Below are 143,246 nucleotides of genomic sequence, written 5' to 3' on the forward strand. Positions count from 1 at the left end.
CTTGTTCATCCTTCACAGTGGAAAGAAACAAGGAGAAGCGGCCTTGCAGGCAACCATAGCCAGCTGGGTCAAAGCAGCCTACATAGAGGCAGGGAAGCCCTTACTACTGCAGGTTAAGGCTCATTCTACTAGGGCCCAAACAGCATCTTGGGCAGAGACCAAACTGCTTTTGCCCGCCGAGATCTGTCGGGCGGCAAAGTGGTCCTCCTTACACACCACCTCCAGGTTCTACCGCCTGGATGTTCAGGCCCGAGAAGATGCAGCCTTCGCAAAGGCAGTATTAAGTGGGCCACGGGCAGCCTCCCACCCTGTCCGGGAGTAGCTTTTGTACATTCCACTGGTCTGAATCCATCTGGCTACACGCTAGGAAATGGAGAAATTACTTACCTGATAATTTCGTTTTCCTTAGTGTAGACAGATGGACTCAGCATCCCGCCCACAGCTGCCCTTGAAGACAGCCTTGAGAACAAACAAATACGGGTAAGCCGTTGCCTACCCTTAGTTCAAGACACCCACAGTTAGTCTAGTGTCTGCGTTTACTTAGTTGAGTGCACTGGCGGTCTCCAGTCTTTTAATTCAGTTGAATCAGTTAATCAAGCTTAACAATTATAGCCAAGTTATGCAAAATATATATATCCACAATCGCTTTTCAAGGAGGATACTGAGGAAGTGAGGTCGGTGCAGGGGTATATGTACCTAGGATGACGTCAACTTGAAATCTGACTCCGTCTCCTATCTGCTAGCAGGGGAGCACATAACCCGTTGGTCTGTCCATCTGTCTACACTAAGGAAAACGAAATTATCAGGTAAGTAATTTCTTCGTTACACTATCAAATAGGACTAGGAATAGAGGATGCTCCCAAAAATTAAGTGACCCATCAAACTCACATATAAAGTGTCTGTATGTTATATATTCTATAATGTATTGAATTCTTGGGGAAAGTGCTCTCCCGTGTTTCTAAGTACTGCTCATAATCACTTAACTTATTGTCGAAAATTTTTTAAGGGGGAAGTAGAATGTTTCATAAGTTTTTAAGGCATTACTGGCTTGTAATGCCTTATGACAGTTTAATCATAAACTTTCCACCTCCGACCTTATGTGATTTTTTTAAGTTATTAGGTGCGCAATAAAATCTTTTGGAAGATTAATTACTGTGGTTGCGTTAGAGTGCCAGATTCATAATGATAATACCGACTTATGTTGAAAACTGTTTTAAAAGTCCACCCGACAAGGCCTTGTTTCTGACCGTGTATCGGTCTTTCTTCAGGGGATGTGAATGGACTTGTTAAATAGTCGGAATTACTTATCTTAAAGTTGGTTGTTGAAATCTCTCACTGGTGGTTAAGCTGCTCCTGTGTTGTCCATATCTCCGCTTCCGAGTTTCGTTTGGCGGTCCAATGCTGTAAGGGCTGTTAAGCTCTTGCTTCTACAGACTGTGGACTTGAACAGGGCTTGTTACCACCAATGATGTGCTGCGCAACTCTAATCTTCACATGTCTAGCTGTTAGGCTGACTATCGCGAGCTGGCAATCGCTTCGCTGTTCTTCCGTGTGGAGTGCTGTATGCTTTCTCAAAAACGCTCAGTGCTATAATAGATTTTAAAGGGGGTTAAGATCCTTCCCCTACTATTCAAACAAGCCAATCAATGTTCTGACGTGGGATAACGCTATGACGTGCATACGATCAGATTAAGGTACTTCAGTCCAGCTCTTCGTTAAGTCCCTGTGGAGACTGGGTCTTTAAAGTAAATATCCAGAATGCTTCTCGCGGTTCAACAATGAGTCGGTCACCCCCGCTGGGTGACTCTTGAACTTGATCTATTATAGTCCAATGAAGATCTTTAAATGTGTGATGTAGCTGTAAACAATGAGATACCATTGGGGCTTTAACATTTTCCGTTTTTATGCGGGACCTATGTTCAGTAAGTCTGAGTCGTATGCATCGAGTTGTTCTGCCTATGTATACCAAGGAACATGGGCAGATAATAGCATACATGACATGAGACGATTCACAGCTTGAATACTGTGTACAATTCTGGTCACTGCATCTCAAAAAAAGATATAATTGCGATGGAGAAGGTACAGAGAAGGGCGACCAAAATGATAAGGGGAATGGAACAACTCCCCTATGAGGAAAGACTAAAGAGGTTAGTAGGGCTGTTCAACTTGAAGAGTCTGAGGGGGGGGATATGTTAGAAGTCTATAAAATCATGAAAGGACTTGAACAAGTTCATGTAAATCGTTTATTTACTCTCTCAGATAATAGAAGGACCAGGGGCCACTCCATGAAAATAGCAAGTAGCTCATTTAAAACAAAATGAATCAAATTCTTTTTCACTCACCGCACAGTTAAACTCTGGAATTCATTGCCAGGGGATGTGGTTTCAGCATTTAGTATTACTGAATTTAAAAAAGGTTTGGATAAATTCCTAGAGGTTAAATCCATAAACTACTATTACAGTAATTAATAAGCAATAGTAGCTTGTAATACGTTTAATGTTTGGGTACTTGCCAGGTTCTTATGGCCTGGATTGGCCACTGTTGGAAACAGGATGCTGGGCTTGATGGACCCTTGGTCTGACCCAGTATGGCATTTCTTATGTACTTATATATATGTACTTATGATCTGAATATGTAATCCCTTGGAAGAGAGGAGGTGCAGGGGAGATATGATACAGACCTTTAGATACCTGAAAGGTTTTAATGATGCACAAACCTTTTCCATTGGAAAGAAATCAATAGAACTATGGGTCGAGAAAGTGCACCCGCTGCCTCTAAGCTGCGCCCAAACTAGTCTCGCTCGGGGGCTAAGTCCTCACCGGGACCGAGGCTGCCTCTATGCCACGCCCGAGCCCTTCTCACTCGGGGGCTAGGTCCCTGCTGCGATCCGGCCATCAGACCGAGGCGCTGACCTCCGAGGGACCACGGAAATCACCTCGGGAAACTCAACTGGGGGAGGGACCCAAGGGTATCACTGCAGGAGTGCGGGGCTCGTCTTCAGGTAGGATTTCTTCTAAGAATTTAGTCGTCAGAATTTGGAAAAACGCTCAGCGAGCATAAGGTAGCTGCTTTGGAGATGGAAATTACTGAGCTGCTGCACTTCCTGCAGGGGTATATGTACCACGTGCTGACGTCAGATCCGTCTCCAACTGCTGGCACAAGCACACTATACCCATTTGTAATGAGTCCATCTGCTACAGGGTAGGAAATCATCCATTGTACCTGAAGACTGGAGGATAGCAAATGTAACCCCAATATTTAAAAAGGACTCCAGGGGCGATCGGGGAAACTACAGACCGGTTAGCCTGACTTCAGTGCCAGGAAAAATAGTGGAAAGTGTTCTAAACATCCAAATCACAGAACATATAGAAAGACATGGTTTAATGGAACAAAGTCAGCATGGCTTTACCCAGGGCAAGTCTTGCCTCACAAATCTGCTTCACTTTTTTGAAGGAGTTAATAAACATGTGGATAAAGGTGAACCGGTAGATGTAGTATACTTGGATTTTCAGAAGGTGTTTGACAAAGTCCCTCATGAGAGGCTTCTAGGAAAAGTAAAAAGTCATGGGATAGGTAGCGATGTCCTTTCGTGGATTACAAACTGGCTAAAAGACAGGAAACAGAGAGTAGGATTAAATGGGCAATTTTCTCAGTGGAAGGGAGTGGGCAATGGAGAGCCTCAGGTATCTGTATTGGGACCTTACTTTTCAATATATTTATAAATGATCTGGAAAGAAATACGACGAGTGAGATAATCACATTTGCAGATGATACAAAATTGTTCAGAGTAGTTTAATCACAAGCAGATTGTGATAAATTGCAGGAAGACCTTGTGAGACTGGAAAATTGGGCATCGAAATAGCAGATGAAATTTAATGTGGATAAGTGCAAGGTGATGCATATAGGGAAAAATATCCCATGCTATAGTTACACGATGTTAGGTTCCATATTAGGAGCTACCACCCAAGAAAGAGATCTAGGCATCAGGGTGGGTAACACATTGAAATCGTCTGTTCAGTGTGCTGCGGCAGTCAAAAAAGCAAACAGAATGTTAGGAATTATTAGGAAGGGAATGGTGAATAAAACGGAAAATGTCATAATGCCTCTGTATTGCTCCATGGTGAGACCGCACCTTGAATACTGTGTACAATTCTGGTCGCCGCATCTCAAAATAGATATAATTGCGATGGAGAAGGTACAGAGAAGGGCTACCAAAATGATAAGGGGAATGGAACAGCTCCCCTATGAGGAAAGACTAAAGAGGTTAGGACTGTTCAGCTTGGAGAAGAGATGGCTGAGGGGGGATATGATAGAGGTGTTTAAAATCATGAGAGGTCTAGAACGGGTAAATGTTAATCGGTTATTTACTCTTTTTCGGATAATAGAAGGACAAGGGGGCACTCCATGAAGTTAGCATGGGGCACATTTAAAACTAATTGGAGAAAGTTCTTTTTCACTCAACGCACAATTAAACTCTGGAATTTGTTGCCAGAAGATGTGGTTAGTGCAGTTAGTATAGCTGTGTTTAAAAAAGGATTGGATAAGTTCTTGGAGGAGAAGTCCATTACCTGCTATTAAGTTCACTTAGAGAATAGCCACTGCCATTAGCAATGGTTACATGGAATAGACTTAGTTTTTGGGTACTTGCCAGGTTTTTATGGCCTGGATTGGCCACTGTTGGAAGCAGGATGCTGGGCTTGATGGACCCTTGGTCTGACCCAGTATGGCATGTTCTTATGTCGTCTGCAAAAAAGATAATGGATATTCATCCCTTTCAAGATTTTGCGTAAAGGCTTTCTAAAAGAAAAGGGAGCAGGACAGGCCCCTGTGAAACATTGCATGCCAGGGTCCATGTGAGGATAAACATTGTCTCAAGGTAATCACCTGGCCCTTATCACCCAAAAACTATTTTAAAGTCAATTTGTACCTGATCAGTTGTAAGATAACTGGTTCCTTAGCAGTTCTATGCATAGCCTGTGTGTCTGTCCTCTTAAATGTTTTTTATACTTGTTTAATTTGTTATATACAGTGTTGTACAATGACAGCAGATAAAGACGTGCAGCATGTTCTTCCTCCTGCAGGATACAGGAACATTTCAGAAATGTGGAAAGGAAGACTCAGCAGAAATAATTCAAAAGAATCACCGAGAGAGCTGGAACAGGAAATGCTTGATGGCAGGACAATGCCGACTAAGTGATGGCAGCCTCAGTCCAGATCGGCCATGTAGGGAGAGCTCTCCTCCTCTGCCCCTTCACCCAACCAAGAGACCTGCATCCAACCCACCTCCTATCAGCAACCAGGCAACAAAAGGTAAAGCAAGCATTTCTGTATTAAAAATGAGTCGACTTAGGCTTGGACCCTTCATTACTTTGGTTCTTTGATATTGGTAATTATATACTTTATTCGGAATGGACACACTTGTCATGACAATGTTAATACTTGAGATTTAGAATATCAGCTCTGCAAAGGCCGGATCCTGGAGAAGGGAAGAAGGGGGGGGGGGGAACCTACTTACTCTTTTCATAAATTTACACCTCTTGAAGTTGGATTTCATACCTATTTTTAGAGTTTAAATGTGGGAACTGTTCATGCCTTGTTCATGTATTGTTATTGTTTGTATAGTTTGCTTACCTGAACTGGACTTAACAAATCTTTGTATGATTATTCCTGCTGAACATGAGGTTATGCATCTGTACTTATATTGTAAGTTTACTTCAAAACTTAATAAAAATGTTAATAACAAAAAAAAAAAAATGAAACAGCAGACTTCTGAGCTCCATAAACTAATTGTTCCTTTGAATCTGTAGGCTAAGGAGAAGTGAAATACACTTTCCCTGTACGTACCAGGATCAGTCCAGACGGTGGGTTATGTCCCCCGTCCAGCAGATGGAGTCAGAACAGAAGACTTCTGGGGGAGGTCCTATATTACCTCACCACCCTTGTCTCTATCTTCAGTATCTTTCTGACTCCAGCAGATGCGAGCCGGGGAATCAGTGTTCCCCACTTCTATAGGTTAGGATTCTAGGCTTTCTTCTGATCTTTTTGAGGGATCAGGTAAAAAAAAAACAAAAAACCAACAATCCGAAAGGAAGGAAGAGGATTAGGTAAGGGTGGTCTAATCTCCCTCCACCGGGACTTGCTGACAGGCCTGTTCCTTCTCCTATTCCTCTCTCTCTCTCTCTCTCTCTCTCTCTCTCTCTCTCCCTCTCTCTTCCCTCGGCTTTATTTGTTGGGGTAAGTGTGCTGCTGTTTTCCTTTCAGGCTTACCTCAGTCAGAGGGTATCTTCGCCCTCTGACTGAGGTAAGGGGTGCCCGCTGGTGGTTCCAGTCTCTTCCCCCCCCCCCCCCCCCAACGAGGCAATCTTACCCGACCCGCGGCCCCGCAACGATCCATTCCCCGGGGCCGCCAGCCACCGGGAGGGTAGATTCCCCAGCGGCTCTCCGGGTTGGCAGGGGGTTTGCGGTCTCAGAGTTGGGGCTGTAGCACGCAGGGATTTTGCCGCGCTCGCCCGCCCCTCCCCCCTCGAGCTCTCCGATGCCGCGCTCGGCGGCTTGCATCTCCTGTGGGCATCAGGGAGGGAAGCTCTCCCGGGACGGGCATTGCTCTGGCTGCCTTCCCGCCCTTCAGGGGGGGACGCCGTATGCGGCCTGGACCGCGAATCGAGGAAGCGGCAGGCCCCGTTCCCGCTGAGTGCGGGAACGGCGGCCATTTTGATGTCTGACTCCAAAGGGGGTCTTTCTGAGGAGGATTCCCTGAACACAGCAGCACCACTTACAAGAGCACCCTTGGCCGAATCGGAGGCTGGACGTCGGGAGGGGGAGGCCCCAGGGGTGTGTGTCCCCCCCCTGGGGTTGTCTTCCTTTCCCCCGAATTTATTATCTTAATGCATAAAGCATTTTCACAGTGCAGGGATGCACCACTGGATTTCCTGGGCCCCACTCCTACCAAACTGGTCCGTTTGACCGCGCCGCTGGGGGGGGGGGGGGTCTCCCCTTCAGAGTGCTGCGCAACCATCCGAGGTCAGTCCCGGGCCTTCCAAGGATCCTTCAGTACCCTCTTGAGCGCCACTCGGGAGTCCGGGGGGGGGGCCACTTTGGGAGATCCTACCGGTGATGATCCCACATTGGTAGCCCAGGTGGAAGGAGATGATCCGAGAGTCCTCCGCATTTTTCAGCCAGAGGAATTGGACGACCTCATTCCCCATATCCTGAGGGAGATGGACATCGACCCCCCCCCCCCCCGGAACCGGTCAGACCGGACCCTAAGGTCAGGAAGGGAGACCCGTTGCTAGTGGGCCTTCGGCCCTTGGCCAAAGCCTTTCCCACTCATCCCTCCTTTCTTTTGGGGGTAATTTCTCTGGTGGGTCGCCTCTGCTCGACTGTTCTCTCCTATTATTCTCTGCTCTCCCTGGTTATCCAGGGCCTGTTTTCAGCAGTTCTGTGTTTTTTGCAAGTTCTCTGTTGCGGTTCATAATTATGGTTCAACGACAGTTCTGTCGGGGTATAGTTACTTGATCCCTCTGTTGCTTTTCGGCTTGGCTTGGCTAGGCTAGATACTGAAGATAGAGACAAGGGTGGTGAGGTAATATAGGACCTCCCCCAGAAGTCTTCTGTTCTGACTCCATCTGCTGGACGGGGGACATAACCCACCGTCTGGACTGATCCTTGGTACTACAGGAACGAAAATTAGCAGGTAAGTAATAATTTTCATATGCAAGCAAAATCTTCAGAAGGTTTCTGCTTGGTCATAACTAGAGCTGACTTTCCAAGGCTTTGTTTACAATTACAAGACAGATGGTGCAGTTAACTTTTTAAAGTTTTTGTGGGAAACAGAGGCATGATCACATGACTGGATGCATTCAGGTAATTTCCAGTACTGAAGTGACCAATCCAGTATCTGACTGCAGATCTCTGCACATAAAGTTGTGAACCTACAGTTTAGCAGCTTTTCTTTGAAAATTTAGCCCACTGTGCATAGTTATCTAGCTATTATTAGTCCTAAAGCTATCTTCCTTAGAAAAATGACATGCCTGCAAACCATTTATTTAATAAATAATCATAAGTGCACAGACAGGAACTCTCCCTTTAAGGCAGATTGGTGGTACATCAGCACATTTCTGGAACTACATACAACCTGTCCTCTGAACCCATCCCATCAGGATAGCAGCTGGAATATACATGAGAAATTTGCATACATGAAAGTTGCAAATAGAAGAAGAAAGCTGCTCTTATTACTCGTTTTCATTGGAGTAAACTGAGGCTGAGGGAGCTAATGACTTGAGCAAGGTCTCAGAGAAATTTATAAAGGGAACTGAACTTACATTTCAGGAGTTCTCCTGAGCCATTGCTTAGTGCTGCAACCTTGGGAGCAGGGTTTGTCTGCCCAAAAATGCACTTATAGTATAAGAAGCATCTTCCTATAATGCACTCCTGATCTGTAAGCTTGTGGGGACAGTGCGTTCCCTGTACGTACCAGGATCACTCCAAACTGCTGGGTTATGCCTCCCCTCCAGCAGATGGAGTCAGAGAAAAGCTGAAAGGCACCCCCTAGATATACCGGTGTGCCACCTGCAATCCCTCAGTATTTCTCTGACTCCAGCAGATTGAGAGGCATAACCTGCGGTCCTGGTTCTCTCTAAATTTCCCGGGAATTGTTCCCGTCAGGTTTGATTTCTCTCTTTCAGACAGCTTTTGACTAAATCAAACTTTAAAAAAAAAAAAGGGGGGGAAAGGATTTTTTGAGTTTACAGTGAAACAGCAGCTCAATTCTGGCAGGCATGGCAGGGCATTGCCCTTCAACTAATTTCCAGGAGAATTGAGTTACTGGCCCGGTGAGCGGAGGGGGAAAACTCACCGGTGGGCCGGTCACTCTCCCCCCTCCTTGGACAGATCCGAAATGTTTTAATTTTTCTATCTATGGCCTGGCTGTCCACTACAGGCTGACTTAAAAAATAAATAGAGTGAAGTAAAACAAATTCATTTCATTTCAAGATTTTATTTTTACCTTTCATTAATTCCTCTTGTCAGCCCTTGCCTGCTCAGTCTCCCGGGCCTCCGGAGGGTGTGGAGTTTCACTTGGCTGCTGCACTTCTCTCGATGCTGCATGGCAGTGCTTGTACAGCTTGTGGAGAACCAGGGATCTGGCTCTCCCGTGAAGGCCTCTGCTCCCGGTGTCTCCCCGGGGGCGAGGGGCCTTTGCGCAGGTCAAATTCGGCTCGGGGGGCGGCCTTGCCGGGCCCGCGCGGTCGGCAGTCAGCTGTCAGGTAGAGGCCTGCCTCGCTCCCGATCAGCGAGGGAGCGGCAGCCATCTTGCCTGCAGCTGACAGGGATGCAGATTCGTCGGAGGAGGGGAGGATCTCTCCCCTCTGTCCCCGCTGGCCCTCAGTCCTCAACGACCGCGCGGCTTGCAGGATGCCTCGGCTCCGCCTATGCCGTCGGGGGAGCCCTTAAAGTGACGGCATCCCTTTTCTTCTCAGTTTGTTCTTCTTTTACACAAGGCATATATGGAAGCTGAGGCTGATGGGGGAATTCCAGCCTCCTAGCCAGGCTAAGTTTTTTAGAGCTTCCAAGGATCAGGGGAGACCTGAATCCTGTACTACACGACAGAATCTGGGAGTGGGGTTGGCGGACCCCCTCATTACAGCAGAACTGGATCTTCTGGATCCCTCCACCCAGGCAGGGGATGATGGGATAGATAATGCCACCCTGGTGAAGGGGGATGATCTGCCGGTACTCCGCTTGTTCTGCAGAGAGGAACTGGACCCCTTAATCTCCCATGTACTCCAGGAACTGGAGATCCCTATCCCTCAAGAGGTCTCGGATAACTCCCCAGGATATTCAGTTTTGGCAGGTCTTCGGGCTCCACCCCAAACTTTCCCGTTCCATCCAAAGCTTTTCCAGCTCATGACCTGGGAATGGGAGACACCTGAGGCCTCCTTGAGGGTTAGCAGGGCTATGGAGAAGCTTTACCTGCTTCCCAATGATTCGCTTGATCTCCTGAAGGTCCCTAAGGAAGATTCGGTGGTCACAGCCATAGCAAAGCATACTACTATCCCTGTGATGGGAGGCACAGCACACAAGGACCTCCAGGATAGGAAACTGGAAGTGTTACTTAAACGGATTTTTGAAGTGTCTGCCTTGGGGGTACGAGCCGCAGTATGTAGTAGCCTTATGCAAAGGGCCACCCTCCATTGGGTTCAACAGATGCTCACAGCCCAGGACCTTCCCCCAGGGGAAGTCGAGCAGGCGAATCGCATAGAATCTGCTGTAGCCTATACAGTGGATGCAATGTATGATCATCTTCGTACTTTGGCACGCACTATGTCTGTGTCTGCCAGGCGATTTCTATGGCTACGTAACTGGTCAGCGGATGCCTCGTCCAAGTCTCAGCTGGGTTCCTTACCTTTTAGAGGGAAATTATTATTTGGAGATAAACTCGAACAGCTTATAAAAACCTTGGGAGGCAACAAGGTTTACAAGCTCCTGGAGGACAAACCCAGGTCGGGCCGCTCACGCGGTGCCTACAGGGGCTGTTTTCGGGGACAACGCTTCCGGACTGGTAGGGGGTTCCTCTTCCTATAACCGTCGACAATTGGCTAACCGAGCACAATCATGGACGTATTCCTTTCGTGGCAGACGGCCGCAGCGTACTGCAGCCCACCCATGCCTTTGCCCACAACAATAAATCTTCCCAATGAAGGGGCACCAGCCCATTCCTCTGTTCCACGGATCGGGGGTCGACTTTCGCGTTTTCGAGAGGAATGGGTCAAGATTACCTTGGACCAGTGAGTCCTAGATATTATAAATCACAGTTATGCTTTGGATTTTGCTCGGCCCTTGCGGAACTCTTCCTACAATCACCCTGCAGACCCCCGCAGAAGCAACAAGTTGTCCTCCAAACGTTGTCCCGGTTGAAGTCTCTCGGGGCCATTGTTCCCGGTGTTCGGTTCCTGGAGCCGAACACCGGACCAGTCGCTACTCCATGTATTTCGTAGTACCCAAGAAGGAGGGCTCCTTCCGGCCAATATTGGACCTCAAACAGGTCAACAGAGCGTTGAGAGTACCGAGGTTTCGCGTGGAGACATTGAGATCGGTCATTGCGGCTGTCCACAAAAGTGAATTTTTGGCTTCTTTGGATCTGTCAGAGGCCTACCTCCGCATAGGAATCCAACCACACTATCTGAGGGTTCTGAGGTTCATGATCATAGGACAGCATTATCAGTTTTGCGCCCTGCCATTCGAGCTAGCGACAGCTCCCCACGTGTTCACCAAGGTAATGGTGGTAGTGGCAGCGAGCCTTCGGGAAGGGATATTGGTACATCCCTACCTGGACGATTGGCTTATACGAGCAAAGTCGGAGATTCTTTGCAGGGAAGCGGTTTGTTTGGTATTGCATTGACTACGGTCCCTGGGATGGGTGGTCAATTGTGCCAAGAGCCATTTGTGTTGGAGTTTTTAGGAGCCCGCTTTGATACTCCTGTTGGCAAGGTTTCACTCCTTCTGGTGCGGATGGACAGGTACGAAGCCTGTTGTCTCTTCCCTCACCTATAGTGTTGGGACTATTTGCAGGTTCTTGGTTTTATGGCATCTACGCTGGAATTGGTTTCTTGGGCTTTTGTGCACATGAGACCATTGCAGAGGGCACTCCTGTCGCGTTTGGACCCCAAGTCGGAAGAGTTTCAACTTCCATTGCCCCTCCTGGAACCGGCCAGGTCCAGTCTGAATTGGTGGCTAATTCCGAATCACTTACTTTGAGGGGTGGATCTGGAGAATCCTCAATGGATAATTGTGTCGACCGATGCCAGCCTTTCAGGTTGGGGGGCAGTTTGTCAGTCAAGGTCAGCGCAAGGTCTTTGCACACAGTCACAGACCAAGTGGTCCATCAATCGCCTGGAGACCAGAGCAGTTCATCTGGCGCGGCAGGAATTTCTACCCTTGATCCATCACCGAGCAGTACGGATTCTGTCCGACAATGCGACCACCGTGGCCTACGTAAACCGTCAGGGAGGCACAAGAAGTTGCCCCGTGGCCGACAAAGCAGACTTGTTAATGGTCTGGGTGGAACGCAGTCTTGCCCGTATTGCTGCGTCTCACATAGCTGGGGTCGACAGCATTCAGGCGGACTTCCTCAGTCGTCAGCAACTAGATCCCGGAGAATGGGCGCTATCTGAGGAAGCGATGCAGCTGATCTCAAGCCGGTGGGGGACCTCTCGCCTAGACTTGATGGCAACTCGTCTGAACGCCAAGGTGTTTCGTTTCTTCAGTCGCAGAAGGGATCAGAAGGGGTAGACGCCCTGGTACTTCCTTGGCCGTCCCACATTCTCCTCTGTGTTTCCTCCTTGGCTGTTGGTAGGAAAAGTATTACACTGCATAGAATCTCACCAAGGACCGGTGATTCTAGTGGCTCCGGAGTGGCCACAAAGACCGTGGTTCGCAGATCTGGTCAACCTAGCGGTGGACGGTCCCTTGCGCCTCGGTCACCTGCCGAACCTAGTACATCAGGGTCCAGTATTTTTCGATCAGGCAGACCGCTTCTGTCTAGCGGCTTGGCTTGTAAGGGGAGACAAAGAAAGGTTACTCGGAGGCGGTTATCACCACCCTCTTGCGGGCAAGAAAAACTTCTACATCTATCGCCTACATTCGAGTATGGAAGTGTTTGATTCTTGGTGCCGTGGGTTGACTGCCCCCATGGCAAGCTACTATTGGTTACATTCTTGCCTTTCTAGAGGACTGATTTCGGAAGGGCTTGGCGTACAGTTCACTCCGAGTTCAGGTAGCAGCCTTGGGCTGTTTTCGGAGTAAGGTTGAGGGTGCTTCCATTGCCACTCACCCAGATGTGGCAAGATTCTTGAAAGGGGCCAAACACTTGAAGCCTCCAGTGCGTGCGATCTGTCCATCATGGAGTTTAAATTTGGTTCTCTGTAGCCTTTGTGGGACTCCCTTTGAGCCTTTGAAGCAGGCCACGTTGAAGGATTTAACGCTTAAGACGGTGTTTCTCATGGCTATCTGTTCGGCTAGACGAGTTTCGGAGCTCCAAGCCTTGTCATGTAGGAGCCTTTTCTGCGTATTTCTGATTCAGGAATTTCTATTCGGACAGTACCCTCATTCCTTCCGAAAGTAGTCTCGGCATTTCATGTCAACCAGTCTATCGAGTTGCCAGCATTCTCTGTCGAGGATAAGGGGAGGCGGTTGGATGTCCGTAGAGTCCTTTTACAGTACCTAGAGGTTACCAATCCCTTCAGATTGTCGTATCATCTTTTTGTGTTGTGGAGCGGACCTAAGAAAGGGTCTAAAGTTTCTAAGACTCCTATTGCCCGCTATTGCTTCTGCTTACATAGGTCATGGCCCCCAGTACCAGAGGGGCTTAAAGCGCATTCTCTTAGGTCACAAGCAGCGTCATGGGCAGAAAGCCAATATGTTTCGCCCCAAGAGATTTGCCGGGCAGCTACTTGGAAATCATTGCACACGTTTGCTAGACATTACTGGTTGGATGTCCGAGATACTAAGGTGGATTCCTTCGGCAGCAGTGTGCTCCGTGCCGGACTCTCCAGGCCCCACCCCTTTTAGGGCAGCTTGGGTACATCCCAGCAGTCTGGACTGATCCTGGTATGTACAGGGAAAGGAAAATTAGTTCTTACTGTTAATTTTCGTTCCTGTAGAACCAAGGATCAGTCCAGATGCCCACCCATTGGCAGGAGAGTCCGTACAGCAGTTTGTATTCTCTTGGCAGATTATTTCACAGTCTATGCATCTATGCGACATGGTTGATGTTATTTAAGACGTTCATATAAGTTTACTTCAAGACATTTAAGTTTGTCTTGGTCTAGTCATTGGTTGTTGAATTACAATAAAAGTTATATTGACAGCTATTTATTCTGCTTTGATATTGATTATACTGAGGGATCGCAGGTTGCACACCAGGTTATATGGTGGTTGCTTTTCAGCTTTTCTCTGACTCCATCTGCTGGAAGGGAGGCATAACCCAGCAGTCTGGACTGATCCTTGGTACTACAGGAATGAAAATTAACAGGTAAGAACTAATTTTCCTGTAGTGTATACAGTGACACTGAGGTCTTAAAACCATGCTGAGTACACGTTAGATTGGCTGCCTTAGAGTGGGTCACGTAATTGGTGCAGAGCAGTGACTGGCTGTTTTGTTTCAATCTGCAGGTAAACGGCCAAAGAAAGGAATGGCCACAGCAAAGCAGCGCCTTGGGAAGATTCTGAAGCTGAACAGACATAGTCACACCCGATTCTTTGTCTGATGTCAGCAGGGCCTGGAGCTGCACTGCCTGCAGAACAAAGACTCTCACTGTGCCCCATCTGCTCAGCAATAACCAGGGAAGCCTGGAGGTAGTCGGGGCAGAGTCTCAGCTGATGGGTGCAGAGTAATAATTTATATTCCACAGAGTTTTAATTGACTGCTTTCTCATTCATTCGATTAGTTTTTGTGTATTTGTTTTTTAATTATTTATTTGGAAGCCTTGTGTGAGGGCCTCCCTTGCTATTAGATTCTGGGAATGTGAATGCTGGTGTTTGTGTCTGAGCCACATTACTGCAGCCTGGTGTGGGTTTCGGCTTAAAACAAGGAGAGGATACATTTTTTTTAATTATTTTAAATTAAGGCATATGAAATTCATATTTTATTTTATATTTTTAATTATTGCCAGTTCATTTTTCCATTTTTTTTTCAGTTCCTGATAAGCTACTGGTGTGGTTTTCGCTATTGTACCTTGTAAGATGCACACTGTTTGCTGCCTGTCCCCTCTCTACCATACTGCCTTTAGTGTAACAGCCCTCATTGCGTCCTCCTGCCCACTTTACACACGTACACTGGACTCCCAAGTTGCCCAGGCTGCCTTCACACACTGTGGGTGAAGCACTTGGGTATCTGAACAATGTCTTGTTAAGCTCCTGCTGCTTTGATCTGCGGAAGCACAGTGGAGTTGTGACTCATGCTTACAAATTGATCCGGCAGGTAGTAAGTGACTTGCTTGAGATTGCACATGAAGGGTAAGTGGATTTCTTGTAGCCTGGTGTTTGGCTAGTTATCAATGCAAAACTAAAGTGGAAATTTAAAAATGCTTTAAAACATTTTTTTGAAAATGCTCAACTTTTTTTTTTTTTTTTTAGTCTATTAAATCATCATTGCAAAAAAAACTAATCTAAAGCCTTTTGCCCTCAATGGGCTTTAGACTGTCATTGTATAGTGTATTGGAGTTTATAATCTACAATCTCCTTTTCATCTAACTTCCTATCTCAAAACACTTACCTTATAACGACTGCCTCAATGAGGTTAAGAGAACTCGGCCAGACAGACTGCTTGCCAAAGGATTTCGTGCCTGTCTCGGGGGATTTTTTTTATAATAGGACAGGCACGAGGGTGTCGAAATCCTTTGGCAAGCAGTCTGTCTAGGTTATATTAAGCTCACAAGGCAGTTGTCATAAGGTAAGTATTAAAAATTCTTTTGAGTGCGTTTTGAGATAGGAAGTTAGATTTTGGCTGCTAATTAAGTGATGAAAAGATTGTTGTTGATTATAAGCACCCTTGCACTATATGACAGTCCATTGCCCATTGCCGACAAAAGGCTGCGGAGTGTTTTTTTGCATTGAAGACTGATACCATCCCCTAACTGATAGAATAACTAAAATATTTCAGGTGTGTTAAATTTCACCTCTAGTTGTGCATTGTTTAGTGATTTATGAAATGTTGTGCCAGTTCGACCATCTATCTTCCCCATGAAAGGAGAGGGGTAGGGATCCCGTGTGTGGAGCTGCTCAGTGACTTCCAGCCTATATTCTCCGGTTAAAGCTTCTTATAAAGTCATTAGTGTCTCAAACTTTATTAGCAATTGTTACTAACATACAGCTCAATACTGTAAAGTGCGGCCGCGTTTACCCCGCTCCTAACTCGCGTTCTACTCACTTTCGGGCCGCGTTAGCCCTTCCTGCGATACACTATCCCCTTTAACCTACTCTTACTGCGTCCTTAAATCCCCGGGCAACCCCTTCCGCACGCGGCATGTATATTGCATGTAAATGAGCGAATTAGCTATTCCCTAGCATCCAGTAACCTGCACCCCGACTATCGCTATTTTACCCTGCCGTTTTGCCGCGCGTTTAGCCTGCTAACTTACCGCCTACCCGTTAGAGGCAGGGGTAAGGGTAGGCGGCAAGCTTTCCCCCAGCCCTGGCCGCGTCCATGGGTGCTGGTCTCCGGGGCAGCCCCAGTCCTCTCCCCTCCTCCTGAAGCAAAAAAAAAGTGAAAAAAAAAGTTGCAAGAGAGAGAGGGGAGAGGACGGGCAATCCTACGCTTGGCGACTTACTTTTGCAGCTCCCCTCCGGACATCGTGGCTTCCCCCGTGCCAGTCGCCTCTCCCCTCCTCCCGAAGCAGGGTGTGAAAAGCAGCCTTGCTCCGGGAGGGGGGACGAAGGGACTGGCAGTGTAAAGCGACGAAGCGACTTACTTTTTGCAGCCCCTCCGGACATCGAACAACCTCTCCTGCCTCCAGCTGCTCGCGAAGATGGACGCCTGCACGGCCGCTGAAGACGTGACATCACATGCCGTGACGCCAAATGTCGTGATGTCTCGTCTTCAGCGGCCGTGCAGGCGTCCATCTTCGCGAGCAGCTGGAGGCAAGAGAGGTCGTCCGATGTCCGGAGGGGCTGCAAAAAGTAAGTCGCTTCGCCGCTTTACATTGCCAGTCCCGTCTCCCCTCCTCCCGGATCAAGGCTGCTTTCGCGCCTTGCTTCGAGAGGAGGGGAGAGGGCTGACAATCACCCGCCCGCCGGCTCCCGCCTTGATGACAGCCCGCAGGATGAACGCGCACCTGCCGGCTCCCACTGCCGCCGCCTGGATAAACGCGCGCCCGCCAGCTCCCGGGAGGGGGGGAACCATCCACTTCCTGGTATCTGTCATTTCAAATGTCAGTTGAAATGACAGGTACCAGCGCACCCAGGATACTGTATAGGCGCTGTATTAAGCGCCTATACAGTAAAATGGGTTGCGCGGGCCTAACCCTTTGCCTAACGCTTGGCAGACGCAGCTTGCATTTGCAAGCAATTTAAATAGAGTATTGAGCGGTATGTGAGCAGGACTGTGCGAGCGGGGAACGAGGGCGCGCCCGGCACTGCCGCACTCTTTCTAACGCGGCCTTACTGTATCGACCTGATAGTTCTTGACTTGGCTTAGCAATTGTTTACTTTCATTCATTTATCCCATGTTTGTATTAGGAGATACTTAACATAAAATTGAATTGGCACTCAGTTCTCCAGAAGGTGATGTGGTGAACTCCTGTCCCAGACTAGGAGGCTCCTTCTAGAAGCACAGTCCCCACACACACACTTTCTGTTTTCTGCCATTTTCCTGATCAATAGAGACCAAAAGTGCCCATCCTTTTGTGTTTGAAAGGAGAGTAGACCTTGTGCTGGGGCTCCTGCACTTTTCAATCCAGGAAAAAGTAGTTCATTCCAAGTTTTATTTGTGCTCCCGTTCACTGTGAAATAGTTGGGATTAACTATTGAACTGGCTCCTCCTCTTGGGGAAGTACTTAAAATCTAGCAACGGGCAGCTTTTAAAAGCTGCTCTTGTTAGTGTTATGCTGCTGTTTGATATGATGGAGGCTCAGCGGTGTCCTGAAAGTCTCAAATAGTTCTGCTTATAAATATCAAGCTGCACAATAACCATTTCTAGAAGGCAGTTGACAGCAAACGTAAGAAAAATTAAGGAGATGTGAGCAGGAAATCACTGAGCGGGTCTACAGTTTTAACAATGGCTTAAAGGCAGCTTTAAATTGGTAAAAGCTACCTCTTAACCAGTTTATGCACAGTGTCTTGTAGAACATGGCGCAGCTTTCTACCATTTGGACCCTCTTCATCTCTTCCTGTAAGAACTGTAATTCAGCCAGCCAGAAGTCCAGCGTAAGCAGCAGGGGAGCCAAGACAAGAGCGAGGAAACGATGAACTGCTTGTGCCATCCACTCGTGACCACCACGTGCATGCCTTGGGTCTGTGCCCTGTAGCACCATAGCTCAGAGCTACAGCTACTTAGAATTCCTTTGTAAATAGTTGATTTTAGATTTGTATTTTTTGTATTATAAAATTAAATATTTAATTCTTCCACTTTCCCTTCACCCCTTTTCTCTGTTCTGCACATCCTGGGCTTTTGCAGTGTTGAAATAAAAAGGATAGCTGTGGGGGTGGGAAAAGCACTTGTAAGAGACCCCATATCCCAAAACTGGACCCCCATGACAGCAGCATCCCAGCCAGAGCCCTGCCGCCCTTCTCCTTGTTTCATACTCCCAAGTAAAGTGCAGCTCTTCCTGAGTCTACAGAGATCATGACAAGGTTCAGCAGCTCTTCCACTTCTTCATGTAAAGAGAAACACAGGCTACAGCTGAAGAGCGGCTTTAGGAAGGAAGGCACTTATTTTCTAAAATATAAGAAACAAAATGAGGAGACCGAGCAGAGGCCTAGAAATAAATCCAGAAGAGGAAAGAAGAAAGGCATGTTGATGCTTTGGAAAATATAGCCTCAGATTGCTGGACCAAATGAGCTATTAACCATTCTTTACAGTGGCAAGTGTTCTGCCCTGCCATGCAGATGACCTCAGGCCATTTCCTGCTCCTGCTTCCAGGGCTGGTGATACTGCAGAGCACTCTCAGCCTTGGGGAAGGGTCTGTCATTGCACAGTGAACATCTAATGTCTGTTGGATTTTGGAAAGAGCCTTGGTGCGTGGTCCCTGGCCAAGAGTTCTGACTGGGCTGGCTCGGTAAGGGAAAGAAACCTGAGACATTTCGAAGGAAGGTTTATTGTACCATCGCCCAGTAGAGATGGATTCCAACTTTAGTTGAAAGCCCAAAGGAGCAAGAAAACTTATAAGCAAAAAAACCAAATACCAGAATTGGCATGTAAGCTTCTATAATCTGCTCTCCCTTAGTGCACGGCTGAACTCCTGATCTGAAGAGTCTGACTCCAGGCACAGAAATCTCCCTCTGGAGTCTCCAAAGCTGATGTACGTCATCCTTTAAGTTAGGCCTTTAAAATGTGGTGATCTGCAAAGGCTTCAGGACCCTATGCCCGTAAGAGAGAGAGTTGTGGAGAAGCTGAGTGAAGCCTTGAATTACAGTGAGGATAGCTTGATCTGTGGGAAAGCATTTATTTCACTGTTCATTACTTTGGAATCAAATAAAACTCATGGTCCTATCCTGTCCCTGCTTTTAGGATGCTGATGACTATGCTTTAGGAAGTCTCCTGTAATGTGTGGAGACAGGGAGCACGATGGGGTTGTACACTCCATGTATCAGTTCTTCCCCAGGGCCTGCTGGTCATCTTTTCTAACGTGGGGCTTTTTGGGGGATTTGATTACTCGCTTTTTAAAACAGAAGCTGTAGATGAAGAAACTCTCTTTGAATGCTGATTGCTGTGAGGGATGAAAACTCTCCACTCTGTAGGGTATGGGAGAATCTGACATTGATTCAGAGAATGCACACAAGCCAAGTGCAATCTTCCTCTCTGCAGGGAATGTCTTAGTGTTCTTCTTACACGTTTGCTAGTATTTTTCTGTCCTTAGTGGCATGGACGCTCCGCAACCAGGAATAAGCTTAAGGAACCTTTTCTTTACACACAGTAACAGAATTGAAGAAAGCCTGATTTAAGGACAGGGAAAGGGAGAATGGGTGAGACTGGCTGGTGCTTGCTTTCCATGCCTCTCTGCTTATTGCTTGCTCATCTTTTTATATGGTATTGGTTAATTTATCCATTTTCCATCATTATTTCCAGAAGTCAAACAGGAACTTCTATTTATTTTTAAAACCTGCTGAAAGGAATCTGCTGAGGAGCTGAGCATTGTAGATGTGGGCAAGCATAACTTTTGGTACCTAGACAGGAGCTCTTTATCAATCACTTTACGGGTTAAAGCTAGAGCGAGCCTGCATCGGGCCTGCTGATCTTTGATTGTGTTACTTAAATACTGTGGCTTCCTTCCCTTTCCTTTGTCTAGGAGGTTAAAGCCGAGTAGCCAGTGAGTTACTGAAGCTGCCAAAATCTAACCTTTTTTCCACCCTTACAGCTGATAAACTCTGGCTACAGAGTAGCCCTAGCTGACCTTTACCTATGCAACCAATGTGTAACTTTATCCCTGTGTATCCTTTCCAAACCAGTGGCTGGGTAGTGCTTCTTCCCGTGCAGCTTCATTGTAAGTGGAGGAGAGGACATTTGACTATTTCCTCCTCCCCCGAGGGGTGTCCCAGATTCTGGAGCGGTGGCATCCACTCCCTCAGCCACCAGATCTGCTGGCTCATGGTCAGGACATGGCCAGAAGAGTCGGGATTCCTGGGCGCTGAAAGCTCGAACGCCAGGGTCCATGATGGGCTTGGGGTGCTGGAAGCTCAGGCCATGTTTCCCAGTATCCTTCCACTTTCACAGGATGGTTTTACCATAAACTAAGCCATAAAGGGTTTGCTTAAGAGGGATTGTTGTAACACAAATTTCTGAATGTGGCTTTTGGGAAAACAGCTGGGATTTTCCCCCCAGGAATTTGAATACTTTCCCTCTTTCCCAAATGTAAAATGTTAAAAGAAGGGGAGGGCAGTTTACCATGACTTTTTTTTTTCTTGTTTTGTAATCTGGTTTTCATGGGCCTCCTACCTTCCTCTTTATTCACTTTACTGAGTCTGCTTTGAGCTCCTTCCTACATCCTTGAGGAACACGATGAGTGCTTCTCTTTCTTGACCAGTGTTTGTATCGCAGGACCCGGCTGGAAACGTGGGACTCTGTGGCTTTAACAAACATTCATCCCCATTCCTAACAGTATTTTATTATCCTTGTTCCCTGCAGGCAGGAGAGTGTATATACAGGATTTAAAATGAATTGCTTTGTATGTTTCTACTGTAGTCATGTAAACCCATTGATTACCTAGCACAGGGCAAGTGGCTTGTTTTCAAATTGTATGATCTAAATTTTTCTGTACTTTTAAAATATTGAAATTAAAATGTACTACTTTTGTCTTTTTGGGTTAATACTGCTTAATTTTCACTTTTGTTGTCAACTGCTTTTAAAATGCAACTATTTAAATATGTATTGAATGGGCAGTGTGAGAAAAAGGCTCCATCTTCAGCTCTGACTCAGATGAGAGAGGAGGCTGGCACAACTTCCCAATGTCTTAGGTGTGGGTCAGATATTACTAAAGGCACATCTGGGCCAAGTGCTATATTCCTGGCGCTCTCGCTTTGTATACCTGCTATGCTGATGGCTATAGGAAGCCTTTCAGGAGCCTTACCACAAGCTTCTTCACACCTGAGATGAGCCAAGCATGTTTTATTTATTTATTTAAAGTCTTTTCTATACCGTCACAACGCTTTACAGTAAGGCACATAAATTAATGTTGCTAAATGTTTTTAAACAGGTGCCATCAGGGTGTGGTAACAGTTTCATAAGCAGTAAAAGAAGAGTAAGAACATTACAGCTTGTCCTGCTGTGTCAGACCAGGGGTCCATCAAACCCAGGATCCTGTTTCTAATGGTGCCCAATCCAGCTCTCAAGTACCTGGCAAGATCTAAACAGTAAATAGATCCCATGCTGCTATCATGCAGTGATAAATAGTGGCTATTTCTTAAGTCTACTTGGTTAATAACAGTTCAACTTCTGCTCCAGAAATTTGTCCAAACCTTTTTTTAAACCCAGAGGTTGTTTGAGTGAAAAATGTTCTCAGATTTATTTTTAATGTGCTACTTACTAACTTCATGAAGTGCCCCCTAATCTTTGTATTTTTCTGAAAAATGAAATAACAGATTTACATTTACCCATTCTATTTCACTCATGATTTTTTAGACCTTTATCATATCACCCTTCAGACATGTCTTCACCAAGTTGAACAGACCCAATCTGTTTAGCATTTCCTCATATGGAAGCCATTCCATTCCTTTTATCATTTTGGTTGCCCTTCTCTGTTCCTTTTCCAATGCAACTAAATGTCTTTTGAGATGCCGCAGCCTCACCATGGAGCTATACCAGGGGCATTGTGAAATTTGCCATTTTATTCTCCATTCTTTTCCTAATTCCTAACACTTTGCTTTTGTAACCACTGCTGCACACCGAACTGAGGATTTCAAAGTATTGTCCACTAACACCCAAGTCCTTTTCCTGGGCTGGTTCATTAGCGTTGGAGGGTGGCGGAGTGCTTCCTAATAGTGTTCTAGGCTGAGCTGTTTTTAAGAGTGAAAGCTCGTGTAACCTGTAGCTCTCACCACCATGGAAAACCCTTCCATACAAAGAAAGGTGAACTAGAGGAAGTGATTTAAAGCCATCTTTTTTTCCCAGGGACAAACAGGATGGTAGCCCCCACAAGTGAGTGACATCATCCAGTGGGAGCCCCCGCCTGGAACTATGTCATTTTCTAGAACTTTGTCTGTACCTTACCTGCACGTGCAGGCTGACATACCATTTATCAAGTTGGGGGGCCCACTCGGTCTCCTCTCTCTTCTGCAGAGCCCACAGGTCACAGATCTTCTAATCTACTTTTTTTTCCAGGGTATTTTTCTCTAAATCTGGCAGGAATCATAGATCATGGGGCCCAGCAATCTTTTCTCCCTTGTTAGTGCAACAAATGTTCCTAGACATCAGCAGGATGTCAGTCCTCACAAGCCCCTCCCACCTCCCCATTTATTTATAAAATTTATATCCCGCAATGTTTCAGCAATGCTATCCAATGCAGAGTATATAACTATAACCATCACAAGTTTTATAATACATTTATATATTTTATTTAGGCATTTTTATATACTGAACATATATGCACTTCACTTTGGTTTACATCAGATTTGGGGACAGTCAATGCTTTGTCCCAAAAAAAAAAGTTAAATAATTCACCCTGTAATTCATACATAAACCATCACTCAAATCAGAACAGATTTATCATAAAATAGCAAAACATGTAATTTGCTGTAGTGCACCTTTAAAAAGACATAAAAAGCTAGCATCAGTTAAGTTTGGAAAGCTTCTTGGAAGAGGAGAGCTTTAAGCCTTTTCTGGAATTTCTTTAGATCCGTCTCATTTTCAGAGAGCCTGGAAGGCTATTCCAAAGTTTTGGGCCAAGGTTAGAAAAGGCCCTATTCTGAGTACTGGACAATAAACATGTTTTTAATTGTGGTATTGTTTCCATATCTTTAAAAAATAAATAAATAAAATTGAGGCTTGGTGTGAGGTGGATGGGTCACTGGGGCTCAATGATCCTGCATGCTGGGGTGGTGGCATTCCAGGTCAGGTACTTCAGGTCAAGGGGCGCAGAGACAGAAAGGGAGCTTTGAGCAACTAGGATAGAATCATGTCATGGTCCCATGACACAAACAGGAGGTCTGATGGGAGGCTTTGGATGGAGCGGACCCTGCATGGATTGTGTGACTAAGGGGTTGTGCCGTGATGGGCTTGCCTTCTACGTTGTGATGTGTGCCAGTTGCACTGAGACGAATCCTGACAGAGTTGGTTTTAAGACCAACATCAGAAAGATGCTGAGGAATGGAGGGGTAGCCTAGTTAGAGCAGTGGGCTACAAACCAAGGAAACCAGGGTTCAAATCCACTGTCACTCCTTGTGACCTTGGCAAATCACTTTACCCTCCGTTGCCTCAGATACAAAATTAAATTGTAAGCCCCCTGAGGATAAGGAAATACCTCAGTACCTGAATGTAATCTGCTTTGAAGTTCTGAAAAACAGAATATAAAAATCTAAAATATAGTATCCCTAGATAGATTTTTCATCTTTTGTGTAAGTTTCTGTTGAGGCATCGACTGCCTATGGTCGGTTCAGTTTTGCCTCTCTAGTTTTTCTTCCAGCCATGGATAACTCTACCAGCAGCTTCGAGATGCCTTTTGTGTGGTAGGGTCATGTCCATCATGGCCCACCATGATCGATGCATCCTGTAGTTGAGGGCATCACATAATGGCTTAGAGTGACATAAGAACATAAGAATTGCCATACTGGATCAGACCCTAGAGTCCATCAAGTCCAGTATCCCAATGGTCAATCCAGGTGGCAAGTAACTGGCAAGATCCTATACAGTAAATAGATCCCATGTTGCTAACACACAGTAATTGAATGGCTGTTCCCCAAAGTGTGTGACCATGAACTCTAGGGGGAGCCAGTCCTGCCTGGAGCTCATGGAGAAGCACTTTGGCCACGTGAGGCTGGCCCATTGGTATTGGTCAACATCTGCATAGAGGGACCTAGAAGCTGCACCATGATGGTGATTGTATTGACATTGGGCAGGCATAGAACCCCCCTCAACAGTGAACATCAGGAAAGACTGTAGGGACAAAACTATCTGACTCTTCCCATCCAAAGAAGGCCAATGATTCAGTGTCTTCAGCTCCAACATTGTGGAATCCCATTGCTGAGCATTAATCTCTTTTGATGAACAGTGCTGGGATTTGGGGACATTCTGGCTGTAGCCATGAATATCCTGAATTGTTCCTGTGGCAAGGAGAATTCCTCCTCTGTGTATTCTCGGGAATCACAACAAAGGTCCAGTGTCTTCCATCAGTACACCTCTGGCTTTCCATGAAGACATGACCTCCCAACCAATATTGGTATCCAGATTGTCCAAGGCCTGCTGGATTTTCCTAAGCATTGTGAAGCACCTGTGCCTCTTAATCGAGTGTATCGATTAAGGTATCTGCAGGCCGAGGTTCAACTGTTGGAGTCTCTGCAGCTGTATAGCAGCCTGCTAACAACAACAGTACTGCTGTTGGTTCCCAAAGGGGAATAAACATTGATGGTGCTGCACTGATGGTGATTTCTAGCTAATCTGGGGAGGAAGCTTCACCGAAGCACAGGAGTTTCTCAGGTTCCAGGCCCTAATCAATAAGCATTCCCTTCTCTGAAGCTTTTTCTGAAAGAAGGGCAATGTCTGGGTCTTCTCCCCAGGTGTTCTAGTCAGGTTCAGACTCTGAGTATTCCTGGGGCTACAGCTGTGGAAATTTCTCTGAAGCAGAGAAATTGATAGTTTCCCCTTGACTCCCTCTCCTCTTCCTACTCCAGAAAGAAGGATGCCCCAATCTAAGGTTCTCTCCATCAGTTTTGTGAAAAGAATGGTAGAAGCCATAGTCTAGAGATTACATCTATTGATGGTAACACCAAATCTGCCTCTGGATACTACTTGGGGGAAGTCTCCATATCAGGATGTGCTACAGAAAGAGCTCTCCTTATCCTTAGAGACATTTATCAAACCTGTTCCACCAAGAGAAAGGGAGGAATTCTACTTAATTATTTCCTTACTCCAAAGAAAACAGGGATGCCATCCCATCCTAGCGCTAAGGGCCTTGAACAAATATCTAAAAAGAGGAAAGTTCAAGATTGCTTCGCTGGGCACCTTAATTCCTGTTTTGCAAAAACAGGACTGGCTATGCTCTTGATTTCAAAGAGGCTTTCACAGGTCACAGAAAATATCTGATTTATAGTAGGTGATCATTATCTCCAGTACAGCATGCTGCCTTTTGGCCTAGCATCAGCTCCACATGTCTTTATCAAATGTTTCCCATAGTGGCAGTGCATCCAAGCAAACTTGGGGTGCATGTGTTCTTTACCCGGTTGATTGGCTGGTCAAGAGCACATCTCAGGTGGGTGCCTCAGAATGTGTTTGCAAAACCATCTAGGTGTTGGATTTATTAGTATTCAACTATCCCAAGTCTCTCTTGAGCTTGACATCTCAACTAGGGTTTATTGGATTATTGCTAGACACGATTTAGTGCTGTTGTTGAAGGAAAGGTTCTTTTGCCTATCACAGTGATATCCAAGGTGGAAAGGATCCAAGTGAGTCAGAAGATGTCAGTATGGGACTTGCTGAAGTTGTTGGGTTTCATGGCGTCAGTAATCCATGCTACTTCCTTGGTGCATCTCCATGTGAGAAAAGCCCATTGGATCCTCAGCTTACAATGGTTGCAAATTACCCAGTATCTTCGAGACAGCATCCACATCATGCAGCCACTCAAGGACTCTGTCCTGGTGGCAGAACAATTACAATCTGACCAGAGGCATACCTTTCCACATTCCTCCAGTCGAAATTGTCTTGATTATGGATGCATCCAACCTGGGTGGGGATCCCATGTAGAGGGGCTCTGTACTTAAGGCTTTTGGTCTGCTCAGAAAAAGCTTTATTAAATATATTTCCTAGAGCTAAGTGTGATTCAGTATGCTCTAAAGACTTTCAGAGATTAGTTAGCCAGCAAAGTGATCCTGGTCTAGATGGACAATCAAGTAGCACTGTATAACATCAATATGCAGAGAGGCACGGTATAGTGTTTCCTGTGACTTCAGATTGTCCATATCTGAGACTAGGCTACCTCACAGGAGATGTCCTCAGGCCACACATCTGGCAAGTAAGGAGAATGTCCTTGTAGATAAATTGAATAGGGTCCTGGAACCTCCATGTCTGGTCCCCAGACCAGAGATAGCAAACCAGATATTCTGTGTGTAGGGCAAACCCATGGTATATCTGTGTCTTTCTAGAACAAGAAGGTCCTGCTCTTCTGTTCCTGGAAAGGGATGCATGGGAAATTAATATCTGATGCCTTTGGCCTCAGCTGAAGTGAGGGTTTGCTGTAAATAGCATTATCCCAGGACAAGCAGGATGCTATTCCTCACATATGGGTGACGTCACTGAATGGAGCCCAGCGCGGGAAACCTTTTTGTCAAAGTTTCTAGAAACTTTTGACTGGCCCTGAGAGGCCACTGAGCATGCCCAGCATGCCATGATATTCTCTGCCACAGGTGTCTCTCTTCAGTCTTCGCTTTTCCGCGCTGCCGTTCGCATCGTGGGACTACAGCCCTCGCATTTCGCAATTCTTCTGACTGAAAAAATCAATAGTTTTCTTGATATTCTCTCTCATAGGAGCTCTCAAGCACACCGGCTGGTGAGTAATATTTTCATTCTCATATTCTTCGGAATTTTTTTCCCTCACACTCGCACCCATCGACGGCCGTCTGTTCCAAAATGGCGACGGGATTCAAAAAGTGCCCCGTTTGCAATAGAAACATGTTGATAACTGATCCGCATTTGGAGTGTGTACTTTGCCTCGGAGAAAAACATGTCAGTACATGCCCCAAATGTGCAGAAATGACAGTAAAAGGACGGAAAGCCAGACAAGAGAAGATGGAGCATCTGTTTTCTCTTCAGCTAATCCCTTCTCCCTCGAAATCATCGAGGTCGTCTCCGGCTGGAGCGACCAAAAGGGTTTTGCTTAAAAAACCGCGTCCGGATGGCTCTGGTGATCGCCCGTCCTCTCCATCGTCGGTATTATCGACAAAATCGGCAGAACACCAGAAATCCAAACATCGCCATCGACATAGACGTCCATCATCTTCTACATCGATGTTCCAGGATGAATCAATGCCAAAGCGGCCCAGACAGCAGGAAACACCGGCACCTTCGATGCCTGGGCCTTCGCCGTCACCGATTCCAACCACCTCGTCGATGGACACGTCAGTACCGCCACCGCGTGCATCATCGGTGATTTCACCAATTGTACAGCCTGAATTGTCTACATTAATAAGACAAGCGGTTCTACAAGCTCTAAAAGTGCAAAATATTCCGACGATTCCGTCGATGCCGACACCGTCCGTGTCAGTGCCGATGCCTCCAGCATCGATATTGATGCCGGTAATGATACTGATGCCGGTGGTACCACCGATGACGGCATCCTTCTTGCCGCCCAGGATTTCGACAGGTTTTATAACCACTACACAGAGGCTCGGGACACAATCCACATCACTTTTTGCACATATTCCACCATCGGTACCATATCCACCGATGATGACATCGACAGCATCCCCGCTACCATCTGGCCAACCTGCACTGGAACCTCCAGAAGTTCAAGATGAGGCCTTTTATCGACGCCTTTTACAAAGGTACCAAAATGTGATCGATAATTTACCACCTGTTAGGCCACATACTGCGTCTTCAGATGTTTTCATCGATGACCCACAGCCTGGTCCTTCAGGACTCCAGCTCCCACCTAAACCAATGCCAAAATCACCTTACAGAGAAGATTCAGAAGACTCCTGGGATGATGAACCCTCTCAATTTTCTTCAGAGGAGTTCATGTCTAACCCTTCTTCTCCTGATCGAAGAAAGAAGTCACCCCCAGAAGATATTTCCTTCTCATTCGTACAAAGTATGTCTGACTCAATTCCATTTAAACTTACAGCACAAGAAGACACAAGAGCACAAACCCTTGAGGTGATACAGTTTGTGGATCCACCCAAACAAGTACTGGCGGTACCAGTACATGAGGTTTTACTAGATCTCCAAAAACGAATCTGGGAACACCCAGCTTCTACCCCTGCAGTGAATAAACGTGTGGAGACGACTTACATAGTCCAACCAGCTCCAGGCTACCACAAACAGCAATTACCACACCAGTCTGTAGTGGTGGAATCAGCACAGAAAAAATCTAAACGTATGCGCCCACACTCATCCATCCCACCAGGCAGGGAGCACAGATTCCTGGATACACTAGGTAAAAAGGTCTACCAGAGTTCCATGTTGAGCACCAAAATCTCTGCGTATCAACTCTACATTATTCAATACCAGAGGAACCTCTGGAAGCAGATGGAAGAGTTCATAACCTCTTTACCCAACCAGTTCCAAGAGCCTGCACAAGCTGTAATAACAAAGGGACTGGAAGCAGGCAAACATGAGGTAAGAGCAGTCTATGATAATTTTGAGACTGCTTCCAGAACAGCAGCAGCTGGAATCACTGCTCGCAGATGGGCCTGGCTCAAAGCATCTGACCTCAGAATCGAGGTACAAGACAAACTTGTGGACCTGCCCTGTCTTGGTGACAATCTGTTTGGGGACAAAATACAAGAAGCTTTACAACAGCTTAAGGACCACACTGAGACTCTACGTCAGCTGTCTCAAACCCCTCAAGAGCCTACGACTCAGTCTTCTCATCGTCCTCCACGAAGAGATATGAGACGTTCCTATTACAGGCCACGAAGATACTACCCACACACTTCTAGGGGTAGATCCAGTAGACCTACACAACGCTCTCAAACCAGACAATCCAGGCCTGCTTGTCCACAACCTCATGATCAAACAGGCCCTGCAACAGGCTTTTGAAACAAAGACCAGAGAACAGACCCAACCTTGCAATCCCAAGCCAAATCTACCAGTGGGAGGAAGAATATCTCATTTTCACACAAATTGGCAAAACATAACATCAGATCAATGGGTACTTTCCATAGTCTCTCGAGGATACAAACTAAATTTCACCTCAATTCCTCCAGAATTTCCACTAAAATCCTGCCCACAACAAAATTCTCAGCTTCAACAATTACAAGCAGAATTATCCACCCTTCTGAGATCCAGGGCTATACAACCAGTGCCCCGGACACAGCAGGGCAGAGGATTCTACTCCCGATACTTCCTCATTCCAAAGAAAACCGGAGGCCTATGTCCCATCCTAGACCTCAGAAATCTCAACAAATTTCTAAAGAAATAAAAGTTCAGGATGGTTTCTCTAGGCACCATGCTTCCACATCTTCAAGCAGGAGATTGGCTTTGTTCTCTGGATCTTCAAGATGCTTATGCTCATATTCCAATATACCCTCCACATCGCAAGTACCTGCGTTTCACGGTACACCATCAAAATTACCCATACAGAGTTCTACCATTTGGACTGGCGTCTGCTCCCAGAGTCTTCACCAAATGTCTAGCGGTCATAGCAGGACACTTGCACAAAGGAGGAGTCCATGTTTTCCCATATCTAGACGACTGGCTCATAAAGAGTCCATCTCGACAAGGAGCAATAACTTCTCTCACTCGAACAGTTGCTCTACTTCACTCCATGGGGTTTCTCATCAATTATCAAAAATCCCATCTCACTCCAACTCATCTGCTTCACTTCATAGGAGCAAAGTTGAACACAGATCTAGCAAAGGCTATTCTACCTATAGAACGTGCAGATACCCTAAGTCTACTAGCAAACTCCATTTCCTTACGGACACAAACCACAGCCCATCAGGTTCTGATACTGCTAGGTCACATGGCCTCCACAGTTCATGTTACACCAGTGGCAAGACTTGCCATGCGAGTTGCCCAATGGACTTTAAAATCACAATGGATTCAAGCCATTCAACCACTTCATCATCCAATTCAAGTGACCCACCAACTAAGATTATCTCTACTTTGGTGGACCAACAAAAACAACCTGTGCAAAGGCCTACCTTTCCAACAACCAGTCCCAGAGATTACTTTAACTACAGATGCATCCACCTTGGGATGGGGAACTCATGTAGACAATCTCCACACTCAAGGGACTTGGACAAAACTCGAAGCAACATATCAAATCAATTTTCTGGAACTTCGAGCTATATGTTATGCACTGCATGCGTTCAAGGACTGCCTTTCACACAAGACTGTTCTAATCCAAACAGACAACACAGTAGCCATGTGGTACATCAACAAACAGGGAGGCACGGGTTCATACCTCCTTTGCCAAGAAGCTGCACAGATTTGGGGCTGGGCCCTCAATCACTCAATGTTTCTACGAGCCACTTATCTGGCAGTCATTCACAATGTAGTAGCGGATCGACTCAGTCGTCAATTCCAACCACACGAATGGTCTCTGGATCCTGCAGTAGCGACCAGGATATTTCAACGTTGGGGTCAACCAACAAATAGACCTCTTTGCGTCACATCTGAATCACAAAGTGGACAAATTCTGTTCTCTACACAAACAGAAGAATCAGCCAGCCAAGGACGCCTTTGCTCGCCCTTGGAACTCAGGCCTACTATATGCGTATCCTCCAATACCGCCCATAACCAAAACTCTAGTGAAACTACAACAGGACAAAGGGTCCATGATACTCATAGCCCCTATTGGCCTCAACAAGTATGGTTCCCCACACTGCTAGACCTCTCAATCAGGGATCCAATTTGTCTGGGAGTAGCTCCCACTCTCAGGATCAGGGTTGGTTGCGACATCCCAACCTTCAATCCCTATCCCTGATGGCATGGATGTTGAAAGCTTGATATTACAACCACTCAATCTTTCATCTCATATATTTCAAGTGCTTATAGCTTCACGTAAACCTTCCACACGAAAGAACTATTCTCCTAAATGGAAGAGGTTCACTTTGTGGTGCTGCGAAAAGAACATAAATCCTTTCACTTGCCCCACCACTTTTCTTCTAGAATACTTATACCACCTTTCGGAGTCTGGTCTCCAGACTTCATCTATAAGAGTACACTTAAGTGCAATCTCTGCTTACCATAACAAGATGGGAGATGCACCTATTTCCACACAACCTCTCGAACCAGATTTATGAGAGGTTTAACTCACCTTAAGCCACCAATTCGACCACCGGTCCCAGAGTGGGATCTGAATGTGGTATTAACAAGACTCATGCGCCCCCGTTTCGAACCCATAGATTCTTGTGATCTGAAATTTCTCACTTGGAAAACTATCTTCCTCATAGCCATTACCTCAGCTAGAAGGGTTAGTGAGTTACAAGCACTTGTAACATATCCACCCTATACTAACTTCCTACATGACAAGGTGGTTCTACGTACACATCCAAAATTCTTTCCTAAAGTAGTTATGGAATTCCACTTGAATCAATCCATAAATTTACCCATATTCTTTCCAAGGCCTCATTCCCAACCAGGAGAAACAGCCTTGCACACCTTGGACTGCAAGCGTACACTTGCTTTCTATATAGACCGTACTGCAGTCCACAGAAAATCCACTCAACTATTTGTATCTTATGATCCAAACAAACCAGGTAAAGCAATGGGTAAACATACTCTGTCCAACTGGTTAGCAGATTGCATACAGTTTTGCCATGAAAAAGCAGGCCTCCCTCTCCAAGGGCGAGTAAAAGCACACTCAGTAAGAGCAATGTCAACTTCAGTAGCACACTATTGTTCATTGCCAATCCTTGATATATGTAAAGCCGCAACATGGAGTTCTCTTCACACTTTTGCAGCTCATTACTGTTTGGACAAAGAAGGAAGACAAGATTCAGCCTATGGACAATCTGTCTTAAAGAACTTGTTTCCAGTTTAATCCCAACTCCTTCTACGACCAACTTACTATGATCTTTGGCTAATTCATTCTCAACAATACTTACTGTTACTTCACCACGAATGACTCAGCCTCTAGCTTGCTATTCACCCATATGTGAGGACTAGCATCCTGCTTGTCCTGGGATAAAGCAAAATTGCTTACCTTGTAATAGGTGTTATCCCAGGACAGCAGGATGTAGTCCTCATAGAACCCACCCGCCACCCCGCGGAGTTGGGCCTCATACCTTTATTACTTTATTTTTGCTAACGCTTTTGCTACATACCAGACTGAAGAGAGACACCTGTGGCAGAGAATATCATGGCATGCTGGGCATACTCAGTGGCCTCTCAGGGCCAGTCAAAAGTTTCTAGAAACTTTGACAAAAAGGTTTCCCGCGCTGGGCTCCGTTCAGTGACGTCACCCATATGTGAGGACTACATCCTGCTGTCCTGGGATAACACCTATTACAAGGTAAGCAATTTTGCTTTCTCCAATTCTGCTTGTCGCAAAGATTTTGTTGGAGCTAAGAGAAGATGGGGACCATGATTCTCATAGCTCCCTTTTGACCAAGACATCTAGTTCCCACTCCTGTCTGAGATGTCCATCACAATTCTGATCAGGCTAGGGAATTCCCCCAACTTTCATCACTGGGGATCAGGGATGATTGTGCATCACAACTTCAGGTCCCTGGCTCTCACAACCTGGATGCTGAGAGTAACTTTGCAACCCCTGGATCATTGAAGATGTGTTTCTTGTTCTATTAGCTTCAAGAAAGGAATCCATGAGGAAGTCCTATGAAATGGAGGAGGTTTACCTTGTAGTGTGAGCAAAAGGTCTTAAACTTTTTCTCCTGCTCCACACAAAAAACTGCTCAATTACCTTCTATATTTGCCCAAATAGGGTTTCAAGACCAACTCCAGAAGAGTGCATCTTTCTTGCAGCTGTTGCCTTAACACCAGCATCTAGAAGTTAGTTTTGTCTGTCTGATTTATGTGAGGCCTACTTCATCTGGAGCTTCCCATTAGGCTTCCTACTGTGTTCTGGAACCTCAGTGAGTATTGAACTTCTGGGCTCTTGTGGCCTGAGGTACCTGATATGGAAAGTCAGTGTTGGTACAGGTGACTTCATCATACAGACTCTAAGAGCTCTAATACCTTATCCACCTTGTACCAAGTTTTATCATAAGGAGATTCTATATACCCACCCTAAGTTTCTGCCTAAAGTTATGAGAGAATTCCATGTTAGCTAGTCAATCATTCTTTCAAAATTATTTCCCAGGCCACATGACCACCAAAGTGAACAGCACTGCATAATATGGACTGCAAAAGAGCTTTGGCCTTCTACCTGAGTGGACTGAAGCCTATAGAAACTTCACCCAGCTCTTTGTTTCTTTTAACACTGACAAATGGGATAGCTTTTGTCAAACATGTTTTGTCCTTTTGGATAGCAGATTGCATCTCCTGTTATATCCAAGGAAGCCTGAATCTGATGGGCTATGTCAAGGCTCATATTAGAGCCATAGCAGCAGTGGTAGCCCACCTTAGATTGATCTCCATGGAGGAAATCTGCAAGGCTGTGACATGGAGTTCTCGCCACCCATTCACTTTGCATTTTTGTTTTGACAGGGAATCCTGACATGTCAGTAGGTTTGGCAAATCTGTCCTGAGGAATCATTTGGATATGTAGAACCAACTCCATATGTCCTAGATCCTGTTATTTTTGTTCTGGTCTACCTTTACAAAAAAAAGAATTGCAAAAAGTGACTTCTTGCCACCAGAAACAGTCTGTCCCCATTGGCACTGTTTTGTTCTCCTTTTTTTGGGGGGGGGGGGGGGGGGGGGGGGCAATCTGTAACTAGGGATTTCTGAGGACTGCTATCCTGCTTCTCTTTGGGGGAAACAGTTTATCTGTAACAGTCAGTCCTTATGAAACCCACCTGCCTCTCCTTAGAGTTGGCTTCTCTAAGTGGAAGCTAAAATAAGTAGACTGAGGGGCTCCTGCATGAATGTGTGGTAGGTCTGGGCCCCTCGGGTGAGGACTGCCTGTCTTGGGTTCATACTCTGTTATACAGCTCTAGGTGAGTGAATTGTTAATAGAGAGTTCCCCTATAGGTTATTCTCTTTCCCTAGAACCCCAAGTCATATGTTTAACACATCCTTGCTCCTTAGAGATAATGTATTAGTGTGAGAGCAATAATTATAAGAACAGAGGAAATCAGACAAAGATTTTATTAAAAAGAATTTTCTTATACATGAGGGGAAAAAATCTTAGTCTTATCTTAGATACAGAAAAAAAGAATTAAAGATGGTTATCTTACCAAATATGAGTTAAGTGCCATTCTGGTTCCGGACTGCTATCCATTTGGAAAAGCAGTACTCGAGTTTTTTATTTATTTATTTATTTAGAATTTATTTTTTTTTTATATACAGACAGCTGTTTGCACATCGTGTCGGTTTACAGATAAAACTTTTTTGGCAATGTCATTACATAGAACACTAACTATGTGTACAGGAAAATAACAAGATAACATGGAAACTAGAAAACTATTTACAGGGTTCATCGGTATATCAAACCAGGAACTGGTTAGGGAAAGAGTCCACAATCTGAGCAAGGAGCTGGGTAGGCAGAGGAAAATAACAGGAATTGCGATTGAACAAAATGGTAGCAGAAGAAAGGTTTCAAAGAGGGTATTAGCGGGGGGGGGGGGGGGGGGAGAGGAGAGGGAAGAGCGATTTAAATTGAGTAAGCACAAGGGGCAGCAGAAGCACATTGTAAGAGGGTAATACAAGGGAAAGTACTATACACAGCTCAGGAGGTCGTCGGGATGATGGTTATCATGAGAAGGGTAGGCCTGTAGGAATAGCCAGGTTTTTAGCTTTTTTTAAAATTTGGGTGTAGAGGTTTTGGTGCGTAGATCTGGGGGCATAGAATTCCATAGGGTGGGGCCGGCCAGGGAAAAGGCTCTGTTCATTGTGGAAATAAGTTTAGTGGGTTTGATAGAGGGGGTACGGAGTGTCCCTTGGAGGACAGAACAAGTAGGTCTGGTGGATGTGCGAAGAAGCAGTGGGGGGTTGAGCCAGTTGGTGTTTTCATTGGTGATGCTTTTATGAATGAGGGAAAGAACTTTGTAAAGGATTCGAGATTGTATTGGTAACCAGTGGAGTTCGATAAGGGTAGGAGTGATGTGGTCATGTTTTCTGGAGTTAGTAAGGATACGTGCTGAGGTGTTCTGTAGGAGTTGCAATGGTTTAGTATGTATTGCAGGGAGGCCAAGGAAGAGTGCATTACAGTAGTCTATTTTGGAAAAGATAATAGACTGTAGTACTGTGCAAAAGTCAGTGAAGTATAAGAGGGGCCGGAGGTTTTTGATGGTTTGTAATTTAAAATAGCAGTCAGGATAGATTTAATGAAGGGTTTGAGAGAGAGCTGGTTGTCAATAAGGACGCCAAGGCTACGGGTGTGGGCGGGGAAGGGCGTGGTGGAGTACGCAGGGGGAATGGAGGGAGAGGAATGTTTGTTAGAGATGATGAGGAGTTCAGTTTTTTGTGGGTTAAGAGCAAGGTGCATGTCGGTGAGTAGTTGGTTGATAGCGGTCAGGCATGATTCCCATTTTTGAAGAGCAGTTTGGAGGGAGTCAGTGAAGGGGAAAAGAATTTGGATGTCGACTGCGTAGATAAAGTGTTTGAAGCCAAGATTTAGAGTTCTGATTTCACATAGTATTTATACTTTTCATTTGTTGACAATTTATGGTACATGGTCTTAATACACAGTAACTGAGAGAGTCATTTCTCAAAGATTTAGTTACTAAATTTCCTGGAACTAAGAATATCATTTAAGGAATACATAACCCCGTTACATAGATAATAAATTTCTTGGAAGTTTACTACCCAAATATATTGGAATCTTATATCATTCATTCATATTTAGCTGGCTTAATGCCTAGCTTAGCCTCGCTATACAGATATGACTACTATTCTGTTATGTATTGAAAAGAAAAGCTTTTTGCTATATTGCAGTTATAGTGCTTATATTGTAATTAGAATAAAAGTATATATTAGTTAATTGTAGCATTAGTCTGGATTACAAACTAACTTAATTCAGTTTTAGAAATCAAAACTTGCAGTTTTCTCTATTTTTTTTCTAAACTTTCAGTCCTTGACAATGGAGCCTTCTGCACTCTGGGACAACTGTCAAATCAGGGCTGCTTGCCAGCTTTTTTTTTTTTTTTTTTAATAATTCACTCTTTATTAATTTTTACTTGAAGTAAGCATACATCTTACTCCATGAAGAAAAAAGGTAACATCAATAATAACTCATTAACATAATCTCAGGTACATAAAAAGTTACATCACTTTTCTGAAAGGTAAATTTGTAAGAAAAAGGAGGCCCAGTAATACAAAGGGGAGTATTTAAAGAAAATATATACATACAGGAAAACAAACTTAGCGCATACAGTGAATAAACAATTGATTATCTTAGGGATCTGTTTCCCCAGGATTGATGCTCACACTCCTGGCATTTATGAAGGATTTCAATTGTTCCGGCAATGTAAAAGCAAAACATTCTTCTTTACCTCGAACAATACATCTATAAGGGTATTTTAACACAAACATATAACCCAAAAGTAATACTTAGTTCTCATACTAAGAAAATCCCTCCTCCTTATTTGGGTTGTCCTAGAAAAATCAGGAAATATTCTAACAGCTTGATCATAGAAAGTGAGGGAAATATTTTTTAAGTACCTTTTCATTACTTCATTCAGATCATATTCTGCCACAAAGGACACAAGAAGCGTTGCACGATCAATGATCTCTGCTGTTGAGTCTTCCAAGAATTGAATCAGATTAGTGAGAGCTTCTATTTGACTAGTTTTAGGACTTTTACTGGTATTTGGTATTAAAAATGCTTTATTTACCATTGGGATTTTTTCAGCCTCAAATTTTGGATTTTCCAGGAAGAATTTTTTAAGAGTGCTGTGAGTTTCCTCTCCCAACACATGAGGAAAATGTAAACACCTCATGTTTAAATGCCTGTGATTTTCCAAATATTCTAATCTTCTGGACTGAATCGCATGGTCCTTTTATCAGTTTTAAATTGCAAACCTGGGTTTGTGGTGATAATTGCTCCACTGATTCAACTCGTTTGTTTAAATCCTTAATCTGGCCACCCAAATTCAAGTTTAGTGTTTGTACTTCTAAAGCCAAGTTCACATATTTGTTTTGACAATCCTTCACTAGCCCTCCAAGGCTAGCCACCAGATCCCATAATGCTTCCAGAGTTACCGCGGCTGAAAAAAAACTCATCCCCATTTCCGTCAGAAGCCGCTCCAGAAGGATCCACCGCTTGCACAGCCAAGATCTATCCTTCTTCACCCAGAAGTTCCACCGGTGATACTGGTATTTCGGACTCTGCATTCTCCTTCAGCATTGCTGTGTCCAACATACTTGAGGAAAGCTGCGGCAACAGCGTTGACCCTCCGCATCGGCTTCCCCCTCCTGTCGCAGGGATGATGTCATCTTTCTGCGCTGTTCCTTGTGGTGAGAGAAGTGACACTGGTAGTGGTGGGGGCCAATACTCGGCGGCATGCACGGTAGTTTCCCCATACAACGCCGGAGCTCCCTCTCCAGACGTCGAAGCAGGGAATATTTCACCCCTTACGTCCACCGTAGAAGTTGCAAAGGAAATTATCATTGTTGGCCCTAAAGGTAAGGCTGGCGCTGGGGGGATAGGCGCGAACCTTTCCCTTTCTTTTAGGAGGCATCGTCAAAAGGAAATTGAAAATGCAGGATCGACTTTCCCTGCGTCTATTCATGCTGCCATTTTGGGCCTCCCCTGCTTGCCAGCTCTTTATTCTAAATTGAGATAAGCTCTTGGAAAATAGACTACCCTTCCAATTGGGAGATTGTGAGTAAGAAACCTTTATATCTCTTGCTGGGACTTTTCTGTGTTTTCAGGATTTAAATTATAGCTCAGAGGAGAGGTACCTGTTTGCATTTTCCTATGCTTTAGCTGGTCACTGGAGACCCCAGGGACTCATCCTGTGTCTTGCCAGACTGCTGTCCTTGGCAAAATATCTGTTGCATGAAAACAACTCTGCCTTTTTTTTTTTTTTGTCTGCATCCTTACTTTCTCCTCCTGCTAGATGTTACTTTGCCCACCTGTTTTAACATAGCTGGGATCTTTCGATTTTCAGTCATCCTGAGCTTATTGTTCAATAGCAGTGAAGGGGGTTGCTGTATGCACACTCTCGTTCCATATATGCTCATTCTCCCACTCCCTTCTCTCCCTCTTCTACAGACCTGCAAACTCGCACCTTTGCTTCTGTCTCTCAATCATTCTCTCCCCCTCCTCCAAGCCCATGTAGCTGAGTGCATTACCCCTCTCCCTTGCAGTTTACCATTAGCAATAGGTTAAAGGAGAATATCCCAGCACCTGCTAAACAGCCAAGAAGCCGCAGCATGTTAGCACTCATCCTTCCCCCTCCTGTGTCGTCAGGAAGAGATCACTCAGCCTCTTCCTCCAGGGCAGAAACCCTCCGTGGCAGAGGGCAGCCTCCCTAACCCCAAGCGGCTCCTTAGCATGCCAGCAATGAAATTGATAATACCCAGGTGCGGGGGAGACTTTCTTCACTGGCAATGATCAGCTAAACGCTCCTCCCCATGGGCAGGGGCCCTGAGATCTGCCCTACAGAGCAAGGTGTCAGTCACTCATATTCTCACTGTAAATGAGACATGATGACCCCTCCCTCCTCCTTGGATGCCAGCGCTGTAGCTGCTGTTACTGCTCAGGTCTGATGCTGCTGTTCCTTCCTGCTGGTGCAGCCCAGCTGATTTCTGCTTCTGTTTCTGCAGTAGCAGCTGGCGTTTCAGCACTTACTTTACAATTCTGGAGAGCTCCCAGGGACAGTGATTAAGTTAAGTTGGGGGAAAAAAAAAAAAAAGACTAATCCTAACATTTTTCCACAGCCTCTCTCTGACATTTTTACAGCACAATTTTGCTACGATGCCAAAAACGACTGTCTGCTGTATGAGACAAACCTGCAGTGACTCAGGTTAGCTTTTCATTAAACCATTTTTTATTTGTAGCTGTCACCTTTAAACCAAATTAAGATCAAGAAGCGGTATCCACTGAATTCTGGCAGATGCTGTGTTCCTTTTCATGATGATTCTCTTCCCCGTCCTAGGAATGGGAACAGGAACAAGCAAGAGAGAGAATAGCTCTAGAAATGAAAACCCTTAGCCTGAACAGCCAGTGGCTCTTCAGTATGAGGCAGAACGAGACAGGGACTGGTCACCTGTCTGAGCGTGAAATTAAGCAGCTGAAGGGCCCAGCAGTGATCTCCTCTGAAAAGAGAGAGAGAGAGTGTGTGTGTGTGTGTGTGTGTGGGGGGAGAGTGACGTGCACCATCGCTTTGTAGGGATGCTAAGTGTACACACTGTTCCTGCTGAATATATGAAAAAAAGAAGCAATCCAGCCATCAAAAACGGGGCAAGAGCCAATCTCTACTTACAACTCAGCTTTTTTATCAGAGGAAAATAGACATACAGCAGTATTTCTACAACCCCCACTGAATAAATCATCCATTTACACTGGCACAACCATGATGCTGCTTTCCTATGGGTGAGTCTTCACACAGGTGCCTGGCTGGAGGATTCTTTCCTTTGCTGCAGAATTACTTAAGTATAAATGTTTCCTATGTATTATAATAAACATTTTACCTTCTGCAGGGGCAAGCATGTCCAAAATCAGCCAACATAAGAAAATGCCATACTGGGTCAGACCAAGGGTCCATCAAGCCCAGCATCCTGTTTCCAACAGTGGCCAATCCAGGCCATAAGAACCTGGCAAGTACCCAAAAACTAAGTCATGGAATGTGTGCGCTCAAAAAGAGCCAGCAGTCTGCTGCTGCGTGTTGCCTCACTTTTTCTTCCACTGAAGTGAGAGAATGATTTTACACTGGCTGCTCCTGTACCTCAATACGTTTTTGCATTCTTTCATAATTTTATCTTTCTTCTCCTATTCCTTATTTTCAAATCTCAAAAAAAAAAGTCTAATTTTTCCCCCCTCTGTACCATGTAAGAAATCATTTAAACTGTGCTGTGAATGTGGACTAAGATGGTCTATTCAGGTCTCCATGAAATCTGCCCCTGTTGTCTGGGCCCTGTATATATTATTTCCCCAAGCAGACATTTACAGGGATCCCAGGATCAAAATCTAGTTATCACAAAGGGGACATCACTATCTAACACAAGAGATCAACACTGCAACCTCCCTACACTTGTGCCAAATGATCTCTCTCTCGACCAGGGCTGGTGCTTCCATTAGGCAAACTAGGTGGTTGACTAGAGCACCAAGATTTTGGTGGGGGGGGGGGGGGGGGGTGGCAAAATCTTGTCAGTATGAGGTTCAGAGGGGTGCTCTGTCACAGCCAAAACCACTCAAGGAGGGTGCACTATGCTTGAGCCACTGCTAGTTAGGGTGGGGGGAGAGCGGCAAATGACTGAAGGTTTGCTTAGGATACCAAATATGCTTGCACCGGTCCTGCTGTCGACATTGTCAGATGCTAAGAGGCACTATGCTCGGACAGCAGTGACACAGAGAATGACGCTGACTTTCCTGGCATGGAAAGTCACATGCTGTGCATGCAGTCAATATCAGTACATCTCAGTGAAAGCACGTTATTTCACTGCCTGCGGATTGAAACTTAACCTCAAAATCAGTTCCTCATCCGAAATGTCCCATTTTCCTTCAAAATGTATTGCTGGATTTTCTACATTTTTACATGAAAAAGATGCATCCACTCCGTTACCTGCATCTCTTTCAGAACCAGTCATGGAAGGACTTGCTGATAAGATCTAATAGGAGACTGAGTATAATTTATCAAAAAGTTCTACAATTGCAAGAAGTAGAAAAATATTTTGCTCAACTTCAAAAGAAAAGGTTTTGCCAAAACACACTTGATACTTTTTATTTTCTTTAGAAGAATCTACAGGCTTAACCTTGGCAGGCTTGATGGGATTTAAACCCATAACCCTGACACTTCCAAGCCTTGAACCTGTCAGAAGGTTGTGAAGACTGCTGACCTTCCTGGGTGTCTTGATAAATTTGTTTCCTGGGAAGGTCAGACCCTTCCTTGCTATTTTCCAGTTGGACAAGCATTAGGTGTGGCCAAAATAGGGCTACCAAAATGATAAGGGGAATGGAACAGCTCCCCTATGAGGAAAGACTAAAGAGGTTAGGACTTTTCAGCTTGGAGAAGAGACGGCTGAGGGGGGATATGATAGAGATGTTTAAAATCATGAGAGGTCTAGAACGGGTAGATGTGAATCGGTTATTTACTCTTTCGGATAGTAGAAAGACTAGGGGGCACTCCATGAAGTTAGCATGGGGCACATTTAAAACTAATCGGAGAAAGTTCTTTTTTACTCAACGCACAATTAAACTCTGGAATTTGTTGCCAGAGAATGTGGTTAGGGCAGTTAGTATAGCTGTGTTTAAAAAAGGATTGGATAAGTTCTTGGAGGAGAAGTCCATTACCTGCTATTAAGTTCACTTAGAGAATAGCCACTGCCATTAGCAATGGTTACATGGAATAGACTTAATTTTTGGGTACTTGCCAGGTTCTTATGGCCTGGATTGGCCACTGTTGGAAACAGGATGCTGGGCTTGATGGACCCTTGGTCTGACCCAGTATGGCATGTTCTTATGTTCTTATAAGATATGCCATTCTGGGTCAAACCAAGGGTCCATCAAGCTCGATATCCTGTTTCCAACAGTGGCTAGTCCAAGTCACAAGTACCTGGCAAGCACCCAAATATTAGATTTCAAGCTACTGTTCCTTATTGATTAATAGCAGTTTATGGATTTTTTCCTCTAGGAACTTATCCAAACCTTTTTTAAACCCAGTTACACTAACTGCCATAATCACATCCTCTGGCAATGAATTCCAGAGCTTAACTATGCGCTGAGTGAAAAAGAATTTTCTTTGATTTGTTATAAATGAGCTTCTTGCTAACTTCATGGAGTAACCCCTAGTCCTTCAATTATCTGAGAGAGTAAATAACCAATTTACATTAACCTGTTCAAATCCTTTCATGATTTTGTAGACCTCTATCATATCCCCCCTCTGTCGTCTCTTCTCCAAACTGAACAGCCCTAACTTCTTTATTCTTTCCTCATAGAGGAGCAGTTCTATACCCCTTATTAGAGATGTGAATCATGTCATCGATCGTCTTAACGATCGATTTCGGCTGGGAGGGGGAGGGAATCGTATTGTCGCCGTTTGGGTTTTTAAAATATCGTGAAAATCGTTAAAATCGTGAACCGGCACACTAAAACACCCTAAAACCCACCCCGACCCTTTAAAATAAATCCCCCACCCTCCCGAACCCCCCCAAAATGCCTTAAATTACCTGGGGGTCCAGCGGGGGTCCGGAACGACCTCCTGCAGTCGAATCGTATTGTCTTCGGCCGGTGCCATTTTGCGCCGCCATTTTGCAAAATGGCGGCGCAAAATCCCTACCCCTTATTTTGGTTGCCCTTCTCTGCACTTTCTCCAATGCAACTATATCTTTTTTGAGATGTGGTGACCAGAATTGTACATCACACCATGTAGCAATACAGAGGCACTATGATATCCACTGTTTTATTTGCCATTCCTTTCCTAATTCCTATCATTCTGTTTATTTTTTGACTGCCACAGCACACTGAGCTGACATTTTCAATGCATTATCCACTATGATGCCTAGATCTCTTTCCTGGGTAGTAACTCCTAAGATAGAACCTAACATTGTGTAATTATAGCATGGGTTATTGTTCCCTATATGCATCTCCTTGCATTTGTCCACATTAAATTTCATCTGCCATTTGGAAGCCCAATCTTCCAGTCTCACAAGGTCCTCCTACAATTTATCACAGTCTGCTTGATATTTAACTATTCTGAATAATTTTGTGTCATCCACAAATTTGATCACCTCAATTGTACTCCTTTCCAGATCATTTATATATATTATTAAAAAGCACTGATCCAAGTACAGATCCCTGAGGCACTCCACTTTTTACCTTTTTCCACTGTGAAAAAGGACCATTTAATCTTACTCTGTTTCCTGTCTTTTAACCAGTTTGCAATCCACAAAAGGGACATCACCTCCAATCCCATGACTTTGGATTTTCAGAAGGCATTCAACAACGTCCTTCATGAGAGGCTTCTAAGAAAACTAAAAATAGATTACAGCTACTGGTTCACCTTTTTCCACATGTTTATTTACCCCTTCAAAATATAGGAGATTTGTGAGTCAAGACTTCACAGGGTAAATCCATGCTAACTGTGTCCCATTAAACCATGTCTATCTAAATGTTTTGTGATTTTAGTCTTTATAACAGTTTCCAGGATTTTTCCTGCCACTGAAGTCAGACTCACCAGTCTTTAGTTTCCCGGATCACCCTGAAGCCCTTTTTAAATAGTCTGTTTACATTGGCCACCTTCCAGTCTTCAGGTACAATGGATGATTTTAATGAAAGGTCTAAAATTTCATTTTTTAGTTCTTTCAGAACACCTCTGTGTATACCATCCAGTCCAGGTGATTTACTACTCTTCAGTTTGTCAATCAGAACTACAACATTTTTCAGGTTTACCATGATTTGGTTCAGTTCATCTGAATCCCCTTGAAAACTGTCTCTGGAACGGGTATTTTCCCAACATCCTCTTCAGTAAACACCAAAGCTAAGAATTCATTTAGTCTTTCCACAATGGCTTTATCTTCCCTAAGTGCCCTTTTAACCCCTCAATCATCTAACGGCCCAACTGACTCCATCGCAGTCTTTCTGCTTTGGTTATATAAAGTTTTTATTATGAGTTTTTGCCTCTGTGGCCAACTATTTTTTCAGATTCTTGCTAAGCCTGTCTTATTAATGTCTTATATTTATCTTGCCAATGGTTATGCTTTATCCTATTTTCTTCTGATGGATCCTTTTTTTCCAATTTTTGAAGGAAGATCTTTTGGCTAAAATAGCCTCTTTCACCTCAGATTTTAGCCATGCTGATAATTGTTTGACCTTCCTTCCACCTTTCTGAATGCATGGAATACATCTGGACTGTACTTCTAAATTTTTTGTTGTTATTTATTTGGGGGTTTTTTTTGTTTTTTTTAACAATGTCTATGCCTGTTGCACACTTAACAGTTGTAGCTGCACCTTTCAGGGTTTTTTTGGGTTTTTTTTATTAACTATTTTTCTCATTTTATCAAAGTTTTACTTTTGAAAGTTTAGTGCTAGAGCCATGGATTTACTTACTGCCCCCCTTCCAGTCATTAATTCAAATTTGATCATATTATGATCAATATTGCCAAGTGGCCCCACCACCATTATCTCTCTCCCCAAATCCTGCACCTCACTGAGAATTAGATCTAAAATTGCTCCCTCTCTCATCATTTCCTGAACCAATTGAATTGCTCCATAACACTGTCATTTATTCCATTTAGGAATTGTATCTCTCTAGCATGTCCTGATGTTTCACTTACCCAGTCAGTACTGAGGTAATTGAAATCTTCCATTATTACTGCACTACCACTTTGGTTAGCGTCCCTAATTTCTCTTAGAATTTCACCATCCATCTCATTGTTTTGGCCAGGGGGATGGTAGTATACTCCTATTGCTATACTCTTCCCCAACACACAAGGGATTTCTACCCATAAAAGGAAAATTAGTTCTTACCTGTTAATTTTTGTTCCTGTAGTACCACAGATCAGTCCAGACCGTGGGTTGAGCCTCCTTTCCAGCAGATGGAGACAGACCAAAACTGAAAGGGTATCCTGTATGAGGACAGAGCCTACCCTGCAGCCCTTCAGTATAACCATTGTCAAAGCAGATAACAACAAAACCAGAATAGGATGAAGCAAGTAACCATAAAGCTCAACTACGCAACTGTAGAACAATGTAAGAAACATGGTATGACTATCCGCTCTTGCATATACTTGGTACTTGAACAACCAAGGCTTCTGGTGTAATTGCTCAGTATTCTTGCAAAGAATGAAGTATCAAAATCTGCAAATCTGCAAGAACAAGCTTCGAGAGGACAGAAAAGAGACAAACAGGGAAGGGCATTTGGACTGATCTGTGGAACTACAGGAACGAAAATTAACAGGTAAGAACTAATTTTCCTTTCCCTGTATGTACCCGGATCAGTCCAGATCGTGGGATGTACCAAAGCTTCCCTATCCTGGGTGGGACCGAGACAGTCCTGCTCGAAGCACTTGCCGCCCAAAAGAACCAAAAACTGGTGCTTGCACATCCAGATGGTAGTGTCGAGCAAAAGTATGGAGGGACGTCCATGTGGCAGCCCTGCAAATCTCTTGCAGAGAGACCGACTGGCTCTCTGCCCAGGAAGTAGCTTGAGAATGTAGCGAATGACCCTTTAGGCCCTCCGGAACCACCCGACCTTGACAAAGAGAGGCCGAGGAAATGACCTCCTTCAACCATCGCGCAATAGTGGTCTTAGAAGCCGGTTTGCCCCGATTGGGACCACTCCAAAGAACAAAAAGATGGACCAAGACCCGAAAGTCATTGGTGACCTGGAGATACCTGAGTAGAACTCATTTGACATCCAGTTTACGAAGATCGCCTCCAGCGGTACCTGCAATCTCCTCTGGAGAGAACACTGGAAGCTCTACAGACTGGTTGACATGGAAGGTGGAGACAACCTTCGGCAAGAAAAAAGGCACCATCTTGAGGGAAGCACCTGAATCGGAGAAGTGCAAAAAAGGTTCCTAACAGGACAGCGCTTGAATCTCGGAAATCCGCCGAGCAGAAGAGATAGAAACAAGGAAAACTGCCTTTAGCCTTTCCTTCAGCCTTTAATGTAGCCCGATGGAGGGGTTCGAACAGGGCAACACAGAGGGCCCAGAGGACCAGATTAAGACTCCACAATGGGCAAGTATTGTGAGCGGGCTGATGCAGGTGTTTGACTCCCTTCAGGAAACGAACCATGTCCGGGTGGCCCGCTAGGGGATGACCCTCGACCCGTCCAAGGAGAGAGCAGAGAGCAGAAACTTGCACGCGCAGGGAACTGAAGGAAAGGCCCTTGGAGAGACCACTCTGTAGAAAAGAAAGCACCAACGAGACCGGGGCGGAGCGTGCTGAGGCACCTGACTCCTCACAAACAGTCTCAAAGATCTTTCAAACGCGCACGTAAGCCCTTACGCCTCAGGCGTCGCTGTTCAAAAGCCAGGCCACTAGACAAAATCGATCGGCCTGGTCGAAAAATACGGGCCCCTGCCGAAGTAGACGAGGAAGATGGCCTAGCCGAAGAGGGCTGTCCGTCGCCAGGTTGATGAGATCCACGAACCATGGCCTGCGAGGTCATTCGGGTGCTACCAGAACCACGGGTCCTCGGTGGAGTTCTATTCTCCTGAGAACTTTTCCCACCAGAGGCCACGGGGGGGGGGGGGGGGGGAACGTACAGAAGGACGTCCGTGGGCCAAGGGAGAGCCAGAGCATCCACGCCCTCCGAGCCGTGCTCCCTCCAACGGCTGAAGAACAGATTTGCCTTGGCATTGTGCAAGGTCGCCATGAGGTCCAGGTGGGGGGACACCCCACCTGTCGACAATCGGCTTCATGGCTTCTTCCGAGAGTTCTCACTCTCCCAGATCGAGCGATTGGCAACTGAGAAAATCAGCCTGAACGTTCTCCTTGCCCGTGATGTGGGAGGCTGCCAGGCCTACCACATCACAGGCAATCCAGATTTCGATCTGCCTAGGCGAAGAGACAGCTGGCTTCTAGGGCCACCAGGCGACTGCGGGTGCCCCCCTGATGATTGATGTAAGCCACGGTGGTGGAGTTGTCGGACAGCACCCTCACCGCTTTGCCGCGTATCAGGGGCAGAAACTCCTGCAGAGCCAGACACACCGCCCGGGCCTCCAAGCGATTGATATGCCAGCGAATCTGAACCGACGACCAGATCCCCTGAGTGGACTGGGACAGGCAGAGACCGCACCCCAGCCCGAGAGACTGGCCTCCGTGGTTACTATCGTCCACTGTGGAGCTTGAAGTGGCATTCCCCGGAGAAGATGAAGAAGTGAAAGCCACCACTGCAAGGCGGCGACGGTAGAGTCCAAAAGCGGTTGGACTATGTGAAACTGTTCGACACCGGCTGCCAACGGGAGAGCAAAGCTTTCTGTAATGATCGCATATGAGCAAAAGCCCAGGGAACTAAGTCGATGGTGGAAGCCATGGACCCTAAGACCTGCAGGTAGTCCCAGCCATTGGTAGAGGCAGCGAGAGCAGATTCCGAATCTGGCCGATCAACTTGAGGGCCCGCACACAAGGCAAGAAGACCTTGCCCACTCGAGTGTCGAAGTGGGCTCCCAGGAATTCTAACTGCTGGGAGGGCTGAAGGTTGCTCTTGGAAAAATTCACTATCTACCCGAGAGACGCGAGGAGAGCTAATACCCGATCCACTGCCTGTCTGCAAAGAGCCTCCGACTTGGCCCTCACAAGCCAGTTGTCCAGGTAGGGGTGGACTAGGATTCCTTCCTGGCGAAGGGCTGCCACCACCACCACCATGACCTTGGTGAAGGTGCGAGGTGCGGTCGCGAGGCCGAAAGGATGTGGAAGCGAAGATACTTCTGGTAATCGCAGTGAATTGGAATATGGAAGTACGCCTCTGTCAAATCGAGCGAGGCGAGGAACTCTCCAGGGCGAACCGCTGCGATGACCACTCACAAGGTTTCCATGCGAAAATGTGGGATCTTGAGGGCCCGGTTGACCCTCTTGAGGTCTAAGATTGGCCGAAAAGCCCTGTCCTTCTTGGGAACCACAAAGTAAATAGAATACTGGCCTGCGCCGAGCTCCGCTTTCAGAACCGGGATGACTGCGCCCAGACTCAATAGTCTGACGAGGGTTTGGCTCTACCGCTTCCCACTTGAGCCGACCGCAGGGGGAGAATACAAAGAGATCCGGTAGGTCGCGAACAAGCTCGAAGGCGTAACTGTCTCGGACAATGTCGAGGACCCACTGGTCCGATGTAATTTTGACCCATTCCTCGAAGAAGAGGGAGAGGTAGCTGCCCAGAAAAGGGACCGAGGAATGAGTCGACTGAACTTCATTGTGTGGCAGGCTTAGAGGTGGAGCGCGAAGACTGGCCCATGCGAAAGGAGCGATGCCCACAAAAGGGCTGCGACCAAGATTGAGACCAAGAAGAATAACCCCTGGAGGAGCCACCTCATCTGCGGGACGTATACCTCCTCTGTCCCCGGGAACGAGGACGGGAGGGTGTAAAGAAGCGTGAATGTTTCAGATGGTCCTCAGAAGCTTATGAACCTTATTTTCCCCCAAGGAATCAATAAGCTTCTCAAGGTCCTCTCCAAAGAGCAACTTACCTTTGAAGGGCAACGTGCCCAGCCGCGCCTTGGAGGATGGGTCGGCCGACCAATTGCGCAACCAGAGGAGTCGCCTAGCGGATACCGCCGAGGCCTTCGCCTGGACGCGGAGGAGGTTGTAGAGCGCATCAGCCCCATATGCGATGACTGCTTCCAGACGTTCAGCCTGCTCTGCCTCTGCAGGCGGGAGGTCCTGGGTGCTGAGTAATTGTTGAACCCACCTGAGACCTGCCCGCTGCATGAGACTGCTGCAGATAGTCACTCAGACCCCCAGAGCCAGGACTTCAAAAATACGTTTCATATGGGCCTCGAGCTTGCGGTCCTGTCCGTCCTTCAGAGCCGTCGATCCCACTGCAGGGAGGGTGGTGCGCTTGGTGACCGCAGAGACCGAGAAGTCCACGGTGGGAATTTTCAACATATCCAAGCATTCTTCCGGGAGGGGGGTAGAGCTTATCCATAGCCCGCCCCACTCGGAGTCCCGCTTCGGGAGCCTACCATTCACGCAAGAGCAGCAACTTGTGCATAGGATGAAAAGGAAAAACACTTGCTGGAGCCCTGAGTCCCGCCAGGACCGGGTCCATATTCTTGGGCAAGGAGCCCATAAGGGTATCCGCAGGGAGCCTCTCCAGCCCTAATTCCTGGAGGACAAAGGGGATGAGGGGCTCCAACAGAACTTTTGCCGGGGGGGACCTTCCTCCTCCTCCTCCAAGCAAATATCTGGCACCCCAGACAGCTCCGAAACGGGAGCTGTAGAAAAACCCAAAATGGCTGCCGTTCCCAGGCTTTGCTGGCCCGGGAATGGCCTGGTCATGCGCTGGGGATTCAGTCCCCGGGCTAAATTTGCCTGCCCTGCCGAGGAGAGGCCTTCCTCACCAGGCAGGCAGAGCAGAGCCCCTCGCGCGATAGGCGCAACGTGGGCTACCCACAAGCAAGGCAGGCTGCTGGCCGCAGCATTCCTCAGTGAAGAGCAGCCGCGCGCTGAAGAGAAAATATAAAATAAACTTGATTGGCAGCCCGCCGGCAGGAGCGGAGGCAGGGGAATGAAGCCTGCTCAAGCCTGCCTGTCTGGCTGCTGGTTCGATCCCCAGGTAAGGACAAAATAAAGTTTGCTATTAATTTAATATTTTATTTATTTATTTATTTTTTTTGCAAACTCAGACGGAGCACAACAAAGGAGCCCTATGCTCCCTAAACAGCCGGGGGGGGGGAGATGAAAGACTGGACCACCAGCCTCGGTCCCCACACCTGGAAGCAATCACGGACTCAGGCTATGCTCCACACAAGGGGCCAAGCCCCCCTGAGTCCGGCAAGAGCCAGGAGACGGAACCGTCTCCTGCATAGAAAAAAAGTTAAACTTTTTTTTTTTCTTTTTCAGAAAGAAATCCAATCAAGATCCCTAAGGAAGAAGTACTTGCTTGATCCAAGAAGAAAGGTAGAAAAAGAAGGCTGACTAGCCTAGATCAGGAGACCGAAGGGTGAGCTGATCCATCTGCTGGAAACAGACAAATACTGAAGGGCTGCAGGGTAGGCTCTGTCCTCATATAGGATATCCTATATCAGTTTTGATCTGTCTCCACCTGCTGGAAGGGAGGCTCAACCCACGGTCTGGACTGATCCGGGTACATACAGGGAAGATACAATTATGCATTTAGTCTCTTGCAGAATCTTTATCCTCTTGGATTCTTATGCTATCCTGGACATAAAGCACCACCCTGCCACCAAATTGCTCCTCTGTCATTGCAATATAGAAACATAGAAATGACGGCAGAAGAAGACCATCCATCCAGTCTGCTCAGCAAGTTTTGCACTTTTTTCTCTCTCATACTTATCTGTTACTCCTGTTACTCCACCCCCACCATTAATGAAAGAGCAGTGTTGGAACTGCATCTAAGTGAAATATCTAGCCCAATTAGTTAGGGGTAGCAACTGCCGCAATAAGCAAGCCACACCCACTCCCACCTGCCCACTCAGACTAAATAATTCAGTCCTTGTTGGTTGTTGTCTGTATATAGATCCACCTTTCTTCAATCCTGCTGCTGTTGAAGCAGAGAGCTATGCTGGATATGCATTGAAAGTGAAGTATCAGACTTTCTCCCCTGCCGTTGAAGCAGAGAGCTATGCTGGATATGCATTGAAAGTGAAGTATCAGACTTTCTCCCCTGCCGTTGAAGCAGAGAGCTATGCTGGATATGCACTGAAAGTGAAGTATCAGGCTTATTTGGTTTGGGGTAGTAACCGCCGTAACAAGCCAGCTACTCCCTGCTTTTTTGTGAATGCAAATCCTTTTTCCACATTTCCTCTTGCCGTTGAAGCTTAGAGCAATGTTGGAGTCACATTAACCATGTGTATGTTTATTGAACACACAAACACAGTCCAGATGTATTCCACACATTAAGAAAGATGGAAAGAAGGCAAAACAATTACCGGCATGGTTAAAAGGGGAGGTGAAAGAAGCTATTTTAGCCAAAAGATCTTCATTCAAAAATTGGAAGAAGGATCCAACAGAAGAAAATAGGATAAAGCATAAACATTGGCAAGTTAAATGTAAGACATTGATAAGACAGGCTAAGAGAGAATTTGAAAGAAGTTGGCTGTAGAGGCAAAAACTCACAGTAAAAACTTTTTAAAATATATCCGAAGCAGAAAGCCTGTGAGGGAGTCAGTTGGACCGTTAGATGATCGAGGGGTTAAAGGGGCACTTATTAAGGCCATCGCGGAAAGATTAAATGATTTCTTTGCTTCGGTGTTTACTGAAGAGGATGTTGGGGAGGTACCCGTAATAGAGAAGGTTTTCATGGGTAATGATTCAGATGGACTGAATCAAATCACGGTGAACCTAGAAGATGGGGTAGGCCTGATTGACAAACTGAAGAGTAGTAAATCACCTGGACCGGATGGTATACACCCCAGAGTTCTGAAGGAACTAAAAAATGAAATTTCAGACCTATTAGTAAAAATTTGTAACTTATCATTAAAATCATCCATTGTACCTGAAGACTGGAGGATAGCAAATGTAACCCCAATATTTTAAAAGGGCTCCAGGGGCGATCCGGGAAACTACAGACCGGTTAGCCTGACTTCAGTTCCAGGAAAAATAGTGGAAAGTGTTCTAAACATCAAAATCACAGAACATATAGAAAGACATGGTTTAATGGAACAAAGTCAGCATGGCTTTACCCAGGGCAAGTCTTGCCTCACAAATCTGCTTCACTTTTTTGAAGGGGTTAATAAACATGTGGATAAAGGTGAACCGGTAGATATAGTATACTTGGATTTTCAGAAGGCGTTTGACAAAGTTCCTCATGAGAGGCTTCTAGGAAAAGTAAAAAGTCATGGGATAGGTGGCGATGTCCTTTCATGGATTGCAAACTGGCTAAAAGACAGGAAACAGAGAGTAGGATTAAATGGGCAATTTTCTCAGTGGAAGGGAGTGGACAGTGGAGTGCCTCAGGGATCTGTATTGGGACCCTTACTGTTCAATATATTTATAAATGATCTGGAAAGAAATACGAGTGAGATAATCACATTTGCAGATGACACAAAATTGTTCAGAGTAGTTAAATCACAAGCAGATTGTGATAAATTGCAGGAAGACCTTGTGAGACTGGAAAATTGGACATCCAAATGGCAGATGAAATTTAATGTGGATAAGTGCAAGGTGATGCATATAGGGAAAAATAACCCATGCTATAATTACACAATGTTGGGTTCCATATTAGGTGCTACAACCCAAGAAAGAGATCTAGGTGTCATAGTGTGTAACACATTGAAATCGTCGGTGCAGTGTGCTGCGGCAGTCAAAAAAGCAAACAGAATGTTGGAAATTATTAGAAAGGGAATGGTGAATAAAACGGAAAATGTCATAATGCCTCTGTATCGCTCCATGGTGAGACCACACCTTGAATACTGTGTACAATTCTGGTCACCGCATCTCAAAAAGGATATAATTGCGATTGAGAAGGTACAGAGAAGGGCAACCAAAATAAGGGGAATGGAACAACTCCCTTATGAGGAAAGACTAAAGAGGTTAGGACTTTTCAGCTTGGAGAAGAGACGACTGAGGGGGGATATGATAGAGGTGTTTAAGATCATGAGAGGTCTAGAACGGGTAGATGTGAATCGGTTATTTACTCTTTCGGATAGTAGAAAGACTAGGGGACACTCCATGAAGTTAGCATGGGGCACATTTAAAACTAATCGGAGAAAGTTCTTTTTTACTCAACGCACAATTAAACTCTGGAATTTGTTGCCAGAGAATGTGGTTCGTGCAGTTAGTATAGCTGTGTTTAAAAATGGATTGGATAAGTTCTTGGAGGAGAAGTCCATTACCTGCTATTAAGTTCACTTAGAGAATAGCCACTGCCATTAGCAATGGTTACATGGAATAGACTTAGTTTTTGGGTACTTGCCAGGTTCTTATGGCCTGGATTGGCCACTGTTGGAAACAGGATGCTGGGCTTGATGGACCCTTGGTCTGACCCAGTATGGCATTTTCTTATGTTCTTATAACCTCACCACACAGTAATATCCCCCCTCCTTCAGAGGGAGACCCCAGAATTACCTTCCATCTCATCTTCAGGGATGTCAACCTTTAAGGAGTCCTTGGCTGACACCAAGGAATTGATGTCCCAAATCCAGTCCAGCTGTTGTCTCACCCTCTTGGGCTGGGCAGGAACCAGTGCAGTAGGAGCAGTGGACGAACCTTTGGTTACAGGCTTCTGCTCCAGGGGTCCATGCTTAAATAAACAAGTATTAAAATAAGAACACAAACTCAGAGGAGAAGGGCGCCTCAGACGATGGCTCCATTTCCTCTACAGCCTCAACTCTCACTGCCAAAAAAACTTTGCATATCCCAGAGCCACTGGGAATTCATGTTGGAGGTTTCCTGGAGACCTCACTGACCTCCCAAAGCAACAACATCAGCCTCCTGAAGCATTTTGTCTCCCTGCAAAACCACTATGGAGATGTTTTAGTGCCTTTTTTGTAACTCCCAAGGTCTCTGGAGCAACCTTTGTGCCCCACTCCCATGCAAGGTCCAACACAACTCCAAAGATCATGGTGGTCTCCACAAGTGGGACTTTTCCCCCTCGCTGCAGCAGCTGCCATGTTGCCTCTCCCAGCAAATGCCAAAGCCCTGATCCCATTGAAAGGAAAATGTGCTCCTCCCCCATGGAGCCGAAGCAATCCAGTCTCTAGAGTCAGTCCCTGCCCCACAGAGCTTCCCGCCTCAGCTCCCCACAGCCCTGATGCTGACTCGACACTTGCTCCCTTCTGGCTCGCTGCTGCCACATTTAATGCCGATCTCTTGTAGAGTTTTAAAACCAACTTCAAGGTGCTGCCCTCCCATAAACACAGAGGTACCATACCAAATTTAAGTTTATTATTGCATATAAAAAGCAATCTTGTAACCCTGGAAGACATGGAGTAGCAGCTCCATATTTAGAGCTATTCCTGAGTCTCCCCGTCTGTCAGTGAGTGCGGGCTTTTTATAGGTAAAACATACAATGATCCCTAATAGGAATCCACGAATGGGAGTATCACGTACCACGTGGCTTGAGTCCAAATAAGACAAACTAGATCTACGTACCCTGTCCCTCCTAACAGCTTGAGGCCCAGGGCCTAGTTGAGAGCCACGTGCCTGCCACTGTCCATCTTCTGTTAGTTCTTTGTCCTGTCAGTCTTTCATTCTCCTAAGCTCAGGGGGTTCTCCAGGACTGATTTCACTGGGGCCCCTCAGTCGAGCTGGTATTCTGTGAGAACGTGGCCTCATCCATGTGCTCTTTGTAACCTCCTGACCCTCCATCATAAGTTTTGAGCAGCTCCAAATGCAGTCCAGATGTCTCCCAGTCTTCATTCTAGGGTCAGTCTGAGGTTGTTTCTGGCCAGAGTTTCAATTAGGCCAGACAGCAAAGGGTTCTGGGTAAACTGAGTGAACCAAAGTCTGAGCCAAAGTCTGAGCCATGTTAGGCTTCCCATATATCACTTTTTTTTTTTTAAAGACTTTTAAAGGCACATACAGAAAAAGAACAAAATACAGGATATTTGCCTTTAGCTGTCTTCCTTCCAGGAGCAAAGGGCCCAAAAATAGAGTGAGGAGGAGGATGCAAGAGAAGCCAGCACCAGTGGTCACTGCCCTCCCCAATGAGTCTCTTGAAGGCGACAGCTGACACTATTAAAGTCCAGGATAAGAACATAAGAAATTGCCATGCTGGGTCAGACTGAGGGTCCATTGAGCCCAGCATCCTGTTTCCAACAGAGGCCAAAACCAGGCCATAAGAACCTGGCAAGTACCCAAACACTAAGAAGATCCCATGCTACTGATGCAATTAATAGCAGTGGCTATTCCCTAAGGGCCAGATTTTCTAACATATGCATGGGCGTAGATTTGTGCACGCACAAATCTACGCCCAATTTTATAACATGCGCGCACAAAAGGGTGCACACCGAGCCCTAGGGGAGCCCTGATGGCTTTCCCCATTCCCTCTGAGGCTGGTCCAAAATCAGAGCGGCCTCAGAGGGAACTTTCCTTTTGCGCCCCCGCACCTTTCCCTATGTAACCCGCCCCCCAGCCCTACCTAAATCCCCCCCACCTTTATTAAAGTTGCACTCGCCTCCAGAGGCCTCTGGCCACGCCCCAGACCCACCCCTTTTTTTCAAGCCCCGGGACATGTGCGTTGCCGAGTGTATGCAAAATACTCTCAGCGCATGCAGGAGTGTGTTTTTGGGGTTACGCGCGTAACCCTTTGAAAATCCGCCCCTAAGTAAACTTGATTAATAGCAGTTAATGGGCTTCTCCTCCAAGAACTTATCCAATCCTTTTTTAAACACAGCTATACTAACTGCACTAACCACATCCTCTGGCAACAAATTCCAGAGTTTAATTGTGCGTTGAGTGAAAAAGAACTTTCTCCGATTAGTTTTAAATGTGCCCCATGCTAACTTCATGGAGTGCCCCTTAGTCTTTCTATTATCTGAAAGAGTAAATAACCGATTCACATCTTCTCGTTCTAGACCTCTCATGATTTTAAACACCTCTATCATATCCCCCCTCAGCTGTCTCTTCTCCACGGATGGGACAAAAGGAACCTTCCCTTCCTGGGTACGACAAAATAAATGGAATAACGCCCCATATGTTCCTGGGGCATAGGTACTGGGATCACAGCACTCATCCTGAGGAGCCTTAAAATCGTAATCTCCACTGTCTGCTTCTGGTGCTGGGAGTGGCAGGAGACATCATGAATACATCCCCAGTAGTGCTGTGAAATTCCAGGACATATCCTCCTATGACTTCCAGTACTCATTTCTCCAAAGTGATCTCGACCCACCATTGGTAAAAGACAGACACAACCCCCTCTCTCCTCGTCCTGAAGGTGCATTGGTAAAATTTCACAGGGGGGGGGGGGTTTAGGGGGGGGCCTAAACCCAAAGCTGCCCCCCCTCTTGGGCTGCTGGGGGCACAGAGACCGGGGAGAATCCTACCAAAAATCCCTCTAATAATCTCTGAATCGGAAGGTAAATCATCTTCCTGGGGTCAGCGCTTACCAGATGACTGCAGAGATGAACTCCAGCGGTGGGGGGAGAGGGCTTTGGCCGTCACTGCTGTGCTCAGCTTCCTGCACCTGCTGCCTAAGTAGCAAAGTCCATGCTGGGAACTGTTACAGGACCAAGACGCACGTCTGAGGGATCTCTGAAATTCTCAACTGGGGAAGGGACCTTTAGGTATCACCGCAGGAGAGCGGGGCTCAATTTTCTCCAATTTAAAATGTAGAATTTCTCCTTCCAAAAAGTACAGCAATCCCCACAGGGAGAGGTACATCCACCATCTGCTGGAGACGGAGAATACTGAAGGGCTTCAGTCACGGCTGGGGTATATGTACTGTGACATCATCTGCTGGCAGGGGAGCACAACCCATCTGTTTACACGGCAGGAAAGATAAAATACTGTACATGCTAAAAGAAAGGTTTAGGGTTAAAATGGGCTGCAAAAGATTCACTCCATTGCATTTATTTTTTAGCAATCTTATGTGACCAAATAAGTCCATGTGTCTGTCCCATTATTAGCTTTCCAGTGCATGTGGTAAATGGAAGAGGAGGATTCTAACAGGGGCATATTTGGGAATCCACAACTACACCCAGAGGAATCTGAGAAAGGGAGATTGGTTCCCTCCTTTTGTTTGTGATGCATTTTGAGACTGGTTTTATTTGATTGACTATTTTATCTTTCATGTGGTATAAGACAATGATTCAGTATTGTACACAACCTCTGGCAGTTGTTACTGAAAAGCAGGGATGCAATTTATCAAAGCTAAATAAATCTTTTCCTGGATCCACTTCAGTTCATGCAGACATTCCTGAATGGGTGGAAATTCTACTGTTTCCAGGCCATATCAAGAGGCTGCAAACCACTCCCTAAGATAAAAAGACTACAGTGCAGTAGCTGAAGCAGGAAAATTACCATCTGCTTGCACTGTTTCTAAGGGTAGCAGCTGTATGAGTCTCTCCACAGTGCAGCAGCTCTGCTCTTGAATTTGTGCTTCAGCTTGTTGCTGGTTTCTCTTTACCTGGTTATTAATCTAATATTCTTTTATTCACCCACCGCAGGCTCAGCATCACGTTACATCACGTCCAAGGCTGGAGTAAAACAATTCTCTGTACGAGTTGCTGGCTCCATCCGATCACTGGCACAGGTTTTCCCCATTCTACAACTTAGCATTGCTATAGCGAACAGAGCTGGATGCAGGACGAGCCTTCGAGCAGGTTGGAGATTACATCAGGCCTCTTCTGCTATTGATTTGCCAAATCCATCCCATCAGAAAAAATGTTCTCTGCTTGTGAGTAAGGAAATCAAACCTCTACACCTACGCTTAGCTTGTATTAAATGAAGCAGCAAGGGCCTGGACGTGTACGGGAGATGTTATGTTTCTGTTGCAGCAAAGTGAACCTTTCCCTTCATTATATTAGAAAGAAGCACAATACAGTATTAGGAGACATTTTTATTTAGATAACTGAAGACATAATGAAACAACTTTTTGTTTCAGAACAATGAACAGATGGTAAGGGAACCTCTCCCCCCCAAAATGTATCATTTCCACCTTTCCTGCCTGCTAATGCACAATACCACCCTCCTGGGATGGCAGGGAACCAGGCCCCCTACATTTCTCCATGATCCAAGACCACCAGACTTATCACAACTGGAGAAAGTGGATGCTGTGTTGTAGGGAGAAGCAGCCGGCAGACGCCACCTTGCTGGATCTCAGTAATGGGAAGGTTTCGGCTTGTGAAGACTCCACGCCACGAGGCAGCGACTGCAGCCTGACCTTCAAGCCTTGACTTCGGGAGCTGTGTTGTAAACAGGGTCTGAATTTTCAGACGAAAGCTCCTCTGCAATACAAACAAAATAGTAGGTTATCATATGCCAGCAATTATACAAATGTCTGAACCCCCAAGGAGAAAAACCGATAGCCAGAAGAGGGTAACTGGGGTTTCTTTATTCAGGAGAGGGGGGGGGGGGGGGGGGGACGACACAGAATATTTGCAGTAAAATGCATCACTAGATGAGGCAACATACAGCAAGGCATCAGAGAACCAGCGTAACAAGATGAACAGCCTTAGCCAGCACCATCACAAATGTACTCCTCCTTATAGCAGAACAACGGACCGTATCTTTCACACTATAAGACGCACCTGGGATTTAGAGGAGGAAAATAAGAAAACAAAATCCTGTCCCCATGAGGGGCTCTGTAGGGAGCTCCCCCGCTGGTGGCCGTCCGTGGGATTTTTTTGGTTTTGTTTTTTATAGTAAGGCAGAGAACATCCACACAGGTACTCACACTCACTGGCTCTCCCTCACATATTCACACACTCAGACTCTCTCCCTCATACACACAGCTACTCACACTCACTGGTTTTCTCCCCCCTCACATACATAGGCTCTTTCACACTCACTGGCTCTCCCTCACATATACACAGACTCAGACTCTCCCTCATACACACAGCTACTCACACTCACTGGTTTTCTCCCCCCTCACATACATACATAGGCTCTTTCACACTCACTGGCTCTCCCTCACATATACACAAACTCTCCCTCATACACACAGCTACTCACACTCACTGGTTTTCTCCCCCCTCACATACATACATAGGCTCTTTCACACTCACTGGCTCTCCCTCACAATCACACACTCAGACCCTCTCCCTCATACACACAGCTACTCACACTCACTGGTTTTCTCCCCCTCACATACATACATAGGCTCTTTCACACTCACTGGCTCTCCCTCACAATCACACACTCAGACCCTCTCCCTCATACACACAGCTACTCACACTCACTGGTTTTCTCCCCCTCACATACATACATAGGCTCTCTCACACTCACTGGCTCTCCCTCACATATACACAGACTCAGACCCTCTCCCTCATACACACAGCTCTCTCATACCAGTTATTTTAAACTTTCATGACTGCTCCAAAGTTCAATAATAAATAGTCAGGGCTATATTACATTGATTAGGAGAGCAATTTGCTCCTAATATTTCAACAGGTAGCCACTTAATCAGCACAGGCAGTAATTCTATTTGCTTTTCATTAATTTCAGCTGTCAAACTGCTAATCAGCTCTGAAAAGCCACATTGCTTCACATGCAAGAAACATTTTTATCAGAAATCACTGAACCACACCAAGAACCAAAAAAGCAAAGGTCTGTGTCATGTGCCCTCCATCCCAGACAGTAATACCACCCCCATGACCCTCCAATACATCCAAACAATGAGAAGGAAAAGGCCTGCACCAACCACAAACCCCGACGCCATGTATCGTCCTCCGCCGGTCTGCCGTTCCCGGGGCCCATAAACGGTGTTTCCCACAGATGGCAGGAGGAATTAGCCATTACTTGTGGGTGACACTTTTCTCTCCTGGCTAGTAGCTGTAAGCTTCACTGAGCACACACAGGAGTTCCTACACTGGCACTGCCTCGTGAGACAACTCAGTCAATGCCAGAGCTGAATGAGATAGGGAGGCAGGCAGGTAATAAACAAAGGCTAATTCATCGTACCTACAGAAGACAGTTTACTGTGAGCAAGCTTGCTTTTACCATCATTAAGCAGGCTGAATTAGCATAACACTTTGGGAGTCCCAATTGAGGGTTGCAGAGAAGCGATCACTAAACAAGCAGCCCGGACTCCACTGTGCAGGGTTGACTACATAGAAAAAAAAAAAATTGTGCAAAACTGCCTGTCCAAATTTACAGTCACTCCTGGATAGACTGTCCCGGCAACAGTGAGGCACAAAGGCATGTACTGATGAGCACGTGGCCGTTTTATCCAGGATAGACTGTCCTGGCAACAGTGAGGCACAAAGGCATGTACTGATGAGCACGTGGCCGTTTTATCCAGGATAGACTGTCCCGACAACAGAGAGGCACAAAGGCATGTACCGATGAGCTCGTGGCACTTTTATCCCAGACAGACTGTCCCGACAACAGAGAGGCACAAAGGCATGTACCGATGAGCACGTGGCCGTTTTATCCAGGACAGACTGTCCCGGCAACAGTGAGGCACAATGTATGTACCGATGAGCACGTGGCACTTTTATCCCGGATAGACTGTCCCAGCAACAGTGAGGCACAAAGGCATGTACTGATGAGCACGTGGCACTTTTATCCAGGATAGACTGTCCCGACAACAGAGAGGCACAAAGGCATGTACCGATGAGCACGTGGCCGTTTTATCCAGGATAGACTGCCCCGACAACAGCGAGGCACAAAGGCATGTACCGATGAGCACGTGGCACTTTTATCCCGGATAGACTGTCCCGACAACAGAGAGGCACAAAGGTATGTACCGATGAGCACGTGGCAGTTTTACAAAATGTTAAGTGCTACCTTCAAGAATAATAGGCCCTAGCATGCACTTGAACTTTGAGACTATGATTTGAAGGCCTGAAAGAGTATAGCAATTATGAATACAAAGTATGCTTGGTGACTGCCATGCCAAGCCTGTTAGGGCCATAACAAAACAAAAACTTAGGAAGTTTGACAATGTGGCCGAGTTCTCTTCTTATAATAGGCTAAAGCACGCTTGCAATCCAGTATATGGAGGGATTTTCCTCCCTCATGCACATGTGGCCTTGGAAAAAAGGTTGGCAGTAGCAGAAAAACTTTGGGCGGGTACGGAAAATAGTGATCCAGTACCTGAAGCTTGACTTCTTGCAGAGGTTACCACACAAGGAACTGAACTTTCCAGGTCAAGAATCCGAGTAAAGCCAATTCCAATGGCTTGAAAGGTGGCTTCATAAGCTGGACGAGAATGTCATTCAAATCCCAGGAGTCAGTGGTTTTTGGATTGTAGGCTTGATCTGCCACAAGCCCTTCATGACAACAATGTGTGGATTGAGATGCTTTGTCATCCAGTATAACATGGTAGGCCACTATGGTGTTGAAAAGAGGATACAAAGCCAAAACAAGAAAATTATTACTTACCTGCTAATTTTCGTTCCTGTAGTACCATGGATCAGTCCAGACCGTGGGTTATGTCCCCAATCCAGCAGATGGAGTCAGCCCAAAGCTTTGAGGGGGCGTCACCATAAGTACTAGTACCCCCTCTGCAGGAGTTCAGTATCGAGTATATCAGAGCCCGAGTAAACAGAAAACTCCCAATTGGATCAAGTTGAAACAAGACGGCAACAATAAGCCGCTAAAGTGAAATCGAGAAAAACTGGGACCTTCCCACCAATGGGCGGGGGTCACGAATATAGCGTGTCAACCTCCATCAACAGGGAAGACGGGACACACGTGAAAAACAACAACAGGAAGACACTACTGTAACATGAAGAACAGCTGAGAAGAATCAGCCCGAAAGACAGCAGAGCAGGAGTAGAACCCATATGCGGTGGGCGTCTGGACTGATCCATGGTACTACAGGAACGAAAATTAGCAGGTAAGTAATAATTTTCTTTTCCCTGTACGTACCTGGATCAGTCCAGACCGTGGGATGTACCCAAGCTTCCCTAAACCGGGTGGGGTCCTGCAAGGCCTGCTCGGAGAACCTGTTCGCCAAAGTGTCCATGGACGGACGAGGCGAGGTGTAGTCTGTAGTGTCTCGAGAACGTGTGCAACGATTTCCAGGTGGCCGCTCTACAGATTTCTTGCGACGATACCGAGCGGCTCTCCGCCCAGGATGCCGCCTGAGAGCGTGTAGAATGCGCCACAATACCGGGTGGGGGAGTCCGCCCCGTCCCGATGTAGGAAGCGGCAATGCCGGCCTTCAGCCATCTGGCAATAGTCGTCTTCGAGGCCTGGGATCCTTTCCGGGGACCAGACCAAAGGACGAAGAGATGGTCCGAAGTCCGAAACTCATTCGTAGCCTCCAGGTAGGATCGCAGCGTACGCTTGACGTCAAGGAGACGGAGAGACCGCGGTTCAGACGAAGAGAAAGATGGCAGTTCCACCGTCTGATTCACATGGAAGGCGGACACCACCTTCGGGAGGAAGGAAGGCACAGTACGAAGTGAAACGCCCGAATCGGAGAACCGGAGATAAGGCTCTCGACAGGACAGAGCCTGCAGCTCCGAAATACGCCGAGCGGAACATATGGCTACCAGGAAAACCGCCTTGAGAGTGAGGTCCTTGATCGTCGCACTCCTCAGAGGTTCAAACGGAGGTCCCGACATGGACCGTAGTACCAGGTTGAGGCTCCAAGATGGACAAGGATCCCGCAATGGAGGCCGCAAGTGTTTGACACCCTTGAGAAAACGAATGATGTCCGGATGCCGTAACAGAGATCCCCCGCCCCGCAGGAGGGAACCAAGAGCGGCCACTTGAACCCTAAGTGAGTTGTAAGCGAGCCCCTTTTCCACTCCCGCCTGTAGGAACTGGAGAATCTGCAGGACAGACGCCTCCGTGGGTCTTGTGTTCCGGTCGGTACACCACAGCTCGAACACCTTCCAAACACGGACATAGGCCACCGACGTCGAGGTCTTCCGAGACCGCAGTAGAGTTGACACTACCTCCTCCGAGTACCCCCGTCGGCGGAGGCGGCGCCTCTCAAAAGCCAGGCCGCAAGACAGAAGAGTTCTGCCTGGTCGAAAAATACCGGTCCCTGGTGTAGGAGGCGAGGAAGATGTCCCAGCCGGATGGGTCCGTCGATAACTAGGTGGAGGAGATCCGCAAACCAAGGACGTCTTGGCCACTCTGGCGCGACGAAAATCATAGTTCCCTGATGAACTTCTACTCGTCGGAGTAGCCGTCCCACCAGCGGCCAAGGAGGAAAAGCGTATAGTAGCAGATCGGTCGGCCACGGGAGCGCGAGCGCATCCACGCCCTCCGCCCCCCGTTCTCTCCGGCGACTGAAGAAGCGAGGCGCCTTGGTGTTCTGGGCGGACGCCATGAGATCGAGGTGGGGGGAACCCCACCGCCGGACCAGCAACTGCATGGCTTCGTCGGAGAGGGACCACTCTCCGGGATCCAGAAACTGGCGACTGAGGAAATCCGCCTGGACGTTGTCGACTCCCGCGATGTGCGAGGCCGCCAGACGGCCCAGATGCCGTTCCGCCCACTGCATTAGCATCGCTGCCTCTAGAGCGACCTGCGGGCTGCGAGTGCCGCCCTGTCGGTTGATGTAGGCCACCGTTGTCGCGTTGTCGGACAGGATCCTGACGTCCCGACTCCGAAGAAGGGGCAGGAAGTGGATGAGCGCCAGCCTGACCGCTCTGGTTTCCAGACGGTTGATGGACCACCTCGACTCCTCCGCGGACCACGTCCCTTGCGTGGCGCTGCGGTCGCAGACTGCTCCCCAGCCTACGAGACTGGCGTCGGTGGTTACCACTATCCAATTTGGAAGATCGAGGGACACGCCGCGAGCCAGATTCTCCGGGACCATCCACCAGGAGAAGCTGTTCCTGGCAAACTGGGGCAGCGGGAGAATCACCTGGTAGTCCTGCGAAAGAGGTTTCCAACGGGAGAGGAGCGCTCGTTGCAGAGGTCGGAGGTGCGCAAATGCCCAAGGGACCATGTCGATGGTGGAACCCATGACTCCCAGGAGCTGCAGATAGTCCCAGGAGGTGGGAGCTGGTAATGCAGAAAACCGCTGTATGTGCTCCCGTAGGGCTTGCGCCTTGTCCTGGCGTAGGAAAACCGCGCCCAGACGGGTGTCGAAGGTCGCCCCCAAGAAATCCAAGCGCTGCGAGGGCACGAGGGAGCTCTTGGAGAAGTTGACCACCCATCCCAGGGACTGCAGAAACTCTATCACCCTGGCCACCGCAGCCTGACCATGCCGAAAAGACTTCGCTCTGATGAGCCAATCGTCCAGATAGGGGTGGACTAGAACACCCTCCTTCCGAAGGGCAGCCGCTACGACTACCATGATCTTGGTGAAGGTGCGCGGGGCCGTTGCCAATCCAAACGGAAGCGCCACAAACTGGAAATGCTGGTCCAGGATTTTGAAACGCAGAAGCCGATGATGCTCCCGGCGGATGGGGATGTGCAGGTAGGCCTCCGTCAGGTCCAAGGAGGCCAGAAACTCCCCTCGGTGTACCGCTGCGATCACCGAGCGCAGCGTTTCCATGCGGAACCGTACCACCCGCAGGGATTTGTTGACCTCCTTCAAGTCCAGAATGGGGCGGAAGGACCCGTCCTTCTTCGGAACCACGAAGTAGATGGAATAATGGCCCGAGCCCACCTCTCCGGAGGGTACGGGCACAATGGCGCCTATCTCCCACAATCTGTCCAGCGTCAACTGCACCGCCCTTCGCTTGACGTCCGAGCCGCAGGGAGAGAAGATGAACCGTTCCTTTGGAGCGCGGGCAAACTCCAACGCGTAGCCGTGTCCTATGGTGTCCAGTACCCACTGGTCCGAGGTGATCCGCGCCCACTCCTTGTAGAAGAACGCCAGCCGCCCCCCAATCCTGGGGACGGCGGAGTGGGCGAGCTGAACATCATTGAGAGGACTTGGGAGAAGGTTGTCCCGCCGTAGGAGCGGAACGCGCGGGGCGGCGCCCACGAAAGGAGCGCGCCCAGGGCTGAGACCTGGGGGCAGAGGGCCTAGCCGCCGCCGGCCTGTAGTTCCTGTATCGTCTTTGCGCCCTGGCTCTGGTCCGGGAGGACGAGAATGCCCTGGTAGATCGATATCTATCTTCCGGCAGGCGATGGACCGCGTTTTCCCCCAGGGATTTGATGATCTGGTCCAGATCCTCTCCAAACAGGAACTTACCCCTGAATGGCAGGGAACCCAGACTTGATTTGGAGGACGTGTCCGCCGCCCAGTTGCGAAGCCAGAGGAGTCGACGTGCCGCCACCACCGAAGCCATAGAGCGGGCGAGGACCCGAAACAGATCATAGGAGGCGTCCGCCCCGTATGCCACTGCCGCTTCCAGTCTATCCGCCTGAGCGGCCTCCTCGGGCGGCAACACCTGCGAAGTGAGCAGTAGCTGCACCCAGAGGAGGCTGGCCCGCTGGGCAAGCGAACTGCACATTGCCGCCCGCAGCCCCACTGCGGAAACCTCAAAGACCCGCTTGAGGAAAACCTCCAACTTGCGATCCTGCGTGTCTCTTAGCGCCGCTCCACCCGTAACCGGTATGGTCGTCCGCTTCGTGACCGCCGACACCGCGGAGTCCACCCTGGGTACCTTGATGAGATCCAGGAAATCTTCCGGCAGCGGATACAGCCTCTCCATGGCGCGGCTGCCCTTCAGAGCAGCTTCCGGGGCATCCCATTCCCTGGTGAGAAGTTGCAGGAAAGAATCGTGAATGGGAAAAGCCCGAGCCCTCGGACGAAGGGCTGCCAGTACGGGATCCCCCTTCTTAGAGGAAGTGACGACCGCGGGCGCAACGGGAGCTGGCGGGTCCGGAGGGGGATCGAGGTCCAACCCCTGAATGATTTGCAGAATTAGGTCATCCAGCTCTTCCCGCTGGAAGAGGCGCAGCGTGCGTGGATCCTCTCCCTCAGAAGTAGAGTCCCCTTGTCCCGAAGCTGCAGGATCTGCCCCAGGGGAACCTGGGGCCGACCCAGTCCCCCCCGAGGCCACAGGGAGCCGGGCGTGTACGGGGAGCTGTGGGGCCCCCACGCCCGCCGGAGCGGGGGGGGGCCGTGGAGAGGGCCGAAGGTCTCGGTTGCTTGGGTGGTGGGGGCCCCGCGGGATCAGCCAGCTCCTGCAGGTACGCTGTGTGCAGCAGGCGTATAAACTCCGGGGAGAACCCCGGCCTCCGCGGGGGGACCCCCGCGGGTGGGGGCCCCAGGTGACCCTGCCCCTGCGGGTCCTCCTCCGGATCCGTCTCCGGTAGCAAATTCGGGGGGGGAGCCCTCTGAGGCTTCCCCATCCCCCAGCGCTGCCTGAGCTCCTTCAGGGTGCAGTGCATGTAAAATGGCCGCCGTTCCCGCCAGGAATGGGGGAGGGGCCGGCCCGCGCCGCCCGGGCAAGGCTGCCATAGGGAGAGAATGAGTGAGGGTCCGAGACGTGCCTTCCCCCCCGGGGAGGCACCTAGCGCAGATCCCCTCCCTCGACACGCGCGATCCAGGCTCGCCGCAGGCCGAGCAACGCGCCGGCCGCGGCATCGAGATCGCGATGAAGAAACAGTTCCTGGCAGCTGAAAACACCCAGGGCCTGGGGGGGGGGCCGCGAGATGAAACGCCGCTGCGGGGGGGGCCCGGATGGCCTGCGCTACCCGCCGACGAGGAGAAAACGGCGCCGCGGGGGGGCCTTCCTGGCCGCACAGCCCGCCGACAACTATCTCCCTGCTCCCCGCTGCAGCCCACGTGGAGCCGCAAAATGGCCGCGGGAGAGGGAGAAGACGCTGGTAGGCCGGTCCACCGGCAACCGCGTCCACCTGAACAGAAAATAAAATAACAGCAGCAAAAAAAATCAACTTACCCCGGGGAGACCACTATCGCCGGGAAAGGAGAGAGAGAGAGACAGCGAGGGACAACAGGAAAGCCACACCTCTCCAATTAAGCAATTAACTTTTTTTTTTTTTTTTTTTAAAGACAGACAACTTGATCCAAAATACAAGTGCTAACAAAGACAGAGAATAAAACCCCAAAACCAGGGAAAGACAAAAGGGTTATGGGTGATCGGGACCAAGCCCAGATTCCCCTACTCGCATCTGCTGGAGTCAGAAGATACTGAACTCCTGCAGAGGGGGTACTAGTACTTATGGTGACGCCCCCTCAAAGCTTTGGGCTGACTCCATCTGCTGGATTGGGGACATAACCCACGGTCTGGACTGATCCAGGTACGTACAGGGAATACTCTTTCCCTACTTGGTTTGGGCCAACCAGTATATAAGCATCAATGCAACCAGTGCAGGCATCCTATGCACAGAGTGCTTTGAAGAGTGGGTAGAGGACTTCTTTGTATGCGTTGAGGAACTTCATTTGGACAATGTGGCAGAAGGTGGTGCTGAGCAGAACTGACAACGATTGCTTTGAGGAGAGTGGATGCAGGATCATGAGAGTAATACCGGTGACACCAGATATGGTCATGCATAGAGGAAGAAATAGCGAAAGAATAGATAGTTATGGCTTTGGCACCGCTTGCACTGCCAATGCACCATATCTCAAGGCAGACTTCAACTGCATCAATGCATTGAAGAGGAGGGTGCATTGTGCGTTGACATTGATCTACCGTGTCCTGACGGTGCCAGTGCTCCTTATATCAAAGTCATTGATGTGGCGCAAGTGGATACACTGGACACTGATGCTGTCGGCATCCCGGTGGGTCTTATGTTTCTTTGACAATGACGTTTCCACTGAATGATGGCACCTCTTTTTTGTTGATTATCCAACCCACTCTACTTGACCCGATGCCTCGGCTCATTGTATTGATGGGAGAGTTTTTGAAGAGCTCCAGCTCACTTCTTTACCTAAGGAGATAGATAATGCTGCACTGTGGGTTGAAGAATGACTGCGGCCCTAGAAGGCCTAACACAGCTCCTCTATTCTGCAGGCCCTGGACCACTGAAAATGAGGAGACATCATCCCATTCCCCATCATTAAGCAGGCTGAATTAGCATAACACTTTGGGAGTTCCAATTGAGGGTTGCAGCGAAGCGATTACTAAACAAGCAGCCCGGACTCCACTGTGTCCATTACAGTTTGCCTGGCCATGTTCTGTGCCAAGGCAGATGTAGCACAACCCGTGCCCATCCATTAGGGATGTGATCTTACCACACATGCAGTTCTGAAACTACTCACAGAAAGCGCAGTTGCTACCTGGAACAGGTGTTCTAGGACAGCAGGATGTTAGTCCTCCTACATGGGTGATCTCCAGATGGAGCCTGGCACGGAAAACCTCTGTCAAAGTTTCTAGAAACTTTAGCTGGCACACTCAGCATGCCCAACATGCCATTAAGCCTGCGTCCATTGGGGGGGGGGGGGTATTCTCTTCAGTTGTGTACATAGATACGATAAAAGAACAAACCAACCAGAAGAACCCAACTCCACGGGTGGGTTTCATGAGGACTTAACATCCTGCTGTCCTAGGAGAACACCTGTTACAGGTAAGCAACTGCACTTTCTCCTAGGACAAGTAGGATGGTAGTCCTCACACATGGGTGAATCCCTAGCTACAGGCTGGACCCGAACAGGTGGAACCGACAGACACCAAACCAGGTGCCAACAGGCATAACAGAGGTGCTGTTGGTAACAGCGGGGACAGCCTACGGTGGAAGAGTTGGGTTCACAGCTGAAAGAGGTTTCTCAGGACATATTGGACCAATATGCTATCCTCCTGGCCATCCTTGTCAAGACAATAGTGCACAGTGAAAGTGTGGCGAGAACTCCACATTGCAGCCCTGCAGATCTCTCCCAATGGAACTACACACAGGTGGGCTACAGATGCCACCACAGCCCTTACAGAGTGCACTGATGTGTGACCCTTCAGGTGCAGTCCTGCCTGGTCATAGCAGATATACAGTCCGCTAGCCAGGTGGAAAAAGTCTGCTTAGTAACAGCCCTGCCCAGCCGACGGGGGTCAAACGAGATAAACAGCTGGGTGGACAGCCTGTGGCCCACCATACAGTCCAGGGCTCTCTTACAATCCAGCATATGCAGCGCCTTCTCTAGTGGGCTGGTATGAGGCCGGGGAAAGAAGGTAGGTAGGACAATAGACTGATTAAGATGGAAGTCTGTAATCATCTTTGGCAGGAACGTAGAGTGCGTGCGCAGAACCATCCTGTCGTGGTAGAACCTCGTGTAGGGTGGATAAGTTAAGGCATACAACTCACTGACACTGTGCACCGACGTGACCACTATCAAGACGATTACCTTCCATGTCAAATGCATGAGCGCGTACGAGTGCAGCGGCTCAAACAGAGACTTCACTGGCTGGGCCAGCACCACGTTCAGGTCCCATGAAACCACAGGGAGCCGCAATGGAGGCCTTAGCTGAAGTAGCCTCCGCATGAACCGCCCTACAATAGGTTGCACCGAGATGGGTGAACCGTCTACCTCCTGGTGGTACGCACCTATGGCACTGAAGTGCACCCAGAGTTGGTCTTAATTTCCCACCTCTGAGAGGTGCAAGCAGATAGTCCAGGAGTTATCAGACGGGGCAAGATAAAAGATAGAGACCCTTCTGCTCACACTTTATGGTGAACCTCTTCCACTTCAAAATATAAGATTTCTTGGTGGACAGCTTCCTGGAAGCCACCAGGAACCGGGCCATGTCCTCCGAAAGGTCGAGAGCCAACACTAATGGAATACAGGAGGCCAGTCTCCCAATGGATGGCAAAGGCATCCGTGGGTGGCACGCTGTCCGACCTGGACAGAGAGCTGTACCGGGGCACCTTCACGTTGCTGGGGGAGGCAAACAGTTCCGCGTCCAGAGTCCCCCAGAGACAGAAGAGTCAATCCGCTACCTCCTGTTTCAGGGACCATTTTGTAGGGCTGGAAGGTGCAACTCAGCCGATCCACTAGGGTGTTCTCTGCACTCGAGTACACAGCCCGGAGAAACATCCCCGTGCCAGCACCCAGCTCCAGATGTGTACTGCTTCCCGACAAAGGAGGAAGGACCTGGTACCCCCCTGCTCCTACCATGGCAGCTTCCCACCCGCCTCTGTGCAAGTTCCCTGTCCGCAAGCTATCCCCGGCAGTTTCTAGGGACACAGACCCCTCACAACCCAGGTTCACAAAGTTCCAAGAAATATACCCACAGACCAAATACACACAATACTGGGATCATTAGTCAGTCCAAGGCAGGCAGAGCTAACCAACTCACAAGTTTATCAAGAAAAAGTTGGAACAGTGAATGGATAAAAGATTTAAACTGAAAACAGAAATGGGTAAAACAAGGATTATACTGAACACTTCTCACTACTTATTAGTGCTTGCGGAGATCAGGAAAAAGGCTTCCAGCACAGCTGAGGCTGCAGAATTCCAGAGCCCTCAGGGTACTAACAGCTTTCTGGCCAAGGACACTCAGGGTGTCTCAGTATTTTATGCACTCAGGGCTGCTGGGATGTGTATGCTGATCAAGCCACTTTCAGTCAAGGCAGCATCCAAAGCCTCAGCTTGAGCTACACTACCTGCAGGCCAGAACACAGGAAATGAGCTCTCTGGGGAAAAGGGCCACAAACAGAACATTAAATCACTAAGCATGCAAAACCCGTTTCCCCACAGAGGGTCACATCCAATCATATTCTGCTCCCTGCTCGGAGGACCCCCCAGGCTGGGTTGGGTCCTGCAATCACATCATCTGTCCCGAGTGAATTCAGCCTTACCAGAGTGGCCCAGATTAACAGACTTCTAAAAACATGTCCTGGAGACTCCTCAGGCACAGCATCTACAATGTATATTCACGAGACATTTTCCTATATGGACACTCAGTATCTGCAGATTTATCTCCTGAATGGCTGCGCAGTCCCCAAGATACAGGGAGGAAAGCCCGAGATAAGGCCCTGCAGCCCACTCAAACTGAGTTACAGGCAGTCCCTTCCCACTCTCTCTGTATCCGGATTGTTAGTGCAGACGTATTTGCTCATAATTCCTCCGCTTCCCTCCAGTTTCACGTCATGATCCCACTTTCATTTGAACAGGTGGATCACACAAGCTAATAAAGCTCTGGTACTCGCAAGCAACCATTCAATTATTACTGCACAAGCAGGCATTAAAAGATCATCCCAGACCAAAACCTGCCTGGTTTTTTCCCTTCCAGGAAGCACTGGAACAGAACACAAAAATGCCTGGTAACACTGGGCAACAATGAAAGTGTCACTGACCTAAAAAGGTCCTACTCTGTAGTATCTTGATGTGCTGAACACGAATATGACCATGAAAAGTTTTTATTGGCTCTGGTTTTGAAGATATTTAATATAGTTCACTTTCTAGGTTTAGTCGTGTAAATTTATCCAGTAGGACTGTAAATAAGCCTAGAACGATGTAATATTGCATCATATTGCATAATACCATCATGCACACATCATCCAGAGTTTATTACATCATTTTCTGATGCAGTGCAGTTCTACTGCCATGCTGCTGCCGAGTAAGCTGACGTCAGCCCAGTCAGAAAGGGTGAGCATTGGAAATATTCATGCTGGCTGACCACTGCTGGACACTCCGCAGAGATGCTCCCGAGCAGGTGTACAAGAGACAAGCAAAGAAATCTAAGACGTAGTCTCTGACTTCATTTTTCAAACGGTATTAACCGTAGGTCTCCTACTATTGGCATACAATTCAAGATGTAATTATATCATTGCATATTACAAAACAACTAGAGCCAATTTTGCATTTTCACAGTCACATTCGTGTTTAGCACATGGAAATGTATAAGAATTGACTAATTTCATTTCCGTAACATGACTTTTGTGAAAATTTGTTGCCCAGTGTAACAGGAGGCCATGTAAGATTTGTCAGATGAAAATCCAAGAAGTCAGTTAAAAATTCTCTAACCGGCAAGAAGCCAACAGCGAGCTCTTCAGGTACAGCCTTTTCTCTTGGGCTAGATCAGGGAAAGTTCCCATCATACCCCATCTTACGTGCAGGGAGGACGTTTTGAATGTTTCAAGCACTACGTTGCTAGTGCTTCCGTGAGCAGGAAGCAGACGGCCCTTACCAGGAAGTACGCATTTCCAGAGACCGTAGGTCTTTCCCACTGCCGTCTGCCACAGCCTCAGCGTGCCGTCCTCAGAGCCGCTGGCATAGAGCTCCCCGTCGGGGCTGAACCTCACACAGTGAATAGGACCAAAGTGCCCTTTATAGGACTCTGGTGAAAAGAAATAACAAAAAACTGATACAGTGCAAGACAGGATGCATGTTACAGGCATGGTTAAAAAGGAGAAATCTTTCCATTTCATCCTGCTACACCTTCTTCCTGCCCCCGCGGGCCAATGTGAAACCTCCTCCCTTCTTCCTGCCCCCACGGGCCAATCAGAAGCCTCCTCCCTTCTTCCTGCCCCCGCGGGCCAATCAGAAGCCTCCTCCCTTCTTCCTGCTCCCGCAGGCCAATGTGAAACCTCCTCCCTTTTTCCTGCTCCCGCGGGCCAATCAGAAGCCTCCTCCCTTCTTCCTGCTCCCGCAGGCCAATGTGAAACCTCCTCCCTTTTTCCTGCTCCCGCGGGCCAATCAGAAGCCTCCTCCCTTCTTCCTGCTCCCGCAGGCCAATGCGAAACCTCCTCCCTTCTTCCTGCCCCCGCGGGCCAATCAGAAGCCTCCTCCCTTCTTCCTGCCCCCGCGGGCCAATCAGAAGCCTCCTCCCTTTTCCTGCCCCCGCGGGCCAATCAGAAGCCTCCTCCCTTTTCCTGCCAGTGGGAGGAGGAAGCCGCTGATTGGCCGGTGTGGCAGGAAGGTGGTGGCGGGGTGGGAGGAGTGGCAGTGTCCATGCCCGATCCTGTGGCCGCCACGGGTTGGACGTGCTGAAATTAAACACAGCGGCGAGCCACAAAGAAAAAAAAAAAAAAAGAGGCCAGCCGCGCCAGGAACCGCGACAGAGTGGGGATTCCCCAAAGCGGCAGTGAGGCCGATTGCTCTGGGGATTCCCCCCCTGATGCAACAGTGAGCGCGGCAAAGCCGCAATTAAAGTAAAAGTGGCGCTCAGCCATGCTGATTACAGATGGGGCAATTGGAGCTCCCAGCGTCCGTAAACGCAGGCGCGGGAGCCTAGGGATATGCTGACATCCAGAAGAAAGGCTGGAGTGCTGGGGCATATTTTTCTAAAATAAATGTTTGCTGCTTCAGTGCGGCTGAGAAGGCAGCGGCAGCCCTGGGAAATCTGCCACTGCGAAATTAAAGGGGACACAACATCGGGGCTCTAAGCAAAGTGTGTGAGCGAGAGAGACTGGGCAGGGAGGTGACTGGGGTGTGTGTGAGCGAGAGAGAGACTGGGCAGGGAGGTGACTGGGGTGTGTGAGAGTGAGAGAGAGACTGGGCAGGGAGGTGACTGGGGTGTGTGAGAGTGAGAGAGAGACTGGGCAGGGAGGTGACTGGGGGGTGTGTGTGACCAAGAGAGAGACTGGGCAGGGAGGTGACTGGGGGGTGTGTGTGACCAAGAGAGAGACTGGGCAGGGAGGTGACTGGGGTGTGTGTGAGTGAGAGACTGGGCACGGAGGTGACTGGGGTGTGTGTGAGTGAGAGAGAGACTGGGCACGGAGGTGACTGGGGTGTGTGTGAGTGAGAGAGAGACTAGGCAGGGAGGTGACTGGGTGGTGTGTGTGACCGTGAGAGAGAGAGACTGGGCAGGGAGGTGACTGGGGGGTGTCTGTGACCGTGAGAGAGAGAGACTGGGCAGGGAGGTGACTGGGGGGTGTCTGTGACCGTGAGAGAGAGAGACTGGGCAGGGAGGTGACTGGGGGGTGTGTGTGAGAGAGAGAGACTGGGCAGGGAGGTGACTGGGGTGTGTGTGAGAGAGAGAGAGAGAGACTGGGCAGGGAGGTGACTGGGGTGTGTGAGAGAGAGAGACTGGGCAGGGAAGTGACTGGGGTGTGTGTGAGAGAGAGAGAGAGAGAGAGACTGGGCAGGGAGGTGACTGGGGTGTGTGAGAGAGAGAGAGACTGGGCAGGGAAGTGACTGGGGTGTGTGTGAGAGAGAGAGAGAGACTGGGCAGGGAGGTGACTGGGGGGTGTGTGTGAGTGAGAGAGAGACTGGGCAGGGAGGTGACTGGGGGGTGTGTGTGAGTGAGAGAGAGACTGGGCAGGGAGGTGACTGGGGTGTGTGTGAGTGAGAGAGAGACTGGGCAGGGAGGTGACTGGGGGAGTGTGTGTGAGACACAGAGACTGGGCAGGGAGGTGACTGGGGTGTGTGTGAGTGAGAGAGAGACTGGGCAGGGAGGTGACTGGGGGAGTGTGTGTGAGACACAGAGACTGGGCAGTGTGTGTGAGACACAGACTCGGCAGGGAGGTGACTGGGGTGTGTGAGAGAGACAGAGACTGGTCATAGGGTTTAATTGGGGGGAGTGTGTGAGAGAGAGAGAGTGACTGACTTGTGGGCCCTAAAGAAGAAGTCCGTAAGGACAGAGCTCCAGCAGCTGCTGCTGCTCCTGGTCCGTGCTTTCCAGGGAAAGGAGTAAGAGAGTTGCTGGACAGGGTAAGTAAAGGTGGCTTTTTAAGTTTATTTTTCTTGAGGAAAAGCTAAAGAGGTTAGGGCTGTTCAGCTTGGAGAAGAGACTGCTGAGGAGGGATAGGATAGAGGTCTATAAAATAATGAGAGGACAGGTAAATGTGAATTATTTACTCTTTCAGATAATACAAAATTAGGGGGCACTCCATGAAGTTAGCAAGTAGCACATTTAAAACAAGATCAGATAAAATTCTTTTACTAAACGCACAATAAAGCTCTGGAATTTGTTGCCAGAGGATGTGGTTAGTGCAGTTAGTGTAGCTGGGTTCAAAAAAGGTTTGGATAAGTTCTTGGAGGAGAAGTCCATTAATGGCTATTAATCAAGTTTACTTAGGGAATAGCCACTGCTATTAATTGCATCAGTAGCATGGGATCTTCTTAGTGTTTGGGTAATTGCCAGGTTCCTGTGGCCTGGTTTGGCCTCTGTTGGAAACAGGATGCTGGGCTTGATGGACCCTTGGTCTGACCCAGAATGGAAACTTATGTTCTCTTTCTGGAACTGCAAGTAAGGACCTTGAATGCTGTTGAAGGAACCTGACTGAGGACCCCTCCACACCATCTGTCATAGTAGAATGAAAGGAGGGACACTGGCCAGGTAGCCTTGGGGAAAGCAACTCCTTATGCCCAATAATGAGCTGGGAGGACTGGATCTATTCTTTGGGATATGCTGGGTTCTTGTGACCTGGATTGGCCACAATCTGACACAGGGTGTTGGGCCTGATGGACCTTTGGTCTGATCCACAACAGCATTTATGTTCTTATATAAACAGAACTTAGTGTGAAACGGACTCGTAAACAGAAGGCACTAAAATCCTCAGGCATTTAAAAAGAAACTAAAGACCTGGCTATTTCAGCAAGCCTTCCCAGACTGACTTTTCCTCTTATGCTTTTAGTATTTTATTGAGCCTTTTATTTGTATTTTATTTTAATGAATTTTCTATGAACATTGTTTTTTTTATATTTTATTTGTGTGTGTATGCTCTATTTTATTTTTATACTGATGGATTTTATTATATTTGTTTTCTTTGTAAACAGATATGTTTTGAATACGGTACAGAAAACCAAATAAATAAATAAAAATAAAAACAAGAAACAGCTTACCAAGCTCTTCTCCAGTATTGTAATCATACTTGTATAGCTTAAAATCATCACCCCCAGCAACAAGGCACTCCTTCTCCGGATGAAGGGACGCAGAATGGATGGGAGCCGGAGCTTCAAAGGACTTTATCAGATCTAGACTGAGAATATACAGAAAACATAATTCAAATGTTACTAATTTGAAAGGCAACTCCATGGACAAGACAGGAACCAATATAGGCAAAAATTAGCACACTCTGGAACGTGCATCTTGCAATGAGAAGAGTTTTTGAAGAGCAAGGCCGCCACGGGACCCCATTCCCATGGCGGTGAAGAGGAAAACCAGACCCCGATGAAGCAAGGCCGCCACGGGACCCCATTCCCATGGCGGTGAAGAGGAAAACCAGACCCCGATGAAGCAAGGCCGCCACGGGACCCCATTCCCATGGCGGTGAAGAGGAAAACCAGACCCCGATGAAGCAAGGCCGCCACGGGACCCCATTCCCATGGCGGTGAAGAGGAAAACCAGACCCCGATGAAGCAAGGCCGCCACGGGACCCCACTCCCATGGCGGTGAAGAGGAAAACCAGACCCCGATGAAGCAAGGCCGCCACGGGACCCCACTCCCATGGCGGTGAAGAGGAAAACCAGACCCCGATGAAGCAAGGCCGCCACGGGACCCCACTCCCACGGCGGCGAAGAGGAAAACCAGACCCCGATGAAGCAAGGCCGCCACGGGACCCCATTCCCATGGCGGTGAAAAGGAAAACCAGACCCCGATGAAGCAAGGCCGCCACGGGACCCCATTCCCATGGCGGTGAAGAGGAAAACCAGACCCCGATGAAGCAAGGCCGCCACGGGACCCCCATTCCCATGGCGGTGAAGAGGAAAACCAGACCCCGATGAAGCAAGGCCGCCACGGGACCCCATTCCCATGGCGGTGAAGAGGAAAACCAGACCCCGATGAAGCAAGGCCGCCACGGGACCCCATTCCCATGGCGGTGAAGAGGAAAACCAGACCCCGATGAAGCAAGGCCGCCACGGGACCCCACTCCCATGGCGGTGAAGAGGAAAACCAGACCCCGATGAAGCAAGGCCGCCACGGGACCCCATTCCCATGGCGGTGAAGAGGAAAACCAGACCCCGATGAAGCAAGGCCGCCACGGGACCCCATTCCCATGGCGGTGAAGAGGAAAACCAGACCCCGATGAAGCAAGGCCGCCACGGGACCCCATTCTTCCTTCATTGCAGGGATGGGCTCCAGTTCCGCTGCAGCTTTACTCCGGTGGACCTTCTTTTTGTGCCACCACGGGAATGGGCTCCCGAGGTGGCCTCGGTTGGGGTCGGGTTTCTTCTTGCTTGGTCAGGGTCAGGTTTCCTCTTCGCCGCCACGGGCTATGGCGGACTTGCTTGGTTGGGGTGCCTTGTTCTGTTTCCCTAATAGGAGGTGAATTAGCGTTTAGCGCCTGGTTAAATACTTGCAGTGTTGCCTTTTCATAGATAGGATTGTTACTGTTTGAGTGTGTTCCATAATACAGGTGTAACATTGTACGGGTTAGTTTGTGTGCATTATTGCAGATCCTGGGACTATGTTAGGTGCTATATTTCTCTTTCCATTTCTCCAGGTTCGCACTGCATGCAGAGTGGCTTTTTTGGTTTTCCATTTCAGTTTGCTCCATATTTATAATTTGTGGTCTTTCTGTACTTGGTCAAGGTCAGTTCTGTGTGTGTGACTGAGGTCAGGTATTTTACTAGCATGTAGGCACTTTTATCAATCTTATTTGTTGTGCTTTCTCAATAGGACATGCATTAGTGGGAAATTACTGTCTTTTCATAAGGAGGGGTATTGTGCCTGCCAGTAAAGGGAGTTTGTTTTGCTTTTACTGAGATGTCATCAGAACCAGAATATCTTTTTTGTATGGTGAGTTGTATGGATAATGCCCTAGATCTGCTCTGCATTCATTGCGGGGGGTTGAGGGGATTCCTGAGGATGCAGAGTGCATGTTTACATTTAGCCCCGTGAATCACATGTTCAATGTGTCATGCATGTGAGAACCATCTGTCAGGTGTGTCCCGGCCAAAAAAAGGTTGAGAACCACTGGTCTAGTGTACTGCCACCCTAACGTACTACACTGATTTATCTCCTTCTTTGAACAATTAATGTCATCTAAAGCAAAATGTAACATGATTATTCTTGGTGACTTCAATCTTCATGTTGATGTTGTTCCCATGTGAACAGCTTGCTCCTCCTTTCTTAATATTATGGCATCATTAGGATGGAGTCAGTTATTGAATTCTTCAACCCATAGATTAGGATATTTTCTTGATTTAATCTTCGTCAATTCTACTATGCTGCACCCTGTTCCATGATCTGATTCATTTGTTAATTTCCCTTCAGAGATGTGTTTCTACCACTCAGTTTCCTTCATCTTCACTACCAGAGTAAATCATTAAGAGACGCTGGATCGATCAAAAGAAATTCTCTGAAATGATCGCAGACCAGCTATCTGCTTTTCAACCTTCTGACATGGAGTCAGCTGTTATTATCTTAGATAACATCACCCCTGTTAGATCCATTCCACATAAACAGGTCTATGAGGATAGGAGATGGATCACTCCCTAGAGATTTAATTGCTTTGGCTCTCAATAGTCTTGTGAATTTATCATTGTCAGAGCCTAAAGTGTTTTGTGATTAGGCCCTTACTAAAAAAAAAATCCTGGTTTAGATACCTCTGTCCTCACTAACAGGTCAATCCAGTAACAAGTGGTAGGAAGAGCTGCGTTAGTGCCCGGCGCACCCGCGGTTGCCGCACGCACAGTCCAGCTCACCTACCGCTCGATCCTGTATGTAAATAGCTTGCTAATGCAAGCTGCGTCTAAGAAGCGTCCGTGAAGCGTTAGGCCCGTGCAACCCATTTTACTGTATAGAGCGCTATACAGCGCCTATACAGTAACCTGGGTGCGTGGGCCTAACGCTTCACGGACACGCTGGTATCTGTCATTTCAAATGTCATTTGAAATGACAGATACCAGGAAGTGGACAGTTCTCAGACGCTCGGGATTGCCAGTCCCCTCTCCCCTCCTCCCGAAGCAACAAAAGCGAAAAAAAAAGTTGCAAGAGAGAGGGGAGAGGACGGGCAATCCTACGCTCGGGATTGCCAGTCCCCTCTCCCCTCCTCCCGAAGCAAGGCGCATAAAGCAGCCTTGCTCCCGGAGGAGGGGAGAGAGGACTGGCAGTGTAAAGCGACGAAGCGACTTACTTATTTTGCAGCCCCCCTTCGGAGACGGACATCGGCGACGAGGGACCGCGGCTCCCCTCCCCTGCCTCCAGCTGTCCACGAGGATGGACGCATCGCACAGGCGAAAACGGCCCCTATTCGTGCAATTGGGCCGCTCAAGACGTGACGTCACATGCCGTGACGCCAAACATTGTAACGTCACGCCTTGAGCGGCCCAATTGCACGCACAGGGGCCGCTTTCGCCCGTGCAGCGTCCATCTTCGTGGACAGCTGGAGGCAGGGGAGGGGAGCCGCGGTCCCTCGTCGCCGATGTCCGTCTCCAGAGGGGGGCTGCAAAATAAGTAAGTCGCTTCTTCGCTTTACACTGCCAGTCCTCTCTCCCCTCCTCCTGGAGCAAGGCTGCTTTATGCGCCTTGCTTCGGGAGGAGGGGAGAGGGGACTGGCAATCCCGAAAGTGGTCTAGACAGTGGTCATAGTTATGTACTTGTTATGTTGGACATATCATCCGCTTTTGATACTCGATCCTGACATTTTATCGATTGAAAGAATGTGGTTTTTGGCCAAGAATTGGTGTGATTTCCATCCTCTCTCTCTAATCGTTTTTCAGAAGTCAGGGAGGGGGGCAAGAGCTGTTTATAGTACACTAAACTTTACAGATGTACCTCACTGTTTGGCACTATCATCACTTCTATTTAATATCTCTTGGTACCAATTTGCAAGATCTTAGTTAGTCTTTGTGAAGGATACAGAATCTTCGCCGATGCTGAACTTTGTAAATATTACATAACATAATATAATGCTCCCGGAATCTTGAAAATATTACATAACATAATTTTTATTTATTTTATTTAAGAGTTTTTATATACCGTCATTAAGTTATTCACCATCATAACGGTTTACAATAGGGCACCTATATCAAAAAAATATGGGTCGTACATTACATAGGTGGTGCCATTAGCATTCGGTAACAAAAAGGCGTTTATTTGGGGGATTGAGTGTTTCATAGCAATGTGTCCTGAAGGTTGCCTACAGTTAAAAAGGTTGAACTAATTCAGTAAGGAGCGTTAAATTAGGCATTCGGTGCTTTATGCCGCATATCTTTGCTTAATTGCCTGCATCAGTTTTCTCTCTTGAAGGCTTGTATGAAAAGCCAGGTTTTGAGCGGTGTTTTGAAAATGTAATATAATGCCCGTGGCCCACTTAGTACTGCCCTTGTGAAGGATGCGTCTTCTCAGGCCTGGACATTCAGGCGGTAGAACCTGGAGAAGGTGTGTAGGGAAGACCATGTTGCCACTCGACCGATTTCAGCGGGCAACAGCAGTTTGGCTTCTGCCCAAGATACTGCCTGGACCCTAAAGAGAGCAGCGCCGAAGAACAGGACTGTCTTTAAATTCAGGCGGGTAAGCCGCAGGCCCCCCCTTTGTGCCTGAAAGCTCCCCTGGAGCACTCTGAGGCGGCTGGCGCTCGCCCTCCCCCGGCGCCCACGAGGCCTGCAGACCGGCTCTCTCACTGCCACATCACTGCTTGCCTCCCTGCAATGGAAGGCCCGCCCACCGACGACAGCAGAGCAGCGCCAAGGGACGGGACTGCCTTTAAATTCGGGCGGGTAAGCCGCAGGCGCCGAGCGCCTAAAGGAGCGTGACAAAGGGGCAGGCCCCTTAGTGTGCCCCTTTGTGCAGCTCCTTTCTGCTGCTCCAGACTACCTCAATACTCAACATAGAGGCGACTAAGATAAACAAACAATCTGCAACCAACATAACCATCTCCAATTACACCCCCCCCTCACCTCACATGCATGAAGCCCCTTCTGGGCTGATTCCAAGGCCGCAGCTGTAGTCGCCAACCAATCAGCCCAGGCCTGCTCTCTGATCTGCAGTACCTGCTTCCACTCTAGGCCCCCCCCCCCCCAAATACACTCCCCCCCCCTTAGTATCCTCTTACAATATGGATACAAGATTCACACACCCTACAACACAAGGACCCCACACCTCCTACAAACACTACCCATATATTACAACACCAGGAATCAACCTCAGAAGACTTATCCCCATTCCACTATTCCATGACCCACACATGGCTGCCCTATCAGTCCTTAGAACATAAGAACATAAGAAATTGCCATGCTGGGTCAGACCAAGGGTCCATCAAGCCCAGCATCCTGTTTCCAACAGAGGCCAAACCAGGCCACAAGAACCTGGCAATTACCCAAACACCTAGAAGATCCCATGCTACTGATGCAATTAATAGCAGTGACTATTCCCTAAGTAAACTTGATTAATAGCAGTTAATGGACTTCTCTTCCAAGAACTTATCCAAACCTTTTTTGAACCCAGCTACACTAACTGCACTAACCACATCCTCTGGCAACAAATTCCAGAGATTTATTGTGCGTTGAGTGAAAAAGAATTTTCTCCGATTAGTCTTAAATGTGCTACTTGCTAACTTCATGGAATGCCCCCTAGTCCTTCTATTATTCGAAAGTGTAAATAACCGAGTCACATCTACTCGTTCAAGACCTCTCATGATCTTAAAGACCTCTATGATATCCCCCCTCAGCCGTCTCTTCTCCAAGCTGAACAGCCCTAACCTCTTCAGCCTTTCCTCATAGGGGAGCTGTTCCATCCCCTTTATCATTTTGGTTGCCCTTCTCTGTACTTTCTCCATTGCAACTATATCTTTTTTGAGATGCGGCGACCAGAATTGTACACGGTATTCAAGGTGTGGTCTCACCATGGAGCGATATAGAGGCATTATGACATTTTCCGTTTTATTAACCATTCCCTTCCTAATAATTCCTAACATTTTATTTGCTTTTTTGACTGCTGCAGCACACTGAGCTGACGATTTCAATGTATTATCTACTATGACGCCTAGATCTCTTTCTTGGGTGGTAGCTCCTAATATGGAACCTAACATCGTGTAACTACAGCTAGGGTTATTTTTCCCTATATGCAACACCTTGCACTTGTCCACATTAAATTTCATCTGCCATTTGGATGCCCAATCTTCCAGTCTTGCAAGGTCCTCCTGTAATGTATCACAGTCTGCTTGTGATTTAACTACTCTGAATAATTTTGTATCATCTGCAAATTTGATAACCTCACTCATCGTATTCCTTTCCAGATCATTGATATATATATTGAAAAGCACCGGTCCAAGTACAGATCCCTGAGGCACTCCACTGTTTACCCTTTTCCACTGAGAAAATTGACCATTTAGTCCTACTCTCTGTTTCCTGTCTTTTAACCAGTTTGTAATCCACGAAAGGACATCGCCTCCTATCCCATGACTTTTTAGTTTTCGTAGAAGCCTCTCATGAGGGACTTTGTCAAACGCCTTCTGAAAATCCAAGTATACTACATCTACCGGTTCACCTTTATCCACATGTTTATTAACCCCTTCAAAAAAATGAAGCAGGTTTGTTAGGCAAGACTTCCCTTGGGTAAATCCATGTTGACTGTGTCCCATTAAATCATGTCTTTCTATATGCTCTACAATTTTGATCTTGAGGATAGTTTCCACTATTTTTCCTGGCACTGAAGTCAGGCTCACTGGTCTATAGTTACCCGGATCACCCCTGGAGCCTTTTTTAAATATTGGGGTTACATTGGCCACCCTCCAGTCTTCAGGTACAATGGATGATTTTAATGATAGGTTACAAATTTTAACTAATAGGTCAGAAATTTCATTTTTTAGTTCCTTTAGTACCCTGGGATGCATACCATCCGGTCCAGGTGACTTGCTACCCTCTTCCTACTGAACGCACAGTCCATAACAAAGAAAATCCCCATCCTCAATGACCTCCTCACCAACCAAAATCCAGACCTTCTCTGCATCACAGAGTCATGGCTCATGGCTCAAGAACTCCAATATCCCCCCATTCAATCAATTACCAACAAGCAGTTACAATATCTTCTCCATTCCAAGGCCCAGAAAAAAAAAAAAAAAAAAAAAAAAAAGGAGGCGGCCTACTGTTTCTAGCAGACAAAAAACTTAAATTCAGTACCCTCCATCAACCCCCCACTATCCCTCGAAATCAGTCTCAAAGTCTAAAGCTCTACAAATCTTGCTGATCTATGCCCCTCCTGGTGTTCTCAACAAGGATCCCTGCCCCCTCATCGAAACCATATCATCTTGCATCAACACCAATCACCCCACCATCATCTTAGGAGATTTCAACCTCCACATTGACAAATTTCCCCACTCCCCATCATGTGAGCTCCTCCTCAACACTAACTGCTATGGGCTTCAAACAAATAATCAACTCCCCCACACAAAAATCAGGCCACACCCTGGATCTGATCTCAATTCCCCCCCTTCTACCACCACGGTACCCTGGTCAGACCACATGTTAATACAAATCAAGCTCCAAGTGGACTACGCCCATATCCACACTCAAAGACAAAAAACTCAAATTCACCAAAACTTGCTCCAGTGAGATCCTAGAGAAAACCTTACCGGAAGCCCTTAAACAACTGGATACATCTAATACCATAACTGCAGTTAACACATGGACCGCAATCAACACTGATAGCAAAAAATATAGGCCCAACCATCAAAAAAGAAATTAGTACCTCAGCAAAATGCAAAGCACCTTGGTATAACCAGGAGCTAAAAAACATAAAATGCCTGTTAAGGCAAGTAGAAAAAGCCTGGAGAAAAAAACCCTACAAACCAATTACGTGACTGATGCAGAACACTGCTCTACATATATACAAAGACATCAACAAAGCCAAATGGAATTTCTACACTAAAAGAATTCATGACTACCAATACAACCCGAGAGTTCTATTTGATTATGTCACTCAACTGACTCGGCCCATCAAAGCTCTTCAAAAAGATACCCCAACAATATCCAGTTAAAAATTTGCCCAATACCTTAAAGTCAGAACATCCAAACTAAGTTCAAATAGCCCACCAATCAACCTTGAACCCCTATACCATCACCCCTTACTACATCAAAATGGACACAATTTGAGACCATTGCCTCCACCGAGGTGGAAACTATTGTGCGGAAGATCAACCCAGCGGCTCATCCACTTGACCTCATTCCAACGAAAACCCTCAAACTAATCCCAAACTGCCTAGCAAGACCCATCGCGGACATCATCAACCTTTCCCTTGAACAAGGTCTCCTCCTGGATTCCCTTAAAAGCGCTGTGGTTAAACCTATCCTAAAGAAACCTCAATTGGATCCAACCATCCCGTCCAACTACAGACCCATCTCTAACCTGCCTTTCCTGGCCAAGATCATCAAGAAAACAGTTAATCACCAACTTTCAGAATTCCTAGAAAACCAAAATATACTTGTTCCAGCTCAACACGGTTTCAAGAAATTTCACAGCACTGAATCACTTCTACTCACCCTCACAGATACAATACTGCGAGGGTTTGACAAAGGCACTTCCTTTCTCCTAATACTTCGACATTTCTGCCGCATTTGACACTGTCAACCATGAGATCTTAATTCACAGACTAAGAGAAATTGGTCTCAATGGCACCATCCTCCAATGGTTTCAATCATTCCTCTCTAACAGATCCTTTAAGGTAACCTACAATAGTACAACATCAGGACTATTACCCCTCTCATATGGAGTCCCACAAGGCTCATCCCTATCCCCTACCCTCTTCAATGTTTATATGCTGCCATTATGCAACTATTTGGACAAAGCAGACCGTTCCTATTTCCTGTACACCGATGATGTACAGATCCTGCTTCCCATCAGAGATAGCATCAATAATACACTAAGCCGATGGGAAACATACCTTACTGATATAAAATGTATCCTCACCCAAATGGCACTCACTCTCAACCAGAGCAAAACGGAAATTCTTCACCTTGCAAGTAAAACTGCAACACCCCCCACTGACCCTACAACATCGCTCAAATACTGGAAGATTGGGCATCCAAATGGCAGATGAAATTTAATGTGGACAAGTGCAAGGTGTTGCACATAGGGAAAAATAACCCTTGCTGTAATTACACGATGTTAGGTTCCATATTAGGAGCTACCACCCAGGAGAAAGATCTAGGCATCATAGTGGATAATACTTTAAAATAGTCGGCTCAGTGTGCTGCAGCAGTCAAAAAAGCAAATAGAATGTTAGGAATTATTAGGAAGGGAATGGTTAATAGAACGGAAAATGTCATAATGCCTCTGTATCGCTCCATGGTGAGACCGCACCTTGAATACTGTGTACAATTCTGGTCGCCGTATCTCAAAAAAGATATAGTTGCGATGGAGAAGGTACAGAGAAGGGCAACCAAAATGATAAAGGGGATGGAACAGCTCCCCTATAAGGAAAGGCTGAAGAGGTTAGGGCTGTTCAGCATGGAGAAGAGATGGCTGAGGGGGGATATGATAGAGGTCTTTAAGATCATGAGAGGTCTTGAACGAGTAGATGTGACTCTGTTATTTATACTTTTGAATAATAGAAGGACTAGGGGGCATTCCATGAAGTTAGCAAGTAACACATTTAAGACTAATCGGAGAAAATTCTTTTTCACTCAACGCACAATAAAGCTCTGGAATTTGTTGCCAGAGAAGGTAGTTAGTGCAGTTAGTGTAGCTGGGTTCAAAAAAGGTTTGGATAAGTTCTTGGAGGAGAAGTCCATTAATGGCTATTAATCAATTATACTTAGGGAATAGCCACTGCTATTAATTGCATCAGTAGCATGGGTTCTTCTTAGTGTTTGGGTAATTGCCAGGTTCTTGTGGCCTGGTTTTTGGCCTCTGTTGGAAACAGGATGCTGGGCTTGATGGACCCTTGGTCTGTCCCAGCATGGCAATTTCTTAAGTTCTTATGTTGCTTAACCCCTTTTTAGGAAATGGGCCAAGTCCGGATGAGCTGATAGATGGATTCCGTTCACTTCGGCTCTGAAGCAGGAGAGGACTGCTACTTGAACCTTGAGGGAGTTGAGTGATAACCCTTCATACCGTCCTGTAGAAATTCCAGAATCATGGGAATCTTGGCCATTTGTGGGGATACCCTGCGGTCCTCGCACCAGGCTTCGAATATCCTCCAGATCCTTATGTATGCCAGAGACATTGAGAACTTCCGCGCGCAGAGCAGGGAGTCAAATCAAGACCTTCGAGTAACCGCACTTCTTCAGGCGAGTCCTCTCAAGGGCCAGACCGTAAGTGAGAATCGAGACGGATCTTCATGAAGAATCGGGCCCTGCTGGAGAAGGTCCCTGTATGGAGGTAGGCACAGAGGGCTCCCTGCAAGGAATTTTTGCATGTCTGCATACCATGGGCATCTTGGCCAATACGGGGCCACTAGTAGAACTAGTCTCCTGTGGTGTTCTATCTTGCGGATGATCATGCCCGACAGAGGCCATTGGGGGGGGGGGGGGGGGGGGGGGGAAGGCGTACAGTAAGTCCTCCTCTGGACAGGTCTGGATAAGGGCATAGATTCCTTGGGAGTGCAGCTCTCGCCTGCGGCTGAAGAGCCTGAGACTTGGGCATTGAGAGGTGTGGCCAGTAGGTCCATGGCGGGGGGGGGGGGGGGTGATGTGTGCCTGAGCTTGAGACCAACATTGAGACAGCAACTGACCCAGAATCCTCTGCTATCTTAGCCTTTCTGGCTATGTGAACTTTAATTGTCTTACCGAGCCTGACCTGGAGGAATTCCAAGGACACCTGGACAGCAATTGAAGCTGGTGACACTTTGTGATGCTTAATTATAGGATCACAAAAGCAGAAGACAATGGTTGGAACTTCAGGCTAGACTGTCACTACAGGGGCACCATTAACAGGGGCATCTCTTATCACAGCCTAAGATGTGATAATTGCCCTGACCAGCAAGATTCTAACAGAACAAAGGACTAAACAGTGATGGTAAATGGGCTCCACCTTTGAGAAATAATCAGGATAGTTTAGGGATAATCTATCATGCTATTGACATGACAATCTATGTAAATGATTCTCTAGGTGGCCACGCATGTACAGAATTTCTGACCTAGTACTGTATTGTATTTTACCTATAAAAAAAGGATCAGTTCATGTATATAACGAAATGCTGGTGGTCAGTTTGTCAGAGAAATGGCATCCAGCATCTCCCAAGAATACTTATTATGCTCAATAAAAAATTACACTTTCTACAAAATCTAAGTGTTTTGAATCCCTGGATAAGCATCATAAAGCATGGCTTGGCGCTTAACATTTTGGCACCCGAACAGGGACACAGCAGCGGCTGCGGCCACCGTGCATTATGCAATCTCCCAGTTGTACTGCCATTATTATGGAGCGGAGAGTCTCCATGCTATCCGCAGATGATGGTTGACATTCTTGAGGTCCAAGATGGGTCGGAATAATCCCTCTTTCCTGGGAACAATAAAATAGATGGAATAACGCCTCGTATTTTGCTGGGGTGTAGGTACCGGAGTTATAGCCTTCAGACTGAGTAGTCTTGTCAGAGTGGATTCCATGGCCAGACTCTTGATGTGAGAGTGGCAGGGTGATATCATAAATTTGTCCTGAGGGATGCTGCGAAACTCCAGAGAGTAACCTTCTCGAATGATGTTTAGTACCCATTTGTCTAAGTGATTTCGACCCATCATTGGTAGAAGAGGGAAAGTCGACCACCTATTTCCTCTTCCTATGGATGGGTTGGCCCATTCTCATTGGGAAGCTCTGTTTGAGCCTGCCCCACGACTTGTTCCTCTCTTGGTTTGTCGGTTCCGAAAGAACTGAGACCTCCCGGAGGGGACAAGGTGTCTGGAACAACGAATTCCTGTAGGGTCGAAAGCGTTTAGTCTCTGCCCCTAGTTCTTCTTGGAGAAGGATGCTGGGATCTTTTTCCTCGTGTCTTCCGGTAGCCGAGGCACTGGAGATTTGCCCCACTTGCTGGCTAATTTCTCTAATTCACTTCCAACAGGAGAGATCCCTTAAAGGGCATTCTCGTGAGATTCGCCTTAGAAGTTGCGTCTGCAGACCAGTTCCGCAACGATAACTGCCTTCTGGCCACCACTACTGAGGCTCCTCCTCTTGCTGAGGTACGCACCAGGTCTGAGCTTGCGTCTGTCAGGAAGGCTGTGGCAGGTTCAATTGCTTCTCCTGCATAAGTTCCGGAATTATCTGCCTCCTAGAGAGAAGCAAGCAGGAGCCACCAGTGCGCAGCAGGAAGCGATCTGCAGAGTCATTGCTGTTGTGTCAAAGGCTTGCTTAAGAATGGATTCTAATCGTCTATCTTGAGTATCCTTCAATGCTGCCCCTCCCTCAACGGGAATGGTTGTTCGCTTTGAGATAGCTCAGACCATGGCGTTCACTTTCGGGAAAAAGCAGGCATTCGTGGTCGCTGGTTCCAGAAGGTACAAGGCTTCCAAGGCCCGACCTCCTTTAAAGTTTGTCTCCGGGGCATCCCACTCCAGGTCAATCAGTTCCTGAATGGCTTCCATCATTTGAAATAGCATGAGGCCTTACGAAGGGACAAGATGGGGTTCTTCTTTGGTTCCGCCATAGGGTCCGTGCCTGGGATTCCCAGAGCCTTCTTGTGGAAGAAGCAAAGCATGGTTCTGTATAGTTCCAGGCCTGAAGGGATTTCCCCTTCCTCCAGTGAGCCACCACCATCATCTGTGGTGTCTGGGTCCCTGTCAGGGAAATTCTTGGTGAGGCATGTCTCGAGGCACTCTAGCAGGGCCGGGAGGGTCAGGTGCTCCCAGCTGGGGTTCCACCTGGGTTGCAGCTGGGGCGGACTGCGCCTGAACGAAGGCTTGCAGTCCCTGGAAAAATTCCAACCAGGAGAAGGCCCCTGGGTCCATATTAGCCCCAGGGGGAGTCGGAATAGGGGCCACTGAAATGCCCTCTTGTGGAGAAGACACCATTTCGGAGTTGCTTAGGTCCGGGATGCTGTCATATGGGGTAGCTCCCGACCCCATCCTCAGACTGTGAAGGACCAGGCTTGGATGGTCCTTCCTGGGCTTCCTCGCAATATTGACACAGGCAGGACTCCAGTTCAGGCTGTGCGGCTCTGATGTGGCAGGCTGTGCAGAGGGAGTGCCTTCTGAGCTTCGTTGCTGCCGGTGCCATGGCCTCTGTGAATGGTTGCCCGGGTAATGTGCCTCGATATGCGTGCTGTTATGCGCGAGGTTGTGCATGCGATTATGAGTGCAGCTGTGCGTGCGGCTACGTTTATAGACTCGCAAGTTGGGCACTTAGATGGTCCGGCCTGCCCCGCACATACCGACGTTTGAGGATGGGAAGATGGCGCCGCTGGGGGTCTCCACGTGTCTGTACCCATGCGCTGAAATGGGGCCTAGCCTAACCAAGGCTGCTCAACACCATCGGTGCTCCCCTGTTTACCTTGCTGGATGGAATGGAGTCAGTATGGCGCGCAGAGTCCGGTGACCTTAGATTAAGTTTCCTGCTTACCTGGTCTTGGCGTTTACCGGCCAGGTGCAGGGACGGCCTCCAGCTGCGGGGGGGAGGGGGCTTAACCTTTACTGCTGTGCTCGGTTATGCACCCGCTGCCTTTCAGCCACTTTAGCAGCTATGTCCACGCCGGGAGCCGGCTACCGGACCAAGGCACACCTCTGAGGGATCTCGAAATCACCTCAGGAATTCTCACCTGGGGGAGGGACCCTTAGGTAACACCGCAGGAGAGCGGGGCTCGATCCTTTTTAAACAAGTAGGTAATAATTTCTTTTTTTTTTGGCTGCAATTCGCTAACACCATGCTAGTGTGGGGATAGCATCCACATCTGCTCGGAGACGGAGAGATACTGAGGAGCCGAGGTCACTATAGGGGTATATTTAGATTTTTTTTATATTCCACTTTTTAAACTTTTTCAGCACTTCAAAGTGGATTACATTCAGGTACTGTAGGTATATCTAGGGTGACGTCGGCTTTGAAATCTGACTCCATCTCCCATCTGCTAGCAGAAGAGCACATAACCCACTGGGGTCCCGAGTCCATCTAGCTACACGCTAGGAAAATATTTTATATGACTTCTGATTTGTATGTTAATTTGTACTCTGCTATGAACTATGGAATATGCAGAACATAAAAGCTTTTAACTAAAAATGATGTGGTATATACAGCCCCTGTCCCAGTTTTGAAACTAGCTGGTGAAGGACTATATTTAATCTGACGCCCATTTTTCTGAAGTACTCCTCGGCCTGCAGCCTACCTGAGTGCATTGTAGAGTCCGATGGTTCTCCCGTAGGTGATTACCAGCATCTGCAGGTCCTGAATGTACTCCATGCTGCTCACCGAGACTGGGAAACTGAGGGTCTTCACTTCCGTCATAGCAGCTCGGTCCCAAAGTCTAACACAAAGGAGACAGCTGATCAAATTCAAAGAATCAAAAAGCCCACAGCAAAAACGTCTGCTGGCCTAAGTTTCAAAGTGGTTGCAAAGAATTAATCAGGAAGCCCCTCAAGTCCCGTACTGACCAGTTCTCTCTAAGCTCTTCGGGAGGTGGGCAGACCGGCTTCACTTCCATCCTAGCAGAAACCCCTTCTCTCTCCTGGTTACAGATCAGAAACCCTTTCCATAAGGCTGCCCCATCAAAGGTTCCTGCTTACTGTCAGGATTGTCTTTTATTGTTTGTATTGAACTGTGTGCGCTTACCTGTCACTTGCTAAGAACTGGCAATGAGCAGGTTATCAATATTTTAAATGAACCCTCTGCATATTTTCCGTAACTTTATAATGTAATACTGTACAAACAATGACAAACCAATTATTATTAAAGACGACAGACAACTATAAATCAGTGTCTTAGGGCCAGATGTAGATCCCTCTGCAGTCAAGCTACATAGGAGTCAGGGTCGCTTTACTCTCTACCATAAACTGCGATTACAGTCAGCTTTAAGCAGATTCAATTGGTTCTTATAAATCAATCATACTGTATAGTGCCTGCCTCAGGAAAACATTCATTAGGACTTGGGCCAGTCCAAGATCTCCATTCTTAATAAAAATCTGCCTACAACAGATCCTAGAAGCAACAGTTTTGTATCAAGTTTTATTTGTACTGGGATTTGGGAAATCCTTCTGCACTACACTCCCTCCATCACTGTGCCACGTCCGACCTGCCCCGGGATGAGGGGAGCGGGGCTGTCAAGAGTGATCTAGACATTTTTAGAGAGCCATTCTACTTCTCATTTCCAAAGCACTACTACTTATACACAGCACTGTACAGACACACAAAGTCCATGCTCTATAGAGCTTACAACCCTCAGGAAATATATTTATTATACAAAGCAGCCTCCGGAAGGTGAGCTTTTAGACTGGATCTGAATATGCCCAGACTCGGGAGTCTATCCCAGGCATACAGCACAGCGAGGAGCTGGCAATGGAGCTAATGAGGAAAGAAGAGGAGCTGCAGGGTGAATGCATTTATAGGTGAGAAAGAGAAGCAGCCAAAGACTTGAGAGGAGGAGGTCTGACTAGATTGCAGTGCAGAAAGACAATACAGGGAGACCTGCCCAGAGTAAGTGGGAGGTGATAAGTATTTTGGTAGCAGATTTTAGTGATTTTAGAGAGGAAGAAATGACACATACAGCAGATTTTCTTCAGACTGTTCTGGACTTTTCTCCAGTTATTCTCTCTTTTATCCTAAGTGCTACAGTCCCTGCCACACAGTAGGGCAGGTGTTCCCTGGACCGTGGGCAATGCTGGGTTCGTGCCACATGTAATGCTTTAAGTTATTTTACTTTTCTCAGACCACTTGGCTACTTCCCCCCTCCCCCAAGTGTTCCTTTGTACACTTCAAACAGGATCCAATGTGGGAAAAAAAGTTACATGGTTCGATACGGTTCTAAACCCAGAGGGATTTCTCCATCTTCCAAGGAATCTGGATCCCCTTCTTTGTCCCTGCTGACCGAGTCTCTGCCAGAAAACCCTTGGTGAGGCGAGGTATGTCTCGAGGTCTGCTGATAGGGCTGTGAGGGGGAGGCCTTACCGGCTGTGGTTCTGTCCAGACAGGGCCAAGTGAAGCCGACTGTGCCTGTACGAAGGCCTTGAAAGAATTCCACCCAAGAGAAGGCAGCAGAGTCCATACCCAGCCCAGGAAGAACTGCAGTAGGTGCTGCTGAATTTCCCTCTCCCACGGAAGACCAGCCCCAGGATTATTCAGATCCGTGGTACTTCCGGTTAAGGTTGTGGCTGACCCAGCCTCAGAATGGGAGGAACTGGTAAAGTCTGGGGAGGCCAACTCTCCCTGGGCTTCCTCACGGTGCTGACATAAGTAAGAATCCAGGTCAGACTGTGCTGCCCTAATATGACAGGCAGCGCAGAGAGAAAGGCGCTTATGTTTCCTGGCTGCCGGAGCCATTAGAGACAGCAGCCGCAAATTCAGCCGGCTCACGCGTGAAGACTTGCGTGCACAGATTTTGGGCACCTAAGCAGGCTGCGGCTATGCGCACACGCAGTCCGTGTGCCCGAGAATCCAGTGCCTAAGTAGTTGTGCGGGTACTTTGCAACTTGCATGCCAACGCTGTGTGTGTGTCTGTGTGTGTGTGTGTGTGGGGGGGTGGGAACAAGGCAAGGTGCACAAAACCGCATGCAAGATGGCGCCGACGCGGCCTGCCAAGCAGAGTGCCAACTAAGCCTGAAGCGGGGCCGCTCAACCTGATCGGATTCCCGCCTCCCTTTCCAGCAACGGATTGGGAAGGACGTCAGTACGGCATGCCGAGCAACGAGACTGGAGGAAGTCTTACCAAAACCCTCCAATGCCTCTGATCGGGAAATAAGTTAATATAAAAAAAAAAAAAAAAAAGTATCTGGACTCAGCGCTTATCGGCTGAGTACAGAGACTGTCTCAGGTTGTGGGGGGAGGGGGGGGAGGGTTTTAGCCGTCACCACCACGGTCGGCTTCCTGTACCTGCTGCCTTTCAGCTGCTTCAGCAGCAAATCCCACGCGGGGGACCCGGCTATCGGACCAAGGCGCACCTCTGAGGGATCTCAGAAATCACCTGAGGAATTCTCAACTGGGGAGGGACCTTTAGGTATCACCGCAGGACAGCATGGCTCAGTCTTTCACAATTTAAAAGTAGAACTTCTTCTAATGGGTACAGCGATCCCGATAGTGAAAGCACATCCACATCTGCTAGGAGACGGAGAGATACTGAAGGGTTGAGGTCACTGCAGGGGTGAATCTAAGGTGACATCAGCTTTAAAACCTGATTGCATCTCCATCTGCTGGCAGGGGAGCATAACACCCATTGGTCCTGAGTCCCTCTGGTTACATGCTAGGAAATTCAAGTTATTTGGAGAACTGCTTTTACCCCAGGAGGATATCTCCTAACAAAGCAAGAAAATAAATACAGCCTGTCAGCACAAGATGCATGAAAGAAACCTTCCCTACCGCACGGTCTTATCATCCGCGGCAGACAGGATTTGCTGGTCATCATTGTACCACAGCGCCTTCTTGATAGCAGCGGTATGACCTCCAATTTCTTGAGGTTCTGCAGATAAAGGACAGACATTTCTCATTCTTACAGCCAGCAGGAAGGATGTCTTCCAGTCACAGCACGTTTTCATGCACATCCACACACAAAGATCTGCTCTGATTGTCTTACGTTTTATCTTTTATTTTCTGCACTTCTAACAAATGAGCTCAAGGTGTCAATGTTCACCAATCTAACATCTCAAATAAGAAAAATGGCACAAGGATGATTTCTGTCCCCATCAACAGTTCTGTATGAAGTAATGTAGAAGGTAGCATAAAACACACAAAAACACCCCATCCAATCAAAAAATCCAACAATGGCTGCACTGCTGCAGCCCCCACCCTCCCAAATACTGCCCTCCCACCGCTCCTTCATCCCCAGCCCTCCTACACTGCGCTCCCACTGCCACTCCTCCTCCAGCCCCCCTACAGTGCATGCTCCCACCGCTCCTGCATCCCTGGCCCCCCCCCCCCCTACACAACACACTCCCACCGCTCCTCCATCCCTGGCTCCCACTGCTGCTCCTCCTCCAGCTCCCCTGCACTGTGCCTCCCACCTCTCCTCCATCCCTGGCTCTCCTACACTGCGCTCCCACTGCTCCTCCATCCCCAGCCCTCCTACACTGCGCTCCCACTGCCACTCCTCCTCCAGCCCCCCTGCAGTGCATGCTCCCACTGCTCCTGCATCCCTGGCCCCCCCCCCCTACACAACACACTCCCACCACTCCTCCATCCCCGGCTCCCCTACACTGCGCTCCCACTGCCACTCCTCCTCCAGCCCCCTACACTGTGCGCTCCCACCGCTCCTCCATCCCTGGCTCCCACTGCTGCTCCTCCTCCAGCCCCCCTGCACTGTGCGCTCCCACCTCTCCTCCATCCCTGGCTCCCACTGCTGCTCCTCCTCCAGCTCCCCTGCACTGTGTGCTCCCACCTCTCCTCCATCCCTGGCTCTCCTACACTGCACTCCCACCGCTCCTCCATCCCCAGCCCTCCTAAGACTGCGCTCCCACTGCCGCTCCTCCTCCAGCCCCCCCTGCACTGTGTGCTCCCACCGCTCCTCCATCCCTGGCTCCCCTACATTGCGCTCCCACTGCCGCTCCTCCTCCAGCTCCCCTGCACTGCGCGCTCCCATCGCTCCTCCATCCCCAGCCCTCCTAGACTATGCTCCCACTGCCACTCCTCCTCCAGCCCCCCTGCACTGTGTGATCTCACCACTCCTCCAGCCCCGGCCCCAATACATTGCGCTCCCACCGCTCCTCCATCCCCAGCCCTCCTAAGACTGCGCTCCCACTGCCGCTCCTCCTCCAGCCCCCCCCTGCACTGTGCGCTCCCACCGCTCCTCCATCCCTGGCTCTCCTACACTGCGCTCCCACCGCTCCTCCATCCCCAGCCCTCCTAAGACTGCGCTCCCACTGCCGCTCCTCCTCCAGCCCCCCCTGCACTGTGCGCTCCCACCGCTCCTCCATCCCTGGCTCTCCTAGACTATGCTCCCACTGCCGCTCCTCCATCCCCAGCCCTCCTAGACTATGCTCCCACTGCCGCTCCTCCTCCAGCTCCCCTGCACTGCGCGCTCCCACCGCTCCTCCATCCCCAGCTCTCCTAAGACTACACTCCCACTGCCACTCCTCCTCCAGCCCCCCTGCACTGTGTGCTCTCACCACTCCTCCAGCCCCGGCCCCAATACATTGCGCTCCCACTGCCACTCCTCTTCCAGTAAATGGAACCACCAATGCATGAACTAGGACTCTCCTGTCTGCAGACAGGGTTATCACTTACAGGGTCATTCAAACTGCGTTAGGGCGTTATTTTTCGCTTCTTGCGATGCGTATGCAAACCTAGAAAACTTAGTCAAAGGGGAGGAGTTTGGACAAGGTTTATGAAAATGAAGTGTTTAACGTTGTGTGCGATAGCATAATGCATGTTATCGCACATTTAAACGCCGGAAATAGCTACACCTTTTTTCCTGGCATTAAGCTGTGCAATATGCCTGAAATGGGATTTGCGATAGAGGAGAGGAGTGGAGTAGAGAGAGCGCCTCTGGGGTGCACACATTAGTCAATTATTTATACCACTATGGAAGGGGTCAACTAGTAACTCAAGGTAAGGTTTTGGTGGTGGTGGTCTAGGTTTTTGGGGCCAGTTTTACGTGCACAGTCAGACATACGAACAGACTGGTTATATAAGAACTATATGATTGGTTACATGCATGAATGAAGTTTAAATGAAACTTGTATTTTAATAATATAATAATGCATGAATAAAGCTATAGATTTTATTTTTTTATATTCTTTTATTGTTTTTCATTATATTGTAAACAGATATGATGGTAATAACCAAATACCAGTATAAACTTTTTTTTAAATAAAATAAGACCAGTCCACATCTGTGAACAGTTGATGAGATTCAGAATGAGGAAAGGAACACAAAGATGAGGTTTCTACAATGTACTCTCGCTCTAGCTTGATAGCATAGATGACCCTCCTATAGTGGTATAAATAGTTGACTAATATGGGAGCCTTATAAAGAGGCACGCTCTCTCTCTCTAGGAGCAGCCCAAAACATGGAAATGCCTGTCTGGCACTTCTCAACTTGCGAAGTGGAAATATCATGGGTGCAATAAATTTAATGCACTTTGTGCTAAATGCCTATGTGAAGTGCTACAAATAGCAAGCAGTGCAGTAACTCAAATTTTCCTAACCACATCCCCCACCCCCCCCCTTTTTTTTTTTTTAATCATGGGAACTATTCATGTGAAAATTATAGCAAAATGATTAATCTAGGCCTTAAGTGGGGAAGTATAGCTTGCAAGCCACTGAAACGGAAGAGCAGCACCTCTGTTGCAGGGTTCCTCGTCTCCCAACTCCCTCAGCCATGGATATAGCGATAGGTTAAAAGGCATACGGACTAGAACCCTCCTCACTGAGGTAGGGTACCACAAGTGAGAATGACCGGCAAAAGTGGTCCTCCACGAAAAACACCCATTGAGCTCAGCTGGTATCAATGGTGACTCCCCGACAAGAGAAACCTCTAATCTTCACCAGGGAGTTACCCCGAAGAGGAAACTCATAGTACGATAAGGAGACTGAATCTGGAACGGCTCCCTCATGAAATAGACCTGTGTCATCTTAGGACAACCTAAGGAGAGCACTACTGCCCGACCGGCTCTCGGATCCTGCGAGGAACACAGAGCAGTGACAGCCTTTCTCCGGGAAACAGAACGAGGTACACCCATTGTAGGGGTGGACAACCAGGCATCCAGAGGGGACCCATAAGGGTTGCCTTGGAAACCCAGTCATATCTCCCCTTCCTGAAGGGCCAGGAAAGCACCATGAAATCACTGTATCCCAATCCCAAAAAACCTTCCAATTCTCCAGGTGAGAGTTGGGTTACAGAGGTTCAGAAGTGACCAAATCTGCCACTTGCAGCCTCTCTCAGATGGGGTAGGCCACCATGGCAATCAATGGAGGGACCCCAGCAAAAACGGTCCAATGACCGCCATTGCTGTCTCCCAGTCCTAGCCTTCAAGGAGATGCACTGATTCAAAAGAATCGAGGCTCCGGTTCAGCAATAAACCTGCAAGAGATGGGGCCCCAGGGGCTTTCTAACACAGGAGGGGTCAAAAGACAGTTCTCTTCTGAGAAAGGGGAAGACTCCCGACACTACATAGGGGTTCAACCAGGAAAGGAAAATTAGTTTCTTACCTGATAATTTTCGTTCCTGTAGTACCACGGATCAGTCCAGACACCTGGGTTGTGACTCCGCGCCAGCAGATGGAGACAGAGCAAAACTTGACGGGCTCCCTACATATAGTAAGGTGCCACCCACAGCCCCTCAGTCGAACGAACTGTCAAAGCAAAACCAAGTGCTCGACTAACTATAAACTGCAATATATATGCCAATTCAGAACACACCCCTGGCAGAAAACAGAAAACCAACAGAACCAGAGGCAAGAGGCTGTATGCCAAAAATGGGCAATAATGCCGCCCGAAAAACTACGAGCAGACTCTCTCACTCTTCATTGAAAACAGATCAGACGGGTGGGAGCCTGGACTGATCCGTGGTACTACAGGAACGAAAATTATCAGGTAAGAACTAATTTTCCTTTCCCTGTACGTACCCGGATCAGTCCAGACACCTGGGATGTACCAGAGCAAATTACTGAGGGTGGGAAGCAGAGAGTCCCGCTCGGAGAACACTCGCTCCAAAACCCTGAGCCTCAGCTGCCTGGACATCGAGTCTGTAATGCCTAGTGAAAGTATGCAACGACTTCCACGTCGCCGCTTTACAGATCTCCTGCGAGGACACCTGAGAAACCTCAGCCCAAGACGTGGCCTGCGCCCTAGTGGAATGAGCACGAAGTCCCCTAGGTGCCAACTTCCCCTGCAGAAGATACGCTGAACCAATCGCCTCCTTGAGCCAACGCGCAATTGTGGCCCGCGAAGCCGTAGCCCCCCGGCGAGGTCCGGAGCAGAGGACAAACAAATGGTCAGACACCCGGAAGGCATTAGTTACCTCCAGATAACGAATGAGAATCCTGCGAACATAGAGTTTGCGCAGGTCTCCCGACCTCTTGTCCCCCGGATCCATGACTGAAAAACCAGGCAGGTCTACGGATTGATTCAAGTGAAAAGAGGATACCACCTTGGGCAAAAAGGAGGGAACAGTCCGTAGGGAGACCCCGGTCTCCGAAAAACGCAGAAACGGCTCTCTACAAGACAACGCCTGTAACTCCGAGACTCGACGAGCAGACGTAATCGCTACCAAAAACACGGCCTTCAGCGTAAGATCCTTCAGAGTCGCGCGCTTGATTGGTTCAAAAGGTGCCCCACAGAGGGCTGATAGTACGCAATTTAAATTCCAGGACGGACAAGGGCTCCGGACGGGAGGGCGCAAGTGCTTAGCACCACGAAGAAAACGCACCACATCCGGATGACAGGCCAAGGACACTCCCTGGACCTTACCCCTGAGACAACCAAGCGCAGCAATTTGGACCTTCAAGGTACTCCAAGACAGTCCCTTCGAGAGACCGTCTTGCAGAAACTCGAGGACCGCTGGTACAGCTGGACGAATAGGATCTATGTTGCGCGTACCGCACCAGGCCTCAAAGACTGTCCAGACCCGCATGTAGGTAAGGGACGTAGACTGTTTCAGAGCCCTTAACAACGTAGCAATCACGGATTCAGAGTATCCCTTATTCCTTAAACGCACCCTTTCAAAAGCCAGGCCGCGAGACAAAAGTGATCCGCATCCTCCAAACAGACGGGTCCTTGTTGAAGGATGGACGCGGCCCCGTGAAATCGAAGCGGAGGCTCCGCCGCCAACTGAATGAGATCCGCGAACCACGGCCGCCGTGGCCACTCCGGCGCCACCAAAATCACCGCCGCCGGGTGCAACTCTACCCGCCGCAGAACCTTTCCGATCAGAGGCCACGGAGGGAACACATAAAGCAACACGTCCGTGGGCCAGGGAAGCACCAATGCATCGACGCCTTCCGCGCCTCGTTCCCTCCGTCGACTGAAGAACCGCGGCGCCTTTGTGTTGAGAGCGGTGGCCATGAGATCCAGGTGGGGCCGTCCCCACCTGGCACAGATGAGTCGAAACGCTACCTCCGGTAACTCCCACTCTCCTGGATCCAGCCGATGGCGACTGAGGAAATCCGCCTGAACGTTGTCCACCCCTGCGATGCGAGACGCTGCTATGCCGCTGAGGTGCTGTTCCGCCCAGGCCATCAACAGACTCGCCTCTTCCGCCACCTGTTGGCTCCTTGTACCCCCCTGGCGATTGATGTAGGCCACTGTGGTCGCATTGTCCGACAGAACCCGGACCGCTCGTCCCCGAATCCACGGGAGAAAGGCCCGTAACGCCAACGACACCGCCTTGGTTTCCAACCGGTTGATGGACCACAGCGACTGCTGACTCGACCACTGACCTTGCACCGAGCGGCTCCCGCAGACCGCTCCCCAGCCGGAGAGACTGGCGTCTGTCGTCACCACCGTCCAGGTGGGCATGAGCAGGGAGACTCCGCACGTCAAGTGGTCGGTGGAGAGCCACCAATGCAGACTGTCCCTGGCCCGGTCCGTGAGTGGCAGCGGGCGATGAAACTCTTCCGAGACCGGCTTCCAACGGGACAGTAACGCTGACTGTAACGGTCGCAGATGAGCAAAGCCCAGGGAACCAAGGCGAGCGTCGATGCCATGGACCCCAAGACCATCAGATAATCGCAGACCAACGGGCACCGCATGGACAACAGACGTCTCACCTGTCGCTGCAGCTTGGCCACTCTCTCTTGAGTCAGAAACACCCTGGCTCTCCCTGTGTCGAACAAGGCCCCCAGGTACTCTAACCGCTGAGTAGGCTGCAACTGACTCTTGGAGAGGTTGACTACCCAGCCGAGAGAGCGCAAGAGCTGTAGGACCCGGGCAATCGCTTGTCGACATTCGGCTTCGGACTTGGCCCGGATGAGCCAATCGTCTAGGTAAGGATGAACCAGGAGCCCTTCCCTCCGGAGCTGGGCCGCCACTACTACCATGACTTTGGTGAAGGTGCGTGGAGCCGTGGCGAGACCGAACGGAAGAGCTCTGAACTGATAGTGCCTGCCTAGAACGCAAAACCTCAAATATTTGTGGTAGGCCGGCTGAATGCCGATGTGGAGATACGCTTCCGTAAGATCCAGCGACGCCAAATATTCGCCCGGCCGAACCGCGGCCACTACCGAGCGGATCGTTTCCATCTTGAAACGCGGAATGCGAAGGCATCTGTTGACTCCCTTGAGATCGAGAATGGGACGGAAGGAGCCGTCTTTCTTCGGGACCACGAAGTAAATGGAGTATCTTCCCAGTCCCCGTTGTGTTGATGGTACGGGAGAAATGGCGCCGAGATCTTCCAGACGTCGCAGGGTCGTTCGGACAGCGTCCCTTTTGAAAAGAGCCTTGCAAGGGGAGACGAGGAACTTGTCCCACGGTAGACGAGCAAAATCTAACGCATAGCCGTTCCTTATCACGTCGAGAACCCACTGGTCTGAAGTTATCTTGGTCCATTCCTGGTAAAACAAGGCGAGCCTCGCCCCCACCTGTGGGACGACCTCTGGAGGCGGCCGCGAGGAACGGACCCTTCTCGTTTCATTGGGCCGACTTGGACCCCGATCCCGACGGGGTTCCACCGGTCCTGTTAAACCTCTTCCCTCGAAAGGACTGAGACCATGAGGAAGGTCTAGCAGAGTTCGACCGGTAGGACTGTCCCGCCCTCGCCGATCTCTGCGGTCGCTGCCGCCGGTTGGAACGAAAACGGTTCCTCGGGGAGAAGGTCGAACGATGTCTGGGCCTGTCCTCCGGCAATTTAAACGCTTTGTTCTCACTGAGGAACTGCATCAGCTCGTCCAACTGTTTACCAAACAATAGCTTCCCTTTGAAAGGCAATGAGCCCAAGTGGGCTTTAGACGTACCATCCGCCGCCCAGTTCCGGAGCCAGAGAAGACGGCGGGCAGAGACTGCCGACACCATGGCCCTGGCTGAAGTTCTCAGCAGATCGTGCATGGCGTCCGCGCTGTAAGCGATCACCGCTTCCAAATGATCCGCTTGAGAGGCCTCCCCGACGGAGAGGCCAGCATTCGCCTGCAAAGTTTGGGCCCAGCGGAGCCCTGCCCGCAACGCAAAATTGCTGCAAATGGCCACCCTGACTCCCAGGGCGGAGACCTCAAAGACCTTCTTGAGTTGCACCTCCAGCTTCTGATCCTGGATATCCCGGAGCGCGGTAGCTCCGGTGACAGGGATGGTAGACCTCTTTGTCACTGCCGACACCGCTGCGTCTACCCGAGGGAGCCGCAGCAGATCCAGTACATCCTCCGGCAGAGGATATAACTTGTCCATCGCCTTACTCACCTTCAGGCCTAATTCCGGAGTATCCCATTCCCGGAACAAAATGTCGGATGCCGAAAAATGGAACGGGAAAGCCACCGCGGGACCTGCGAGGCCCAAGAGGACTGGGTCCATATTTGCCCCCTGACGGGTCTCTACCGGTGGGGCCTCCACCCCGAGTTCATCGAGGATCGCCGGGATAAGGGGAATCAGCTTTTCGCGCTTGAAGAGCCGCACGACCTTGGGGTCATCCCCATCCGCCGCTTTCTCTGTTCCTGGCTTGATTGGATCTTGCTTATCGAGCCCCTCGGGCCCTTCCGCGGTCTCCGAGACCGCCCCCTCCTCCTCCGAGGAGGTAGCGGTCTCCGAGACCGCCCCCTCCTCCTCCGAGGAGGTAGAAGCCGTATCATAGTTCCGCGAGTCCCCTCGCGATGGCCTCTTTTCCCTGGGTGTCCCCGGTGCTTTCGCCTGTCGGATCGATCTCTTTTGGGGTTGGGAGCGACCCTCCCTGCCCCCTGGGGCCTTCCGCGGCCTGTGTTTGGAGCGCTTGTACTGTGCTAATTTTTTTAAAAGCAAAGTAAAATCTTCCGAGAATGAATCTTCTGAATCGGAGGAATCCTCCCTCGAAACTAAACTCCCCGCTTCCTGGGCCCCCGGGATCTCCCCCTCCGAACCGCGACGTTGAGGAGACAGGGGGGGCGGCTGGTCGCCATTTCCCAGGGCTTTCCTCGTTGCCTCCCTCACTGTATTCAAAATGGCCGCCGTTCCCGCGCTAAGCGGGAACGGATCGGCCCTGTCAGCAGCTGCAGACACGGCGCGTGGCGGCGATCGAGACCCGCGTGGTGGCGATCGAGACCCCCGAGAGCGGCCCCCTCGACCCCCCTCCGAAGGACCTTCGCCCCCCGACACACAATTCGCGCAAACACCGGCTCGCGCGGCAAGCAGTCCCCCTGGGCATCCCTGACTAAAGGCACCCCCAAGGTAAGAGAAAAATGAAATGTTTCGCCGCTTCCCCGCGCAGCCCCGACGAGGAGAACCGGAGAGAGAAAGGAGAGAGAGCCGGCGCGCCAGAAAAATAACGCCGAAACTTCTGTTTTTTTTTTTTTTTTGTAATACTTAGCCGCTGGCTGAGGTACTGAAGGCTGTCTGTTCCTGCGGGGGCGAGTGAACCGGGCTCCCCGGTGTCACCCCCGACGCTGCTGCCAGGCACGGCCGGGTCCTCGACCCTCAGCAGCGGCCTCAACCAGGGGCTATGATCCCCTCGGGATCTTGTAAGTCCCCTGGGAGGCTCCACCGACGGGAGACTTCTATTAACTACAATTTTTTTCTTCTTCTTTGTCTTTTCTTTTTTTTTTTTTTTTTTCTCAATTAAGCTACCCTATTGAAAATAAAAAACTCCTAAATTCCTTGATCCCTGACTAATTATCCCAAGGATCCCAGAGACTGTGGGTGGACCTGCCCCATCTGCTGGAGACAGAGTAAGACTGAGGGGCTGTGGGTGGCACCTTACTATATGTAGGGAGCCCGTCAAGTTTTGCTCTGTCTCCATCTGCTGGCGCGCAGTCACAACCCAGGTGTCTGGACTGATCCTGGTACGTACAGGGAACGCAGTCTTAGGTCAGTCCACAAGGGAAACCACACCCATACACCAGAGGGCAACTGGAAGAATAGTGCCCTCTGACCAGTACTCATACAGTGGTATCCCATCCTATGGATGGCGGCACACTCACGAACCTACTCTCCATGCTTGTGGGTAGAATCCCATGGCACAGCATAACCTGTCAGATTCAGTGTCTGCACACTGCCAAAAAGCAATCCCAGAGCACGTGATGGCGTCTTCTTTGCCATTGTTCCCTAGCACCTTACGATGCAGAGCAGACGAGCAGGCGGATACCTTGACACGATTATGGCAGAACCCTGGCATAGCTGTGTACTGCACAGACAGAATGCCACCTGCCAGCGCCTGAGGCACTTGGAGTAGATGATCACAGTCGTACCTGACCACGCATGCTGCGCCTCACTGTCGCACTAACTCCCAATGGAGTGAACGGGGACGCTGTTGTCACACTGTTCCTAGTACCACTGGGGCTCTGCTTATGGCGTGGTGGTGGGTGGCGTTCTATGCCGTCGCCCCTATGATACCCCCAGTACCTGATAACACTCGAAGAGGCTGAACACAGCCCTTAAAAGTGTGTCAGGAATAGATCAACTCCATTTCCCTCATGGAACAGCAGCAGCGAAGTCCATGGCAATCGACTGTGCACATAGTGCTGTGCGGTAGTATCCTGCAGCATCCACCCACATCCACTGGTGCCCACTGTGGTGATGACGCCCATAGCGCTCTCGCGCTCACGACCGATTGTATCAATGGCACCAAATGATGCTGCACGCAGGGCTTCAATGCACTTGACAGTGTCTTGCTCAGTTTGATGATATATAGCACCATCCTCTGTGCCCCAGGCACCCGCTGACATTGACAGCCTAGTGGCACCGATAGAGACCCCGGTGCTTGAAGGCATTCATGGACCAACCGTACCGAGAATGCCAAGTCACCTGCATGCAGAGGCTCTGCAGCCCCAGAACGGCCTCGACACATCAGTGCCCAAAGGAACCAATGACTGCCAGCACCAAATGGTTCCCCCTCGGCTCACCTATATGTCCAAAGAGGTTGATGCCGAGAGCTCGATGGCATCCCTCGCCAGCGGCTATGGCCGACGATAGCCTCTACAGCAACCTAGCGCTCATTGGCACCGATGGGCACGATGCCAGGCAGAGCCACTGATGCCCCAATCCCAGTGGCATCCATGGTGCCTGATAGCCTTAGGCCTGGGCTGGGACGGCCCGATGCCCCTCGGTGCCCCATCTCGACACCACTATGGAGCCTCGCGAGAGGCTCAGGGACCCTGCCTAGGGGGCAGGGCATGTCTGAGAGTTCTAGAATCTTTTACATCAGAGTTCCGTGCTGGGCGCCATCTGATGATGTCACCCATGCGTGAGGACTGACAGCCTGCTGTGCTCGGAGAACGATTTATCCGTATGCTGAAAATGCAAATCTATGCATGTTTTCTTCCCCTAACCCTAGCGCGTCAGCAGAAACGTCTCGGCGTGTCACCTCTGACACGCGTGTCATAGGTTAGCCATCGCTGATCTACAGGGTCTGGGAAACCAGGGCCAGCAATTCGTCTCTATGGAAAGACCATAACATGGTCCTATACGGTTCTAAATCAGGAGGGATTGCCCCATCTTCCAAGGAATCTAGATCCTCTTCTTCGTCCGTGCTGTCCAGGTCCCTGCCAGGGAAACCCTTGGTTAGTGTCAAGGCATGTCTCAAGGTCTGCCGAGGGACAGAGAGGGAGGGCTTACTGGCTGAGGTTCCATCCGGACAGGGGCACGTGAGGTACCAGACTGCGTTTGTACAAAGACTTGAAGGCCTTGAAAGAATACCATGCCTAGTCCAGGAGCTACTAGGGTAGGTGCCACTAAATTTCCCTCTCCCATGGATGACCCAGTCACAGGATTACTCAGATCCGGGGTATTTCCAGTTTAGGCTGTGGCTGATCCATCCTTTGAATGGGAGGAGCCAGGAAGGTCAACTCTCCCTGGGCTTCCTCACGGTGCTGATATAAGTAAGAATCCAGGTCAGACTGTGCAGCCCTAATATGACAGGCAGCGCAGAGAGAAAGGCGCTTATGTTTCTTTGCTGCCGGAGCCACTGGCGACAGTAACTGCGTGTTCAGATGGCTCGCGCTTAAAATTTTATGCGCCCAGATTTCGGGCACCTATGCGGGTCGCAGCGAGGCACACACACAGCCCATGCGCCCGGCTTTACTTGTATTCTGCACCTAGTAATGTGTGCACGTATGTACGTGTGAGGTGTTATGCACACAGCGCCGACATGCACTGTGCCTACCAAAGCTCTATGGTGGACAATACGGGCACAAAAACGCGTGCAAGATGGCGCAGCCGCAACCTACCACGTGTTGTGCCGACCAAGCCTAAAGCGGGGTCTAGCCCACCGGGGGGCTGCTCAACCCACTCGGAAGCCCACCTCCTCTTACCCCGATTGGTTTGGGAACGATGTCGGTACAGCGCATGGAGACCGGAGGAAGTCTTACCGAAACCCCTCCAATGTCTCTGAATCGGGAGGAAAGTTGTTTTTTTTTTAAACCTACCTGGGCTCAGCGTTTACCGGCCGAGTACAGAGAAGGTCTCCGGCTGTGGGGGGAGAGGGGTTTGGCAGTCACCGCCGCACTCTGCTTCCTGCACTCGCTGCCTTTCAGCTGCTTCAGCAGCAAAGTCCATGCTGGGAATCAGCTACCGGACCCAGGCTCCCCTCTGAGGGATCTCAGAAATCACCTCAGGAATTCTAAACTGGGGGAGGGACCTTTAGGTATCACTGGAGGAGAGCGGGGCTCTACTTTTTTTTTTTTTTTTTAAATTACCAGAGCTCAGCTTTACCTGGCTAAGCACAGAGACAGTCTCCAGCTGCAGGGGGAGAGGGCATGTGCCATTGCCGCCACGCTCGGCTTCTGCACCTGCTGCCGTTCAGCTACTCAAGCAAAACCAGCTACCGCACACATCTGAGGGACCGCGAAAATCACCTCAGGAATTCTCAACTAGGGGAGGGACCATTTGCTATCACTGGAGGAGAGCGGGACATTAATTTTCTTTCCTGAATTCTCCTTCTTACAATTAAAGCAATCCCCAGTGGGGAGCTGCACGTCCACCATCTGCTGGAGATGGAGAATACTGGCAGGCTGAGGTCACTGCAGGAGTTTTTGTACTGTGACGTCAGCTTGCTCCATCTCCATAACCACCTGTTCTGGATCCATCTAACTGGACGCTAAGAAACATCTGTTTTAGCTTGAAGAGAGTGCCAATACTGGTGTGGACCCACACAGTCCATGACCCCTGCTCAACAGCCAAAAGTGGAGCAGGGGAAGGCCCCACATCTCTCTCAGGTGTCCTGCCAGTTCTGGGAGGTGGTGTCAGCAAAGCCAGCTGGAGCACAGCTGGGCCAGGGAGGAATGCCACCCCAGAGGATGTCTGGGCAGTTGTAACACAGATGGATGATACTCTGTTGTGTAAATTTCCGATGAAGCAGTGGCCAAAGTTACGAGTGCAAAAGTATATACTGGGAGATTTGGGAGAGAAAATCCACAATTTTGGTGACCAGATTACTGGTTTGCAAACTTTCAATATGGCTCCAATGAAAAAAAGGATTTGGTCCTTTACAACAAGATGGAAATGCTACAGAATTCGAGAGCAGGGAACCTCAGGGTATATTAATTTTCCAAAATCCAGTCAGGTAATCAAAGATTTTTCCTGATGTGGAACAGGTTATGGCAGCAGGTGACTGGATAGGGGCAGTACTCTGACACTGCCCTGTAATGTTCTCTTTGCTACAAAGGGACTGCATTTATATTTTGGCCCCTTTCGTTCTGAGATGTTCTCACGAGATCATTTTTTGTTTTTGCTCTGGCAGTCATTCAGCTTAGGAGGTAATAGGGAGTTCATCAATGAGTAATGCAATGGGCTATATTTATGATTTCTAATCATGCTCATTTCTCCTTTTCTTGTCCCTCTTCTACTGGGGACTTACTGCAATCTACAGTTGGGGTTTTTTTTCCTATTTTTGATTCAATAGTTACTTTAACCACTTGTAATCAACTAATTAAAATTTACAGTCAAATCATAAATGCTAATAAAAAAAAAAAAGAGAGCACACTACTCCGTCTCCATGTTGCAGACAGAACCAGGGATTTGCAGAGACATCCTATCCTTAAACCTGGTCTCCAGCACATTGCGCAGATACAACTCCAGTGGCCATGCCATACCTCAGGGCAGAAAGGAGAAACTCACCTGCTTCTGGCTTGCTCAAATCATAAATACGCAACAGTTTATCTTGTCCTCCAGTCAGCAGGTAATTATCATCCTAAAATTAACAAGCACAAGCATACCATTACTTCATACAGTGCAAGAAGCTCGAGAAACATACAAAAGCAGCAGCAATCACAAAGAGGATATTGGGATGGGTAAAAAGGAGACAAAACATGATACAGAAAAAGGAAAACTTTCATTCCTGGAATACCACAGAGCAGTTCAGATGCTTAGGTTTTGCATCCCTACCAACAGATGGCGAAGAAAAGCTTTACTGACACTGCCACCTGCAGTCCCTCAGTGTGAGCCATACCCAAGCCAAGACCTCAAACTGAAGCCCTTTCATCCTCAAAGGAGAGGGACTACTCCCAAACCAAAACGTTTTGTCTTTCCAGAGAGGGAGGGGCTCCCAGCTGATCAGCAGTATTCCAGGAACAAAAATTAGCAAGTAAGAACCAATTTTCTTTTTCATTTCAAACCCTAGATCAGTCCAGGTGCATGGGATGCACCCTAAACTGAGCAGGAATATGACAGACCTGCCCAATACCAGATGCTTCCAGCACCCAAACCTCTAGTTAGTAATGCCCGGTGTATGTATGTGTACACATAACCAGGTGGCCATCTAACTGATCTCTTGTGGGGAAACCAACAAACGCTCAGTCCAGGACGCAGACTGCGCCCTAGTAGAATGAGCTTGAAATCCTTTGTGTATCAACGCACCTTGCAAATATAAACTGACTTAATAACCTCCTTTAGTCTTCAAGCAAACATGGCATTTGAAGCGTTCCTCCCTTTATTTGCATCCTCAAACGGAATGGAAAGATGATTGGGCTTTCAAAAACTGTTTACCATCAAGAAGCATAACCATCCTCAGACATCCAATAAATGAAGCTCCCTCATATGCTGACAGAAGAGAACCAATTCTGAAACTAGGGAAGTTCTACCAACGACAGATTACTGTTGGTAAAAAGGACACTAGGCGCAAAGACAACCCATCCTCCGAAACTGGACAGGACCCCTTACAAGACCTCCTGGCTGAACAAATGGCCACTAGGAAGACTACTTTAAATTTAAGATCCTTTATCGATGCCTTCAACAGCTTGAATGATCAAGAATCCGCACCACCAGGCTAAAGGCCCAAGAGGGAAACACTTGTCTCCCCAGACAACACAAATTTTTCACCCCCTGAAGAAAACTGACCACATCCGGATGCGATGCCAGGGATAGCCCTTGCATCTTACCTCAGAAACAGCCCAAAACTACTACCTGGACAGTTAGGGAATTGAATGCCAGCCCCCTTTAGCTGGAACGGTCTACAAAATTATAACAGAACATGAGACACCAATGCTTGAAGTGGCGCAATCCATTCTCTGAGGCATCATGTCTCAAACACCTTTCTCACCCTAACATAGGTCAGAGAAATGGAAGGCCTCCTAGCCTGTAACATAGTAAAACTTTTCTCCAAACAGCCTCTCAATCTCAAATGCCATGTAGAGAGACAAGTGTGTCACCTGATCCATGAAGCTTGGGCAACGATGGTGCAACTTGGAAAGAAGTCTGGTGCATAGGTTGTTAGCGGACCATCTACCAACAAGATCCCCAAGTCGCAAATCATAGGCAACACGGCCACTCCAGAACTACTAGGATTACTCTTTCCGGATGAGACTCGAAATACCTTGGCACCCTTCCTGCTTGTAGCCAAGAAGACAGGATGTACAACCAAATCCCATGGGGCCACGGGAGAGCCAGAGTGTTGAGTCCCTCCACTCAGATCTCCCGCCTGCGACTGAAAAAGTAGGTTGCCATAGCATTCTGCTTCGATGCCATCAAGTATAGCTGCGGAATGCCCCACCTAGGGCAAATGAGTCTTATCTCTTTCGCCAGTTCCCATCCTCCGGGGTCCAGCACCTATTAACTTAGACTACCTGAACGTTGTTGACCCTGACATCATGAGACTCTGCCAGCACCACCAGATGTTGTTCCACCCAGTGGAAGAGTTACTGGACCTTCCGAGACCAGGAGACTCATGGTCTACCCTTGGCAATTGATATAAATGTCAGTCGCTGCATTGCCAATAGGACTCTCACCGCACGACAACACAACAGTGGAAGAAGAGACAACACATTTCGAACCTGCCCTTTACTCCAAATGAGTGCTAGACCACGACACCTCCTCAGCCAACCACTAGCTCTGTGTTTGACCCTGAAAAAGGGATCCCAATCTTTCAGAATGGCATCAGTGCTCACTACTACCCAATTTGGGATCTCCAATTCCATTGGCCCAAGATCACCTGGAAGGACTGGATCTGAATTTCCCCTCTGATAGTTGTAGCTGGAAATCCTCTGACTGAGCTCCCACAGGACAGAAGTATCCTCTGAAGAGGCCTCATATGTGCGAAGTGCATTTCATTGTGAAAAGGCTGAAACTTTCAGATGACTATCTCCAAGAACAAGGCCAGTATCCACGTGACTTTTGGCATGTTTATCTTGCCAGGAAACTCTTCCTATTTTCCTTGGGCATATCCATGGGCAGTTTATGCCCCTTTGATTCTTCCAAGTGATATACCAACAGCTCCAGGTCCTCTCCGAACAGGAGCTGGCCTTTAAAAGGAATATTTATTTATTTATTTTTAATTTTTCTATACCGAAGTTCCTGTACGAATACAAATCATACCAGTTTACATAACAAAATTCGCTTAGGAGCGTTACATAGAACAAGGAAGGCATAAAAATCTGACATGAATTTTAACTTAACATATTGTAAACTGTAACATATCCTATCATATCAATTAACTTCTCATAAATATATCTCATAAATACTACCTAGTTGCAATTTGGACCATACATCTAGCAACCAACCGTGCAACCATAAAAGTCTTCTAGCAGAAAACAGCCAACATCGAATTACGGAATTTCTGATATGCCACCCTGATGGGAATATATACTTATATACTTCAGAGAGATACAGAGGAACAGGAACTCTCCTTTGTGGGCAGCTGAAATCACAGAGCGTAGGGATTCATTCAGAAGCGTGGCGCACTCAGACGCATTCATCTTCAGAACTAGAATGGGCCAATAGGTACCCTCTTTCTTCAGGACCATGAAACAGATGAAATGCCGACCTTTGCCCCAATCCTCTGGGGCACCAGGACTATCACCTCGACGTGCCACAGTCGATCAAGGATGGCATGAACCACCTCTCGCTTGGTGCAGGAAGCGCAAAAGGGTTCAAGTAGGCTTTGTGGTTCAGATGAGCCAATCCTAAAGCATAGTCCTCTCTTGTGACTGTCAGGTCCTACTGATCCAAAGTAAATTTGGCCCACTGTTGGAACAGGATGCTGGGTGCAACGACCCCTCAGTATGATCCAGCCCAGCAAGTTCCCATGGCCCTATGGTCACTTTCTGGAAAAGAAGGGCCAACCGCCCCCCCTATGACCTCTACGCAATCTGCCAGCCCCCTTCAACTTGGACCCCAACCTCGGCCAACCAATTCTGTGGCGAGAGTCTCCTATCCGAAAACGCAGAGATCATACTCTGGTCTAACATGCACAGCAAGACATACTGTAGAAGGCCTGTGCAATGTAGGCTACCTTAGCTTCATGTCTGACTGGGAAAAAGAGGTCCTGACCCCTTTAGTTGAAGTTGCTGCATGCAGCACAAACAAGTCAAAGCCATAATGCAGCTGCACCCCACCACGCTTATGATCATCATAGGGTAGTTTCATCGGCGAGCCTTCAGCAGCCTTCATTGCACTTCCTTAAGTCCTATGAGAAATCTGCAAAGAAAATAAACCACTTCAGGGTCCATCTCAGGGCTCTCTCCCAAAGGTCTCCATCCCTGTCATAGTCGTCAGAGTGACCAGATAAAGGAGTTCTCGCCATACATCCTCTGAAAGCATCTGATGCCTGAACCACTTCAGATTGAGCCGTTATATTTATTTTCTTACAGGATGGAGCCACATTCTCCTGCCTGGGATTCTTTATTGCCTAACCCTCTGACTTAGAAGACCAAGGAGCCCTTCTAGCAGAAGGGATGAATAACAGCAGACTCCATCATGGCTGAGAATGCCTACTCCAAGGAGAGTCATTACCCGGAAAACCAGCAGCCCCTTCCTATGACCTCCCAGCCACTATCCAAGGCCCCTTTCCAACCCCCATCCCCAGAATGCACTAATGCCACTGGGGTGCTGAGCACAGAAGTAGCTGAAGGGTCTCTCAGCCTTTTATCTGCTCATTTGGGGAGGAAATAAAATGGCTGTCACTCCCACACTTTCCAGCTCACCTGTGGAAGCCCAGCCTGGATCTGCGGGAAACGGAGGCACTCTGGCTGACCGTGACTCCCGGATGATTTCCCAAGCACCCCAAGGCAAACCCTTGCACATCTTGGGTGAAAGCAGGGGACTAGTGAAGCAGGGCCGTTTAGCTTCTGCCACCTTCTTGGCCAAAAATGCTTCGTGCCATAAAGGCAATCTGTGGAGAAAAGCTCCCCAGAGAATTGAATCCTGAAGAAAATCCAGCATCCTCCGATTCTTCTGGGACGCTCATGTGCTTCACTGACAGGGACAATGGAGACCTCGCCCCTTTCCTACAGCACAGGAGCTAACTCTTAAGATGGCCACCATCCTCACAGTGCAGAGAACAGCAGCTGGAAGAGTCATCCTCCCACGAAGGTTTCCTGACCTGGAGCTGCCTTTACCTCCCAGAGTACACCCTGTGCTCCGATGCATCCAGGTACAACTTTGTATCTGAGCAGGCCCAGCAGCATTTCCCATGGTCCACGGTTGCTGCCCTGAGGACTAGCACTGCATGTGGTCAGGCCAACAAACCCCGTACTCACCCGAGCACCAGTAACCGCACTGCTGCAACCTCTAAGTCAGACCCGGGGTCCCCCACATCGATCTCAGTCCTCTCGGCTTACACACCGTGGCTGGGCCATTCACTTCTTGCTTCTCTGGGGTTTTATTTTTATTTTTTTTTTAAAGTTCTCTTAAAGAAACAGGAGCCCCAGAAAAGCAATTCCCATAAGCAAACAACACACTTTCCTTTGCTGAGGGAAAGGGCGTGAGAGAGCTGCCAGGGAAGAGGAAACCAGATCATCAGTTTCTCCAGCATCCAAGGGTAGAGCCAAATTGTCAAGGTTCTGTACCTCTCCCATCTGCTGGAGAAAAATAGTGTGCCACCTGTCAGTAAAGCGTTTCTTCTCCGTCTCCATCTGCTAGCAAGGTTTGAAAACCCATGCGTTTGGACTGATCTGGGGTATGCACAAGGAATAAGAGATTCAAGCAGCAGGAGGCAGCATGTTTTATATTAAGGCAAAACGTGCTTTACCTGAGTGAAATCCACGCTCTTCACAATGTGCCTGTGAGCTAGACTGATCAGCTCATCCCCAGTCACTCCATCCCATACTTTACTGAAAGAAAAAAAAAGAAGGAGTATCAGTTACACTGCAATCCGTTTCATGATCAGCGACGCAACGCCACACTATTAGTCTCTCTCTGGAGAAGAGCTGACCGAAGGGGTGCACACGTGGCTCTGACTGTCCCCTGCAAGGGACAAGCTGACTTACGCCGTGAAGTCTGCAGCAGCTGTGGCTGCTTTGCTTGCGTCCTTGTTCAGTGTGGCTCCCCAAACAGCGCCCTTGTGGCCCAGGAAGGTTCCGATCCAGTCCCCGGTGTCACCCTGACGCAGCATAGGTTTGCCATCTACAGAAATGTTTTAGAAATTCAGAGCATTAGGGAGTTGACAGTTTTCACCCTTCTTTAGGCTGTCTCAATAGATTTGCATACTTTCTCATAGGTGGACTGCAAGTGCCTGGGGGGGGGGGGGGGGGGGGGGGGGGAGGGCAGCCAGGAGTCCGGTCCTATCCTGCAGAGGCTGGTAGCCCCAGATAGTAGAAAGGTAGCCCAGTGGTTAGAGTAGCAGGCTGAGAACCAGGATTCAAATCCCTCCACCACTCCTTGGACAACTCACTTCACCCTCCTTTGCCTCAGGTATAAACTTAGGTCATGATTTACTAAACTCCCACCCTCCCATCCCCTAGACAGAGAATGGGAAAAAAAAAAGCCTTAATAAACCAGGACATTAAATTGTAAGCCTTGTGAGGACAGGAAATTCCTCTCTCATCTGTATATAACTCACTTTCAGCCAGCAATGAAATCTGAAGGTACATTTTCCTCATCTAAAGACTTATGGTCCTCAGAAGATGGAAACCATTACTCACACCTGCCCACTTCAGAACAGTATTGCAAACACTTATCTTTTCCAGCCCTGACTACTGCAACGCACTCTTACTAGGACTCCCAAGCACATCGACAAGACCACTCCAGATACTTCAAAATACTGCAGCCAGAATACTGACGGGAAAAAAGAGGAGGGACCATATAACCGAAACTCTAGCAGACTTACATTGGTTACCCATCGAATACAGGATAAAATACAAGGCCTTATGTACCATACACAAACTAATATATGATAAAGAAGCAGACTGGCTAAACACAGCCTTACGAATACACGTTCCACAAAGAAACCTCCGCTCAGCAAACAAAGCACTACTAACAATCCCTTCAGTAAAGTCAGCAAAATTAACCCAAGTGAGAGAAAGGGCTTTATCATTGGCTGGGCCCATACTATGGAACACGATGCCACCCGAACTCAGATTACAGAATAATCTCAAAACTTTTAAGAAAAATCTAAAAACATGGCTCTTTAAAAAAGCCTTCCCTAAAGAGTGTGGAGGGTAGAGAATGAAAGTACAGGGTAATGCAGATGAGAATGAATTTACTCAATCCTACATTTAAGAAGTAATATTTCAAAGCGATAGTAACTCAATAATATACCTGGACTTGACCAACATTACTCAAATAATGATTTTATTTATGAAATTGTAACCGAACTTTATTGGCACCTGTTAGAATGTACGATATCCTACATTTACTTACCTTAGTCTATGTGCCTATTTGTAAACCGATGCGATGGTATATAACTTAGTGACGGTATAGAAAAGACTTCAAATAAATAAATAAAATAAATACTGCTCATTTTCTCCCAACCCTTCTGAAGGACCCCTGGGATGGTCTTGCAGTCTTCCAGGTTGGGAACCACTGCCTCTATCACCTCTCTTCTCAGCTGGCTTCTACCAGCTGAAGAGCCCTAACCTGTCTGGCCTTTCCTCATACAGGAGTCATTCAACCACAATTATTATTTGGGTCTTCCTCTGTACCGTTTCTAGATCCACTTTATCTTTTTGAGCTACAATGACCTGAACTGCACACAATACTCAAGGTGCAGTTGTACCAAGGATCGCCAAAGAGGCATTATATCCTCATATTTTCCATTCTTTTTATACCACCTAGAATGCTATTTGCTTTTTTATCCAATGCCATGTCCTGGGCTGAGATTTTTCAAAATACTGCCAAAACGATTCCAAGATCCTTTTCCTGAATGGTGATGTCTAATATGGAAACTGTTGTGTAACTATAATTTGGTTACTCTTCCTCAGGTGCATCGCTTTGCCCTTGTCCACATTAAATGTCATTTGCTATTTGCATGCCCAGTAAGAACATAAGAACATAAGAAAATGCCATACTGGGTCAGACCAAGGGTCCATCAAGCCCAGCATCCTGTTTCCAACAGTGGCCAATCCAGGCCATAAGAACCTGGCAAGTACCCAAAAACTAAGTCTATCCCATGTTACCATTGCTAATGGCAGTGGCTATTCTCTAAGTGAACTTAATAGCAGGTAATGGACTTCTCCTCCAAGAACTTATCCAATCCTTTTTTAAACACAGCTATACTAACTGCACTAACCACATCCTCTGGCAACAAATTCCAGAGTTTAATTGTGCGTTGAGTAAAAAAGAACTTTCTCCGTTTAGTTTTAAATGTGCCCCATGCTAACTTCATGGAGTGCCCCTAGTCTTTCTATTATCCGAAAGAGTAAATAACCGATTCACATCTACCCGTTCTAGACCTCTCATGATTTTAAACACCTCTATCATATCCCCCCTCAGTCGTCTCTTCTCCAAGCTGAAAAGTCCTAACCTCTTTAGTCTTTCCTCATAGGGGAGCTGTTCCATTCCCCTTATTTCTCTGTACCTTCTCCATCGCAATTATATCTTTTTTGAGATGCGGCACCAGAATTGTACACAGTATTCAAGGTGGGGTCTCACCATGGAGCGATACAGAGGCATTATGACATTTTCCGTTTTATTCACCATTCCTTTTCTAATAATTCCCAACATTCTGTTTGCTTTTTTGACTGCCGCAGCACACTGAACCGACGATTTCAATGTGTTATCCACTATGACGCCTAGATCTCTTTCTTGGGTGGTAGCACCTAATATGGAACCCAACATTGTGTAATTATAGCATGGGTTATTTTTCCCTATATGCATCACCTTGCACTTATCCACATTAAATTTCATCTGCCATTTGGATGCCCAATTTTCCAGTCTCACAAGGTCTTCCTGCAATTTATCACAATCTGCTTGTGATTTAACTACTCTGAACAATTTTGTGTCATCTGCAAATTTGATTATCTCACTCGTCGTATTTCTTTCCAGATCATTTATAAATATATTGAAAAGTAAGGGTCCCAATACAGATCCCTGAGGCACTCCACTGCCCACTCCCTTCCACTGAGAAAATTGTCCATTTAATCCTACTCTCTGTTTCCTGTCTTTTAACCAGTTTGCAATCCACGAAAGGACATCGCCACCTATCCCATGACTTTTTACTTTTCCTAGAAGCCTCTCATGAGGGACTTTGTCAAACACCTTCTGAAAATCCAAGTATACTACATCTACCGGTTCACCTTTATCCACATGTTTATTAACTCCTTCAAAAAAGTGAAGCAGATTTGTGAGGCAAGACTTGCCCTGGGTAAAGCCATGCTGACTGTGTTCCATTAAACCATGTCTTTCTATATGTTCTGTGATTTTGATGTTTAGAACACTTTCCACTATTTTTCCTGGCACTGAAGTCAGGCTAACTGGTCTGTAGTTTCCCGGATCGCCCCTGGAGCCCTTTTTAAATATTGGGGTTACATTTGCTATCCTCCAGTCTTCAGGTACAATGGATGATTTTAATGGTAAGTTACAAATTTTTACTAATAGGTCTGAAATTTCATTTTTTAGTTCCTTCAGAACTCTGGGGTGTATACCATCCGGTCCAGGTGATTTACTACTCTTCAGTTTGTCAATCAGGCCTACCACATCTTCTAGGTTCACCGTGATTTGGCTCAGTCCATCTGAATCATTACCCATGAAAACCTTCTCCATTACGGGTACCTCCCCAACATCCTCTTCAGTAAACACCGAAGCAAAGAAATCATTTAAACTTTCCGCGATGGCCTTATCTTCTCTAAGTGCCCCTTTAACCCCTCGATCATCTAACAGTCCAACTGACTCCCTCACAGGCTTTCTGCTTCGGATATATTTAAAAAAAAGTTTTTACTGTGAGTTTTTGCCTCTACAGCCAACTTCTTTTCAAATTCTCTCTTAGCCTGTTATTTACTCTTTCGGATAGTAGAAAGACTAGGGGGCACTCCATGAAGTTAGCATGTGGCACAATTAAAAGTAATCGGAGAAAGTTCTTTTTTACTCAACGCACAATTAAGCTCTGGAGTTTGTTGCCAGAGGATGTGGTTAGTGCAGTTAGTATAGCTGTGTTTAAAAAAGGATTGGATAAGTTCTTGGAGAAGAAGTCCATTACCTGCTATTAAGTTCACTTAGAGAATAGCCACTGCCATTAGCAATGGTTACATGGAATAGACTTAGTTTTTGGGTACTTGCTAGGTTCTTATGGCCTGGATTGGCCACTGTTGGAAACAGGATGCTGGGCTTGATGGACCCTTGGTCTGACCCAGTATGGCATTTTCTTATGTTCTTATGTCTTATCAATGTCTTACATTTAACTTGCCAATGTTTATGCTTTATCCTATTTTCTTCTGTTGGATCCTTCTTCCAATCTCACAAGATGCTCTTGCAATTTCTCACAATTCTCTTGTGATTTAACAACTTTGAATATTTTGTATCATAAACAGAATTTGATCATCTCACTTTATTCCTTTTTCTGGGTCATTTATACATTTACTAAAGAGCACTGGTCCCAGTACAGATCCCTGGGAAAGTCACCATTTACCTTTCTCCACTCACGGAAATGACCATTCAATCCTACTGTTTACTATCTTTTAGACATAATTAGACATTACTTCCAAACACATGACTTTTTTTTACATTTCCTGAGGAGTCTCCTGAGGGACTTTATCAAATGCCTTCTCCAATACCAGATACACTATGTCAGACTCACCCATGCCAACATAACAGTTAACCTCTTCAAAACATAGCTAACAGATTAAATGCTGGTTCTGCCCCATTAGTCTGCAATTATCCAGATTGTCAATTTTATTATTCAGAATTGCTTCTGCCATTTTGCCTGGCATTCACATGAGCCTCACTAGTCTGTAGTTTCTCAGAGCACTACTGGAGCCCATTTAAAAATTGGGGTTATATTGGCCACTCTCCAATCTTCAGACACTGTACCTGATATGAAAGAAAGGATACAAGATTACTAATAAGGCTGCAATTTATTTATTTTGGGGGTGGAACTCTAGGATTATACCCTCCATGGATGATATTTAAAAATCATCATCTTGGAAACTCAGACCAGATATATTCCACGTATTAAAAAAATATGGAAGAAAGGCCAAATGACTGTTAGCATAGTTTCAAGGTGAAGTAGAAGAGGCTATTTTAGCCAAAATAACTTCTTTGAAAAAAAAATGGAAATGATCCAACTGAAGAAAATAAGAAAAGCATAAGCCACTGGCAAGTAAATGTAAAACACTGAAAAGGAAGGCAAAAAGAAAATTTGAAAAGAAGCTGGCTGTAGAGGCAAAAGCTCCTAATAATTTTATCAAAGCCATCCAAATCAGGAAGCCTGTGAGGGAGCGAGCTGGGCCGTTAGCTCAGCGTTTCCCCAGCCTGTGAGGGAGCGGGCTGGGCCGTTAGCTCAGCGTTTCCCCAGCCTGTGAGGGAGCGGGCTGGGCCGTTAGCTCAGCGTTTCCCCAGCCTGTGAGGGAGCGGGCTGGGCCGTTAGCTCAGCGTTTCCCCAGCCTGTGAGGGAGCGGGCTGGGCCGTTAGCTCAGCGTTTCCCCAGCCAGTGTGCCTTCAGACCTGAACAGGCGGGCCATGCAAAAGTCAGCACTGGCTGATGCTTACATCCAGACCTGGGCTCTGCTCTCAGCAACAAGACTCACTAGTAGAGACTCTTAAATATGTAGGCACTCTTTTCTGAAAGCATGTGTAATCATGAATGGCAAAACCTCTTCTTCCTACCTGCAGCATGGTAATCAATGGGCAGCATGCAGGGAATGGATAGCTGGGACCCATCTGTTCAGCACACGCACACAGCATCTCCTCATTCTCCCCCCCCCCTTCTCATTTTGAGTCTTTCTAGACTCTGTCTTATCCCCAGGCTGAATAAGACAGGGAGTGCATGCTCCAAGCACTACCTGCTGATTATTGGGAGCAGCAACAGTAGAAGAGCTCTGGCAGTCACGGTAACTATCCAAAGCTGGCTTCCCACATCACATGGGCTTCTCCCTTCCCCCTTCTGCACTTGTACATCGAAACTGATCCATTGTGATAAGTTTGTATGTATCTCTGCTCTCTCTCTTTGTTTTAAACTTTGGAAGAGAGTTTGGTGGGCTTTTCAATGCTTCCTTAACTTTTGACCATATGAATTTTCTCCATGTCTGTATTGTCTGCCAATGGAAATTAATGCGCCACACAGCGTTTTGGTTAATGTAGGTGTGCCTTGGGCTTGAAAAGGTTGGAAAACACTGCATTAGATGACTGAGGGGGTAAAAGGGCATTTAGGAGAGACAAAGCCATAGCAGAAAGACAAAGAATTATTTGCATCTGTATTTGCTAAGGAGGATGTTGGAGAGATATCTGTGCTGAAACTGCATTTAATGGTGATAATTCAGAAGCACTGAAACAAAATCACAGTGAACCTGGAAGATGTAATAGGGCAGACAAAGTAAAGAGTAGCAAATCACCTGGACCGGATGGTATGCATCCCAGGGTTCTGAAGGAACTAAAAAATGAAATTTCAGATCTATTAGTTAAAATTTGTAAACTATCATTAAAATCATCCATTGTACCTGAAGACTGGAGAGTGGCCAATGTAACACCAATATTTAAAAAGGGCTCCAGAGGCGATCCAGGAAACTATAGACCAGTGAGCCTGACTTCAGTGCCAGAAAAATAGTAGAAACTATTCTCAAGATCAAAATCATAGAACATATGGCAAGACATGGTTTAATGGGACAGAGTCAACATGATATACCCAAGCGAAGTCTTGCCTCACAAATCTGCTATAGTCTTTTTGAAGGAGATAAACATATGGATATTGGTAAACCAGTCATTGTAGTGTATTTAACATTTGATAAAAAGTCCCTCATGAAAAACTCCTGAGAAAATTAAAAAGTTATGGCACAAGAGGATGTATCTTATTGTAGATCGTGAACTAGTTAAACAATAGGAAACAGTGAACATAATGGTCAGTTTTCTCAATGGAGGAAGGTAAACAGTAGAGTGACCCAGTGATCTGTACTGGGACTGGTGCTTAACATTTATAAATGATCTGGAAAAGGAACGACGAGCAAGGTGATCAAATCTGCAGACAATACAAAATTATTCCACATTATTAAATCACAAGTGGATTGTGAGAAACTGCAGAAGGACCTTGTGAGACTGAAGAATGGGCATTGAAATGGCTGATGAAATTTAATGCAGACAAGTGTAAAGTGTTGCACACAGGGAAAAGCAATCTAAACTGTAGTTACACAACGTTAGGTTCCATATTGGGAGTTACCACCCACAAAAAGGAGCTGTCTCATCCTGGACAATACTTTGACATCATTGATTCCATGTGCAGTGGTGGTCAAAAAAGTAAACAGAATATTAGGAATTATTAGGAAAGAAATAGAGAATAAGAAACAAGAGAATGTCCTAATACCTCTCTATTGCTGCATGGTGAGACCACACCTAGAGTACTATGTGCAATTCTGGCCACTGCATCTCAATAAATAAATAAATGAATGAATGAATGAATGAACTACAAAAGGTGCAGAGAAGTGCAACCAAAATGATGAGGGGGGATGGACTGGCTTCCCGAAAGAGATTAGGGCTGTTCAGTTTGGAAAAGAGAAGGCTATGGGGGGATATAATAGTTCTATAAAACCACACGTGAAGTACAGAGAGTAAATACAACTTGGTTGTTTATTTGTTAAACCACACAAGTACTGGGGGCCCAATTCCATGAAGTTAGTAAGTAGCACATTGAAAAAAAAATAGAAAAAATCTTGTCTTCATTCAATGTACAATTAAGCTATGAAATACACTGCTGGAGAATATAGTAAAGGCAGTTAGCATAGCTGTTTCAAGAAAGATTTGGACAAGTTCCTGGAGGAAATGTCCATAATCCATTATTAACCCAGTAGATTTGGGAAAGCCACTACTTCGTTGGGGGTCAGGAACACGGTATCCATCTATTTAGGATCCTGCCAGGTGTAAACTGGACTCGCCACTGTTGGTAACAGGGTAGTGGGCTTGATCGACCCTTGCTCTGACACAGGATGCAGGTCATACGTTCTTATGCACATCTTGGTGGTTCACAACCATTTGATTCAGTTCCCCTGACCGATCACCCTCAAAGAATGCTTCTGACATCCCTACCTCCCAGGACCCTCCTCAGTAAAGCAAAGCTTGCTACTGGAAAACATGGCTTGGGCTATTTTCAAATGCGTAAGCTTAATAACATGAAACAAAAAAAGAACGACTTAAATGCGCACTTCTTAATCGCAAAACATGTAGTTATCAGAAAAAGATACAGCGCGATCAGGCAGTAAGGCCTGAATGAGAACGAAGCAGGGGAGAGAAAGCGCGAGAGCCGCGCGCGCCCCTTACCCTTGCAGGCGCTGATAAGGAAATAGCCATAGGGAGTAATTCTGCTGAAGGCCAAGTCCACCACGGGCCTGGTGTGGCCGGAGCAGGTCAGCGGCGTCTGTCTCATCGCCATGGCTCCGACTGCGGTGCGAGAGGAGGTCACGGGGCCCTACAAGAAGAAGATGCCAGGTGAAAGGAGGCCCGCAGGCCGGAGAGCGCACGCACTCGCGGCCCGTCTCGCGAGACCTGCCCCAGCCTACGGGAGCCGGCGAGGCTCAACCAGGACGTCACCTCTTCCCTGCCCTGCTGCCGCGGCCCGCAGCTCCCCGAAGACTTCCGCCCGTCTCGCGAGACCTGCCCCAGCCTACGGGAGCCGGCGAGGCTCAACCAGGACGTCACCTCTTCCCTGCCCTGCTGCCGCGGTCCGCAGCTCCCCAAGAACTTCCGCCCGTCTCGCGAGACCTGCCCCAGCCTACGGGAGCCGACGAGGCTCAAACAGGACGTCACCTCTTCCCTGCCCTGCTGCCGCGGCCCGCAGCTCCCCGAGAACTTCCGCTCATCTCGCGAGACCTGCCCCAGAGTACGGGAGCCGGCGAGGCTCAAACAGGACGTCACCTCTTCCCTGCCCGCAGCTTCCCGAGAACTTCCGCTCGTCTCGAGAGACCTGCCCCAGCCTACGGGAGCCGGCGAGGCTCAACCAGGACGTCACCTCTTCCCTGCCCTGCTGCCGCGGCCCGCAGCTCCCCGAGAACTTCCGCTCGTCTCGCGAGACCTGCCCCCAGCGTTCGGGAGCCGACGAGGCTCAAACAGGACGTCACCTCTTCCCTGCCCACAGCTTCCCGATAACTTCCGCCCGTCTCGCGAGACCTGCCCCAGCCTACGGCTCAAACACGGCGTCAGCTCTTCCGCGCCCGTGGCAGCGGTTTCCAGGGTAACAGGAAGGGAGGGGCGGCGCCTGTAAGACTTTGCTCGCCTGTGACTGCCTACAAATCCTCTAAGACGCTTAAGCTGTGCCATCGTTTTTCAGCGGAATGAGTTATAGAGCGTGGAATTGTCTGCAGATTGTTGACCAATTGAGTTCTGCCCCCCACATGGTGCCTGTGAAATCATTAAGTAGGTGGACCACCCTCAACATGCTTTCCAGCCTCAGATTAGGCATCCTTATTCAGCATTCCCAGCAAGGGCCATATTGAGTCTCTCTGGTCCTATTTATAATTCCATAGGAGCAAAGCATGGGTTAGGAAGAAAGGCTCTCACTGTTTTCCAGAGCTTCAAACAGTAACAGCCCCGCCCCAGCCAGTGGCACCAATTTACTGATCATGAGCTTTTGAGGACCAGCGTCCACTTTACCAGATGCATGAAGTTTAGTACAGGAGGTGGGTAAATGTACATGAACATGGGTGGGGGAAGGAGTCAGAAGGCACTGAACAAGGGCAGGGAGTGGAAAATCACGCCTCCAATACCTTGGGCCTTTGCAGCTTGGTTCTCAAAGAAACCCTTTCTGGATGGGAAGCCAGAGGGTGAGACAATCAAATATTAGAAATAGTAGCCACATGAACCCTCATTATGAGCTAGAAACAAAGAAATCCCAAAACTGGTTGACTATGGCTTGGGATGCCCAACATACTTGCCCTGTGCTACAAGGCAAACGGTCTCCAGACAGCATAGTAAACTATGATAGAAGTCTTTCTAACCTTAAGTGTTCTAATCCCACTCAGTTAGAAAAGCCTATTTGGGTTTTCTTTTGAGCTGGCAGTTTCAGATACTGAAGACATATGTAACATGGTACCCTGATTTTATAATGTCTAGGACATTTGGTAATCTGAATGGTTCTCCCATCTTCAGTGTTCTCATATCTGGGAACCAGAGTTTCTTGGCCACTGCAGTATCTATTGTTAATGTTTTGCTAGCACCCTAGAAAGAAACGCCCACAAAGGACACACAACTCATCTTCTCCAGTCTTAAAAGCATCCATGACCGTTGTTTCATCATCCCTGAACAATCTCAGAAGCTGTGTGTTTAGGGTTGATGCCATCAGACCCATAATTGTATAGCCAGGTTGATCTTTCACTTGAGTTCCCATTACTTTGGGACAATAACGGTGCTGCTCAACCAGCCCACAGGGGGCAGTCCCCTGAGGGACCACGGTGTCAGGCTAGACTCCGGACAGACAAACATAGATTTGAATCTTTTATTAGACAGTTTAAGTGAACACCAGAGGTGGCAGTAGTGAGTAGTGGGTGTAGAGCCTGGCTGGGCGCATCTCCCACAGAACACAGGAACAGTGGATCCTCTGCAAGGCAGTGCTGTAGTGGAAAGAGACTGAGAGTTATGAGCACACAATAAGATTAACATTCAGAGTCCCAATGTAGAAATAGGAGAAGCTCCAAGACAGGGAGGGCAGGCCCTCGAGCGAGTACCTGATCCCTTAGAGCAGGGAGACTCAGTAGCATTGTACTCGCGTAGCAGTAACAGAGATTCCACTAGACGAGAGGTCTGGCACCGGAGCAGAGAGCAGGCCCTCGAGGAGCGAGTACCTGATCCCTTAGAGCAGAGAGACTCAGTAGCTTGTACTCACGTAGCAGTAACAGAGATTTCACTAGACGAGAGGTCTGGCACCGGAGCAGAGAGCAGGCCCTCGAGGAGCGAGTACCTGATCCCTTAGAGCAGAGAGACTCAGTAGCATTGTACTCACGTAGCAGTAACAGAGATTCCACTAGACGAGAGGTCTGGCACCGGAGCAGAGAGCAGGCCCTCGAGGAGCGTGTACCTGATCCCTTAGAGCAGAGAGACTCTGTAGCGTTGTACTCACGTAGCAGTAACAGAGATCCCACTAGACGAGAGGTCTGGCACCGGAGCAGAGACCATGCCCTCGAGGAGCGAGTACCTGGTTCCAGTGAAGCAGTACTGTGGAAAGAGATGTTTTATGTACTCACTGATGGTCACTGTAAGTTGGTTCTTCCAAATAGAAGGGTAGAGGTTGCAGGCAGCGACACAGGGAACATGGGCCCTTGAGGAGCGAGTACCGGTTTCCTGATAGCACCTGAAAGAAGCAGAGAGGCCCCCGAGGAGCGGGTACCCCGTTAGCGACCCCGAAGGGTAGTAAGAGTTCCAGATAGAGCTGGAGTGGCAGAGTAGCTTAGGAACGGAGAGCGAATCCCATCCGTACGAATCCTGTTGCTAACTCAACGAGCTAGCAAATACTGTAGGCAGATATACCCGGAAGACGTGACGTCAGAACAGGGGACACCCCTGAAGTTCGCGCCAACGTGGAGTTAAAGAGGAGGGCGGCATGTGCACGCGGACCCTAAAGGTACCTTGAAGGAGAATGGTGGGAGGCAGCACCAAAGCCGTCCGGGTCGCAGGATAGGATGGCAAGCAGACTCCGCGGTGGCCATCAGTCCAAGATGAGCAGGAGGAGCCGAGAGTAGAGAGAGGTAGGCGGGGTGAAGCCATCGAAGACCGATGGACGCAACAACTAACTGCACTAACCACATCCTCTGGCAACAAATTCCAGAGTTTAATTGTGCGTTGAGTGAAAAAGAATTTTCTCCGATTAGTTTTAAATGTGCTACTTGCTAACTTCATGGAGTGCCCCCTAGTCTTTCTATTATCTGAAAGAGTAAATAACCGATTCACATCTACTCGTTCAAGACCTCTCATGATCTTAAAGACCTCTATTATATCCCTCCTCAGCCGTCTCTTCTCCAAGCTGAACAGCCCTAACCTCTTTAGTCTTTCCTCAAAGGGGAGCTGTTCCATCCCCTTTATCGTTTTGGTTGCCTCCATCAAATACTTGGTAGTGATTTTCACTCCAGAAACCAATGAGAGATAAATGTATACTTAATAGAAGACAAAAGAGAAGCTGATCTCCCTGAAGAAGCCTAACCCCGTTGTCAGGGTGTATTGATTTTTGGGGGGGGGGGGGGTGTATTTGTCCTTTTTTCCAGTTACCAGTGTTACGCCCGTCGGTCGCAGATGGCTGCGACCACTTCTGCTCACCTCTCTCTTCTCTTCTGTGACTCCATTGGGGAAAGTGGCGGCCTCCACCAGTTACCTCCGACCCACCTGCCGTTCCCGGGACGGCGTGGGTGCTGCCGACTGCCATCTTGACTCCGGGATCACATAGGCGCCCACACGCGCGCACAGGTCAGGTTAAATAAACACTGCTTGGTGGGAACCTCAGGGGCGTCCCCTGCTGAAGACGTCTCCACTCCCGGATACTTAAGCCGACCGAACCTGACCCCTGATGACTTGGCAACGAGTTCTCTCATTGCTGATTCTGCACCTCATGCTATGGACTTCCGTTCCAGCTCGTACTCTGGCAAGACACCCTCCGGGTACCTGCTCCTCGGAGGGCCTTCTGCCTTGGGCTGTCGCTCTATCTTGCATCCCAGGACTACTGCTGGAACACGCCTTGCTGTGAGTACCCTGAATCCTTGGATTACTTCCTATCTCCGGTGTACCCCGCACTGAGGGCCACTACCGCGTTCACCTTCATAGGACCTCCTATGAGCCCCTCATCCTGTGGACCTTCTCTACCATCATCTGTGGGAATCCTCTGGCGTACCCCGCGCTGCGGGCCACCACCATTCCTGATCTACGTGAGGAACCCTGCGCTGCAGGCCACTACCAAGCCATCTCTACTAGAGGACCTTATCGGTGCACCCCTCTCTGCGGACCATTACCGGATTACTACTAGGAGGTATTCCCTCTGGGGTTTACCCCATCTCACGAACTTGTGCTTGTCTCTGCACTGCCCGCTTCTCAGGCAGTCCTTCTCTCTCTCTCTCTAATAAAGTCTCTATTCCACAGCTGTGTCTGAAGCCTGCCGAGACCTCGCCTCCCAATGGTAAGACTCACAGGGCTCCTCCCGTGGGTGGTACCATCGCTCCCGTCGGCCCAGGGGCCCACAAACAAAACCCTAACAGCCAGATATTTAATAGAGGGCATTTAACCCTTTTTGGCTACAAGGCATCCAATACCCTCTCTGTAAAGAAATATTTCCTAAAATTACTCCTGAATATACCCCCTTTCACTCTCTTTCCAATGACCCCTCATTCTTGATGCCCCTTTTTCATTGAAAAAGGCTCACCTCCAGTGCATGGAAACCTTTGAGATATCTCCCCTATCTTGCCTATCCTCTGGGATACCTCAATATTGAAAATAGGGAAACCCAACCTTACAATAATACTTACATTTCAACATAATTGGCACATAAACATAATTTCAAATGTTCCATCAACAAACATTTTTGTTAAATAATTTTTAAGGGTGAAGGTGGTGGTTTCATATACTTGAAAGCACTAACCATCCAGGCAATGCCGCTCTTAATTTTAATCATCAACGCACCAACCCCCTTAGAAATTTAATAAATTATAGTGTCCTTTAAATCCATAACTGAACCCATACTCAATGATCATTTAGTAGTTTGGTTTGTTATCCTCTGGGATATACATGTTTAGATCTTTAAGTCTCTCCCCATGGGCTTTAGAAGGAAGACCACTGCCCATGTTAGTAGCCCCCTCTGGAGCGACTCCATCCTGTTTATGTCCTTTTGAAGGTGGGGTCTCCAGAACTGTACTCAGTATTCCCAGTGAGGTCTCACCAGGGACCTATACAGGGGCAGTGTCCCCTCCCTTTCTCTGCTGACCCTTCCTCTCCCTGTGCAGCCAAGCAGCTTTCTGGCTTTTACCATCGCTTTATCCTCCTGTTTGACCTCCTTAAGATCATCAGATACAATCACCCCCAGATCCTGTACTTCTTTTGTGCTTAGTAGAATTTCACCACCAATGCAGTACCTCTCCCTTTGGTTTTCACATCCTAAACTCTGCATTTTTCAGCATTAAATCTTAGCTGCTAGTCTGTAGACCATTCCTCAAGCTTCCCTCCTTATATTTTCCACATCTTCCTCTGTACTGCTTCACGGTGAGCCCGCTCCTTGAGTACTGTGCAAAATTCTGGTTGCTGCATCTCAAAAAAGATATAGTTGCACTGGAGAAGGTACAAAAATGGGTGACCAAAATGATAAAGGGGATGGAACAGCTCCCCTATGAGGAAAGGCTAAAGAAGTTACGGCTGTTCATCTTGGAGAAGAGACGGCTGAGGGGGGATATGATAGAGGTCTTTAAGATCATGAGAGGTCTTGAACAGGTAAATGTGAATCAGTTATTTACTCTTTCGGATAATAGAAGGACTAGGAGGCACTCCATGAAGTTAGCAAGTAGCACATTTAAAACAAATTGGAGAAAACTCTTTTTCACTCAATGCACAATTAATCTCTGGAATTTGTTGCCAGAGGATGTGATTAGGGCAGTTAGTGTAGCTGGGTTTAAAAAAGGTTTGGATAAGTTCTTGGAGGAGAAGTCCATTACCTGCTATTAATCAAGTTGCCTTAGGGAATAGCCACTGCTATTAATTGCATCAGTAGCATGGGATCTTAAGAACATAAGAAAATGCCATACTGGGTCAGACCAAGGGTCCATCAAGCCCAGCATCCTGTTTCCAACAGTGGCCAATCCAGGCCATAAGAACCTGGCAAGTACCCAAAAACTAAGTCTATTCCATGTAACCATTGCTAATGGCAGTGGCTATTCTCTAAGTGAACTTAATAGCAGGTAATGGACTTCTCCTCCAAGAACTTATCCAATCCATTTTTAAACACAGCTATACTAACTGCACGAACCACATTCTCTGGCAACAAATTCCAGAGTTTAATTGTGCGTTGAGTAAAAAAGAACTTTCTCCGATTAGTTTTAAATGTGCCCCATGCTAACTTCATGGAGTGTCCCCTAGTCTTTTCTACTATCCAAAAGAGTAAATAAACCGATTCACATCTACCCGTTCTAGACCTCTCATGATTTTAAACACCTCTATCATATCCCCCCTCAGTCGTCTCTTCTCCAAGCTGAAAAGTCCTAACCTCTTTAGTCTTTCCTCATAGGGGAGTTGTTCCATTCCCCTTATCATTTTGGTAGCCCTTCTCTGTACCTTCTCCATCGCAATTATATCTTTTTTAAGATGCGGCGAACAGAATTGTACACAGTATTCAAGGTGCGGTCTCACCATGGAGCGATATAAAGGCATTATGACATTTTCCGTTTTATTCATCATTCCTTTTCTAATAATTCCCAACATTCTGTTTGCTTTTTTGACTGCCGCAGCACACTGAACCGACGATTTCAATGTGTTATCCACTATGATGCCTAGATCTCTTTCTTGGGTTGTAGCACCTAATATGGAACCCAACATCGTGTATTAATAGCATGGGTTATTTTTCCCTATATGCATCACCTTGCACTTATCCACATTAAATTTCATCTGCCATTTGGATGCCCAATTTTCCAGTCTCACAAGGTCTTCCTGCAATTTATCACAATCTGCTTGTGATTTAACTACTCTGAACAATTTTGTGTCATCTGCAAATTTGATTATCTCACTCGTCGTATTTCTTTCCAGATCATTTATAAATATATTGAACAGTAAGGGTCCCAATACAGATCCCTGAGGCACTCCACTGTCCACTCCCTTCCACTGAGAAAATTGCCCATTTAATCCTACTCTCTGTTTCCTGTCTTTTAGCCAGTTTGCAATCCACGAAAGGACATCGCCACCTATCCCATGACTTTTTACTTTTCCTAGAAGCCTCTCATGAGGAACTTTGTCAAACGCCTTCTGAAATCCAAGTATACTATATCTACCGGTTCACCTTTATCCACATGTTTATTAACTCCTTCAAAAAAGTGGAGCAGATTTGTGAGGCAAGACTTGCCCTGGGTAAAGCCATGCTGACTTTGTTCCATTAAACCATGTCTTTCTATATGTTCTGTGATTTTGATGTTTAGAACACTTTCCACTATTTTTCCTGGCACTGAAGTCAGGCTAACCGGTCTGTAGTTTCCCGGATCGCCCCTGGAGCCCTTTTTAAATATTGGGGTTACATTTGCTATCCTCCAGTCTTCAGGTACAATGGATGATTTTAATGATAAGTTACAAATTTTTACTAATAGGTCTGAAATTTCATTTTTTAGTTCCTTCAGAACTCTGGGGTGTATACCATCCGGTCCAGGTGATTTACTACTCTTCAGTTTGTCAATCAGGCCTACCACATCTTCTAGGTTCACCGTGATTTGGGTAATTGCCAGGTTCTTGTGGCCTGGTTTTGGCCTGGTTTTGGCCTCTGTTGGAAACAGGATGCTGGGCTTAATGGACCCTTGGTCTGACCCAGTATGGCAACTTCTTATGTTCTTAAGTTGTCTTGGTCTGTAATTTTGATCTCCTCCTCCTCGGTCTACCCACCTCGACCATTAAACCACCTTCAGCTACTCAAAACGCCGCAGCCAGATCCCTCACAAACTCCAACCGATCCTCCCACATCACCCCCACTCTAAAAGCCTTACACTGGCTCCCCATCTCACACAGATCTCAATACAAAACCCTCACTGTATTACACAAAACCATCAATAACCATAAAACCAAATGGTCAAAAAATCCTCCCCAACGTCATCAAAGCCAGAAATGCCTACGCTCCCAAAACACAGGCCTCCTGGTCATTCCACACACAAACTGCCCCACTTGTCCTCCACTAGACAATGCTCCTTCTCAGTAGTCGGGTCCTACCCTCTGGAACCAGTTACCCTCCCACCTCAGACTGGAACCCTCTCTCCAAACATTCAAAAAACATCTTAAAACATGGCTGTTCCAGAAACCTACCAACTAGCGAACTAACCCCCTCCCCCTCCTCTATGCTCCCTAACCCTCAAGAAAGCCTCACCGTATATAATAAGTAAGACATAAAAAAAAAACAAAACACCTTGTATAAAGTTTCTCCCCAATTGTTATTATGTACAAATACTGTCCTTGCGCTCCACTATGTTTCAACTGTTAAATTGTTTAACCTGTGTTCCACTGTTATACTGTTCCTATGCCGAGTCCGGTCCGCCTCCATCTCCGTTGGGTCTGCACAGCCTCTGACGCCGCGCTCCTGCTCCAAAGGAGCAGCCCGGCGTCCTCCCGCTGCTGGCTCCGCCCCCTAGCCGCGCGTGTGCGTGCTAGGGCTCCCAATTTAAAGGGGCCAGCGCGGGAAAGCCTAATTCCCTGCAGATGAATCAGACGCTGCAGGGCTATTTAAGCCCTGCAGCTGGGAGCCTTCCCTTGCCTTGCAAACGAGGTTCATCAGGTTCCCTGACTTCTAGTTGCTGTGTTCCTGGCTTGCTCTTCACCTACGACCCGGCTTGACTCCTGACTCGTCCTTCGTCTTCTCCCTTGGCTCTGGCTTCGTCATCTGACTTCTGGTTCTGACCCGTTTCCGTCCACAACTCTGCTTTTCGGCTCTCCCCTTGGTTCCGGCTACTACGTCTGACTTCTGGCTCTGACCCGGCTCCGTCCACGACTCTGCCTCTTGTCTCTTCTCCTGGCTTCTTGACTTGGCTTTGTTCTTGGACCCCGTCTCGGACATTCGTTGCTCCTTGGTTCCTGTGTTCGCCGGCCCCGAAGACTCTCCTAAGTCCCAGCGGCCGGGCCCCTATGGGCTCCTCCTGGGGGGGCTCCGGCTTCCAGGGTGAATCTCCAAAAGTCCCAGCCGCCGGACTCCTACGAGCTCCTCTCGGGGGAGTACCGGTCTCCAGGGTGAAGGTTCCTCAGTCTACAGGGCCCAACGTCATCTGCCCTCCGTCCCACTGCCGAGTCCTTGGTCGCATAGGGCTCCACCTTGTCCCAGTATCCAAGCCTTCCTCAAGTCTGTCGAGCTGCCTCCCGGTCGGGACATTTGCTGTGGCCCTCCACAGCGCTCCATCTCCTGTTCTGACCGGCCCAAGGGTCCACGATCATAACACTCGGTTCTTGCACGGCTCGGATGTCCTGCCAACTTAGAATCATGGGCCCACTTAAGAACCCGCTCATGTAATTTACGTGGAACTATAGTTTTTCCGGCAGGGACCGTGGTGGTCGCTGCGAGAGATACACAGGCAGGGTCAATAATGTGTCTTGGAACATTGGGAATGTCTTCTGGTTCAAAGGATTTGGAGAGCGCATCTACACAGAGGTTTTTTGAGGCCAGCCGGTAGCACAGTTCAAAATTGAATCGCTCGAAGAACAGCGCCCATCGGGTTTGCCTTGGATTCAGGAGTTGTACTTCTTTTAGGTGTTCGAGGTTTTTATGATCGGTGAAAATGGTAAATTTGTGTTTGCAACCCCTTCCAACCAGGGGCGCCACTCTTGGAGGGCCAACTTGACCGCTAGGAGTTCCCGATCTCCCACTGTGTAGTTCTGTTCTGTAGGTGAGAATTTGTGTGAATAGAATGAGCATGGTATCAGTGTACCCTTGGGAGAAAATTGGCTTAATACTGCCCCAGCTCCAATAGCAGATGCGTCGACTTCTACGACGAATGGGCATCTCGGGTCTGGAATTTGCAGGCAAGGGCTGGAGCAGAATGCCTCTTTTAGCATTTGAAAGATGGCTTGTGCTTTGGGAACCCACACATGGGTGTTAACCCCTTTCTTTGTCATGGCGGTGAGCGGAGCGGCTAGAGTAGAATAATTAGCAATAAAGCGTTGCAAAGCACGGAGGCCAACTGGCTGAGGCCAGTCTCTGATGCCTTGAAGTTTTTTTGGATCCATAGAAAATCCTCGATCGGAGATGACATACCCTAGGAAGGGCAAGCGGTTTTGCTTGAAGATGCATTTTTCCAGTTTGGGGTAGAGTTGGTTCTCTCTTAGGCATTGAAGTACGGTCTTGACATGATCACGATATGATTCTAGATCTTTAGAGAAAATCAGGATGTCGTTCAGGTATATGACTACAAAGGTAAGAGGTCTCGGAGAATTTCGTTCATGAGATGTTGAAAGACAGTGGGGGGCGTTACATAGGCCGAAGGGCACCACAATGTACTTGTAGTGATCATCCCTAGTGTTGAATGCGGTCTTCCAAATATCTTCCGGTTGGATACGCACAAGATTGTATGCACCCCTCAGATCCAACTTGGTAAAGATCTGAGCCCCTTGGAGACGGTCAAACAGCTCGCTGATGAGGGGCAACGGGTACCGGTCTTTTCGGGTTATGGTGTTAAGCCCTCTATAATCGATACAAGGGCGTAATCCTCCGTCCTTTTTCTTAACGAAGAAAAACCCTACTCCTGCAGGAGAGTTGGAGAGTCTAATGAACCCTTTTTCTAGGTTTTCTTTACTATATTCAGACATGGCTAGGGTTTCTGGATGAGACAATGGATAAGTTCTGCCCTTGGGAGGCATCATGCCTGGCAGAAGCTCTATAGGGCAATTCAATTTGTGCAATGGAGGTAGCTTGTCTGCCTTCTGCTTCGAGAAGACGTCCTCAAACTCGGTCTACTGGGTTGGCAACCTGGTAAGGGTGGTGGACTTTAAGACAGTAACCACTGGAGATACTTGTCATAAACAGATCTTCTGGCATTTGGAACCCCACTGCACCAACTGCATGGAATGCCAATCGAATTGAGGTCCATGGACCTGGAGCCAGGGCAGCCCCAGGGTGACAGGGTGTGTAGAACATTTCAACACATAGAAGGACATCTCCTCCTCGTGGAGAGTGCCCACGGTAAGGCGGATGGCCACCGTTCGGTGGGTGATGAGCCCTGGAAGGTGTTCTTGGATGGACGCAATGTGGAGGCTCACCTCTAGTGGCTGTAGAGGGATGTTCAGGAGCTTGACGATGTCATCCATGATAAAGCTGCCACTTGCCCCTATGTCAACAAGGGTAGTGGTGGCAAAGGAGCAAGACTTGTGGCCAAGGGAGACTGGAAGTAGAAGTTGGGGGCAAGTGACAGTAGCACCCAAGCTCAGGACCCCCGCCGGGCTCAGGTGTTGCAGTTTCCCGGTCGAACCGGGCAGGACTGCCGAAGATGTCCGGAGGCACCACAGTAAAGGCAGAGACCTTCCTTCCTCCGACGAAGATGTTCGGTTGGAGACAGTCGCTCATGGTTAACCTGCATGGGTTCTTCAGCAGGAGGTGGTGGTGCCGATGAAGCCTTAGATGGAGGACTTTCGGCACGTGTTGGGCGTGGAGTAGGAGAATGAGAGGCCTTTACTTCTGGGCGCCGTTGCCAGGGTCGGTGGTCGATCTTCCCGGTGAGGGAGATCAGGTCCTCTAGAGACGTGGGAGTCTCACGGATGGCAAGTTCATCTTTGAGAGCGCTGGAGAGACCATCTAGGAAGATGTCTTGCAGACAATCCTCTTGCCACCTGAGTTCAGTAGCCAGGGTCCTGAATTCCACCGTGTACTCAGAGAGGGTTTTTGACCCTTGACGGAGGTGGAGAAGATTATGGCTGGCTACTGCTTGGCGGCCCGGGTCTCTGAAGGTCTGCTTGAAAACGGTGGCAAACTCTGATAACTGGGAGAGCATGGGGTTGGAGCGTTCCCACAATGGAGAAGCCCATGCTAGAGCCTTTCCTTCTAAGCGGGAAAGGATGAAAGTCACTTTCGTGGTCTCCTTCAGGAACAAGGAGGGTCGCAGTGCAAATTGCATGAAGCACTGCTTGAGGAAGCCTCGACAGAGGCGTGGATCCCCGTTGGATCAGGAGGTGCTGGGAGAGCCTATGTTGCTCTGGGTAGCAGGGAGGCCGACAGGCCCACGGGATTGGCCAGAGCTGTTTCATAGCAACTGGGAATGAAACTTTTCAACCGAAGAGGCTAATGATTCCAAGGCTCATCAATGCTCTTGGACAGTTGCGGCCAGACCCGGTAGGGCCCAGGAGGCGGAGACACTGCGAGTCCAATTGCCTTGCAACCTGTTGCGCTTGGAAGTGGACCCTTGTTCTGAAGCAGTGTAGGGCGGCTCCCTAGTTGGACCCAGGAAGCACCTGCCACCAGAAGGTGGAGCACAGGAGGAGACAGAGGCTAGGTGGAGCTTCACCACTGAAAGCCCGCGGTCCCCCCAGGTGGAACCCTTGGGGACCCAGGCCACTTGGACTTAGGTGGGCCTCGCAGGGTCTCCCAGAAAGGAAGTTCAGTGGTGTGCCCACCAGGATCAAGGGTGTGCGGTCGATGTCTAGAATAGAAGCCTGAGGGATCAAGGAAGGCCAGTACAGTGTCTGCGATGACAAGGCTAGGAGCAGGGCCAGAATAAAGGAGGTCAAGTTCCAAAGATCAGTCCGAGAGTGGTCAGCCAAAGCAGAGGTCAAGTTCAAAGGATCAGTCCGAGAGTAGTCAGTCAAAGCAGGGGTCAGGTTCCAGAGAGCAGACGTGGTTAAGGAGGCAGGCAGAGGTCAGTATCCGGGCAGTGATCAACATGGTCAAGAACAAGCAGAGGTCAGTGCCAGAGAGTCAGTCCAAGAGGTACTACCTGGGAGAACGCAGGAACAGACAGACGTTGGAACAGGAGGACACTGGAACAAGACTGGAACAGACGATGAGACACGGAGGCAAACTAATACACACACGGTGTCGACCCGATTGCCAAGGCAAGGAAGTGCAGGCAGGCACTTCCTCTTGTACTGTGTTCAATCAGGGCAAGCCGTGGAGCTTGGACCCGCCCCTGGCCCTATAAAGGACCGGGCGGTCCACGCACGCCTAGGAGAGGGGCCGATGCCACGGAGGACGCCAAGCCTCGCCGTGAGGCTGGGTGCGCTGAGGAAGGCCTGGCAACCGCCGCCGCAGGAACCCGAGGGCCTGGAGGAGCTTGCGGCTGCTGCTGGGAGAGGCCGACCCGGGCCCTGCAGAGGCGTTGGAGAGGTGAGCAGGCCCATGTGCGGGCCGAGCGCAGACGGGGCACGCAACATCCCTTTTCCAAATCATTTATAAATATATTAAAAAGTACTGGTACCAGTAGAGATCCTTGAGGCACTCCACTGTTTACATTTCTTCACTGACCATTTAATCCTATTCTGTTTCCTACTTTTAACCAGTTTGCAATCTTCAATAGGATTTTTTTAATTTATCAGGAGTCTCTAATTGGGGACTTTCTCAAACACTTTCTGAAAATCCAAATACATTACATCTACCGGTTCACCTTTGTCCACATGTTTATTAACCCCTTCAAAAACATGTCGCAGATTTGTGAGGCAAGACTTTTCCAGAAGAAAACAACTCCTGCCTCCTGCAGGTAAGACATTCCCTCTCTATTTCCTGTCCCTTATCTGTGGAGGACTTCCCTCAAATCACCAGATGTCCCCCTGAGCTCATCCTGTTCTCGATTTCCACCGATTCCGTTCCTAAGTCTGGCACTGGCCACTAGATGGCGCTTGGATAACAGTAGTAAATGGAGCCTCTCCTGAACACTAGGCCCCCGTAGTTTAAGGGTTTTTAGGAGAGTTCAGGCAGAGGCCTGCTGCTCTGTAACACTGAGAGTCTCTGGCAAATTTAGGATCAGAGGAACTTCAGAAGGTGGTTCTAAGGGGATGACTATTTTTTTAACACTGAGAAACCTCTAGAGGGGGAGGTTCACAGAGAGGATAAGGGGATGTATAATCATTAAGGTAGATTGACAAGGGTGGACCAGCCCTTAAATGGGAATTGTTCATAACGGGATATAAATGTGCTCCCACATGGAGTTGCTAGGACTGGAGTTGGGTAAAAAATAAAGATATGGAGAGTGTATAACAGGGACCTCCTTCTGTGGAACTGGGAAGTTGAATCCTGAGGTGTTTCCAAAAACCCTTAAGGAGTGGAAAAGTGAATGGAGAGTGGAAAGAAAGAGATTGTGGAGACACGGGCCTGGAGGCCCCTGGACTTAGGGGAAAGATCCTGCTGGAACTACATCTGGCTCAAGGATCCAATCCTGGGGGCTGTGAGCAGGATCGGTGCAAGGATATTGGGTGCCCTAGGCGACCCTTGTCCTGCCCCCCTACCTGTTTCGGCGCCGACTCTGTGCTTCTCAGGGCGCCCCCTACGCCTCGGCGCCCTAGGCAACCGCCGAAGTTCGCCTAATGGACGCGCCAGCCCTGGCTGTGAGTGAGCACTTGAGTTTTGCTACTCAAAAGAACTTTTAAGTAAATCCTGGACCTGCAGAGGGCCTGGGGAGAAGAAGCGAGATGTGGCAAATGTAAGAAAAGAACGTATCCGATTCCTCTCTACTCAAATATCACCAAAAAGGAAAACGTGAGCGCCAAAAAGGAATAACCGCATCAGCAAGCCAGGCGAAGCCCCTCGTGTTCAACAAGGGTTCAACAAGGGCTTACGATGGGTACATTGTGTGTGTAATGCAAGAATAATATTACATCAGCATCATCAGCAAGCCAGGCGAAGCCCCTCGTGTTCAACAAGGGCTTACTATGGGTACATTGTGTGTGTAATGCAAGAATAATATTACATCAGCATTATCAGCAAGCCAGGCGAAGCCCCTCGTGTTCAACAAGGGTTCAACAAGGGCTTACGATGGGTACATTGTGTGTGTGCAATGCAATACGAATATTACATCAACATTATCAGCAAGCCAGGCGAAGCCCCTCGTGTTCAACAAGGGTTCAACAAGGGCTTACGATGGGTACATTGTGTGTGTAATGCAAGAATAATATTACATCAGCATCATCAGCAAGCCAGGCGAAGCCCCTCGTGTTCAACAAGGGTTCAACAAGGGCTTACGATGGGTACATTGTGTGTGTAATGCAAGAATAATATTACATCAGCATTATCAGCAAGCCAGGCGAAGCCCCTCGTGTTCAACAAGGGTTCAACAAGGGCTTACGATGGGTACATTGTGTGTGTGCAATGCAATACGAATATTACATCAACATTATCAGCAAGCCAGGCGAAGCCCCTCGTGTTCAACAAGGGTTCAACAAGGGCTTACGATGGGTACATTGTGTGTGTGCAATGCAATACGAATATTACATCAACATTATCAGCAAGCCAGGCGAAGCCCCTCGTGTTCAACAAGGGTTCAACAAGGGCTTACGATGGGTACATTGTGTGTGTAATGCAAGAATAATATTACATCAGCATCATCAGCAAGCCAGGCGAAGCCCCTTGTGTTCAACAAGGGTTCAACAAGGGCTTACGATGGGTACATTGTGTGTGTAATGCAAGAATAATATTACATCAGCATCATCAGCAAGCCAGGCGAAGCCCCTCGTGTTCAACAAGGGTTCAACAAGGGCTTACGATGGGTACATTGTGTGTGTAATGCAAGAATAATATTACATCAGCATCATCAGCAAGCCAGGCGAAGCCCCTCGTGTTCAACAAGGGCTTACTATGGGTACATTGTGTGTGTGCAATGCAATACGAATATTACATCAACATTATCAGCAAGCTGCTTTTGAAAATAATATTAAATCAATATTATCAGCAAGCTCAAACATTTTTTGAAAACGCTCTACTGACTTTACCGCACATGATGCTGATGTGGTTATAGCTAATATAAAAATATAAAAATTAAGAATTTTTAAGAAAATTAAAAACACCCCTGATGAATAAGGGTGAAAATACTCCTCGTTATTCCTTTTGGTGACTATACAAGAAGAAGAGAGAAGCAGAGTGGAGCCAGGGCTCTGGGAGGGCTTTTGGGATGCGCAGTAAAGCCCTTCCGAACTGATTTTGGGGAACTTTTTCCCACTAACTAAAGGAGAAGGGGGGGGCACCGCTGACCTGGGAAGGATCTGGGATAGCCCCGATGAAGGGGGAATTATCTGAATTGGGAACTATTTTACTACATTTAGATATTTTTGTTGCTGAACAGAATTGAATTGTGAATAAGGAACTGTTAGCATTTTCTGAGCCTGGCTCTGCTGTAGTGGAATTTGACTATTTCTTTTTTGACTTTATGTTTTGGAGCACAATTTCTCATGTTTTGTTTTGTTTTTCAAAGTGTTAGTGACCCAGCCTGCCCAGCCCCAGCCTAGGCCCTGAGAAACCGTGGTCCTCAGGGCTGGGGGTTACACTTGTACTGAAGGCAGGACTGCATTCACGCTCTTCTAGTGAGGTTATGGCTATTTTGTGAAATGATTCAGGGGGAGTTGGGTGTGGGTGGTGCGGTGAATGTCTGCTTGTGCATGAAACACTGCAGAATGAAACTACCCTAAAAATACAGAGGAAATATATTATTGCAAGGCTAAATAATCTGAGATGTTTCCTTTCACATGTCATCACTGAGAAAAAATGATTGTGAGTGCATAATTAATTAAACCGAGTGGCATGTAAAGGAGTTATTCTGTGGAGATGAGTCACAGTGAGCTGGGAATACACATTGTCATGCATTCATCCTGTATTCAGTCCCACACAAATGTCTGCATTGTTACCCTGGAGGGCTGACGAGCACAGGCTCAGGGAACATGCGCCACGTCTTCCTCCGCACTGGAAGTCCAACCGTCTGTGTGGGATGGGGCTTCAGCCCACGCTAGAGGAATTCCAGGGCTGACTCGAACCATCGTCCTGGAGGAAGTGCTGAGGCCTTCCCGAAGGGGTTAAAGGGCTCGTGTCAGCATGGGCTGTGATCATGTGGGAACCTGGAAGCAAACTAATGGTACCGTCCATCACAAGCTCTTTCTAGAACATTTTAAAGAATGACCTGGCTAACGGGGAGGGGATGCATTTTACTTACTACTGATGTTGTATCTTGCTTCAGGAGAAGCCCAGTGGGGTAATTTAAAGCTCAGTAGTCTTGAAAGTGATTTAAATTCCCTGGTGCTGAGGTGGGTGGTATCATTGTCACTACTGTACATCTTTATTAGTACGGGAGGGCTGAATTCACATTGTCAATGGGACAGGGGCGGATTTAGGATTTTTTCACCCCCCCCAATCTCCTGTGTGGGCTGTTTCAGGGTAGCAGGGGGATTCAGCAGAGGTGGCAGGCGGCAAATCTTAGCCAGCCCGCCACCCCTAGGCACAGGCATAATGGGTGCCTATTGAGAAATCCTGCAGCGTTTAAGGGGTAATTACCCCGAAAACATTGGTGAGTATGGATGCTGCTGATAAAATAACATTGTCAGGAAGAGTCCACAGACCATATGTGGTTTCCTCGCTTCCCTATCACTAAGGATTCCACATTTTAAGCCTGACAAACCACCTCCATTGAGAGGCTGAACCTTACATCTCCTGAAGCTCTGTGGATTTCTCTTCCCCTACCCATGCTCCGTGCACCTGTTCCATCACCGCTCATTGCCTTTCAGCTTGACTTTAAGCTCTCTATGATGCCATACGGCTACAGTGATGTTCAAACGTCTTTCTTTTTTCTCAACTATTTCTATCGCCCGTGTGCAATTTCTTCAACCTCATGAGCTGAAATCTTTAAATCCATGCCTTTGTCATCTCTAAGATTACTGGGACTCCTACTTCTTCAAGTGGCCACAGCTGCTGCAGGATACAGCCTCTTACACTGGCCACCAGTCCCTTACTGTGTCAGGTTTCACCTTCCACGCTCCTCCGCAGGCTCTCCTGCATCTTCCTCCTCTCTCAATCCCACTAGAGAATCCTCTCTCTTATCTGGCTCCTTCTTCTCTGCAATGCCCTTCCTATCACATTTCACCAGAGTTCAATTTCTTGAAATTTCGGAAAGCAGTCAAACATGGTTTTTGAAGCAAGGCCTATGATTATTAACTGTGGGCCAGATTTTAAATCGTACGTGCGCGGGGTACATTTGTGCGTGCTAACCCGGCACGCACAAATGTGCACCCGATTTTATAACCCTGCGCGCGCTGCTGCGCGCGCAGGTTATAAAATCCAGGGTCAGCGCGCACAAGGGGGTGCACACTTGTGCATCTTGCGTGCGCTAAGCCCGAGGGGAGCCCCGATGGCTTTCCCTGTTCCCTCCAAGGACGCTCTGAAATCGCAGCGGCCTTGGAGGGAACTTTTCTTTTGTCCTCCCCCTCCCTTCCCCTATCTAACCCACCCCCCAGCCCTACCTAAATCCCCCTCTACCTTATTTTATTTTTACGCCTGCCTCTTGCCGGAGGACTCGGGACTGCCCCCGGACCGCCCCTTTTCAAAGCCCCGGGACATACGCGCGTCCTGGGGCTTGCACACCGCCGCCGAGCCCTTGTAAAATAGGCTCGGCACAACGCAGGGGGGTAGGTTTTCTGGGGTTACGCGCGTATATTACGCGCGTAACCCTTTGAAAATCAACTGAATCTGCCACACCATTAGGGTAATCATTACTGCCAGGCTTTCTATTTTTGTACTTTTGTGTTTTTTTTATGTATGCATATTACTGCTTATCTGCATTTGCATCTATATTACTTGTATTTTATGTTTAATTTTCCTGTAAACCACCCTGGATAATCTGTTTTTTACAGGCAGCATGTTAATTTCAACAAATAATAATAATAATACAACTAGCCATTACCTGGTGCTTCAGTATAATGACATGTTCATTCATTGTATGTTCAGTCTGTAGTAGATGGAAAACCCATGATGGCTAAAGAACATAAGAAAATGCCATGCTGGGTCAGAGCAAGGGTCCATCAAGCCCAGCATCCTGTTTCCAACAGAGGCCAATCCAGGCCACAAGAACCTGGCAAGTACCCAAACACTAAGAAGATCCTATGGTACTGATGCAATTAATGGCAGTGGCTATTCTCTAAGGGGCCCTCACTGTGACATAGTGAGGGCAAAGGCTAGTGCCGGCGCCATTTTGAGTACTGGCAGCCGCTAGCCTTTGCCTCATATGTCATTGACCGTTAGCCCCTGTGACATAGTGAGGGCAAAGGTAGCTCTGGCGCCATTTTGAATACTGGCAATACGGCCCGAGTGCAGGAGGTCGCTCCCGGACCCCCGCTGGACTTTTGGCAAGTCTTGTGGGGGTCAGGAGGCCCCCCCCAAGCTGGCCAAAAGTCCCTGGGGGTCCAGCGGGGGTCCGGGAGCGATCTCCTGCACTCGTGCCGTCGGGTGCCAGGAACCAAAATGGTGCCGATAGCCGTGCCCTTACTATGTCACAGGGGCTACCGGCGCCATTGGTCAGCCCCTGTCACATGGCAGGAGCACAAGATGGCGCCAATGGCCATGTGACAGGGGCTGACCAATGGCACCGGTAGCCCCTGTGACATAGCAGGTCAAAGACTATTGGCGCCATTTTGAACTGGTACCAAGGGTGTGAGAGTGCTCCCAGACCCCCGCTGGACCACCAGGGAGTTTTGGTAAGTCTTGGGGTGGTCAGGAGGGTGGGGGGTTGTAGTAAATTTAATTTTAGCCGGGTAACGAATAGAATTAGATGTATAACCGTATCGGGACGCCATACGGACGTATGCAACGTATCTGCCCCCCCGACGAATACGTATCCTGAATGCAAAGTATGGCGTCCCTCTGCACATCCCTACTAGACAGAGCTAGTGGACGTTGCAAGTCGCTGGATGAGCAGAGGAAGCTGCCTTTTATACTTCCTCTGCTCTGCCTGATAGAGAACAGGTGAAGGCATTTAAAGGGATTAGGTCCCTTTAAATCAGTGGAGGAGGCGCGGCCTCGCACCTAAGGATGGCGGCGGCCATCTTGAATCTCCCCCGCGGAGGGGAGACGCCGCTAGACGCTGCGAGGGGGGAAGCAGGACGGCTTCCCCTGCAGCGAGCAGGATCGGAGGCTGCGCAGGTGCGGCAGCCCGAATCGGAGCCCTCCCACGGGGCTCCCGCGGCGAGAGAGCGCTGCGAATCAGGTAGGGGGCCGCGGTCGTGGAGCGCCACGGCTGTGGGACACAACACCGACATAGGGATAACAGGAACAGCTCTTAGATGGTTCAACTCCTTTCTCAGTAGTAGAGGATTTAAAGTCAAAGTTAATAACAAAGAGTCCCCTCGCATCAGTTCCTCACTAGGAGTACCTCAGGGCTCTTCGCTATCTCCCACATTCTTCAACATCTACCTCCTTCCCCTCTGCCAACTGTTAACAAACCTAAAGCTGAAACACTATCTATATGCCGACGACGTGCAAATTCTGATCCCTATAACTGAATCCCTTACAAAAACACTTAAGTTTTGGGATAAACTGCCTCCAGTCCTTCAACCTCCCTCCTCACCAGCCTCAATTTGATACTTAATTCTGCCAAGACGGAACTCCTCTCATATCATCGGAAAGCAGCGATACCCTTCAGCTACCCAACACCCTATCACTCAAGCAAGAGACCTGGGAGTAATAATTGGACAACCATCTGAACTTAAAGAATTTCATCAATCACACTACCAAGGACTATTTCTATAAACTTCAGGTGCTAAAAAGCCTTAAACCCTCTCTTACACTTCCAAGACTTCAGATCAGTTCTCCAGGTCATTCTGTTCTCCAAAGTAGACTATTGCAACTCCATGCTGCTTGGTCTTCCTGCCTCCGCTACCAAACCCCTTCAGATGTTCCAAAATCGCGGCCGCTAGAATCCTGACAAACACCAACAGAAGAGAGCATATTACGCCCATCCTCAGAGATCTACATTGGCTTCCAGGAAGCTTCAGAATCCTTCACAAATCCCTTACCATCATTCATAAAACCATTCACCACCAGGTCCCCATCGACCTGCAACTCCCACTCAGATGCCACACTTCTTCAAGACCCATCAGGGAAGCTTACAAAGGATCTCTGCACGCCCCTTCCACCAAATCCACCCATCTGACAATCACCAGAGAACGGGCCTTCTCGACAACGGGACCAGTCATCTGGAATGCCCTCGCCTCCTGGTCTTAGACAGGAACATTGTCTATTGACTTTCAGGAAAAAACTTAAAAGCTGGCTATTTCAACAAGCCTTTCACCCAGCCTAGGTCTTTCACCCAACTTAGGCCTGCATCAACTATGCCACAGATCTCCTACTAAGTCCGCCGGTTCAGTGCACACTGTCTTAGACAGCGCACTTACTTCACTTTGTTACCTTTCCACTTCTGGTTTCTTCTCCTTCCTAGTTCCATTACCCCTGTTCATTGTAACTTTTGCATCTTTGCATCTTCATTATTGTTATTATACCCCTGTTCCATGGAAACCGATATGATTGTATCATGAATGTCGGTATAAAAAAAAGTACAAATACATAAATAAATAAATTTTTATAGAACTACAGTGAAAGTGGAACAGATTTTCTTTCTTTCTTTCTTTCTTTGATTTATATTCTTTTGGTACTTCAAAGCAGATCACACTCAGGTAGCATAGATATTTCCCTTTCCTCAGGGGGCTCGCAATCTAACTTTTCTCCTAAGGGAATGGAAGGTAAAGTGACTTGCCCAAGGTCAGACGGAGTGGCAGTAAATACATTCTCTTGTTTGATTTTACACTGTGCAATATCTTCTGCATGTTGGGGAGCGGCATGTTGTGTATAGGATCCTGTGTATTCTGTAAATACCCCCAAGACCTTTGCTGGCAAGTAGTGAGAGAGAAGGTGGCATTGTTGACTCTGATTGTAAAGAACAGCAAGGGGGGGGGGGCGAGATGTCATTAGGAGCTGCAAGAACAGAGCCCAGGACCTGCGCACTGCTGGGGAAACGCAGGAGTTGTGTTGGAGTAGAAGAAGGACTTACCAGAGTCATATTAAAGGCCAAGAGGAGACTGCTCTAGCTTTCCATTCTGGCTGCTGTCTCTTCTTCATATCATTTCATATCTTGGTGATATTATTGAACTGCAGGGTGAAGATGGGCATCTGCACCTCATCCTTCTTTAACAAGGTCCTCCTGGCTGAAAGTGTCTCTGTGGAAAAAGGGCTGTCCAGTGACTCTGCAGCTTCTTAAGTGCTCCCTGATAAAGCCTTTGACCTGTGCAAGCTGTGTAACAGTAAAAGCTGTGTGGCATGATGAAGGCATTACTGAAGGACAATGCTGTTACTTCACTTGCTGAAGCTGGCGCTGCCTCTGTCAGAACTGAAGACAACAGGATGCAAGAAGAAGAACACTGGAGAGTCACTTCCGTCAATTTCAGAAAAGTCAGCTCAAAAAGTCATTTGTTAGAAATGAGATCTGTTTAAGTTAATAGGTGCTTGCCCATCTCGTGCAAATTAAGCTGAACCTGTTTATGCA

At 48.1% G+C, this 143,246-nt stretch overlaps 2 protein-coding genes across 6 annotated transcripts in view; one reads left to right on the top strand and one right to left on the bottom strand.

Annotated features, from left to right (window-relative positions):
• The window catches only part of KDM7A (lysine demethylase 7A), a 320,476-nt gene extending 304,482 nt beyond the window's left edge, over positions 1 to 15,994 (top strand). Inside the window, 2 exon segments of the mRNA XM_029597359.1 lie at positions 5,082 to 5,310; positions 14,170 to 15,994. Coding sequence (XP_029453219.1) covers positions 5,082 to 5,310; positions 14,170 to 14,264 — 324 coding nt within the window. The 3' untranslated portion in view covers positions 14,265 to 15,994.
• Positions 15,995 to 57,411: 41,417 nt separating this feature from the next.
• On the bottom strand, positions 57,412 to 121,308 carry STRAP (serine/threonine kinase receptor associated protein). 5 transcript variants are annotated; one of them, XM_029597364.1, is made up of 10 exons: positions 121,188 to 121,308; positions 120,391 to 120,538; positions 111,984 to 112,119; positions 111,746 to 111,827; positions 106,402 to 106,474; positions 92,603 to 92,702; positions 89,424 to 89,561; positions 75,079 to 75,215; positions 71,480 to 71,629; positions 57,412 to 57,817 (listed from the first exon to the last, which is right to left on the bottom strand). In XM_029597364.1, the coding sequence occupies exons 2-10, from the start codon at positions 120,500 to 120,502 to the stop codon at positions 57,756 to 57,758; spliced, it is 990 nt and encodes a 329-aa protein (XP_029453224.1). In that variant the 5' UTR covers positions 120,503 to 120,538; positions 121,188 to 121,308; the 3' UTR covers positions 57,412 to 57,755. The 5 variants fall into 5 exon arrangements, with proteins under 5 accessions (XP_029453224.1, XP_029453221.1, XP_029453225.1 ...); XM_029597361.1 differs by lacking the exon at positions 121,188 to 121,308 and adding an exon at positions 120,985 to 121,108; XM_029597365.1 differs by lacking the exon at positions 121,188 to 121,308 and adding an exon at positions 121,079 to 121,096.
• Positions 121,309 to 143,246: the final 21,938 nt, after the last annotated feature.

Source organism: Rhinatrema bivittatum, chromosome 4, assembly GCF_901001135.1.
Source record: "Rhinatrema bivittatum chromosome 4, aRhiBiv1.1, whole genome shotgun sequence".
NCBI classification, from domain to species: Eukaryota; Metazoa; Chordata; class Amphibia; order Gymnophiona; family Rhinatrematidae; genus Rhinatrema; species Rhinatrema bivittatum.

Excerpts from the sequence above, each read along its gene's own strand:
- STRAP (XM_029597364.1), bottom strand. The coding sequence starts at position 120,502 with ATGGCGATGAGACAGACGCCGCTGACCTGCTCCGGCCACACCAGGCCC. Across the intron at positions 111,828-111,983 it reads GCTGCTGCAGACTTCACGGC|TAAAGTATGGGATGGAGTGA; the intron begins GTAAGTCAGCTT and ends TTTTTCTTTCAG. Across the intron at positions 75,216-89,423 it reads GGACTCTACAATGCACTCAG|TCTAGATCTGATAAAGTCCT; the intron begins GTAGGCTGCAGG and ends GTATATTCTCAG.